Source organism: Mustela nivalis, assembly GCF_964662115.1.
Source record: "Mustela nivalis genome assembly, chromosome: 3".
In the NCBI taxonomy this organism is placed as follows: Eukaryota; Metazoa; Chordata; class Mammalia; order Carnivora; family Mustelidae; genus Mustela; species Mustela nivalis.
Window position 1 is genome coordinate 83,503,322 of NC_139022.1, and position 144,179 is coordinate 83,647,500.

The 144,179-nt window shown below is 42.3% G+C and overlaps 1 protein-coding gene across 4 annotated transcripts; it reads left to right on the top strand.

Moving 5' to 3' along the window:
• Positions 1-26,294: 26,294 nt before the first annotated feature.
• Positions 26,295-95,607, top strand: ZNF366 (zinc finger protein 366). Of its 4 annotated transcripts, XM_082722924.1 has the most exons (6): positions 26,321-26,752; positions 26,928-27,187; positions 74,434-75,779; positions 79,162-79,353; positions 88,300-88,474; positions 91,498-95,607. In XM_082722924.1, exons 3-6 carry the CDS (start codon positions 74,448-74,450, stop codon positions 92,052-92,054), a joined length of 2,256 nt encoding a protein of 751 aa, XP_082579050.1. In that variant the 5' UTR covers positions 26,321-26,752; positions 26,928-27,187; positions 74,434-74,447; the 3' UTR covers positions 92,055-95,607. The 4 variants fall into 4 exon arrangements, with proteins under 4 accessions (XP_082579052.1, XP_082579050.1, XP_082579051.1 ...); XM_082722926.1 differs by lacking the exon at positions 26,928-27,187 and having other exon boundaries at positions 26,295-26,752; XM_082722925.1 differs by lacking the exon at positions 26,321-26,752 and having other exon boundaries at positions 26,909-27,187.
• The last annotated feature ends 48,572 nt before the right edge of the window (positions 95,608-144,179 follow it).

Genomic DNA, 144,179 nt, shown 5'->3' on the forward strand with positions numbered 1-144,179 from the left:
TTTATGGATGGACACTTGAGCTTCCATTTCTTGACTTACGATTAGTAATGAAAGTGAATCAGTAATCAATAAACTACCAACAAACAAAATCTAGGATGGCTTCACAGACGAATTCCACCAAACATTTAAAGAAGGGTTAATACCTATTTTTCTCAAACTATTCCAAAAAATTCAAGATCAAGGAAAACTTTCAAATTCATTCTATGCAGCCAGCATGATCCTGATAGCAAAACCAGACAAAGACACTACAAAGAAAAAAAAGAAGAAAAAGAAAGAAAAAAAAAACAACAACTATAGGCCAATATCCATGATGAACATAGATGCCGAAATCCTCAACAAAATATTAGCAAACTACATACAACAATACATTAAAAAAAAATGATTCACCACAGTCAAGTGGGATTTATTTTAGGGAAGCAGGGGTAGTTCAATATTTGCAAATCAATCAGTGTGATACAATACATTAACAAGAGGAAAGATAAAAAAACAAATGATCATCAATAGATACAGAAAAAGCACTTAACAAAATGCAACATCTGTTGGTGATAAAAACCATCAACAGAGTGGGTTTGGAGGGAATGGAAATTAAGAAAACAATTCCATTTACACTGTCACCAAAAAAGAGAAAACACAGGAATAAATTGAACCAAGGAGATAAAAGACCCATACTCTGAAAACTATAAGAAAATGATGAAAGCAACCAAAGATCATACAAACAAATGTAAAGATATACCATGCTCATGGACTGGAAGATGTAAAATGTTCATACTACTCAAAGCAATCTAGGCAATCTCTATCAAAATACCAACTGCTCATTTTTAAATAGGACATTATAGCTCTGACTTCCCTATCTTCCATGCCTAACCTCTAAAGAGCTGGGGAAAGAGTTGTGATCTCTGAAAAGAGGTAGGAAGATAGGGGAGGGGAAAGACAATAAAATGTAAGGAGTTCTGTGCTGTGATAGACACAGTGGTTCTGAGGTTGGTTTATGAGAAAGCTAGTGTGAGATGGTAGGTCCATCTTTAGGGCAGGAAAAACATATAATTAGTGTGATGTCAAGAAGCACTTTTTAATAATCCTAAATTAGGTTTTTTAGGTGGGCAGATAATAATTAAATTGCTAGTGTTTACTGAGTGCTTGCTTTGTAACAGACATTATGCATTGGTTTCAAAGGTAATCTCTTAGTAATCTCTGATTTTTCTTCAACTAGAATGCCACATAAGCTCCATGAGAGAACTTGATTCTATTCATTGTTGTGCCCAAACTAATTCCTGGCACTCACTGAATGGATGTATGATTGCATGGAGAAGAGTTTCAAGGTGCTCCTACTGTGGGCCTTATATCAAGATGCTAAGGTTTTAGGCCCTTCATAATTTTCAGCATTCAGCATACATAATAATACTTCTCATTCTTCTTATTGTTAACCACTCTGCATACGACTCTAGGCCTTATTAGGAGTGGTGTTTCATTTTTTCCTATGTTTATCACCTTCCCCTGATCCATTGTGGATGAGTGGGTAGAAGAAGAAAAAGCGAGAGGAGTGGAAAAGAAAACCTTATCTTGCCATTCATGCATTAGCTCATTTAGTTTTTATGACAACCTATTTTACAAAAGAGTTAACAGATTTAGTATTAGGTAGTTGCCGAGCTGTGCTTTTACCCACTGCCCTGGCTGGTGGGATTAAAAAAAAAAAAAAAGCATGATCTCTATTTTGCATTGCTCACCCCATTTTCATGCTCACCCCACCTCCAGGGATAGTGGAGTGTTTAGGGCAGGTTCCTTGTTCTTTGGGGGGATGTTTTTTAAAAGTATGCCAAATCCTTTAACAGTGAATTTAAAACAAGATACCACATTATTTTATTTCCTGGAATGGGGTTGAGTTCATTATTGCTTACAGTTGGCTCACTGCTTGAGGAATATTGGGCCAGAGAGATAATTTGGGGGCAGGATTTAGGCTATTACTGCTTGGCCTGTTTACCTTCTTTGAGGTTTTTTCAGGAACAAGGGTTCATTAGTGCCTATTAGGTACTTCATGCTAAAGCAAGTCACTGAATGGTGAGGGCCAGAATCGATGAAAATTGCAGCAGAAATCCTCCTACTCAATCTGACTGTTCTGATGGTGGGTAGCAACTGAGGAAAAAATTTTTAAAAATGATTCCACTAAAGATTTATTTTAATTTTATAGATATATGTAGATTAATATATAAAGCACGAGTACATTCATTTGCCATCTTTTCATGTAAGACTAAGACCTTGGATTTGATTGTAACTGGCTCACTGAAGTCCTTTATTGTCTTTCTGGAATCAATCACACTCATAGAGAGCCCTATACCACTTCCAGTTTTGATTTCTTAAAGGGAATCAAAACTTCAAGACAATTTTTAAGCAAGCTGAGTGCAGAATACTTCTAGATTTTTTTAGGTAATTTTTCCCTGGTCTTTTAGACCTGTCTTTATCACACCTATTTTGATTGTGAGGTTTTTGTATATATGAAATTCAAATTTATGACTCTTTTCAAGGCATTCAAATTAGTTTTTGTAGAAACACTAATTTTTTTCTATTCATATGCATTGAGTTTACCTATGAATTAATTAAATTATAGAATTATAATTAAGGCACTCCTGGTATAAACTGATATGGGAACAAACATGCTGATCCTTGGTAAGCTAAAAGACATAAAAGTTGGAACTGAAATCTCCCTAATGGCTTATACATAAGCAAGTCTAGGAGGAAGCAGTAATTATGATGAAGCAGATAAAGGGCTCACTGAGGGAAGGCTAAGCAGTCAGTATGCAGAGAGAAGCAGGGTCTGTGGGGATCCTGTGATCCAGAAAGAGGAGGGAAGAGCTAATTGCTTAAGCCATCTTACTTCCTGATGGTTTTCCAGTTCTAAATTGTGTTCTGATAACATGGATTTTTCCAGAAACTTCTTTTTCCCCTAGGGCCCTGAGTTGGGTCTTCGTACCTTAAAGCTCCCAAAATGGAAGTACAACAGGGATTCTACTGAATACTGTGCAGAGGCCCTCAGAAGACTGAGGTGTTTGGGGCAGCAAGAACCAATGCTGAAGGCTTCAAGTCTGCTCTGCTCTTTAGGCTGCAGCTACTTTTCCTTGGTTGTCTTTTGTGTTTCTGTAAGTCCCTTCTCCTCTCTGGTGGGGGCTCTGTTTCTTCCTGAATCATCTTCATGTCTAGGCTTCACTCTGGCTTCTCTCTCTCTCTTTTTTTTTTTTTGCCACTTCTCATTTTTCATCACTTCTCTCTACTTCTTCTGTTTTTCTTGCAGCTAATTCTCCATGGTGGACATTTATGACTTTAGAGGTCCTGCTCTGCTCTCCTGGGCATGTTCCATTGTCTGTGGGAAGAACTGGTTGTTTTGTGTCTTCTGTAACCTTCAAGGTTTGAATCTTTCCAGAGTGGTCACTCCCAGAGGCTTTGGGGGATGTTTTCAGGTTTGCAGATGTTGTGGAAAATAGGGGGAACCAGATGTCAGAGTAATACCAGTTGGTTCTTAATGCATTATTATTATTATTATTATTAATTGGCAGCAAAATCTTGCCTTTGGAGTCCCCTGCTTATTTTTAAATTAGCTTGCATTCCATGAGCTCAAAGACTAGTGGAGCTGTGGGGGGCAAATGAGCCAAGATGTTTGTTGTGCTAAATTTCAGGAGTAAGTCAACCCAAATTAAAAATTGACCTCAAGTAATGAACAGAATACTGTTAGATAATTAAGAACTGATGATAGTGTTGATTCTAATACTATCTCGAAAACACTTGGACACAGTATAAACAAGCAAAGTAGAGTAATTCAGAGGGAGAATTATAAACATTCCAAATACCAGGTAAGCAAAGATCCTAGCAAGAAACCTCTTATAGTCCGTTTTCTTGATAGACTGGAAAACCTATCCTTTGTCTAATTTCTGCATTCCCATGGGCCTTTTGTGCCTGAATAAATGTGAAACTAAGTGTCATAGGTTGGTCTATTTAATAGCATGAGAAAATAAAGTGACCTAACATCTTTAAAATACCACTTTCTCCTCCATATGGTTTTAGAAAGAAAGTGTGGAGCAGCAAATGGTTGGGAGCATAGCTTTCCCTATCTCCTTTCCCTGCTCTCACCTTAACAAGATAGAAAAACAGACCTCTCACCTGTGCTAGATCTTACTGTGGAGTACTACTACTCTGGATTGTAAAAGACTTCTGGACACCAAACAAACAATCCAAAAATGCATCCCTTCTGAGAGTCACATGAAAGCAAAGCAAAGAAAGTGCTGGGAGGAAATATCAAAGAGCTTCACTTACGGGAATAGGTCATAGAGTCCATTCATTCGTCCATCCACCCATCCATGTAGCTTAGAATTTAAATTTAGATGCAATGTTTGCCAAGGAATAAGTATTAACAGGCTTATTTGAAATGTTAAAAAGAAAAAAACGAAAAGCCACATCTGAATGAAAGTAAGTCTCATTTTGCTAATCGATTTTCAAGAGGACAGCTTTGTGAAACATGGAACATGGGGGACATTTTCTATAAACTGTATGAGCTAACCTTGTAGTTTCAAAGTTAAAAAAATTTTCAAAGTATTACACAATTTAAAATATGGCAGAGATTCCATTTTTTTAAAATTTATTTAAATTGATAAAACTTTTAGATGCCAGCTTAGAAATGTGTGATTATGGATGTGTTTTCCCAAAAAACTTTCCCCCGGGGCAGCAGAACAAAAGAAAGAATACAACTGCTATTAAGAGAGTGATGGTATTTTGCTTCGAGAAGATGAAGAGAGATGGAAATTGTGGAGGGCGTGCATGGCGGAGGTTGGTCCAAACAATTTGCTGCAATTGAATAAATGTTGTAATTATTTACTTTGTGCAGGACAAGTTGCTAAGGGCACACAGAAGTGAGAACATGCTGATGACACTGTCATATCCTTAAACCAGGTTGATTCTATTTAAGAAACATCTATGCCATATATCATTTTGGGAGGAAGTGGGTGCCTAATGAAATAAAAGTAGGGTAGCATAACTCAAAAAAATGTTGTGAATCTTAGGAGTGAACCATCTTCCTGGTAATAAGGATCATAGCAACGATGGGCAGTCCTGCATCAAAATTTTAAAGTATGATATGGTCGGGGTACCTGGGTGGCTCAGTCAGTTAGGTGTCACGTTCAGCTCAGGTCATGATCCTGGGATCCTGGGACTGAGCCCTGTATTGGGCTCCACATCAGTGAGGAGTCTGCTTCTCACCCTTTCCCTCTCCCTCTCTCTCAAATATATAGAAATCTTTAAAAATATATATATATGATATGGTATGTGCTAGAATGTTCACAGCAATGCTATGCACATGGTCACAAACCAAACCGCCTGAATACCCTCTTCAGTAGAAGAAATATATGAATTCTGCATGTTTAAACAACAGAAGACATTCCAAGAACAAGTGCAAAAGTCAACAACTCAACTATATGCTACATGGGTGGTTCTCACAAACCTAAGTTTAAGTAACAAAAATGACATAAAAGAGTATGTACCATATAATTCTATTTTTTAAGTAGGTTCAGAAATAGGAAAACAGACAGTCCTAGTTAGAATCAGTCAGGGTCATGGTTATACCTGAGTAGGGAGGCAGAGACTATGGGGACATGAAGGGGTTCTGGGGGTTGATCATGCTGTCTCAGGACCTGGGTGTGTATAAAGCTGATTGTAGTAATGTGTGCAGTTGTGTGGACATACGTTACACTTAAATACAATTTTGAAACAAAAAAAGCAAAAAACAACAGGAGTCTAACTTTAAATTAGTCCTGGGCTGAATGACGGCGTTGCTGGTTTGGATAATTAGACCTAAAGCACGCAATAGGAATAGGGATGCTTGGATGGTGGGGGGCTTTTTTGCATAGTTTAGGACACTGGGGTGTGCATTCAGAGTTCCACTGTTGTGGCTTCTACTCCTTCAGTAGCAAACCAGGGCCCTTTTCCTTCTCATACCAACACAAGAGCTTTCAAGCCTCTGGCTCTGATTTAAGCTATGAATCCCATACAATTTGGAATAAATATGCTGGTTCAGAGGCATGGTTGCATTCCATTTCTACACATTCGTTCCCTCAGTTGTCTGGGGTTCGCGCATCCATTCCCTTCACTTTCAGTCAAAACCCAAAGAAGCTGTGAGACAGCGGGGCAGGAAGCTTCATCAGCTTGAGCTGCCTGGTTAGAAATTTCTCCTGTGAGACCTGATACGGGGGAGACTCGGGAGTTTCAGCTTCTAGACACATGGTGGGAGATGTTCCAAGTACCACAGGAGGACTCTTGATGTGCCTGGCAGGGCAGGGAAGGAGGGAGAAGCCTTTCCTGTGAGCCTCCCAGGCTGGGTTACAACGAGGCCTGTGCGTGGATGGGCTTGGCACGGGCAAGACTGAGAATTCTTTTTCGGAAACTGCGGCAGGCATATTCAGACATTTTGAAAACACAAGACACGGGCTTCCAGGTTTTCCAGAGGTGATGTGGCGGGTCTGGACCAGACACCGCTCCGTTACAGCAAGGCCGCGCGCCTGGGATGGCACATGGCCCCGGCCAGGCCAGCCTGTCTCTGGGCGGGTCAGCTGGCCTGCAGAAAACAACAGGCCTCAACGTGACAGTTCCCACATTCTGCAGACTTGAAAGGGAAATCCTCTGGCCTCTGACTGGGCTCCTGGGGCTCAGCCCTGGCCTTGCCTGAGACCACAGGAGGAAGAACAATAAGGAAAAGGGGCCTGTTGCTGTCCCTGGCTCTTCAGGTGATCAGACACATCTTCACTCCTGCCAGGGCTCTGCAGCCTGAGCTTCCTTGTTCCTCCAAGTGCCCTCACTGCCTCTGCTGAGCGATGCCACAGAAACCCAGCCCAGCCTCTGCCTACTTCTCCCCACTCACCCTCACCTCACCCCCACCTACTTCCGTGCACATCCCAGCACGGGGCTTCCTGACGCTCACAAGCGCTCCAGCGTCTGCCCCCAAGGCTGCCAGTCCTGTAAAAAATCCCCGCACCTATCCCTTCTCCGCTCCATGCTCTCACGCTCCTCTTCTGCCTTCTCAGACTCTCTCTGTGATTTTCTTTCCCCTTTCTGCAAAGGCAGGGTGCAGAGGAAGGCCAGCAGGGGGCCCAGGGCCCTGGAGCTGACTCAGGAGACAGAGGAGCGTTTTGGGTTTTGCCCCTGATGTGCGTGACCTCGGACAAGTGAGACAGACTCTTCTCTGGGTATGAGTTTTCTCCTGTGCGGATGGGGCTGGGGGACCCAGGCCAGAAATCCGTATGTTGTGCCAGGAGGGGTGCCATGGGCAATACAAGGTAGAAGATAGTTCTGGCTCGAATAAACCTACTGAGTAACAGTCTCTTTGCCTTCTCATTCTCTCACTCTATCTCTCTGTCTCTTTCTCTCTCTGTCACACACACACTCACTCTCACACACACACACACACACACACACACACACACACACACACACCCTTAGGGGCTGGATCAGAATGTTTCCTACTCCTGACTCATTTTAGCGGTTTCCTGCTATCAGGTGTAATTCCACACCCCATTTTGTTTTTTAAAATCTGGAGAAATTGAGACATGAACTAAAGGCTGGTTTTCTTTTGCCTTCGTATATGTTCACCTAATTGCTGGATCCTCTTAGACGGGAAATGGCCTTTGTCCTTATCTCAAGGCATACAAAGGACATGACAGCCAGATCTAGAGGGATGGGACAGACAGAGCAAATCAGAGATTTACAGAGCTGCACCTGGCAGAACCAGAACTAGAAGTGCATTAGGGGAAGAGCACTGGGTTCAGTTTAAATTTTTGCAGAATCCACTTAACCTGCTTTCTACTTGGTTCCTTGTAACTTCTACTCACCTCTGTGCTCAAAGGGCGAGTCTTCTGATTAACCAAACCCAGATTCTTCCTATATTTGTACCTAGACCCTGAAATGATGTGAGCAAGTTTTGATTACTCTCAAACATCAAGGTTTAATCAGAATCTACAGTTCTCACGTTTGGAACAGTTTATATGGAGATGGGGTTTTGTTTGGGAGTGGGGTATGAATGTAAATGAGGACATCTATAGAATACTCAAAATCAAGACCGAAGGGGAATCTCAAGTTTGTTCTTGACTCAAGACTGTAATATAACCTGGGGGTTAACTTTCTATCAGAATATGAAATACATTGCTTTCCATTAGGAAGAAGGAAAAAAATGAATATATCTTCGTGTATGCTGTGTGCCAGGTACTTTACATATGTTAATTTATTTGGTCTTGACCATAAATCTTTTAGGAGATATTTTATTCCCTTTTGTAAGTGAAAATATGTGAAGAGGATACACAGCAGCTGTAGAGCCCAAACCAGAATTGTCGCCCATACTTGGAAGCCACTGCTGCCACTCCTCAAACCTCAGCTTTGCTGTCGTCTTTTATCACCTTTCATCTCGTTTTAATTTTAATTTTAGTTACTTTTAACTAAATGCTTAAGAGTTTAGATACTGCCATTAGCCCTGCACTGACCACTAACTCTCTGCAAGCTTCAGTTTGCTCAGCTTGAAAATGGACATATAATTATGCGTATAATTACCTACCTCATAGGCTCTTTTCCAAGACTGAATGAATAAATAAATATAGCGAAGGTTTAGATAGTGCCTTTTGAAATATTAGCAGTAACCACTCCTTTGAAATTTTTTTTTCTTTTTCTTTTGCTTTAAATCATTTGCCATTTCTCTGAAAAATCATTGGCTTACCTCTTTTTTAAAAGCTTCACTGGGATACAATTTCCATATAATAAAATGTGCTCACCAACAATGGGTCAGAAGTTTGGTTGCCTCATAATCTTACCAATACATAGTATCTTCAGTCTTCTTCCCTTTAGCTATTCTAAAGGCTTTATTCTTATCTGCCTACTTTTAATTGATTACTTGTCTTCTTATTGAGTTGTAGGAGTTTTTTTATATATTCTGGTCCTTCATCAAATATATGTATCATGAAAACTTTCTCCCAGACAGTGACTTGTCTTTTCATTTTCTTAATGGTATTTTCCAGAAAACGTAAAGTTTTAATTTTGAGGAAGTCCAATTTAAAAAATTTTTCTTACAGTTTTGTGTTATATTTTGTGTTAAGATATTATAAAATATCTTAATTTTTATGTTACCTACATGTCAAAATGATAATACCTTGCATAAAGTAGGTTAAAAATACATTATTAAAATTAATTTCATTTTAATGTAGCAACTAAAAATTGTTAAATGGCATACGTGGCCCACATTTGTGGCTTACATTGTATTTTTATTGGACAACGCTACTCTAGATGATCCCATTCTCACTGCTGGAGCCATTTGGAAAACAGGTTTTATCAGTTGGAATGCTTCAGTGTTCAGGAAACAAAAACCTCAGCTCAAAGTGAAATAAATAATAAAGAAATGTATTATCTTGTAGAGATAACAAAGAGGCAGAGAAATGCTAGGTTGTTAATGATGGTTATTGACATCATCAGGATTCATTCCTTCTCATGTCTCCATTCTACTCTCATCTGGCTCAGCTCAAGTTCTCTCTCTCTATATATATTTATAGGTAGAAGTCCCGAAAGTCACATCCAGACATTTTCAATGTCCGAAAGAAACAAAGAGGAGGATTCCTGATCTATTTTTCTTATTAAGAGTGAAAATGCTTTCCCAGAAGTCTCTCCTCTCCCACCTCTCCCCTTGCTCTCAGGATTAACTGGCCAGAACTGGGTCACAAAGTCCATGCTGAGTCACTCACTGGTGACATAATTGGATACTGAACAGCCTGAAGTAATCTGGAGAGATAGAAGAACCAGCACCACAACTGCAGGAATGGCTCTTGCGGACCAAATAACCCCCGAAGTTCTTGGACAATTCAGGGAGAGGGCACAGGGCCACTACACGTTCCACACTCCCAACTGAGCTGCTTTAGTCCTAAATACAAATGAGATGTTGTTATGTTTCTATCCCCAGGCTACTGAAGCCTAATCAATCATTTTACATAAAAAGACAAAGCAAATAAAATCCCATAGCTCAACGTGGTGCAGTGGAGAGAGGACTGCTAACTGAGGCACTTGGCTTTCATAATACCTTGCTCTGGGATCTGCAAAGTTCTTCTAACCTGTCTGGGCTTCAGCTGGCCCATCTTTCAAATGAATGTCCAAAGATTGTGAGATGAGACAGTAAAGTAATCACAAGAGTCTTTCTCTACTCTAATACAAACACAGAGAAATGGTGATACAAATGGAATGTAAAACATTAAAAAATAGATATCATACTGAAGAGTTTCAGACCCAGTTCCAATGTGTGTGTGTGTGTGTGTATTGGGGGGTATTTCCATATACCACCAAGCAACTCTTGGGACAACAGCTAGCTGGGTGCCCTATAGTTCAACTCAGCTCTGACACAATTTACCTGAAAATAGATAACATCAGTTTCCACAGGGTAAGGACTGAGTCCCACAAGACCGCCCCTCCCCCAATCCCATTCCATTTCAGACACCAGTCGCAAGTAAATCCACCTTGTCCCCCTATACTTCTGACCAAGCTACTATAGATCAGACATTCCCGCGACTCCCACCACCTCAGGTTTTGTTAATTTCTTAGAGTAGTTCGCAGAACTCAGGAAACTAGTGTACTCACTAGATTACCAGTTGAGATCAAAGGATACAACTCAGGAACAGCCAGATGGAAAAGCAGCGCAGGGTAAGGTGTGGAGAAAGAGGGCAGAGCTACCATGCCCTCTCCGGGTGCATCCTTCTCCCTGTATCTCGAGTTCACCAACCTGCAAGCCTTCTGGGTTTTCATGGAGGCTTTATTCCAGATGCATTGATTAAATCATTGTTCTTTGGCTACTGATTCAGCCTCCAGCCCCTCTCTCCTTTCTGGGGGTAGGAGTGGGACTGAAAGTTCTAAGGCTCTGATCATATGGTTAGCTCCTTTGGCGACCAGCTCCCATCCTCAGGTACTGTCCCAAAGTCACCTCATCAACAAAGGACACCTTTTCACCTCTCATCACAGAGGAAATTCCAAGGGTTTTAGAAATTGTGTCAGAAACAATGTAAAACCAAATATACATATTTCTTATCATAAACCAGAAAATCATACTTATTCAGAAACCAGAGGGAAAAAAAAAATCTCTTCTTAAAATCAGAAACAGCAAATGTTTGGAAAGTTGGAGTCGTGGGGCCTGTGGAAACTAGGTCCTGTCAGAGGTCCTTTGGAAATGGGGACCAAATGAACTGTGTGTATCATGGTGGACCAGGTTCTCTGAGTGAGACAGGGTGCTGGGGCTGAAATCCCAGCGATGGCTACAAATGTCCCACCTAAGAGATCCCCAGACTGGAACTGGAGCCTCTATCTGCCTTCAGAGCTACCACACCACAGGGCTCAGTCTTTGTAGTCCAGGAACCCAAGGCCGCTCAGCTCCCAGAGAGCCCAAGGATTCATGTCTCTCTTAAGATCAATCCCAGGGTACAGCCACTCTGGAAAACAGCATGGAGGTTCCTCAAAAAGTTGAAAATGGAGCTACCCTATGACCCAGCAATCACACTACTGGGTATTTACCCTAAAGGTACAAATGTAGTGATCCGAAGGGGCACACACACCCCAATGTTAATAGCAGCAATGTCCACAATAGCTAAACAATGGAAAGAGCCAAGTTGTCCATCAGATGAATGGATAAAGAAGATGTGGTATATGTATACAATGGAATACTGTGCAGCCGTCAAAATATCCCCTGAAATCTTGCTATTTGCAATGACGTGGATGGAACTAGAGGGTATTACGCTAAGTGAAATAAGTGAAATAAGTGAAATAAGTCAATCAGGGGAAGACAATTATCATGTGATCTCTCCGATATGAGGAATTTGAGAGTCAGGGCAGGGAGTTGTGGGGGTTAGAGAGGAAAAAATGAAACAAGATGGGACAAACCATAAGAGACTCTTAGTCTGAGGAAACAAACTGAGGGTTGCTGTGGGGGGGTGATAGGGATAGGGTGGCTGGGTGATGGACATTGGGGAGGGTATGTGCTATGGTGAGTGCTGTGAAGTGTGTAAGCCTGACGATTCACAGACCTGTACCCCTGGGACAAATAATACATTGTATGTTAATTTAAAAAGCCTATTTCTATTTGTTAATTTAATACACATATATTTAAATTCATATATCATATAAAATAAATATTGATTCATAAAAAAAGGATCAATCCCAGGGATCTGGTTTTTATCTAAGCCTGAGGCCTCCATTCCTTTGTCTATATAATCCCCCCTCCTGTCGCCTCTCCCTCCACTCCTGCCCCACTATTTGAACATACAACTCTAAATGTCTGTTTGTCTAATTATTTGTTTACTAATTACACACACAAGAAATATTCATTCATTATAAAACATATACAAAAGAAATTTTTAAAGATGGAAAAAATGGAGTAAAACATACTTCAAGGTTTTCTGCTAATTATGATGGTCCATTCTACCATGAGCTGATGTCAGTTGCTATTACTTGAGATTTTCACTAATGACATAGGGTATAAATCTGTATTTCCAAAAGCTTTCTTGATAGTGTTTAGTATTTCTATCAGGCTTCTTTGAAGATCTGATTACATTATCATTATTTTAACTTTGTAATATGGTTGAAGAAATAGGAAAAATTTCAGCTGTGCTGTTTTCTTGTTCTTTGCTTCAGTTCACACTATTAATATTCTATTCAACTTGTAATTCTTTTTGGCAGGAATCCTCTTAAGCCAAATGTCCAGATTATTAGCTGGCAACATACAGGCTACATTAGGTTGCATTACACTGCAAGCCAATGAAAGAATGATGTTGGAAGAGTCACCCACTTCACTGAATGGAATTCCCAGCTTTCTCTCAGGGTAACTCCAGCCCTGTTGAACTGTAACCATCTTGCATATGGACTAAGGGAGGGCATGTGTCATTAGATTTATTAAGTGTTGATAAATCTAAATTTCTTATGGTAAGGATAAATATGAATAGCTTTGAAGTTCAGCCCCCTCTCCTTTAGAGACCCGTGAGTTGCATTTTTCATTTGCTCACTCAAGTAAATGATCATTGTAGATTTTGGCAAGGGAGTGAACAGTCATTTAAAGGGGCACTCATTTCACCTTTAACTAAGACCTCTCTACCCCTAACATATGCCATTCCCACCCATATGCCACCTCAAATATCTTGCCCAGTAGCTGACAGAGGCTTAAGAGAATTCAATTTTATCTCAGCAGAGGGCGTCGCTTCCTTCCAGGAAAGTGACAAGCCCTTAGCAAAAAGAGGCTGTCTTAAGACCTGGGACCTAAGAAAAGAGGTCATGAGAGCAGTGTCTATGTCTATAAGAGCTGAATGAAGCTCATTCTTTATCCAAACTAATATTCTCACTTCCTGAGGGGACTCAATCCAGAGAATTGCTCAGAATTCTATAATTAGCTGATGACTAAACTAGCACCTGAATTCAGGCCTTCTACCCTGAGCCCAGTGCACTCTCCCATTCCTCACAGTCCTCCCATGTGTATTTGTTAAGAAACAGTAACCTTGGTCCATTTCATTTGATGTAATTACTGACATATTAGCATTTTAATTTCACAATTTCAACATATCCTACCTCTTCAATAATTCTTCTTCTTTTGTTTTCTGACTACTTTTGGATGGACTAAGATTGTTTATTACTGTTTTTTCCCCTTTACCGTTTTGGAAGATTTACATTAATTATTTCTTCTTTCAGAGGTTAGTTTAAAAACTTTATTTTTTTTTCCATTTATTATATCTTTAACCTTGCATTGTTAAACTTACTCAAATCTAATATTAACACTGATCTTTATTATTGGCTTATACAATTTGGAAACATAAGAACACTTAAACCCACATCCAAACTCTTGCTAATATTGACAGTGTTTTAAATTTTATCTAATTTTTAAATTCCACAAGACACTTCTATTGTTGTTGTTGTTGATGTTTTTTTCTTGCATCTCAGACTTGCCATCTGGATCATTTTACTTTATCCTGAAATACATCTTTTAGAATTTCCCAAACTCTCTCATTTGAAATAAGTCTTCATTCATCTTTGAATGAAGATATACATATACATATACATAGATACATATACATACATATACAAATACATATATACATATACACACACATACACACACATATACATTTACTGGGAACAGAATTCTAAGTAGACACTTATTTTCTTTCAGCATGTTGACAATATCATTTTACTGTCTTCCAACTTCCATTATTGATCTTAGAAGTCAGCTGTCAATTTAACTTTGTCTTTGAAGACAATATATCCTTTCCCCCATGGCCGCTTTAAATGTATGGTATATAGATAGTTTAGGGGTTTTTTTGGCTTCCTATGGTTTTACTATAATGTGCATGGGAATGCTGCATTAATATACTGGGCAGACTCTTTTAGACATCTTGAATCTATGGAAAGATGTCTTTCATTAGCTCTAAATATTCTCAGCTATTATATCTTAAGATAGTACTTTTCGCTCTCCCTCTTCTTCAAACATGGGGTCTTCAAACAAGACTTTAGCTCTCTCTTCTTTAAACAAAGGAAGGTTGTTTTATATTTTATGGTTAATAATTCCAACAGACATTATTGCCAATGCTTATGGGCCTATTTGAGTTGTCGTTTCTTCTGTTTCCTGCTCATTGTGTTTTATTTCCCCATAATGACATGATTTTTGAAAGTGTGCTGGGCCCTGTATTTTAAAAATTATCTGCAAGAATAATCTGAGACTTAGCATGATAACATCTTCAAAAAGGATTTTCATTTGTCTTTGCCAGACACCTGGGGTGCTATCAGTCTAGCTCTAGCTCAAACCAAGTTCAATGTTCAAGGTTCCCTGGACCATCCACCTGACAGAAAGGGAGAATGAAACTGTGTGCAGGAATTGGTTTATTCATGATTCACCTTACCGGAAGCTGCAACTCTTTGGGATCTCAGTTTAAAAAGAGAAGGTGATTGACTAGAATCCCCACCTCTGGTGGATTGCAGGTCTTTCCTATTATCCCCCACACCAGGAATTTATCAGAAGTACAGTTCAGTTTTACAGCTAGTTCTTTAGGATTGGCAAAAGCCCAGAAGGCAAAATCAAAGATTTGAAAATCAGTCCTATTCCATGAGTTCTCCTCTTCTGGATTTTGGCTTTTAAACTCCTCACTACCTTGTTGACATTTTGAGGCCTTTAAGATGTTTTTCATATTTCATCTCAAAATTCTTTAGGTTTTTTTTTAGTGGAGGCTTGGTCCAAATTTCCTAGTCATCAGTTACTGGGACTAGATGTTAGAATTTAGTCATCAGAGGAAAGGAAATTTTTCATAGTCCTTTATTTCTACTTTATGTTTATCAATTTGTTAGTTCCTAGAAAGTACTTTGCATATGCCAAGAATGTAATTTATCTAACAGAACCAATATTGTTATTGAGCACTCATCAAATCCATCCTTTCAAAGAACCTTATCTGGTATGATAAAAAATAGATCACAAGACATTTTTAAGTCATGACTACTTCTAGCCTTTGGATGTTAGTATGACAAACTGATGGCCCACAAACTTGTAAAAACATAATGGAAGATCCAGGGATCATATATAACATACATACATAATATATCCTACTAAGAACACTTGCTCTTCCCACTGAATAAAAGCCTCTGCCCCTTCCCTTGCCTCTTTCAGATGTTTTCTCTGTTCTCACCTTCTCACTGAGGCCTTCCCCAGACATCCTGCTTGGAACTATAACCTCTACCTCCTTCCCACACTTCTCAATTTCCATTGTTCTTTTATCCATCTTCCTCCACCATTTTATATACTATATATTATATACCTTGGCTCTATTTATGGCTGCCTCTCCAATCTTGATATATCTGTTTAACTTCTACGTTCCTGGGTTATAAAATAGGACTAAGAAAACTATCCCACTATTCTTCATATAGCTTTTTCACATATAAGCATAGTAATAGATCAGGAAGAAAGTCTAAAAAGTGATATTTTTTAAAAAAAGAACCAAATGAAAATTCTAGAACTGAAAATTACAACATCAAAAAGAATCTACTGGTTGGGCTTAACAGTAAAATAGAACAGAACAAAAATCAGTGTACTTTAAAATAGTTCAAACAACGGTAGAAGCGAAGAACAGAGAGAAGAGAGATTAAAAAAAAAAAAAAAGAGCAAATCCCCAGAGACCTGTGGACAATATCAAAAGGTCTAATATATGTGCAATTGGAGTCACTGAAGGAGAAAAGAGGGGGCAGCAAAGACTATTTGAAAAAAGAATAAATGAAAAACATCACTATTAGGAGAAATATTTAAATTTACAGATTTGGAAAGGAGAGAAAACCCACACAAAATAGATTTAAACACACATACAAGCATAGGCATGAGTGTCAAACTGCTAAAAATAAAATTTGATGAGAAAAACTTGAAGAAAAAAGACCAAAGGACTTCTACAAACTCATTCCGCATCAAGTAAAACATGGCAACCAAAGTTTAGTGAGCTTGGAGTACTGGGAAAATTTTACACTGGAAACATTGCTGCTTTTCACTATGTAGCACAACAGTTATGCCAGGAGTTCACTGACAAGGAGCGTCAGATAAAACAGAGATGGCCGGCTGGAGAGGATATTAACAGCTCTTTATTTCCTTTTTGGTTGGGCAAGTCTCCCCTGGGAAATAGGATGATACAGGCTCATTGAAGGCAGAGAGATTTTGACACAAATAATTCTAAAATCAGGGAAAGAGAGAAGTGAGATCCTCATGGTAAGCTTGCGAATGGCCTGACCAGAAAGTCTAGTGCTTTGTGGAGCCAGGGGAATTTCTGAAGTAGAATTAGAGGAAAGAAATTTGGGGGACATGGGGAAGTCCCAGAAGATTTTGATTATTTGCCTGCATTTGTTTCCTTGGTGTGATTTTCTTCCCTCACACTGTAATCTAACCCTTCTCAGGGTGGGTAGGTCTCATGAACAAGTGTTTTAAAAAATAAGAAGGCAGATCATTCTTTCCCTTCCCTTTCATGAATACATCACAGAGTTCTAGAGGTAGCTGTAGACAGATCAGTTTTCCAGGGAAGGGTTCTTAACTCTTTTTGGCAGATGTGGTGTCTTTAGTTCATGGAGGATGATTTTAATGACTGAAAACAAATACATAAAACTCCCAAATGTAAACCCAAAGTTTGTTGCTTGTAATTATATTTTCCACGCTAGACTAGAAATGAGGTTATAGCTTATTTGTGATATAAACCTCTTTTCCTCTTTTTGTTCCCCCTTCCTTCTCCACCCACCCATGATTCCCTCACCATCTTTATGCTTTAGGATCAATATTCCTCAGGGAAGGGAGGAGTAGAGCAGTCCAAGCAATCGGTACAGTTTGGTTGCCTGATGTGGAGGTAAGTGCCCAGTGTCGGGTCCCACGGCTGCACACCGATGGAAAAGGTGCAAACTCCCAGCATCGCAGCAAGTCTTCCAGGCCTGTCTGCAGCCCTTCCTGTGAGCAGAGGCATTTTCCTGTGTTTGAACTCACCACCAATGGCTGTCCTACCAAAGGTAAACAGCAGCAGTCTAAGCAAACTACCCTTTTCCAAAAGAAAGCTTTTAACTTTTCTTTTGGAGGAGGCAGAAGGGGGTTGTTTGAGGACTGGGTGGAGGAGGACAGGGAGGAGGTGAGACCAGAGGAAACACAAGTGACCCCAAGCCTTGCCTTGCATGTTCATTCTCTCCTCTCTTCTCTTCTCTTTCCTTTTCTTTTCACCTCCCTCATTATTTTTGGCTGGCTCCTTTGTACAGGCTGCCTTCTATTAACTGACAGCTGCTTTGAATGTCAGTCGTATCAAGTCATCTGCTAGCTGTGCACCTCTGCTCACATCACTCTGAGGCCTCCGGTTTGTCAGCTTCAAAGCGCCTCACAAGTGGTGACTTGCCTCCTTTGGGGTGAGTGTTAAAAGAAGGGGAAGCCTGGAAAAACTCATGACACTTCTGGAATTAAGCCTGGAAGCTTCTATCTCATTTTGCAGAAGAACAAATCAGGACCAGGGCTCCTGGGTGGCTCAGTTGGTTGAGCATTGGACTCTTGTTTTCCACTTGGGTCAGGATTTTGGGTCCTGTTACAGAGCCTGTGTCGGGCTTCTCACTCAGTAGGGCTTCTCACTCAGCACCAGGTCGATGTAGCTTGAGAAATTCTCTCTCCCTCTCCCTCCCCCCGCTTGTGTACTCTCTTTGAAATAAGTAAAATCTTTAAAAAAGAGAATGAGTGAAGAAATCAGAACCAAAGAAGAGCAGCGAAGCCTAGTGCCAGGCCTTGTGGCCAGTAAGTGGAAGGATGGGGAACCAGATCTCCTCATATCTAATCCCAAAGGGGTTCTTCCTGGTCCTTGCATTTATTTATTTATTTACCTTATTTATTTATTTATAAATACTACATTTTTTAGAAGATTTTACTTATTTAAGAGAGAGACCAAGAGAGAACAAAGGTACTAAGTGTTGGGGGGCGGGGTAGGGAGGAGTAGAAGGTGAGGAAGAAGCAGATTCCCTGTTGAGCAGAGATCCTGATGCAGAACTCAATCCTAGCACCCTGGGATCATAACCTGAGCCTCAGGCAGACACTTAACCAACTGAGCCACCGAAATGCTCCTGGACCTTGCATTTAAAACCATGTTTCTCAAGAAATCTTAGCTTCCTCCTGTGTTGGGGATGATGACATTTGAGAGGGGATGGGAGAAGGAAGGGTGGAGGAGAGTGCCTAATGGCCCCTTCAATGGAGCCTTTCTCTTTGATCTCATTCATTCATTCAACAAATGTATATGGAGCGATTTCTATGTTCCAGGTAACTTCTAGACCTAGAGATACAACAAAGAACTCAGAAAGTTTGGGTTCCCCCCAAATTTATAATCTGTTGTTTGTACTCGTCTCTAATGAGATTCTGGTTTTGGTAAACTGGTTCTGTTAATTCTTTTTTTTTTTAAATAAAATATTCCCCCCCAATAAAATATTTTCCATATCTAGCTTTCAAAGCCTTAACTGATATTCATCAAACACTCAGAGCCTTAAGCGCAGATTTTGCCATTACCTAACAAATTAGCTGCTGATCTTCCAACTCCTGGCAATTTGAAATCTATTTTAAAAAATAAGAAACACACCTAAAAAAAGATTTGCCCCAGACAGCATCATCTCTGCTCACTGACAAATGTAGGAGAGAAATAAAGAAACAAATCAATGGTACAGATAGCCAGCTGAACACTTACAGTCCGTTATATCCACCTCAGGGGTCACTCTCCAGTATTCCAGGCAGAATGCAGAAAAGTATGAATACTTTAAAGCCAACCCCCTTTGTTTGGTGATGGGGTGGACATGGATGTGGCAGCTAATAGCCTTGTTGAGTGTCGTGATTGCCATCAGCAAATATTCCCACCTGGGATTTGGGGTTTGAAAATTTAAGGCCAGAAGTAAACTAATGGCCTTTCCGGTGTTAATGTATTTATTACCTTTCAGGGTGTAACAAATTTCCCCCAAACCTAGTGGCTTCAAAAGTACAAATATTAATTATTTCACAGATTCTATGGGCTGGGCATCAGGAAGAACTTAGCCAGGTGATTTGGCTCAGGAGCTCTCACGAGTCTGCCATCAGAATGGGACATCAGAAGGCTTGACTGGGCTGGATGAGTCACTGTCAGAATGGGGCATGCATGGGGTTGTTAGAGGAGGCCTCAGTTTCTCTTTGTCTGCCCCTTTTCACAGGTTACTTAAGTGTCCTTACAACACAGCAGCTAGACTGCTTTTCCCAGAGAGAGCACTCTAAGAGAGTGAATGGAGAGGAAACCTTAATGCCTTTTATGATGGGTCTTCTAAGTCCTTCCCCAGTACATCTGCCTTATTCTGTTTTTAGAAACAAATCACTAAGTCCAAGTGATTAGATCTCCAAGGGTGGAAAATTGGGCTCCATCTTCTCTTAAAAAGAGGCATATCATAGACGTATTTTAAGACCATCAAGGGGTGCCTGGGTGGCTCAGTGGGTTAAGCCGCTGCCTTCAGCTCAGGTCATGATCTCAGGGTCCTGGGATCAAGTCCCGCATCGGGCTCTCTGCTCAGCAGGGAGCCTGCTTCCTCCTCTCTCTCTCTGCCTGCCTCTCTGCCTACTTGTAACCTCTCTCTGTCAAATAAATAAATAAAAATCTTTAAAAAAAAAAAGACCATCAAATTTAGGTTCCTTTCTCATATAAAATTTTTTTTTCTAGAATCTTAAAACAAATCAGCAGTTTCATCTGCTAATACTTCCCTATAAACTTTAAAAACAAAACCACCATTACATTATCACCCCCTCAAATTAATAATCCCTTACTATCTTCTAAAAACAATGTTTTCAGTTCTAAAATCTTAAAACTAAGAGATTCCACATCAAAATTTAGATTTTTTTATTTTTTAAAATAAGATGATCCAGTCCCATTAGGCCTATGTTCTCACATGGTCACAAAACACTTTAGATGGGACATGGACCCTTCAATTTGCCATGCTCCTTACCACACCCTCTTGTATTATGCAGGAGGCACTGATCTGTGGTTCATTTAATATTTGGGTTTATCACTGGTCTAGGTCCAAGGAGGCTGAAAAGTATGGCAATGGCATTGAGGGAGAGAAAAGCCTGACCACCAGTATGAGCTGGGTCCCAGAAGATCAGGAAATGAGTCAGGGTGTAGGTTTTCATAGAATAGCAGCAACCCTTGGATCTTACCTATGCAGGGCTGTAGAGATGACAAGGGTAACCAGAGATCTGGGCATTAGTCAATACGGTCTTGGAGTATTTGGTTGCTGTTCCTGCACAGAATTTGGTCCTGAGGACCTAGAGCCCCAAGCACAATCAGCCACCACTGAGGGGACCATGAATCAGCCAACATATATCAAGTTTCAGTGCTTTTCCTAGGACTGTGGAAGTTACAACCTAAAGAAGGGCCTGAGAGCCATGAAAATTGATATAGAATTGTTAAGCCAGCTTTATCATATTTAACTCAATTTATAAATATAAAGAGAGCTATTTCTTGTCCCTTGAGTGCCACAGCCACGTACAATTTTAGGATGCCTGGAGAGAACCTGTATGTGGAGAAAAAGGCCTCTGTGTTCCCTCTGGAGGAAAGCTGAAAGGATGAGCTTTACGGAATTGTGGAAATGAATACCGGAGGAGAAGGCGTGCCCATCTCTAGCAAAATAATGAACCCACAGTTTCTTTTAACACAACTACTGCCATTCCTTAAATTAACAATGCCCATTTGCTTGCATCAGACTTCTGGAGCTCAGAATGCACTTTCCCATAGACAGCACATGTTCCTTGGTGTTTAGTCCACAGGCCAGACCATAAGACCCATTATACGCTGGAAATAAATCCTAATGCTACCAATCTGTCACCTATAACAGACTTCCTTAGAAAATGTCAGCCCGGATTCTAACATGGAATACCTAGAACACATTTTCCCCAACCCTAGCAGTTCGGACACTGAGTTCTTCTACTCTATCCCTCAAACTCATTCCCTCTGGGCCCCGTCTGAAGCCACAAGTTTTCAGTGACAGCACTGGGTATATGCTAGAGGAGAAGGACCTTTTTTGGGTGAATGTTAAGAAATTGAGGCATGGGGATTCCTCTTAGGCCAGTGACAGCAAGACAAGCAGACCAGGAGGCTGGGCTGGAGCAAGGCAGGTAGGTACTCAGCTTTGGAGGTTCCCAGAAATCGAGGATAAGGGTGGGGACATGGTAGAATGTGTTGCCATTCAGGAGTATGAATCTTTCATAAGTCAGCTGTCTGTGTGCCAGGTACTGTCAATATTCATTTTCCAACATCCTCTTGTCATACAATATATCAGCATAGCTCTCACATCTTATCATCCCATGACCTCTCCCGGCATTGCCAAGCCCAACGACATCTCTGGATAGGCTCTTAATGGCACGGTCACATTTAGACGAGACTTCACAACTGATCATTTTCTCCCACTCTTGCCCTTCTAAAATCCATCCCTTGCACAGGGACCACAATAGGCTTTCTGAAATACAAGTCTGATGATGTCATTCCTCTCTGTAAAATCGCCAATGATTTCTCATCCATCTTAGCATCAGGTCCCAAATCCAAACTCAGATCTATCGGGCTGCCCCCTGTGTAAGCTGCCGCCCCATCTCTGTCTGGCACACACCTGCTCAATCTTCAGGTCTCAGTTTACATGTCATTTTCTTTTCTTTTCTTTTTAAGATTTTATTTATATTACAGATACCACAAGTAGGCGAAGGCAAGCAGAAAGAGAGGGGGAAGCAGACTCCCTGCTGAGCAGAGAGCCTGATGTGGGGCTCGATCCCAGGACACTGGGATCATGACCTGAGCCAAAAACAGAGGCTTAACCCACTGAGCCCCCCAGGCACCCCTACATGTCATTTTCTTATGAGGGCCTTCCCTGACCATTTGTCCAGATTTAGTACCAGACTTCAAGCTCTCTTAACTCCTCTACTTCTTCTTCAGAGGACGGACCACAACTGTAATTATTTACACATTAGGGTACAACCTGTTCAGTTTTTTTCTGGGTCTCTCCTCTGCCAGGCTGTGAAATCCAGAAGCACATGAACCACATCTAGCACAGGGTTTTCTGGTCTATAAGACACACTCACCAAATGATTGCATAAAGAGCCTCCGTGCCACGCATTTTTACCTTTTATGTCATAAAGCATGTTACTCTCTAGTCTGAAGGGCCATTCACGATGTGATAAGAAGTGTTTGGTTAGAGGGCAGGGCAAGTTAGAATTGGGGTTCAAGGTCCGAATTCCCTGGGTTTGAAATCTTACTCATCATGTGATGTTGGGGGAGAACTTCTCCATGCCTGTTTCCTCATCTATCAAAAAAGACAAGGGAAAAGACAGTAAGGGCACCTACTTCATAGGGCAGTGTGATAGCTGCATCATATATGGCATGTAGTGTGTTTATTAGAACGGGGCCTGGTGCTTGGTGAGTATGTGAAAGATATTAACTATTCCTCTTCTTTGCTCCTAATACTATGAAAACTAGGTATTGTGTTATTATCTCCGCTTTGTCAAATGAGGAAACTAGAAGCATAAAAAAGACTTTAACGTCAGTAACTTGTTTAAATAAATCCTTCGTATCATTTTTATATGCAGAAAAAAAAAACTAAAAAGAACGAAAGGAATGAATGGTCTCATGTTTTGAGACTTGAGATTTGGAGGATGTTGGGGCTTGGCAAGATGAAGAGAATGAATCAAAGATAAAAGGAAGCGTGCAGGCAGTTTCAGGCCCAGGACTAAGCCCTCTCTTCTATGCACTGATATGATGAAACTTAGCATGTCCGTAAAAAGCCGAGATGGGGAATGTGGAAGGGAGAGGGTGAGTCAATGGAGCCTGACTCAGAGCAGCATCTCCAGGCTGCAGGAGGAAGTCAGAGCTCCAGCTCCGCAAGCCCTTCCAGAGCTGCTCAGGAACTCTGCCAGTTATCTCCAAGGGCATCCCTCCTTAAACTGAATCCATTTGAATTTAAAAACAAAAACAAAAACAAAAAAAACCATAAAAAAACTATGCCATGCATCTCATGTGAGAGGGAGCAAATGCCAAAAACCAAAACCAAACAAACAAACAAAAGAAAACAAAACAAAACCAAGCAAAAACGTTGTGAATCGCGTATGGACAATTGTCCTAGAGGGAGGTGATTCATGTATCGGACATTTTAAAAGACACCTGGCAAGGACAGGAATTCCTGGCAGCCCACTTGTAATGGTACCAAACTAGAAACAACCCAATGTCCATCTGCAGTAGAGTGGATGTATTAACTGCAGTACTGTCACAAAATAAAATACTCTCTAAAAATATGAACGAATGAGCCACACCTGCACTCTAAAATAGGGGTGAAAGTCACAAATATTGGGGGAGGGGAACCCAAAACAGAACTACAATCTGATATCATGTTATGCAAATTCAAAACTAGGCAATTCCCATCTATACCAGTGTGAGATGTCAGGACCATGTGACCCCTGAAGGGAGGTAGTGGCTGGAACGCCAAAGGGCAGGGGTCGGGGGGGGGGGGAGATTTCCTTCCGTTTCTGTTACTCAGATATGTTCATTCTGTGAAAGTTTAGTAACATGTACTTATTTTTTGTGCACTGTTCTGACCATATGCTATATTTCAGTCCACGCTTCATTTCCTTACCTTCCATGATTGGGGTCAAGTTAGTCCTGGGGTCAATAGATAGCCTCAGAGTTCCAGATAACCAGAAGCTTGGAGACGTATGAAAGAGGATGCTTGCCAATTGTGAAGCCATTTTGCGTAGAGCTCGTGTTTCTGTTGTGCTGGTTCTGAGCCTTGGCCTCACTGAATTTTACATCTTGGTTTTTCTTCTTGTCCTCTGATCCCGTCACAGGGTCTTGCAGTCCTCTTTCTACTCAAACAATCTCCACAGTAACCAGTGCCATGTGGGGCTTACCTGAGAGTGTGTGGCCGAGCCATATTCCATTTCTACACATGTGTTCCCTCAGTTGTCTGGGGTTCGCGCATCCATTCCCTTCACTTTCAGTCAAAACCCAAAGAAGCTGTGAGACAGCGGGGCAGGAAGCTTCACCAGCTTGAGCTGCCTGGTTAGAAATTTCTCCTGTGAGACCTGATACGGGGGAGACTCGGGAGTTTCAGCTTCTAGACACATGGTGGGAGATGTTCCAAGTACCACAGGAGGACTCTTGATGTGCCTGGCAGGGCAGGGAAGGAGGGAGAAGCCTTTCCTGTGAGCCTCCCAGGCTGGGTTACAACGAGGCCTGTGCGTGGATGGGCTTGGCACGGGCAAGACTGAGAATTCTTTTTCGGAAACTGCGGCAGGCATATTCAGACATTTTGAAAACACAAGACACGGGCTTCCAGGTTTTCCAGAGGTGATGTGGCGGGTCTGGACCAGACACCGCTCCGTTACAGCAAGGCCGCGCGCCTGGGATGGCACATGGCCCCGGCCAGGCCAGCCTGTCTCTGGGCGGGTCAGCTGGCCTGCAGAAAACAACAGGCCTCAACGTGACAGTTCCCACATTCTGCAGACTTGAAAGGGAAATCCTCTGGCCTCTGACTGGGCTCCTGGGGCTCAGCCCTGGCCTTGCCTGAGACCACAGGAGGAAGAACAATAAGGAAAAGGGGCCTGTTGCTATCCCTGGCTCTTCAGGTGATCAGCCACATCTTCACTCCTGCCAGGGCTCTGCAGCCTTGTTCCTCCTTGTTCCTCCAAGTGCCCTCACTGCCTCTGCTGAGCGATGCCACAGAAACCCAGCCCAGCCTCTGCCTACTTCTCCCCACTCACCCTCACCTCACCCCCACCTACTTCCGTGCACATCCCAGCACGGGGCTTCCTGACGCTCACAAGCGCTCCAGCGTCTGCCCCCAAGGCTGCCAGTCCTGTAAAAAATCCCCGCACCTATCCCTTCTCCGCTCCATGCTCTCACGCTCCTCTTGTGCCTTCTCAGACTCTCTCTGTGATTTTCTTTCCCCTTTCTGCAAAGGCAGGGTGCAGAGGAAGGCCAGCAGGGGGCCCAGGGCCCTGGAGCTGACTCAGGAGACAGAGGAGCGTTTTGGGTTTTGCCCCTGATGTGCGTGACCTCGGGCAAGTGGGACAGACTCTTCTCTGGGTATGAGTTTTCTCCTGTGCGGATGGGGCTGGGGGACCCAGGCCAGAAATCCCTGTGTTGTGCCAGGAGGGGTGCCATGGGCAATACAAGGTAGAAGATAGTTCTGGCTCGAATAAACCTACTGAGTAACACACATATGCAGATAGATGGAAGGATGGATGGACAGATACACAGATAAATTAATGGGGGAAGAAAACTGTAAAAGAGTAACCTTATTCACCACTGAACCCAATAAAAGTCGGAGACACTGAATCACAATCCCCCTTTCCCTGAATTCACCTTAATTGGTCCTTGTGATCAGGTGTGACTCTCCACCCTATTTTTTCACAACTGAGTGAAATGAGGAAGTTCTTTGAAGCTGGTTTTTCTTCTGCTGCCACGAAGGTCCACATAACTGCCGGTTCCCGTTTGCGGTGAAAATGGCCTTAACCAGATGAATGAAAGGTACAAGATACACAACACAATCAGAGCGCCCCTCCTCTAACCGGAGCTCACGCCGACCCACTGAACTACCACGCACCTCTCGCTTGTTAAAGGATATTCCCTCCATGTCCTCACTCCTTCTAGTCAGCCTCCCCTTCCCTTTTCAACAACTGGCCGGCTTATCCAAGACCTAGGCTGCTTCACTGTGTTTTGAAAACAAATGAGAAATTGCCTTTCAGTTTTTCCAGAGGTGACAAAGTCCAACATGAGCTAACTATGTCCAGTGGCAGTATGGGTGGGTGGCTTTTTGGTTTTGTTTTGTTTTCTTTTTGAACATATCAACAAACATGGAAGCTTGCCTTGGTGTTGGCTGCAGAGAGCTCTCAGGAACTAGTGCATGAATCTGCTCTGTTCCTGGAAGATGTCTAAGGATCTGCAGTTGGGCTACAAAATGGTAGCAATGCTGGTGTTTTAAAGAGCCCAAGAAGAGCCAGATGTCCTGACTGACCAGCACCCTGCCCAGCCTCACCGGCTGCAGATGCGCCTCGGGTAACACAACCGACCAACAGTGCCTTTGCTCAGAGGCAACGTGAAATGATTTGTTCCCTTTTGGCTGTGTCAGTTCTGCAAACCAGATAGCAGAGGCTACAAGCTCAGGAGAGCCTGCCTTTCTGGAACACCATTTGTTTGGACAGGACAGGCCAGTAAGGCTTTTCATCTCTTTAAACCTCTCGGGGTTGAGGGGGCGGGGTGAGGTGGGGGGGGGGTATATTTGAGGAATTCCTTTTTTTCAAAGATTTTTTTTTTTTTTTGCCCCTTCCAACATTTTGTTTAAGAGAAAATGAGATGTCTATCTTCTGTTTCCTTATTTTTTTTCAGGAAAGCAAAGGGTTGTTGACTTCCTCCCTCTCCCCTCCCTTCCTTCCTTCTTCCCGAAGGTACTCATCTGAGAAAAAGAGAACGAAGTATTGTTCCTGTTCTCTTTCTTAAGTCATTTGAAACATTGTCCCTGCGAGTTCTTTAAGTTCCCTGCAATCTGTACACAAGAGAAAGAGGGAGAGAGAGAGGGAGAGAGACAGAGAGAGCAAGGGATCAGGTAAAGCACGGGGGCTGCTGCAGCCATTCAGACTCAGGAGCTGGTAAGTTACCCATGCAATCATTTCTACTTCCATTTCAATGTCCTTGGGATGGATACTGCTGTGGGCACCTCCAACAGAAAATGCCTTGCTGGGTATAATCCTTAATCAAAAGGTATGACTGATGGATGGCCCAGAATTTAAGCTTATACTTTTTTTTTTTTTTTTAAGAGGATACTGATGCTTTGCAGAGCTGAGGCCGGCAGAACTGGAAATAAAATTGCACTGGGGCTAAGGAGGACAGTGTTTTAGACCTGATTTTGGGTACAGATAGCGTGGCTGGGCTAGCTTGGAGCCACTGGAGTGTGTGATGTGTCTTACTGGAGGGTTCAGTGTTCCTCAGTGCTATGTCCTGGGAAACTTTTGAGGGTGTCTGCTAAGCTGTGGTTTGCGCTAGGGCTTTTGTTACTTGTTGTCTGGATTGAGGGTGGCCTTCTCTTGTTCTTTTCTTTCCATTCAGGAACACTCTTCCCCCCAAAAGAATGTTAAGTTATAACTGTTAATCTGCATCACTGAGGCTGGAGGAAAAAGAAATGAATGTCACTTTGAATTGTACCGCATGCTTATGTGTTCAGTTCCCACATGTGGACTGAGTGTAAATGTATTACCCCTGTCAATGGAAGATGTCACCTGCCACAGGAAAGAAGGCAAAGATTTGGGGGGCATATAGCTTTAGTTTTGGAAAACAACATGTGGCTAGAATAGGATTAAGATTGATCTTTTCTGACAGGAGGAGCAAAAAACTAAGCTACAGACGCGATCGAAAAATACTCACCCAGCTCCTGGTTTTCCAAGCACCAGATAGAACAGAGCAAACTGGTCAAGCTTATGCAGACAGCTAGTTTTGAAAAGTCTAACTTGCTTCACTTAAACTTGTCAGAAAGGATAATGTTACCAAGAACTCATCATGGCAAGCCATGAGGGAGTCAAGAGCACACTGTCAAAAATAGGCCAGCAAGGTCACTCGGAAAGACTTTGTATAATTACTAATATTAGCCATTTAATTCAGAGAGGTGTTGAGTGGATGAAAGACAAAGATCATGCAGTTTTTGGAATATTCATTTCTATAAAACTTAGGGAAAGAACCTAGAAAGTGAAGAGTACACTAAAAACAACCAGTCTCTCATTTACAGATTAATTTGGCCAGACTGCACATGAACCACAGCCCAGTAATTAATCTTTACTCAGAACTGAGCCATCATCTTAATGAGACTCAGAAAATGTGCTGCCACCAGGCTGTAATGGACGTTTTGTTCCATTAGTGAGATTTCTTTTTTCTTCTCCTTTTTTCAAGAGGCTTTCCTTATGAGCACTGTAAAATGAGCAATGTAAGACAAGCTTGATTAGCGTTTGCCTGCTTCAGGATGCAAAATTATTCTAATAACACTTGAAAGGGGCTTCCAGCCACCCCATTTCATAGATCTTTGGGGTCAAAGGCTAGCCAGGACATACTGACTTGGGCATTTTGCACCTTTTGTCAGCAACTGTGACCCCAGAAGAAGACTCTGTGTTGTGATCTCGACTCGCTTCTTTCGGTTTCATTTTTTCTTGATAACATACTTAATTTTGTGCTTAATTAGAACATAGAATGTTCTGCAGTTTGGTTATTGAATAAAAGCATCAGATGCAATACAGTATGACAAAAAATGACGGCAGGGTCACCCTGTCTGAAGACAAGCAAGGTAAAATGTGGGTATGATGCCAAAGGCGCAGAAAACAGCCACACTCTAGCATGCATCTTCACTGTGGCCTGAGGTTAAGGAGCTCGGGATATGTTCTCTTCTTTAGAAGAAAAAATATGGATTATTTCCATTTAAGTTGTTAATCCAGTGCAATGAGAATATTAGTTTGATGTTGGGGGAAAATTTCATCTACATAAAGAGAAAAGCCATTTAGTCTAGTTGCTACCAATCTGTCTCCACTCAACTCCAGGGAGTTGGTGCTTATGGAAACTTCCACTGTGTGATTCTTCTTTGGGGTCATCGGAGGCTCTTTTGTGATATCATCAGGGGAACTCCTGCTCAGAATGATTCAGAATTTGATGCAAAGAAGATTTTGTTAATTTATTTGGGTCAAAACTGTACATCTAATTACAAATTTGTCAAATAAGTGTTAAATTATGTTAGGATGTGTCCTGTAGGTTTTCATGCTGCAATGTGAATCAAATTAGAGCCTCAAAAGCACGGACTTTGTTGTCCTACAAATTTGGGTTTGAATTCCAGCTTTGTCACTTGCTGACTATGAACCGGACTTAGGACAGGTTGTTCACCCCCCTAAGCCTCAGTTTCCTTAAGTATAAACTTGCATCCATGTAATAGACTTGTGAGGATTAAATAAGATTATGTATGTAATGCAATCAACCGTGGCAATTATGGACAACGCATGGCAAGGAGCGGGCAAGTAGCGGGTCAATCAATACCACCTGTAATTTTTTAAATTTTCATATATTACTTAAGGGTACTGTATTTTTGAAGGTGTGGTGAATAGAACACTTCTTCCATAATTTGTCGTCATTATCTTTGGTCAATACTGTGACAAGGATCTATCAGAACAAAATTCCTCTTTGCAGCTTTAGAGTTGGGCCCACATTTAGTGAAGGTATCTTGAACCCCAAATTCTTGTAAGATAAAGGAAGACAGAGCTGAATGTTTTGATGTTCATTTCCTCTCATGGCAGAAACACCAGATTTAACCCCATTAAAATGCCGGCTGTGTTCAGCAGAGCTTGATGCAGGGGAAAGGTTGCCCTGGAATAAAAGTTTTCAGCTTAGATGAGTGTTAGAAGAGACTGCAATTATACTGTAGATGTTCCATTCTCCTTTTCACCTACTTCCCTAAACCGTTGATCTCTGTGTGGTTGGTGACCTTTTCCCTGGCCATGGAGGGCTGGAGACACGTTTTTTTGGAGACCATCGTGGCAGTACCATGACTCAGCCACAGAGAAAGGACTTGAAAGGACATGTGGTCTCCCTACTGAGGGCGGCACCCTTGGTGATCTCTCTCCCTAAACATTTTCGTAAAGAGCTACTTAACTTCACGTGGATAATAAGAACACCATTATCACCCTAGTGTGCGTCGGTGGCTGGAGGTGGGTGGGGGGGTGTGGTTCATCCAACTGCTGTTTTTCTCTCACTTTAAACTTTAATACATACATGCTGATTAATTTGCCAAGTAATAAAGATACTTGAGCTTAGGTCTTGGTTAAACCTCCCTCTCTACTTTCCCAAAGAAAACGTACAACCACAGCAACGACCAGAAATCTGTCACTTATAACGTGAAACTTTAAGATTCTTTTGTTGGATTTCTGATACAGTAAAGACTTGTTTGAACAACTTAATCTTTGGAGAGCCACCTGAGGTTGGGGTGTTCTACATACTGTGCAAAAGGTACCTTCAAATGTGACTTCAGTGTAATGGAACAAGGAGCAAACTAGGAGTCACAGCACTTGGGTTCTGTTCTCGTCTGACCTCCACCATTCCCTGTATGTGGGACCTGGAAGGTTTCTTTACTTGCTTGGACCTCAGTTTTCTTGTTTCCAAAATGATGGAATCAAACAAAATCGGTGATTCTCAGGGTGGTCTGTGTGGGTTCAGTGTGCATCAGAATTTACCGGGGTGCTTGTTTACACTCTTCTTCCCTGCCCACTGCAGTGGGTGATCTGTGAGATATGATACCGACATCCTATGATTTTCTAAACAAATGGTAAGTGTCTTGTTCTGTTTTCTTCAGGATTGCACTGACATTAAATAAAAATGTATCTTTTAAGTGGAATTCCTTTTAAGTGGGATTCCTATTTGGCATCACATATTTTTTCCAGAAATTAGTTTTCAATTGATCAATTGTAATTCTAGAAGCTGTTAGTCTTATAAAGTAAGAAATATGCTAGCCAAACAATCTGTTGAGACTAATCAGAGTTCTATAACCATATATAAATCACAAAGAGAGCAATTGCTTAGGTGTATAAATATTATAATATTGCATGCATAGCATTTTTTGATTTATGCATTTCTATAATATTTTCCTCTTACAGTGAGCATGCATTGTATATTTAGTCAAGAAAAACAGACACTAAATTTTTCTATTCAAGTTTTAAAAATTATTCTTAGTTTCAATCTCATAGACTTTTTGATTTGTTTTTGCGTTTTGAAAGTGTGTGCTTGCCGAGCTTATTTCAGACATCAGATCCTCGTCCCTAAGTTAGTGGTGACATGGAAAGGCAAAAGAATGATACTGGTGTTTGAAAAACCAGCACACACAAGCCATGTTAAATCTGCTTTAATTATAAGGAAAACCTGCAACTTAAAGAAGAAATTGTTCTTATTTTCTTGATTTTGTTTCTACCTACATCACTCAATTTTTTTCTAAGTTTATACCTAATTAAGTGGAGTAGCAAGGGATGCAGGTCTCCATCTGATAGGAACAGAGAGACAAGAGAGACACAACAACACTCTTAGAAGCAGCTAGCCTAATAATGGCTGCTCACTTTTGACCATTCAAATAACAAATACTTTGGGGGAAAAACAAAGACATTCAGATAAAGGAATAAGAACATGTCTTTATCAGGAGATACGTGTAAGATAGGAGTTCACCAGAAAATAGACATCATGAGTATAGGGACCTCACCTGTTCACTGCGATGTGCTCAGGGCCTAGAAAAACACACGGCATCTAACAGCTGCACAATAAATATTTGTTGAATAGATAACTTAATACTTAAATGGACTATAGAGTGAAATATGCTATGTTTACGTAAAGCCAAATGCAGTAGCTAGTAAGTAAAAAAAGTTCACCAAACTTTTTTAGGGTCTAGGCAATGGCAAACTGCCAGCCTGACATATTTCTTCCCGGCCTCAACTGACTGCAATTATGGCTTGTTCCACCATTATGTATGTGGCGCTGCTATACTTATGTGTATTAAGGTGTCATCTCAGCAAGGACCCCACCTACTCGCTCGTGGGAGATCAACATTTCTCAGATCCACAAAGAAGACTGTCGGTCGCATTTTATTTTCCATTTGTTTTCGGGCAGATGATGGGTTAGCAAATTGTTTTTGGAGAAAGAAAGAGAGAGAGAGAGAGAGAGATGGTTTGTTTTTCCTTGGCTGGAAGAGCTGGGGGCCAGAATTCAGCCTTGTAGGAAACGCTCAGGGCTCTCTGTTTTTTTTTATAGGCAGGGTTGTAAATTCAAGTAAAGGGATGTCACTCGGGCTGAGTTTACACAAACATGAAGGGGTGAATTCAGGGAGGGAAATGTGATCTCCTTGGGGTGCACAATACCCTTTCCTTTATATAAGCAGGCAGTAGAGATGATCAAATGGACCAACACAGGATAGAGACAGATCTGTACTTTTTTGGCCAATTTAAAGTGTAAATATAAGTATAACAACAACAAGGGGTTCATGGGGTCTAAGGTTTCTGTCATTTGCAGTAGAAACTGAAAAATCTCTTTCTGTTCACACTGATAAAGCCAAGGACCAGAGCACACAAAGGCAATTTTGACCCATGCTATTTTTCTGTAATGTTACGGCCTCACTTAGACCTCATTCTATGATGGCCACAGGTCTAAATGGCAGAATGAGCACCACCGTCACCCCCCACCACCAACGGCAACATTTAGAGAGGAGTCATTTCCAAGTTTGGAGCCTGCTAAGAACTGTATATACATCATTTCACCTCACCTTCCCATTCTAAGAAGTTAGTGCTTTGTTGCTCTCAATTCAGAAATGATGAAAGACAACCACCTTGTTTAACTAGAGAAAGTAAGTGATTTACTCAAGGTCACTAAATTGACGTTGCTTGTGTCGGGTTACTCATCAAGGGGAAAAAGTTATCTGCAGCTAATAATATTTTTAAAAAATTAAGTTTCCCTGAAGGTCGTGCTCCTCATCAATAGCATGGCATCGCCTGGGAGTCTGTTAAAGCACAACCCCCAGCTCCATCCCAGACCTCTTGAATCTGAATCGTATCTTAACATGACCTCCATGGGATTAAGATACACATTCAAGTTTGAGCAGCACTATATTAGGGGTTTGGCCTGTTGTATATGGAGTGATTTCAGAATGTAGGTCCCTGTTCAAAAGAGTTACAAAAGCCATTTGTTAACCTTGACTTTATCTAAGACAACAGAACTCTTTCCTGGAGAGTGATTACAGTGGTTATTGGACAAGTCTTGAGTCTATGCGGCTCTCAGCTACATTAGGCATGATTTTTATGGTCACACCAAGCAGGTCAGCTCCACACCAAGGGACCCCGATAATCTCAGAGAGAAAGGTCTGGGGTATTGTTTTTCAAGTGGGTTCTAAGCACGAAACATCAGAATCACCTGGCACAGATTTCTAGGCCTTCCCCAAATCTAATGAAGCTGGGAAGGGGGCCAACGGTCTGCCTATTCCATAAGCTATTAGCTCAGGATAAGGAAGTCCCATGAGGAGTAGTTGGGGTGACATCAGCCCCCGAAGAAAGGCAGCTTTTCAGCAGCTTGAAAAAAAATTTTTTTAAAGAAACCATACCAGAGAGAGTAAGCTCAGAGTGCTTCCAGGAAGAAGAGGTGTTCTACCAGCTTCTTCCATTGACTGCTGGAGAATGGGGACAAGAAACCCTGCTACCTGCCTTGAGTCTGCCTCAGGGAAAAGGATGGGGGCCTCTGGGGTCTCCAGCATCCCTGCCAAGGAGCAGATGCCAACACACACACCTCACTCTGCCCAGTTAGAAAACTTCATGGAAAGAATCCTTCAAGTTTCCTTTTCATGGGGACTCACCGTTCTGTCTTGGAACAGAAATCAAGAGGGGGTATTGTTGGAGGGGTGGGGAAAGGAAGCAGGGCCGGAAGAGAGTGAGGGAGAGGACCGGAATAGCCTCTGGTTTGCTTCGTCCAGGCCTCTGCCTGGATGGAGATGGTGGCTTCTCCCCCTTAATCAAGGCCCTCTGGCCTTCTTCCACAGGAAGTGCAGGGAGACGGAGAACTTCACGTTTTCAGCTCTGTTTTATGGAACACCCACCGCAGTACACCACCACTTTGTTTCTGGCTGTTTTTCTAGTTCAGGCAGCTTTCTTCCCCACAGCACAGTGGATCCTCCCACCCCCAGCAAACGCCCCCTCCACTGGAGGATTTTTTCAGTCAAGAAAAAAAGAAAGAGATCTTCCAGCATTATCATATATGTGTGTGTGTGTGTGTGTATACATAAATATATATATATTACTAAATATATACATATAATAAAAATATAGAAATACATATGATATACTAAATATATATATCCAGGTGCTAATGAGAACAATTTTAAGGTGTTAATGAGAACAATACTTAATCTATCAAGACGGGCTTCCTGAAATACTAGACCTTGAACTTTTAGGGTGAGGAACATTCAAAAAGTTCCACACAGTTACTCTTAGGTATGTGCAGAATCTCTCCTTCTACCAGGTTTTTTTCAGAGAGGTGGGTAAGGAGGGACTATTTGGAGCACCATCTTTTCTGACGCTCAGGAGACATCTAGTAATGCAGTAAGCAAGTCAGTGTTTCCTCCGACTTCGTCCACAGTGTTCCTGCCACCCAGTCCAAACTCAGCACAATGACCCATCTCTGGCTCTGTCTAGGTCCCCAGGGGGGAGAGTTTTTATCTCCTGACTACAGCCCAGGCCCCAGGTTTGAGTAGCCATGCTGGAGAGGAGTGGAAAGCCCAGTTTGGGGACAAGATGGTACAGCCTAATACTGTGTCATTTTGAAGAAGGAAATCCTATCTAGTGCGTCTTTACAACCTCTAAGGGCGCAGACCTCGCACTCTTTACAATGGCTTACATTGGCTCCTTTGTGTTCCTTCTGACCCTTCTAGGAGAGGAATTTTGGCATCACATATTAATCCATGAAGCTGGGAAGGACCTTGAACCATGAGCACATCCCACCGCAGAATGATTAGAACATAAAGTGACAGACTTGTTTTCTCAACCACTATGGATTTTGGGGTGGGGAGATGGGGGGGTTTCATTTACTTAACAAAGTGCTACTTCTTCTGCTTATGGCACAGAGGATTACACACATGTGTATAAACATACACACAGAGAGACACATAGCCTATCCCAAATCATTGTTCTAGAAGGAAACCATAGATTAGTACCAATTTATTTATTTGACTCAAAAATGTAGTTATCTCATTATTAATCCCCTAGACTTCCAAACAGACTTACTATCCCAATTATATTTTCCTAATAGGAGTATTAGAAAGAGTTTGAATTTTGTTAGCTAGTAACAGCAGGAGAGAAGTTGAGAAAGGACCAAGTGTTAATACAAACAATTCTTAAAAGTTTTCATTCACTAATTGTCATTTTGAAGATACAAGGAACACAGGACAGAAGTAGTCAGAGAATAGAGGACTGAGTGTGCTTATTAACGCATGAATAGATGGCAGATCAGTATGCCCGAATGCATATGGAAATTTAGTATATGACAAAAACAGCATTATGTTATCAGAAGGGAATGCTGAATCAAAAATTGGAACATTAAAAATAAGAAAAAATGAGAGATTCATTTTTTGAATCTCAAAGTAGGGAATATCTGGTTTTACCAAGAAGCCTTAACATTTATTATACATTTTATCACTTAAAATAAAGGGCTTCTATAGGGCTAAAACTCAGTTAATAAGATCGAAAGACAAACACAAAACTGGGGGAAACTTACAATGTGTATCACAAGGAACTTAATATCACAAGAAAGGGGCAAATGACATGAACTACATTTCACAGAAAATGAAATATAGTTGGCTCTAAAATTTACGAAAAAAGATACTTATCCTACTTCCTAATAAGAATATATAAATTAAAACTAAGAGATACTATTTTTTACCTGCTTGATGAAACAAAAGATGAAACATTTATCAGCATATTTGTTTCTGGGGATTTGGAGAGTATTATCATGCATCTGATGCAATAGTGAGCTAGCAAAACTTACTGTAGGGAGCAATTTGGTAATGTCTATCAAAATGTAAAACTGACTTCTCTTGGAATTAACTCTACAATATACATATAAGATGCAAAAAGACATTCCTACAATGCAACATATTTGCCACAGCATTATTTGAAATAGGGAGAAAGGAGTGTAAGAAGCATAACTGTGCATTAATAAGGGACTGATTAAATTAAGCCCAGTATGGCTCTAGAATGGAGTATTATGCGGCCCTAAAAAAGAATGAATAGAATAAAGTCCAGGAATGGATTCTAGGTATACACTCAACTGTGACAAAGGTGTAAAGGTAATGCAATGAAGGAAAGACAATCTTTGAAACAAATGGCACTGGAAAAACTGCATATCTATATGCAAAAGAAAGCCTGACCTTAGGCTCTTACTTCAAACCATACACATACATTAACTAAGAGTAGATCATAGACTTAAATGTAAGAGTTAAGATTATAAAAAAATTTTAAAGGAAATGTAGGAGAAAATCTTTGTAACCATGGTTAGTCAGTGATTTCTTAGTTATGACATAAAATGCACAAACAATACATGAAAAAATTGATAAATTGGACTTTTTCAAAATCAAAAACTTTTGCTATTTTTTAAAAAAAGACACCATTAGAAAAATAAAACAAGTGAGAAGAAAATAGAGCTGATAAAGCCCTTGTTTCCAGAATATATAAAGAACACTTAACAACTCAGGAATAGGACAAAAAAACCAATTAAAAGCTGGGTGAATATTTTGAATAGATACTTAACCCCAGAAGATATATAAAGAGCAAATAAACACATGAAAAGATATGTAATAGCAATAAAGAAAATGCAAATTAGAACCATAATGAGCTATAATTACATATCCAGTAAAATGTCTCAAACCAAAAAGACTAAAAATACCAAATGTTCTTGAGGATGTGCAGGAAGTAGACTCTTATCCACTGTGGGTTAAGACAGGTGGGAATGTGACAGGGTACTGCTAGTTGGGGAAACAGTTTGGCAGTTTCTCAAATAGTTAAATCTATACTTACCATGCAACCCAACAATTCTACTTCTGGGCAACTACCCACTAATAAAGAAATCACATGTCCATATAAAAGACTCACACACAAGTGTTCACAGCATCCTTATTCATTTGACCCAAACTGGAAACAATTCAAAGGTCAATCAGTTGGTGAGTAGAGAAACAAAAGGTGGTAGATGTAGTGGGGTACCTCCCAGCCATGAAAAGGGACTACTGCTTTGTGCAATGACGTGGTGAATGTCAAAAACTGCTTGCTAAGGAAAAGAAACCAGACGCAATAGAATTTAAGGAGCCAGATGTAGAACAAACATTGAATGATTTCATTTATTTGAAATTTTGAAAAACCAAAAAATCTAGAAAGAGGAGAAAGTAGCTGAGTGGCTGACAGGGGCTAGAAGTGGAAGCTGGAAGTGACTGCAAATGAACATCATGGAACTTTCTGGAAGTAATGAAATTATTCCAAAAGTGGGGTTTGGTAATGATTGTACAACTATATAAATTTTCTGAAACTCATCACACTGACACTTAGAAATGTATGCATTTTATATTATGTAAATTATACCTCAATAAAACTGTCAAATTTGCGAAAGAAAAATGTGAGGAAGTTCTATACATTGTAATAATGGAGCAACCTCTAACCTGTACACCTGCCAGTGTACATAATGCTACCACTTTTATGTAAAAAAAAAAACAAAAGTATATTTTTGGTATGCAGAGAATATCTCTAAAAAGATACAATCCTCCTGCTAATACAATTTGCCCTTGGGAACAAAACAGATGAATATAGGGGAAGGGAAGGAAAAATAAAATAAGAGGAAAACAGAGAGGGAGAGGCTCTGAACTCTAGGAAAGAGACTGAGGGTTGCTGGAGGGGAGGGAGGCAGGGTAGAAGAATGGGGTAACTGGGGATGGGCATGAAGGAGGGCACTTGAAGTAATGAGCACTAGGTGTTATAGGCAATTGATGAATCACTGACCTTTACCGCTGAAACTAATGATACAGTATATCTTAATTAAACTTAAATAAATCAGTTAACTAATTAATTAATTATAATTTTTAAAAAAGAATTTGCCTTTGGGCAGGCGAGTGTGATGGCTGGGGTGGGGGAAGGAGTGTAAAGGAAACATTTTAACTGAATATCCTTTTGTAATCAATCAAAACAAATGAGAAGAGAGAGGCAGAGGGAGAGAGAGGGGGGAGCTGTGAGTCCCACACCAGCTCCGTGACTGTAGGCAACTGTTTGAGCCTCTAGTTCCTTATCTGTAAGATGAAGGGATTGGACCAGCTGCTCTCTGAGGATGCTTCTGACTTTTCAAGTTCTGTACTTGGAGAATTTCTTTAAGGATGATCATCTCACATCTGTCTACATTCCCACTGTCTTCCCGCTGCCAGCATGTCACGGACTATCACACAGAAAGCCACGACCCAAGGCTTTGTTCTTTCTTGCTCAGGTGCGTCTCAGTGTATCAGGTCCCCATAGTCTTGGCAACATGGAAAATATGGTTATTAACCAGGGTGACAAGGCATCCCAGCAAGCACATACGTGGGGAAGAAGGGACAAGTCAATACAGAGGAATGCTCACAACTCATATTGGAGGGCGACTGCTTGAAATCAAGTCCCAGCCCTCTTGCTTGCCAGCAGTGTGGTAATAAACACATGGATAGTTCCAATTTCTTCATCTGTATGGCAGATACAAAACAGCTCCCCCCTCTTTAGATTTACTGTGGAGAGTAAGAGTGATAATTCATGTAATTGCTTAGTACAGTGCCTGCCTAATGGTAATATTCAATAAATATTGGCCCTTCTAATTATTAATCTGAATTCCCCTGCTCATGGGACCCACTTTCCTGGCAGTGGAGGGAAGGTAATCAAGCTGCATGTACTCACTAATGTCATGAGCTGGGAGTCCGGGGGTGATGGAATGGCTTGTTTTTTTTTAAATCCAAGAACCCAAATGGAGATACTGGAGCCATTTCTGCTGCCCCCAAGCCAGTATCACTGAGGGAAACGTCTAAGGTTACATCCCTGGAGTCGATTATATCCATGTGATAAAGGCAAGCTGCAAAGAGACTGACATCAGGCTGCGAGGTCGAGCCTCATAAGTTAGAGAGCAAGTTTCCATATGCATGATAAAAGTGCCTTAATTACACTTGGACCAGAAGATCATCAAATATTAATATCAGGGCCATCACATAACCTCCTTGCCATGGTAGCCATTCAGTAAATGTGAGTTGCGGCTTCCAAGCAAATCAAACCAAACGTCTTCCATCACCGTGATGTACAGAGGCTCATGGTCCCCAACTTCAGTCTCAGTGCCGCACAGCAAGGGCGGTATCTAAACCCAGACAACGTGGGGTCCCTGTAACTTTGTCTCAGCCACAGATAGTGGCCAGAACCTGACAACAAACTGATAGCTTTCAAGTGAACTAAAGGTCTCCTGTTTATAAGGTGATCGTGAACCCCTTTTGTGTACACTCCCTGCCTCATACATTACCATGTCACATTCTAGAACTAGGCTCCAGAAGGCATAATTTACTTAAGGGGGTTGCCCAGCTCATGTGCATCTGTTCTGCTTAACTACATCGGAACCATATTGGTTAGGGACTGTTTTTAAGCATTTTGGTCTCTTCCAGACCAAGAGCCCTCCAAATTCCTGCTGGCCTCACATTAGTTCTCTCAGATCCTCTGGGAATGCTCTTATTATTCCCACTTAGAGATGGGAAAACTGAGGCTCAGGGAAGAGGAACACCTGGCTGGAGTGCTACCGCTCTGTGGCTCTCCAGGGTGTCTGGGGACTGAAGGAGGCAAGGAATCTGTATTAGATGTCAAGGCTTAATATTTGCATGCAGACTAAACAATGTTGTGAGTGTGTATATAACTCTGCTTTTCCAATCTAATTATATCAGGATAATTAATAAAATATAAATTAATTTGAAGAGGTTACTGAACTCAAAGAGCTTTGGGTTATTTCATTTTTTCCCTAACTTATTAGGGATTTGGAAAATGAGTTTATTTTTATGATTTGCAATGAGAATACTCATGCTGAGATGCCTGGGAATCACTGCAGGAGACCAAAACCGGGATTTGCTAATAAAATGCAGGGAGGTACTTGGAATAATTTAGGTCTCTGGTGGCAATGAGTTTTCCATTCTTAAACTACTACCTAGAACCAATTCGTGTATTTGAAATAAGTCTAGAAAGTGTTTGGAAGTATGTGTCATTACTGTTTAAGTTCTTCATCTAACAGCTGTCTTAAAAATAAAACAAAATCAAACCCTGGGATGCCTGGTGGTTCAGTCGGTTAAGCAGTTGCCTTCAGCTCAGGTCATGATCCCAGGGTCCTGGGATCGAGTCCTGCATTGGGCTCCCTGCTCTGTGGGGAGCCTGCTTCTCCCTCTGCCTGCCACTACCCCTGCTTGTGCTCGCTCACACTCTCTCTCTGACAAATAAATAAATAATATTAAAAAAAAAAAAAGTCCTGGTTCCTTTCCTTTCTATCTGTGTGACCTTGGGCAATTTGCTTAACCTGTTTGTGTCCTAGTTTCCTCATTGGTAAAATGGAGAAAAGAACAGTACCTGCCTCACACCATGCTGGGAGAGTCACATGAGCTAACGCATGTGACGTCTTTCATGCATTCTTGACACACAGCAAACACTCAGCAAATATTATGGTTGTGTTAGGCACCACTTGCCACTGTTTTTGACACACAGTTGGGACTTAGACATTTTTGGAATGAACAATGAGTAACTGAAAATGTGAAACCGGAAGAGAGGGCAATTCTAGATATGTGATTCCTCATCTACATTTCCTTCATCCCAGGACAGCGGCTTTTGCGCAGATGACCTGTTGAGGGATTTTTGCTTCAGGGAGCTCCAGCCAGCCAGCCTGGTTCCTCAGACTTCACAAGTCTCTCGAATTTAGATGCCCCAAGACATGTGTGGAAGGGATCGGGCAGAAAGAGCCAACCTTGGAACCCAAGTGCAGGCTATATTCCTCTTGAAAGACTGTAAGAGGAAACAAGACTAGTAGACCTTCTAGATAGGAGAGAAGCAATGCCTTCTTACCACAAACCAAAATGCTGAGGACCACAGTTACAAGAGGGTCAAAGGAAGTTAGAATGAACTTTCATAGCAGGCTCAATGTTTATCTAGCTTAAAATTTCACTTCCAGATTGTCCCATGGACAGCTATGCTTCTTTACATAAATAATCTTGGAGCCTAACAGAAAGAGGGTTTTTGTTTTTGTTTTGGTGTTGGCAAAGGGAAGTGGTGACTGAAGGTAGAGGTAAAACACCTGTTGCTAGACTTTAAAAGATGGGCTGCTCTGAGTTTCAGTGCTGGCTGACATAGCTTTCTCTCTCTTTCTCTCTCTCTCTCTCTCTTTTTCCTTTTCTTTTTTTAGAGGGGGTGGGGAGGGGCAGAGGAAGAGAGAGAATCTTAGCTAGTAATCCCAGTAAGCCCAGTGCGGAGCCCACAGTGTGGCTCAATTTCACAACCCTGAAATCATGTCCTGAGCTGAAATCAAGAGTTGGACGCTTAACTGACTGATCCACCCAGGCGCCCCCGCCATAGTGCTTTTTACCATAAGTCTCAGGCAGATGGGCCAATGAAGAGACTACCAGCTTTTCAAAATTGGCTGCCTTTTTTTTTTTTTTAAGACCAGCCAGTAATAATCCTAGCAGTTACCGTTCCATGGTAGTCCCATGTGGGCGAGGATCTGCGCTGGTGCTGTGGACACTAAGGTGAATGAAAGCCAGCTGGAGTCTTTCAGAAGTTGCCAGTAAACTAACGGCTCTATGAAATGGAGATGAAGACTTCCCTGTCACCTCCATCCACTGGCTCTGTTTCTGCTCACTGGGACCACACAGAGCAAATCCAGTCTTCCAAGTATCATCTGTTTGAAGTATGAAAACCTACGTTACCCGGCCGCAGGCCTCCAGCGCACCTCCTTCATAACCCACAGGACTCTTCAGCCACCTCAATAAGGTGTGGCTCCAGGACCCCCCAGCGGCAGGCTGCACACTTCAGCAATCTCTAGTTTGTCCCTCATCCCTCGTGTTTGACCCAGAATGTTCCCTTCCCCCATCCCAGGGGTCTGGCCAATCGCCAATAGACTGGGCTCCAGGTGGTCCATTTTTAGGCCAAAGTAACTGCTGGGATTCTCTCTCAAAGGGTCCAGATGAAGGAGCCTGGAGTAAAAACCAAGGAACGTGAACTGAGAATTACTTATTTGTCTTATTATTTTTCTAGCTCCCAGCCCTTATCTTGTCTTGTGTTTTCTTCCTTCCTCTTTACAATGATGATGAGAATATCTTCTTACCAGTGTTGTTAAGAAGCCCAAATACTGGTAAAGGGTAGTTACTAATTATTGAATGCCTTTTTCTATGTCAAGTGGTTTGTATTTCTTATTTTATGAAATCTCTTAATAGCCCTGTGAGGTGGGTTATATATATTTTTTTAATTGCCATTTTCCCACTGAGGAAAACTGGGACTCAACGATTAAGTACCTTGTCACAGACAGTTAAGTGGAAGACCTAGAATCCAAGCCCTGGGCTTCCTGACTTCCAAGTATATGCTGCTTGTCCCATATCACTTGGCCTCTCTGTGACATAACACACTCGAACATTCATAGTCCTTTACCTGGCCACATTGGGTGCTCGGTAAGTCAGTTTCCCTTTCACCTACCATCCTTTGTCTTCCTTGGGGAAATATGTAGACAGCAAGTGCCATCTCAGGGAGAAGAAGGGGGTCTCAGGGTGGACTTCTCTCTCATTCCTACCCTCACTGGGATCCCTTATGCATCTTTGAGTGCTTGGTTCTGTCCCCTGGAGCAACAACCATTACTCAAGTTCAGGAGTTCTCAGCTGGAGGCAGTCCAGTCCCCCCATTGGGACATTTGAAAGTAGATAGGACACCTTTTGGTTATCAGAACTAGTAGGGACCACCCATGGCCTCTCGTGTTTGGGATGGGCCGGGATGGTAAAGTTTGGCAATGAACCCACCCAAAATAGCAATAACGTCTATTCCCTTTGAGAAGGTCAGGGCTTTGGCTGTCTTCTTGCCACTGTCCCTCCATACCCAGCTCAGTACCTGTCCCTCCATAGATGCTTAATACAAATCTTTGTTTTCCTTTGTCACCTGTCCTATTTTCTGCATCTCTCTTCTCCCACTGGAGGCTCTGAAAGATAGTTGTCCAGCTTGACTCTAATTCTAATTTCTGGAGGCCTTTTATAGCTCTGTCTCATCTATATTCCAATCCTCTCTCCTTCCCTTACTTTCAACTATTTGGAGGCACACAGCCCTTATAAATGGCTTCTAACTTGATCAGTTACTATTCACCATTTTAGTAAAGGTCAAGGACATGGTTTTCTAGAGTAATTTTAGGTAGAAACCTTTTTTCTTTTCCAGTGGATTTAAACACCCTAAAAAGGTATTAGGTCGATGGCCTCAATGAACGCATTGTGACGTGATTAACTCAAAGTGATCTGGCTTTGGCCCAGCCAGCAGCAGTGGCCCTGGCTGGCTTGCCTTCTCAGACCCATGAAGCTACAGTCTGGATGGGTTACAGGGAGGGAGAGGCCCCTTAAGAGGCCAATGAGGAAAACGCTAAAGCTTGAGGTCTGACCAGTTTCATCATTCTCGCTGACGTGCCCAGAAAGCTGGTACCAGGTAGCTCAAGGACTCTACCTCACTCCGGAACAGATAACCTGGTAAAGGGGAGTCAGAACTGGAATCCCAGGACACGTGTGTGCCCTGATTCTGGCTCCAGAATCACAGCACAGTACTGCAGGGGCAGAGCATATCTGTGGTTGGATATTTCCAGAGTTCACAGCTTCTACTTTCTGGCTGATTTCTTTGGTAAGACCCTTAGCTCCCTTCTCCTTTATACATTTCAGACAGGAGGTTCTCTTCCCATGCTGGGAATTCCCCACTCTAATCCACTTGGTCTCTCTCACTTTAGGGAATGGTTTAGTCTTAAGTTCATTTTCGTTCTTTCTTAATGGAAAATCACTCTACAGAGTAGCATAGCTCAGGACTGATAAGGAAGGGCTGAGAAGGATCACAAAGCAGAGAAATGTGGTGAAGGCGGAAAGAACTAGCGTTTACTTAGCACCAGCTCTGTGCCAAGCGTACTACCTATCACGTATCACGTTCGAATCTTTTTCCAGATCCACGAAGGAGTATATTAGTCAGGGTATACTCACTTAGACTTTAAAGACAAACAACTTTCAAATTTCCATGGCTATAAAAAAAGAAAGAAAGAAAAGGGAAAGAAGAAAAAGAAAGATTTTTATCTTGCTTCCGCTACATGGCTCCAACTGTAGCTTCATTCCAGGTCATCTTAACTTTAGGCTTAAGGCTAACAGAATAGCTATTATTGGAAATATTTCAGGTTGCTATGGCAGGGGGATAGAAGATTATGCAAAATCATGAACTACTTTGCAAAGATTCCACAAGGAAATGACACATGTCACATATGCTCACATTTTATTGGCGAAAGCAAGTCTCAAGGCCATGCCTACCTATAAAGGGAACAGAGGAATGCAATCCAACTATATGTGCAGAAGGAAAGCTAGAAACATTTGGTGGATAACGTGTTATTATAGCTGAGAAAATGGATGCTTACGAGAGTGAGTGGGTAGTGGAGTTGGAACTCCAAGCCAGGTCTTGCGACTTGGTCTCCTGGGCTCTCTACTCTCCTATGGCAGGTACGTTCTGTGAGCACATTGTCACATACGTGGCATCGTATCTTCTCTTCAAATAAAGTGTCCTTGGGGCTTAAGAAGGAGGTGTGCACAGGCACCTGGGTATGAATAGGTTAGAGTCAAAGTTAATGTGACTCAGCACATTTATTTCCTTTATTGTACCAATTTCTACTCTCTGTAACGTCTTTAACACGCTTGGCATGAAATCATTATGTAATAGAAGTTTCATCTCTGAACACATGCCAGATTTTTGTTTTTAATCAGAGTTTCAAGTACAACAGCTTTCCTTGCTTATTGCTTTTATTTGCTGTATATGAGAAAACGGTCACTGTGCCCTTAGTCTGGTAAGGCTGTTGGCCTGGTGGATGTTCAAGGTCCAAGGGAAAGGATGTCCCAGATTCCCTCTATTATTTTCAAGATAATCTCTAGAAAAAAAAAATTTTATTCAAAGAAACAAAATAATAAGACTAATTCTACCAGCCCTTGGAAAATCATTCCCAATATTTCAACTCCCTGGAGCCCAGTGGAAAGGCTATGCTATGTTAGTTCTTCTCAGAATTTTCTAATCTAAGTACCCCTAATGGAAGGGAAAAGAAATCCTAAGTGGTGTGTCACAGGTGCAGTTTCAGATTTTAACCAGTCCTGGGTACGTGCGTGTATGTTTGCATTCTGCTCCCTAACATACCCACATTTGTCTGCATGTAAAATGTTTTAAATCACTCACCACTGCATAAAATTGATATGCCAGAAAAATACCCTTATTCTTGACTTTCACCACTCCTTAGGAATCTGACCTCAAGCCTTCCCTATCCACAAATAACAATATGCCTATCACCTGAAAATGCCCCCCCCCATAGGGATAAGGATTACTCTTAGGTTGAGGATATGCGGGGTTTCCCTTGGCAACTAGAGTACCCCCCAAAACCAGGAGAGGATAAAGGTGAAAACAAAGAGGAAGTGGAGGGGGTTGCCTGGGTGGCTCAGTCGGTTAAGTGTCTGCCTTCAGTTCAGGTCAGGATCCCAGAGTCCTGAGATTGAGTCCCACATCGGCTCCCTGCTCAGTGGAAAATCTGCTTCTCCTTCTCCCTCCCCTCTGGGTTCTCTCTCTCTCTCTTTCAAATAAATAAATGAATTTTAAAAAAGAAGAAGAAGAGCAAAAGCCAGGGGTTTCCAAGGTTATCCATGAGGCAGTTATCCCCCTCCCCACATACCCTATCACACCCTCCATTGCTTACTCTACTCCAACCCCCCTGGCGTCTGGTTGTTTCCCACACACAGAAAGCAGTCTCCCACCTCCGGACCTCGCACTTGCTTCTCTTTCTGCCTGGAGAGCTCTTCCCCAGATATCTACATGGATCTCTCTTTTGCTTCCTTCGAGTTTTTGTGCGGTACCACCTTTTCACTGAGGCTATCCTAACCCTGTGTCCCCACCCCCCAGCCCTCGTACTCCCTGTTCACTCTCTTTTCCTGCTTTGAAATTCTCCATACCTTTTAACACAACTTATAGATTTTATTCAGTGTCCATTTCCATCCACTAGAACACAAGCTCCATAAGCACAGAGATGTTCGTCTTTTGTTTCCTGAAATACCCCCAGTGCCTAAAACTGTCTGCTGGAATCGGTTGATGCATGTTTGCTGAATGAAAAACCAAGAACCCGCCCATGCTGAGAAATAGGCAGCCTTGAAATCAGCCAGCTAGTGAGAACGTGCAGCAGGGGCCTTTGTTGTCAGCAGGCTGACTTGGCCCTACCTTGGGAGCTGGTTCAGGAATCTTGGAGGTTCCCTCAGGCAGGATCATCTGCCTACTTTCCCAGCATCGCTCTGGTAACTGTCTGTGAGGCCCAAGGTAAAGGTCTGGTTCCAGAGAGCATCTAAATGTCTCCTCCCAACATCCTCTGCTCCTCCCCCTCCTTCATCACATACAAATACACCATACAACCCTCTCATTTTCCAAGGACACAACTCAGGCTATTTCCAAAACTGAGATTCGGATCCAAAACAGTAGCACGGTGTGTCTCCATGTGCACAGGAAGAGACAGAAGACCTCTGAGCAATTTCCTGGCCCTATATTTTTCCATTCCAGTAAATGAGGCCTTCTTTAGCTCAGGAATCTCTCTCTGAACCAAGCCAATGCCTTACTGCTGCCTGCCATTTGTCACCGCCTGGGCTTGCTTCTTTGTTCTTTTATTTTCTATTTTAAGTGACCAGTGCCAGGGTCCCTTATGTCAAAAAACTTTTGACTTCCAACTCTACCAGGTGTTGACTACTCGTTTAGGCACACACAACGCTAATGGAGAGTTCCCTTCCCAAATAGGCATTTTATTTAATAATACGGAATACTTCAACTGCACTCAGTCTTCAAAGAGTTCTGCAAACTGCATATGCTGTTAGGCTGAGCAGAACTTGAGTTCATGTTTTATGGCTCAGAAACCAGCAAGGTTAAATAATTGCTAAGACTCTCGCTAGCTGTGCTTCAGACAAGGCACTTTGCTTTTTTTTTTAATGGATAAGGAAATATAATCCATACAAATGTTATTCTTTAGCAACTGACTTAATAAATTAGTTTTCAGTTCTCCCCATGTGCTTTTTTAAAAGCCATATTTGTAACTTGCTGTCTTGGCTGTGCTGGCTTCTCTTTGTTCCCAGAGACCGTTTGTTTCAAGGTCCTCTTCTCCCTTATCCCCATCCCTCCTCTTCCTCTTTCTTTCTTTCTTTTTTTTTTTTTTTTTAAGATTTTATTTACTTATTTGAGAGAGAGAGAGGGAGAGCAGTAGCAAGGGGGAGAGGCTGAGGGGAAGGAGAGAAGCAGATTCCCTGCTGAGCAGGGAGCTGGATGTGGGACTCAATCCCAGGTCCCTGGGATTTCTCTCTCTTTCTGCCCCTTCCCCTGCCCTTTCTCTCTAAAAATAAATAAATAAATCTTAACCAAGATTTATTTTTAAATCTTTAAATTATATTTCAGCCAAAGTTCCTGGAAGAAGGCTGTTTGGCAAGGGCGATGGTAGGGGCAGTCCAGGTGGTGAGAAACGGCTGGAATCTGCATGGACATTGAAAACAGAACCCACAGTATTTGGTAATCCATATACTTGGGCACTCAGGAGGTCTGTCCAGGACTATGTCAGTGAGCTGTGAAGGAATGGTTATGAATGGTGTGCCTTCTTCCCTTCCAGTAAAGGAAGAAGAGGCAGGATTCTTGTTGGTTCAACCCCCTTGCCTTTTGTTTTTTTTTCCTTCACGTTAATTGAGGGCCTATTTATGTGCTATAAGCATTGTGTTGGGATATAGCAGTAAATGTGAATGGGGTGACTGCCCTTACAGAGCAAACAGTTTACAAAGAGGGTCAGATGTTAAGTGAATAATCACACACACGTAAATGTAAAATGACCACTCTAATGTACACTAGGTGTCAAAATTAGTTTATCTGGGGTCATCTGGGTGGCTCAGTTATTAGGCATCTGCCTTCCGCTCAGAACATGATCCTGGGGTCCTCTGATCAAGCCCTGCATTGGGCTGCCTGCTCCACAGGCAACCTGCTTCTCCCTCTCACACTCCCCCTGCTTGTGTTCCCTCTCCTGCTGTCTCTCTCTGTCAAAGGAATAAATAACATCTTTAAAAAAAAAAAAGGTTTATCTGCCCTGGTCAGGAAGCGCTAAAGAAAGAATGCTTTACTGGGATCTGAATAGCACGTGCCAACCAGACAAAGATGGCAGAGGGAGGGGAAGAGTGTCCCAGGCCATGGGAATGGAATGCACAGTGGTTCTGGAGGGAGGGGGAGCACAGTATGGATGAGGAACTGAGAGAAGGTCAAAGTGAGTAAAATGCAGAGAGCTTGGGGAACGTGAGCAAAATGAAGCTGGAGAAATGGACAGGGTCAGACTGTTGGGCTTGTGGGCCATGTTCAGATTTTGATCCTCAGCCTGAAATCAATGGGAAATAGCTGGAAACCTTCAAGTAGGGGAATGATGGTGCTACGTGCTTGCTGAGTGGAGTGAGAGTGATGCGGAAGGCCAAGTACGAGACAAATGCAGCAGCTCAGGTGAGTCGGTGCTTGGTGCTCCTGTGGACCTGGGAGAGAGCTGGGAGGTCCTGATGAGAAGAAAGATCAAGATCTGAGAGCTATTTAGAAAGTAGACCAGGGTTTGGTTGGGCCAAGAGGCATGTTCCCAGTTCTTTGTTTCAAATACCTGTACCAGTGGGGGTAAGACTCTCCTATTTGTAGAAGTCACCTACTTATATTAGACCAAGCCCTAAGGCAAGCTGGAAAATCTATTTTTTTTTTATTTTTTTAATTTTTTTTTATTTATTTTTTTTATTTTTTTTTATTTTTTTTTTATTTTTTTTTATTTTTTAAAAGATTTTATTTATTTATTTGACAGACAGAGATCGTAAGTAGGCAGAGAGGCAGGCAGAGAGAGAGAGGAGGAAGCAGGCTCCCTGCTGAGCAGAGAGCCCGATGCGGGGCTCGATCCTAGGACCCTGGGATCATGACCTGAGCCGAAGGCAGCGGCTTAACCACTGAGCCACCCAGGCGCCCCGGAAAATCTATTTTTCTTTAAATATTTTTTTAAAAAGTGTTTACCATAGGATGATTTAGTGTCTAGGCTTACCAGAAAGAGAGGATGAGACAGATGATTGTCCCTAGCCCTGTCCTGGCCTGCTTGTATAATGAATTAATATAGTCCTGCACCAACAACAAGGTCTCTAAGCCAGCATTGTCCAAAAGAAACATAATATGATACAAGCCCCAAATGTGATCTTGTATTTATGAGTAGCTATATTTAAAGAGAAAAAACCCAGATGAAATTAATTTGAATAACCTATTTTATTTAACCCAGTAAATTAAAAAAAAAAAAATACTGAGACAGGTAACCAACAGAATAATCACTAGTGAGGTACTTTTTTTTTTTTAACTAAATTTTTAAAATCCAGTGTGCTTCTACACATATAGCATGTCTATATTTGGATTAGCCATATTTCATGTGCTCAAAAGCCACATCACACATGGCTGGTGAGTACTGAACTGGACCACATAGCTCTAAACCACCGAAGAGGCCACACAGATCTTAAAAACCACACACAAAACACTGAAAATATAAGTCCTTCTACAGTAATTTAAAAAGGCAAGTAGGGGAACCTGGGTGGCTCAGTCGGTTAAGTGTCTGCCTTCGGCTCTGGTCAGAATCCCAGGGTCCTGGGATCGAGCCCCACGATGGGCTCCTTGCTCAGCGAGGAGCCTGACTCTCCCTCTGCCGTCTGCTTGCCTCTCTCCCTACTTGGGTGTTGTGTGTGTGTGTGTGTGCATGTGTGTGTGTCATATAAATAAATAAAATCTTTTTTTTAAAAGGCAAGTAATATTTTATGTAGAGCTTCTTCAATTTCAAAATCAAATAATTTGCAATTAACTAACTATATGAATTCAAGGAAGCTGGTTTTCTTTTCCATGCCTCAGTGTACAGAAAGGAACCACAGTGGGACTGGATAGTATGTATCAGCCTTTCTGGTCTTAACAATCACTGACTCCCTGTGAAGGAAGTCCAAATAGTTTTTCCTCCTCTTTATTCTAATTCTCATTTCCCACAGAAATCTTTCCTTCCAAACTTCTAAATTCTTCTATGATAGCTGAAGGTGGGAAATAAGCTAGTTCAATAGTAAGCAGACAAAACTCCAATAATAGTTTTCATTCTAAGGCAAAAAAAGTTAGATTTTCTTAGGAAATATGAATACTAACTGGATATTTAATGATTAAGGAAACTTATGATGTTTTAGATATTATATATAGCACTGTGGCTATATTTTAAGAAAAAATCCTTATGTTTAAGAGATACCTCCTAAAATATATTTATAGAGGAAATAATATGTTGTCATGGATCTACTTCAAAATCATCTTAATTAGGAGGCAGGGGAGAAGGTGGGGTTTAGATGAAATAAGATTTGTTGTAACTGAAATTTGGTGTGAGATTCACATGGGATTCATTGTACTATACTCTCTACTTTTATAGTGCACTTTTTCTTTTCCTAAAGATTTCCAGACTTTCTGAGGTCTTACTTGAGGTAAGATTTTCAAACATTCCCCTTAAATACTGTGTATGCCTCATAGTACAGATGCAAAAGCTTACCTAAGCACTGAGAATACATGATTCTTATTTAATACTGCAATGGAATAAAGCCATATGTTTAAGGGCCCCGAATCCTCATCGTAGTTTAAATCTCTGATATTTTTGCTGTTAACAAGACTTCACCGGTTCATCCTACACTTTGGTACAGATTTAGGATCAACATTGATAAGCAAAGCCTGTGTCTTCTGTGTCAAGGAGAGCTCCAGACTCTGCCTCAGCCACATAGGGGCTCAGGGAGCATAGTGATAAATCATATAGACAAAGGACATTGCAAACCCGGAATGGTACAGACGCTTGGCCCATGGGCATAAAGACTATCACCTCTTCCTGGCTTCATGGAGGCTGCATGTGACAGGGATAGGTAGGAGCAGAGGAAGGAACTCAGAGGACATGGAGCCTCAGAGGCCAGAAGACATAACACCTAAGACCCACAAAGGGGGATGTATGAGTATGGGTCACTTGTTACAAAAATGCCTGGGCATTTTGTAAAGTTCTGGTGTAACACTCTCTCTAAATTCCACGCAAGATTTCTGGCTACCTCCTGTCCACTCAGCCCTCTTGAACATCGTGATGGGAGATGAGGAAGCTAGAGTCTACTTCCAAGTTCTTGCCCAAGACAGTGTGAGGAGCTGAATAATAAACTGAGAACATAGGACTACCTTGCAGATATGCTGCCTTCAGGCACCCTTGACTGCTAAGCTTGGATCTTCCTGCCTCCAAGCCTTTGGGTGCTTGACCTCTCACCAAGAACCACAGAGCAGGTGCTCATTTTCACGCCCAAAGGAATATCACTGCTAATGTCTACATAAAATGATATACAAAGGAAGAGAACAGGACTCAGTCTGAGAATGTTTTCCTTTTGCATTTTCATCAGCCAAAGGAGTATTGAGTTTAGGGTACCAACATATGGCACAAATGTTAATTTTAAGGAAAATTTGGCACCCGTAAGACGCTCAGCCATGCTACTCTCCACACATGGGATACTTGGCTTCAGTGGAGCAGTACTGTGCCAGATTTTCTTAAATGTCAAGCATTTTAAGAAATGGTTTCTTTGAATTAAAATTTCACACCCCCCAAAATGGAAATACTACTGAGATGTTTCTAAATAAAATAAGGCAACTGTTGACCAGAGGCCATGGTAGACTGCTGGAGAGCCAAACATCAGCAGAATGGTGTTTTAACTTCTAAGCAATTTATTACAGTCCTGTAGTGCATTAACCAGATGATAATCTGCAAAGAGTATCCAAGTCTTTGGGGTAAAAGAAGACTTGACAGTTTTCACTGAAGATTTGTCCTATCTGTTGACAGAATTCACTGCTGCCTAAGTCACATGAGCAGGTAGGACTTATTCATGGACATGATTCCCCCTGGGTAAGCACACTCTGGCATTCCACAGTCCTCACGGTCAGAACAATCTGGTGGTGAAATATGTCAAGCCTGGAGCCCTAGACTTGTTTTTATGAAGCTTCCCTTGACCACTTTGGTTCATCAAGTTTACTCCAAGTTCAGACCTGACTACCTCAACTCCACTGGCTCATTTTCATCCATACACTTCTTTTTTAAGTCATCATACACATCACAGATAAATGCTCATTTCCAGATTGCTCTCTCTCTCTGCTTAGGAGTCTGAGTCTAGATTTCCAGTTACTCCCAAATCCCTAATACAGGGAGAGACTGAGTGGTATACTTCCCAACAGATTGACAAAAAAGTACAGGAAGGGAGGAAGTTGGGAATGACAAAGGCTTACAGGAGCCAGTAGAGAGTCAAGGTCATCCAGTAGGAAGTCATATATGAACTGAGATTATAGACACTTGGGCTCTAGAACTTTAAGACTCATATTCTCCCTTTGCCTCTATCACATGGAAACATTAATATAATCTGAACAAGATGATGCCTGAAATCCTCTCCCATGATTGAAACATTCTACAATGAATTCTCTTCATCTCATGGGGTTTTTGTGGGAACTAAATGTAATAACGGGTATGAAAGGTTGTTTTTGTTTGTTGTTTTTGTTTTTTTGCAACTTGAGAACCATCTTGGTATAAGTTACCACAATATCACAAAATAATTCTCTCAATAAACCTGGAATTATTTTTCATTTCTATTATAAAAATGTTGGGTCAAGTTTAGCATTTTATTTAATTTCAGGTGGAAAATGAAAGGATCTACAGCAGGTGAAAAGATGCTTTGAAGGAAATGAGTAGTTTTTGTATAAATTTAAGTGAACTTTCTGGAAATCAATTTAGCAATATGTACTGAAGTCTGAAAATTCATATCCTTTGACTCAGTAATTCTATTTCTAGAGACGCTAATCTAAGGAAATGGTAGTCAAACAAGATTTATGTATAAAGTTATCTACTGCAGGGTTATTTGTATACTGCATAGAGATGTACAGTAAATAGTGTTGGAAAAGAAAACATTCATTCATATAAAAGACTTTCAAGAAACAAATCAAAATAGTAACAGTTTCCTGTTCTTCTTTAAGCATGTCAGTATTAAATTTTATGATGGTAATGAATTCATATTATATAAAGATCATTAAAAATATATCGTGTAGAGTTACTCACCTTCATCTAATTGTGGTGTTAACACATTTTGTCTCTTAATTCATCTTGGTCAATAGTGAGCTTAACTCAACTGCTCCCATGACTTTCTTCTTATTCTTCTGCTATCAACAACGTTCTGTGGGCCTTAAATTATGCCTGTCATTTGCCCGCAGGCGAGACAGCACCCAGAGAGCTGACTCACCCGTCAAACTGAGACTGTCCACATATGTGAATATCCCATATATTCTTTCTTCTCATGAAGTTCACAAGATGTGAATTGGCCCAGGGCTCATTTCTTTTAGAATAGGACCTACCGGGGCACCTGGGTGGCTCAGTGGGTTGAGCCTCTGCCTTTGACTCGGGTCATGATCTCAGGGTACTGGGATCAAGTCCCACATCAGACTCTCTGCTCTGCAGGGAGCCTGCTTCCTCCTCTCTCTCTCTCTGCCTCTCTGCCCACTTGTGATCTCTCTCTGTCAAATAAAATCTTAAAAAAAAAAAAAAAGAGAGATGTAGGAAATAAAAAATTTCCTATACTTCTTCTTTAGAATAGGACCTACCAACTAACACTCCTGAAGTGTGGCTTGCTTGATTCTCCCTCAAAATCCCCCAGGCAGAGGGGTACCTGGGTGGCTCAGTTGTTTGAGCATCTGGCTCTTGACTTTAGCTCATCATGATCTCAGGGTAGTGACATGGACCACCCCTGTCAGGCTCTGTGCTGGGCATAGACCCTAGCTTCAGATATTCTCTCTCCCCCTCCCTCTCTTAAAAAAAAAAAAAAAGAAAGAAAGAAAGAAAAAGAAAAAAAAAGTTCTCAGGCAGAGGCATTCTCCAGTCACACTGAATTTTCCATCAATCCCTACAAAATAGTCTTTTATTCTAAACAAAACAAAGGTTTCAGAAATTATAGGCAATTCCCTAAACTCTAGATCGAATTTACTCCTATTGTGTTATTAAATGGAATTCACATGAGTTATCTCTTACCAGATGGTAAGCAGAAAGTTGTTTTGTTATTTACTCACTACATATTCACTCAACCAAAGAGTTCCATGTTAAGTTAGCTCCAGCATTTCTTGCATTTCTTCAATCAGCATGAATGGAGATGAAAACTTGAAGGAATTATTTCCCAAATACTCCATTAAATGGTGCTATCTATCAAATGTACCCTTTTCATTAGAAAGCCAGAGAAGGTTAATAATCTAACAGAATCAGCCTGCCTGTTGCTGGTAATGGAGATGGAGGGAGAAGGGGAGAGAGACAGAGACAGACTGATTAACTAAAACCAAAGTAACTCCTAACCACTCAAAGTCAGAAAGCTCCAAAAAACCAGACAACAACCTATGGCAAAGCCCATCAAAGGATTCTTTCTTTGGCTAACCCTTCCAAGGAAATAGTCTTTAGCCAGAATCTTCCAGATTCAGTCTTGTAGCATTCAGACTCTCAGAGTAAGCCTGTCAGTATCTTAACTGGCTTTTTCTTCACCACCTCATCAATTTGTTGCACAGTTCTTGCTCAGTTTAGATTCAGCTATTTCTTCACAATTTTACAGTGATTTGGAAAATGTCCTTCATACTTTGGTTGTTGTCACTCCTCATGAAATGCCATTTACATTAGGATGATTCAGTTTAATGAATGGATTTTCTTCCTGTGTGACTGCAGCCTTAGATGAGACTAGGGCCTTGTACACTTCATTCCAGATATCGTTGCAAAACAGGAGTTGTGAGGCTGCTTCCATCTTCCTCCCTAATTATACACCTTTTTCTTTCTCCCTTTGTCCAAATTCTCAGTCTTGAAATCTTAGTTGTATTTATATATGGTGTTTTCATAAATTTTAAATCTGAAACTCAGTCCAATCCTTCTCTCTGGTACTATTCTCTATTCTGTCATCTCAACTGCCTCAGGCAGGTGTGGCTTACACAGAGATTACACACCTGTGCACACACACACACAACTTATGAATGGCAGATATGTATGTTTTGTCAAAACAATTCCATTACTGGCAATTCCATGAGAATTGGAGGTCTAGTGTTACTTGAAAGTAGCCAAAAAAAAATTTTTTTTTAGATCTGTCTTTTGAACTGTTCATGTGCATTCCCTTTTGATGGCTTTTGCCCAATTTTCTACTTTAAGTAGTCACATTTCTGACTGATCTGTGGAGGCTCTTAGATATCAAATGATACTGTTTCTCTGTCATATGCTGCAATTATTTTTCCAGTCTGCTATTGCATTTTTAATTTTTTAAATAAGATTTTATTTATTTGAGAGAGAGTACGGGTGGTAGGGTGGGGAGAGGAGCTGAGCAGGGAGCCTGATGCAGGGCTTGATCCCAGGATTCTAGGATCATGACCTGAGTCATCCAGGTGCGTCAATTTTATGTGATTTTTGACATACTGGATTTTTTTTTCCTTATATAATCAAACTATTCAAACTTTTCTAGGTTGGTCTGTTTTTTTTTTGTTGTTTTTTGTTTTTTTGTTTTTGTTTTTGTTTTTTGTTTTTTTACCAAGGGCTTTAAAAGGTTACAGTTATAAGGCACATGAAAGCCCTCTTCCCTGTGAGCTGGAGCTTCAGGCTTTGAATGAAGCTGGTACAATCCTTCCCTACCATGTTCTTGAAACAACTGGGCAGGGGATCAGTCTGGAAGATATGGTTGGATTTACCCTCATCCTGAGGAGAAAAAAGTCATTGTGAAAATAAAGGAGTAGAAGTAGGGTGAATGCAGGGTGAGGAGGGACAGCAATGACACTCATGTGTCATGTGTGCTCCAAAGAATCACTTATGTGACCAGAAACTGGATGACTACTTCTGTAACCTTTTCCTGGTTCCTGAGCTTTGGGTTGATTTCAGGGGATTTTTTTAGGGGCTAATTCCTTCCCAGACTTGAGCAATCTGAATGATTCCGTGGCCAGGGTCCCCTGGGTGCAGGGGAATACTTTCAGTGGCCAGCAATGTGGTGAGGAGGTGAAGGGACCTGCCTCACCACGGCTATGACCAGGTCCCTGACAGATGCCACTGCTGCACATCCAATGAGCGTTCCGCCCTTTGCAAGTATCCTTTAGATGCTCGACCTTATTGGCTTATGGCAACAAGTATGTGAAGCAGGTAGGGCACGTCGAGGTTTCCTCTTCCTCTTCTACAGACTAGAAGTAAATAGAATACCAAATATAACTGACTTTCCAAACTTACGTGAGTGTGTGATTGAGTTCTGAAGCAAGGTGAGGTATGTGGTCTGCTATAAATGAGCAGCGTGGCCAGTGGGTGTACAGGCAAAGAGAGGGGGTACATCTAGGAGGAAATGCCAACTCAGCCAGTTATTTGCTCTTTGGCCTCAGGCAAGTGGCTTCCCTCTGAGCTTCTAGTTCTCATCTCTGGAACAGAATAATGGTCTGGCAGGATTGATGTGAGGATGAAGTTACATAATGCTCCATCTCCTTCAGTCTTCTGTCTTGTTGGGGCTGTGTGGTTTTGAGGGCCACCTTGAAACTTGCATGGAAGGAGTAATATATAAAGACCCTCTCAGGAAAGGCAGAGCATGAAGAGCCCCTGCACTGTGCCTGGCAGAGAGTGGGTGCCACAAGAACCTAACGTCTCCTCTACTGTGCCAGCTTCCAGTCTCCTGAGAGCTAAGATGCACTTGGGGGCTTTCCTCTGAAGAGTCCGTGTGTGGTTTATAACCCTGCTCAGCTAAAAGTCCTCCCCTATCTTAACACTTTCAGTGCTGCTGGCATTGAGGATTATGGTTCATCAAAAAGCTCAATTATTTGCCCAGTAGGCCATTGTATAAGTTGGCTTGATTAGCGTTTGCAATAGCGCATATGTAAATGTAAAGGATCTTGAAAGAGGGTTGTTAGAACAAGAGTTCAGCAACAGCCCTCAAGAGAGAGCTCAGTGTCATGGTTAAGAGTAGGAGTTGGCAAACTGCAGCCCCCAGGCCAAGTCTAGCCCATCACCTGTTTTTGTATACAAAGTCTTATTGGAACACAGCCCCACTCCCGTTTGTTGATGTGGCTATGATGGCTGCTTTCATTACAAGGACAGAGCTGAATAGTTGCAACAGAGACTGTAGGCTTCACAAAGCCAAGATTATTTGCTCTTTGACCCTCGAAGTAAAAGTTTATCAATTCCTGGCTAAGAGCTGCTACTTTCAGGCTATGTGACCTTAACAAATAATTTACACTTATTGTGCCTTAAATTCCTCTTCTGTAAAATAGGGATAGTAATAATAGTGATTGAATGAGATAATCCATGTCAAAGCCTTGCATGTGCTGAGTCCTTGGTTAATGATAGTTACTATTTTACTAATAATACCACTGATTGATAGCAAAGTCCCTTGAGTAAAGCATCCTGACCCAGGGACAAAAACCTGTTTGTTCAACTTCAGTTGCAAAGCCCCTAGGCCCACTGCATATATCAACAGCACCTAAAATAGTCACCTCTTCTTGCCGCAGTAGCTTTCTTAAAAGCAGCCATTTCAGTGCCAATAGCTCAGCTTCTGGGATATTAAATGCACACTCTACCTTTCCTTCACACTTAATATAGACATTTGGATTAGTGTCATTGAATATTTTCCGATAGTCTGCATATCCTATCTGGGGGAGGGGGGGACCTGGATGAGGCCTTTTTATGGAATTTAATGTCAGTAGTATCAGCTATTTCTTTCTACAAACACGAGCAAGATATTCTAAAAGATGTGAATAATCAACCAATGTACAGGGAAGACCTTGCCTTTAGTCACTCACTGAAAATGAAAAGATTTTCTTTTATCAAAGACAATCAAGCTTGACAAATGGCATTAAAAGCCACTAAGGAAGCTGAAAAAACAGCAACTCACTTTGCTTCCTAAATATAATGGGAAATGCTTTCTCAATGTAAAGAAGAAGTCTTATCCTACAGTCCAATGAGCATATGGAGGTGATTTCCAAGAGAGAAGTGAGAAAGAAAAAATCCCACAGCTCAACCTTTCACAAGTATCAGTCATGCAGGGAGAAAACCTTCTTGTACTCTCTTCCGCATTGTCAAGTTTTGCAGGTTAGAAGAGCCAAGACGAGCCATCCCTATGAGGGACCAGATCTGCAGCCCAGCTTCCCAGCAGGTGACTAAGCAGGTTGGGGTAGGTTGGGGCTTGGGAGGAGAAAAAAAGGTGGGGAATGTTCTCTAGTTTGAGACTCACATGCCCTCAAATGATCCATGGGTGGTAACCCACGAGCACCAGGTACAGCATGACCCGCCCAGGATGCTTCCCTTTGTGGATTACTTGGACCCCACAATGGCTATTGCCTGAGCTGTGCCTCATCAATTCAGCCTTGTCACAGAGAAGAATCTCATCACCCCTGTATCCCACCCCTAGTAGCCTGATTGTGTGGAAGATAGGGAAGGATGACTGCATGTCACAGAGCTTCTTCCATCAGAATCCTTCTTCTGCCACCCTAGGCCCCATCACCTTTCCCTTATCATAGAGTTTCTGCTTTATGATAGATAGATAGATAGATAGATAGATAACACAGCTTTATGGCATGCCTCCCTGCAGTAGTTCTTAATCTTGGATAGCTGTGAGAATCCCCTATAAAGCTCTTAAAATAGACTAATGCCTGGTTCCCACCCCCAGATCCTGATATAAGTTAGATCTGGAGAGGGGTCTAGGCATGACATTGTGTTCAGGCATCGGGGTGGGTGGGTTCTGTGCATTTAAAAGTTCTCAAGTGATTCCCATGTACTAACCAACTATGTGCAGGGTACTCTTCTCGGTGGGTACAACTGTGAATAGAACAGGCAAAGACCTGGTCTCACGGAGCCTATGGTCTAGTGGAGTAAGACAAAGAACAAATAAATGAATGGCAAAGACTTCTTCTGACTGCCACTGGGAAAATAAAGCATGGCACCGTGCAAGAGTTGGAGGATGGGAGATGATGCAACTTTAAAATGGTCAGGGCATCATCCCTGTGGGGTCCTACTCTGCTGCTTTGCTTGTGGTAAGCTCTGTTAGCTCTCGGGGTAGTGACAGGGTTGTGGTTAGACGTCTACTTCTTGTTCAGGAAGTGACAGTTAGTGTCCCTGTATCTCCTGAGCCCAGTTTCCATAGACTGATGCACCATGCGAGACCCTCACTGGACAGCCCAGATCAATCACTGTAACCAGAAGCAGCCCCACAGGGCGTGCCTTCTCCTCAGTATGCCAGCATGCCCCCTCCCTCTTTCCCTTTCACCCACTATTAATTGGGTGGTATCTTATCACCAGCATCCTTACCGAACATAATTTGCTGACTTGTAAAAATGAGGAATTCTCTTCAAAGATACGTCCTCCAAATACCTTAAAACATCAGCGGAAGTGTGTCTTATTGAATAGCAATCTCTAGTCAAGAAATTGCAATGACTAGAAACAGAAAAGAAAGAGACTGAATGACATTTACTATGTGCTGGCACTCTACAAGATATATTATCTCATTCAGTTCACTACTAAGCTAGACAGTATCAGCTCTATCTAAACACCTTTATGAACGGTTAAGAGACTTATAACGTGGCTGACATTTTAGACCTTTTAGGTACCCCCCAACTCAGACAGTCTGTGATCCTACAATCTCCAGCTCGTTTCCTCAGCTAGGTGGCAAGCTCCTGGAGGAAAGGCACTGTGTCATATACTTCTTTGCAGGAGAATCCCTTCTCTCCTCACCCCCATGTTGCCTTGCCTGAGGTGGGCAACATATTTATCAGAGGTCAATTTGTGGAGGTAACCTGGCAATCACTCCTGAGCCCCTGAGGTCCCCAAGGTATCCTTTGAGACCTGCAAGCCTGGGCATCACTGCTCATAAGCTTGGACTCTGTCCTTTTCTATCAAGACTGCCTGGTGGAGTTTCTACCAAGCAACACTGAGACTCCTCAGAGTGCCCCAAAGCAACTCACAGACACTTATAAATGGGTCCTGTGGGCATTTTCTCCAAGGTCTTTCCCAAAAGAGATGATTATTTCATGTTCCCCATCATTTTTGTTTCGCTAATTAAATTTTTTTAAAAAGATTAATATATGAAATAAAAAAGTCATTGCAATTTCTTGACTTGTATCTTTGAAGAGAATTCCTCATTTTCCCCCCAGCTTTTCTGAGGTATAACTGGCAAATAAAATTGTAAGATCTTTAAACAACGTGATGACTCGATACGCCTATACATTGTGAAAGGATCCCCTCCAACTAGTTAAGTAACACATGCATCACCCCACATATTTACCACTTTTTTGTTGGAGGGGAGAGGACTTTTAAGTTCTACCCTTTTAACAAATTTCAAGTATATAGTATGGTGTTATCAACTAGAGTCACCATGTTTTACATTTGATCCTCAGATTTTTCATCATATAACTGAAATTATATACCCCTTTTACCAGCCTCCATTTCCCCCACACCCATGCCTCTGGCACCTACTTCTCAACATTCTGTTTCTCGGGGATTCGACTTTTTTTTTTTTTTAGATTCCACATATAAGGGATGCCATGCAATATTTATCTTTCTCTGTCTAGTTTATTTCACTTAGTAGAATGCCCTCCAGCTCCATTCATACTGTCACAAATGCCAGGATTCCTTCCTTTTTAAGGCTGAATAATATTCCAGTACATATACTTTTCTTGATTTATTCATCCATTGACAGACATTTGGATTGTTTCCATCTCTTGGCTATTGTGAATAATGCTGCTGTAAACATGGGAATGCAGGTATCTCTTCCTAGATGGAAATACAACCTAAATTCACATGTCCTCATAAAGCCACAAACAAATGTATTTCAAAAAGCAGCTATAGCAGTGCATAGTAAGAATCTTAACCAGGCAACAGTTCTCTACCAAGTAACTTCATGGCAATTAGTACCATGCAAGGCACAATGGGAGACAGACGGGTATGAATCTCAGGCTGAAAGGAGCTTATGGGAAAACAAAACCTATGTGTGAAGCAACCAGAGTGAAGTAAAGAAAAAAAAGAAACAAACAAACAAACAACAAACAAAAAACAAAAAAACACCCCCCAAAAATCCCAAACAAACACTGTATTTAACCCAGGGTTCAGTGGGGTGATACAATAAGATTTGAAAGAAGGAAGGGCTACCTGGGTGGCTCAGAGGGTTAAGCATCTGATTCTTGTTTTTGGCTCAGGTTATGATCTCAGGGTCCTGAGATAGAGTCTGAGTGGGTTCCACGCTCACTGGAGTCTGCCTGAGATTCTCTCTCTCCTCCCCTTGCCCCACACCCCTCCACTCACAGGCACTCTCTCTCAAATTAATTTTAAAAACTTAAAAAAAAAAAAGAAAAAGAAAGAAAGAGAAAGAAAGGACGAAAAGATAACTGGGCATAAGGGTTAGGGTGGAAAAGTTTCTGGGAGGAAGCCTGGAACTATGGGATTGATCAATGGAAAGAATATTCCTGGGAGGCTGACCAGTCTAAACAAAAGCCGGGAGATAGAAATCAGTTTGCTCCTTGGTGCTGAGAGGGTTTTCATGAGAAGAAGAAATCAGTTGGATCTGTTTTAAAGGACCTGAAAGTCAGGGAGAGGAGTTCACATTTGCTTTGAATGTCAGGGAGCAAAGTTTACATTGCCCTGTGTAACAGGTAGGGATTTTGTTTAGTTGTAGACACAGAACACTGCATACATTTTCCTAATGAAGTAAAGGATTTGTTTTGCCAAATAACCAGAAGACCAGCACCAAGAGGATCACTGCAGTTTCATACTGGCAACTGCTCTCTTCCCCTCTACTATACGTTGTCATTAACTTTGTTTCATGGTTGTGATATGACTGCTGCACTTCCAACCTCATATCCACATTCCAGAAAGAAAGAATTAAAAAAGGAAAAGATAAAGCAGGTGGTTTCTGTGTTAGGAATGCAAGAGCTTTCTCAGAAATCCCTAGCCCCCCACTGCTTACATCTCATTGGCCAGAACTGTGGCACCAGACAACCCCTACCTCAAGGGATGCTGAAAAGGCTAGCACTTCGGCTGGGCACATAGTCACCACAAGCAAAATCTAGGTTCAAATCCTAAAGGTAGAAGGAGGAATGGATATAGGAGCAGCAATTAGCAAGCTCTACAAACTATGTATAGCAATATCTATACACTATTGTTGTTGGTTCCTTAACAGAGAGCTGTCTTAGAAAAAGAGACGAGTTTTCCTGATGTCCTCAAGCTATTCCTTATGTTCCACAAATAAGTGAAACCATATGATAACTGACTTTCTCTGCTTGACTTATTTCACTTAGCATAATCTCTTCCAGTTCCATCCATGTTGATGCAAAAGTTGGGTATCCAGCAGCATGGAGGACATTAGGAGAAGGAAAGGAAAAACGAAGGGAAGGAAGTCAGACCGGGAGATGAACCAGGAGAGATTACAGACTCCAGAAAACAAACTGAGGGTTTTAGAGAGGAAGGGGATAGAGGATGGGTTGGCCCAGTGATGGGTATTAAGGGGGGCACGTACTGAATGGAGCACTGTTATACGCAAATAATGAATCATGGGACACTGCATCAGAAACTAAGGATGTACTGTATGGTGACTAACATAATAAAAAAAAAATACAAATTGTATTTAAGAGTTTAAAAAAAAAGAAAAAGGGCCAAATTTTTAGGAGATTAATTTGACTCTGGTATTCAAGAAATCTTTAAAAAAAATCTTTAAAAAAGGAGAAAAATGGTCTGGAAGAGTGGATGGAAACTGTTGAAGGAAACCTAGGAGTGAAGTGGGCAACCAGACTACAGTCCTTGCTCTGGGAATGGAAACAAAGAGAGAGGCTAACAGCCATTTCTAAGAAACAGTGAACAAGATTTTCTAGCAACCACCCAACAATGCATGGCCAATGTGAAAGGTGTTGGCAAGCTGACTTCTTGGTGCCCTCCCTCCTTCCCTTTCTTCCTTATCTTTTACATAAAGTTAGTATTGGGGATTTATGGGAGAGAACATATTAAAGGGAGAAACTGTCACAGAAGAATGCTAGAATGAGACACGTGGAGGTGATTACAAATCTTGGAGTATTATCACATTTTAATGTCATAAGCACTTGAGGTATGGAAAAGAGACCAGTTAGATTCGAAGTTATGGATTCCGATATGAATGTGCTCCTTCTTGGGAATGTGAGCATTGCTTTTCAGGGCAATTCTCTAAGCACAACACTTAATTAACATGATGAACCACATCTGAAAATAAATTATGTTCCTTTTTTTTTTTTTAAAGATTTTATTTATTTATTCGACAGAGAGAAATCACAAGTAGATGGAGAGGCAGGCAGAGAGAGAGAGAGAGGGAAGCAGGCTCCCCGCTGAGCAGAGAGCCCGATGCGGGGCTCGATCCCAAGACCCTGAGATCATGACCTGAGCCAAAGGCAGCGGCTTAACCCACTGAGCCACCCAGGTGCCCCAATTATGTTCCTTTCGATGACTAATCCTAAACAACAACAGAAAAGCATTGTCTATTTGTTAGATGGGAAGTAGAAAGAAAAGAGCACAAGGAAAGAACTCCACAGACTTTTTTTGTAGTTTTATCTACTAGTTAGTGCTAATGAACAGAATAAGATCATTTTATGACGAGAAAGTTACTGCGATTTGAAAATGTCTCACTTAAAACTGTTGGTAAATACCAGTCATTTTACAAGGCCGTGAAGACTCAGAGAAGTTTAGGCATCAGTCCAGCCCTCAAGGGGATCCCAGTGACGTGGGCAAGCAGGTTGTTGCAGTGCTCAGGGAGGAATCGGCGTGACAGGTGTGGGCACCGACTGTGGGAGCTGAGAGGAAGGAGGGACTAATTCTGTCTGAGGGCTGGAGCAGGCTTGCGCTTTGCCATTTTATGATTGTGCAGTGTCATAAATAGGCTTGGACTTTTGCCCTGGAAGAAGATTTTAAGCACCCTAATTACCTTAGTGCCCTGGGAGAGGACCTGATAATCCAAGGGTCTCATCCTTAGCATCCCAAAGTTCCTTCTCAGCCCTGGGGAAGGAGCCAGGATAAACTCAGGGATGGGTAGCTTGAAGAAACTGGATTAGTCATATTTGCCTTGTGTGATTCTGTAATTACTGTGAATCTTCATATCAAACTCATTTAATCTGAACTTCCAAGGTTGAATGTATTTTTGTCTTATATACTCCCAGTTTTCTTAATGAAGTTCATCAAAGGTCAGCCCAATTTTCAAGTCACCAAAGTCTTCCTCTGTTCTACAGGATACTTTGCTAGTGGAGACTAGAGCACTAGTTGGGGAAAAGGGCGATTTCATTTCTCTCACATTCATAGATACTCTTTTTTTTTTAAGATTTATTTTTAATTTATTTGTCAGAGAGAGGGAGAGAGAGCGAGCACAGGCAGACAGAATGGCAGGCAGAGGCAGAGGGAGAAGCAGGCTCCCTGCCGAGCAAGGAGCCCGATGTGGGACTCCATCCCAGGACGCTGGGATCATGACCTGAGCTGAAGGCAGCTGCTTAACCAACTGAGCCACCCAGGCGTCCCTCACAGATACTCTTCCATCTGGTTTTTCTGTTATTCTAATGGAAGTTTTAATGATAAAAAAAAAAAAGGAATATCTTGAAAGAAATTATTTTATGTCAAAGAAATGCCATTCTGCTTCTTGTTCCCTCATATGCAGCAAATCAACCTGCCAGTTCAAGAATTCTCTACTGTAGCTCCTAGAATTTTTTTCTCCACATCTGTTTGTCAGTTTCTTCTCCCAGACCATGAATTCCTCGAAGTTAGCTTTTGGCAAATCAGACATTATCCTCTGGCTCCCATACAGTGCAGGCACAGCAAAAGCACTTGAAGAAATTTCCCGAGTGAATGCCTTTGGGGAGGTTTCTCCATGTCTGACTCTTTGCGGTTGCTTACACTTAACTTCCCTGGGTCCCAAAGCTGCAAGCCCAAAGTCTAAACCAGGATTAACTTTGCCAGGGGCATCAAAAGACCTTGGGCAGAAAACTTGAGAAGTCCAAAGAAATGCTTCCAGAGAGTTCTTAACCACTCAAAAGGAAGGGGATCCCAAGTCTAATTTTGTCTGAATGTTTGCTGTTTGAAAGCCAATGTGAATTTTTCTTTTTTAGTGCAAGTATTTGAGCAGCTAAGTCAGTCACAGTTTGCTAAAGTATAAGTTGAAAGGGTACATAATTAAAAGTTTCCTTTCCACCCAGAGAACTTTCGACACCCACAGGGCACTTTTCCATGTCTATAGACTATGACGGCAACAGTCCATCCTGAATGGGTAACTTGAGTGCTGGACTCCCAAGCCTTCCTCCACTAGCCATATAGTCTACCTCCTCAGAGGCAACCAGTCTTACTAGATTCTTGTATTTCCTTCCAGAGACAGGCTGGGGGTACAAGTACATGAGGAAATAAATACATTTATGTATTTTCCAAGAATGCTTTTAGTGAGCAGAATCAGTAGAAAAATCAACAGGAAACAGAAGACCTTAAACTAAAAAGTATGAGGTGAAAACTGGTATCCAGGATAAAAAGTGATCATGTGTCAGAAGATAGAAATAGAGCAGGAATTTTTCTCTACATAAAAATAAAAAGAAAGGGTGAGGTCACAGATCCTTTTGCCCATTAGGGTGGGCAGGCAGCCGAGATAGTGCAGCGGGGAGAGTGTTAGACTGAAGATCCATTAGGGTGGGCATTTCCACAAAACTAATGGACATTTGCCCAGCAGATCATGGGGGAACTCGCAATTATGGAGTGACTGAGAGAAATTGTGGTGGCCTGCCTTGTTGGGATATTGTTTGCTAGAACGTGGGCATGTTCTGCTCTAGGGTGACACATTCCCTTAGAGGCTCGGTGGCATTTGATCACTGGGCGTTTCCAGAGCCTTCCCACATTCACTCAAATTATTTCAGTATAACAGGACTGGAATTCCACCTTTTGGGTCAAAGGAATACGGCCTACGCTGGCTAAGGATCCTGTACCCACAGCAAGCAAAGAGGGCCATGCTTTCTGAAAAGCAAAACCCTAGCCATTGCTATACCTTAGCTAAACCACCTTCCTCACCAGAGTTGTTCTTGGCAGTGTATTGATGTGAAGTTGGCCTAGGATGAACTGGGACAGGGCAGGTCAACCAGTTATTCTTTCTTTCAGGTAAGAATAGGGACCAGGGAACAAGAACAAGCTAAAATGTGGGACTTATTAAATCAATTTCTACACATTTACTGGATCCTAACAACAGTTAACACACCAGGCAAGTTTCTGACTTTCTAACTAGATTGTTAGAAATATAAGATACCTACCCACAGGGAAGGTGACTAGCAACACAGGAACTAGTATTCAATGAGTCAGACAGACAAATGTGATAAACGTCAGAGAAGTGATGCATTTTCTTCCAGCTTTGATAGAAAGGAGAGTTTCACCTGTCCATCTCCATAAAGCCTCCACTAGGTGAGGTTCTCTCTGCCTCCTGTCCTGTACAATCTTGGGACAGTCTGGCTCATATCCAGTGTAAGGTATAAAAGACAGATGGCAGATGACTGCTCAGGTAGACTTTATGGGATAGCGGCATCTGATGGGGCTGCCATGACTCAGGATTGGGTCTGTGGGTTTGGACATTCATGTGTTCCATTTCATAAAATCACTCCATTAATCACTCTTAGAGGAAATGATTCATTCACAAGAGTTATCTTTGGACCTGCATGTCAATACCAATCTATTGATTTACAAGGGGGAGAAATATCTTCCCTAATGACCAGAATGATCCTGTCCACTGATGGTAAACAAACATTTCAAAAATGTTGGAGAAGTAATGGAAGATTATTTACTGAATATGCAATTGGGGCCAAAAATTAGACCTTGAAGTGTAATTTAAAGCACCATGCCGACCTCCATAACATATACATTTCTGTATGTTCAGAAAACATACAGAACAAAACAAACAAACAAACAAACAAGCTGATATATCTGCCACATTCAAAGTCTCCTCTTTGGAAAGATCAATATTTAAGATCACCAAATACTTGTAACTGAGTTCCCCTCTTCATAAATCATATGCATATTATTGGATACATTCCAAAGATAAGACTTGATTAGAGGGTGGAGTCTGCTAGCCCTGACTAGTATTTTCCAAATATCCTCCGTTACTTTTTTTATACTAATGTGCAGAGTAGCATTTTGGGGTATGTTTCTTTTATATTTTTAAACTTATTTTAAATTTACATACTGTAAAATTCATTTGAGTTCTAGGAGCTCTAGAGTTGTGTAACCACCACCAGAATTAAGATACAAAACAGTTCTTCACACCCCTCTCCTTGAGTTATGCTGTTACAGCCTTGAGTTATGCTGTTAAGATAGGTTCCTTCCACAGATGGCTAGCCTCATTTATTATGGGTTAATTCTTACCACCCTTGCTTGCCAGAGGGTCATATTTTCTGGCATTAGCTACCTATTCTAAGGCCTACCTAACAATATGTTGTCATTCCCAGAGATAGACAAAACTAAGCTTTATAATATGCATGTTTATATTTGCTTAGCTAGAAGAGGCTATATCAAATGTACTTCATCTACAAACATAAAACCAAAAAACAAACAAACAAAAAAACGTTGACATATATTCTAAGGATAATTCCCCCAAAAGAAAGGAGGAAAAAATTTTAACATTCCAGTTACATCTCCATCCACAAGAAATATGTTAGCTCTGAGGGTTGGGAAAGAAAACTGCTAAGTCACATCTCCAATTCATTTCCTTCCTTTAAATGGGTCACGAGGGCAGAGATAACCCCAACACCCTAGCAGCTGTTCCAGGGCCCAAGTCATTATATTCACTCCTGCTTTCCAGAAACTTGACCTAGGCATTAGCACTTTCCTAAATGAGACCCACATCTCTTTATTTATTTTTTTCCACATCTACTTAATTTATGCACGTTAATAGCCAAATTTGTCACTGTTTTAATAAGACCTTTTTGGTGTACATGTCAATATATATGGTATATATGCATACTCAGCATGGACAATCTAAACAATGAAAAACTAAACGACTTTAACCATGTAATGTCCTGGTGATTTCTAGAAACCTAAGAAAATAAATTATGTGAGTTCAATTAACTGTTTTACATGTAAATAGGTCTCATGGCCAATTAATATCTTCTGACCACCAGGCTGTAGGCTGACAGATTACTTTACAACAAAATGGGAGGAATTTGGGTTTATAAATTAAATAAGGGGCACAAGGCCATCCAGATGGGCCCTACCTGGGATCTTGCTAGCAGGTAGCTAGCAAGTAGGTAGCTGGTTACCTCCTTTTGCGTTTATAAGTTAATTAGGTTTTATTAATTGGGTTTAATTAATTTATTAATTGGGTTTATAAATTAATTTTGGGTTTATAAATTTGGGTTTATAAATTAAATAAGGGCCACAAGGCCATCCAGAAGGACCCTACCTGGGATCTTGCTAGCAGATAGTTAGCAGAGGTAGCTGGTTACCTCTTTTTAGGTATACCACTAATCCAGGGTGTGACAAGGCAGACAATTCCTTTCTTTGGAACATATTGCCTTATTTGCCAGCTGCATAGAGACCCTTCTATTCCTGCCAATCACAGGAATACAAGACTGAATCCTTATTTGCCAAATATACACAGATGAAGAACTCAGCAATACAACTACATATATCTTAAGACAATAGTGTTCCATCATTACAATGTTGAATTCTAAGATTCGAAGTTCTTTTGTTATCAAAATCACAAAGAACCAGGTGATCCAATAACATCTCACTTTGGAGGAATGTTACAAAACTTTCTTGCATGAACAGAATCCATATATCTCTCATCCTGCCTTCCTGATTCCTTCCCCCTCAACACCCTACCCTTTGCTTCTCTTAGCACTGGTGCTTTATCTTAAATGTCTCCTCAATGCCCACCTCCTCCCTGCATCCATCTTTGTTGAGAGCAGCGCTCCAAGTAGACCACATAAGAAAGTGCCACTCTCTCAAATCAAAAAGGAAGCCAGTGCCTCCAAAAGCAAGATGTAACATTTTCCAATGAAATGTGGAAAGCTTCAAGGAGTAAAGAATGTGAGAGAATATTTTTCCATAAATTTCAAGATGAACAAAAATCAGTGTTATGAAGTTAAGGTAAGCAGATCTGCCTCTGGCATGCTGACTCACCATGACTCTTCTGATACCATTTACTGGAATGACCTTAGATTCGAGTGAGAACCACAAAATACCAGTAATTTTATCTGGGGAATATTTATATTTTAGTGCAGTAGGTGAATTCCTGATTAAAGGGCATTATTAGAAGAATTTTTTTTTCCCAAACTAAATGTGGTTTCATCGTAGGCCTTGCGTTTCTAATTGGTCCTTATGGTTCAGAAGGAGATTTTATTTTTGTTTTTAAAATCTTTTCATTCCCATTTCCTCATCCCTAACTCTTGTGGATAATACCCATGAACAAAGACATCTTAAGTCCCAGATTCTTCTAACACAGATCAACCCAGTATTTTCCTCCTGAAATTATTCGCTTCCTGATTTATAGTCCATTTGCCTTGGTGATTTGAGTATATAAGGAAGAAAGTCAGAGACATTCTCGGACAGTAGCAATGAAAATCTGTGATTATTCTAAACCTCCACACTCACTTCACAGCACAAAATGTGGACTGCTACTACCCTTCCAAATATCTTCTTTAGATGGAAGAGCACAGGGTGACTACTTAGTCTTGGTCTAGGTTTCACATTCTTGATCCACGCCTCCCCCAACCTTTTTAAAGTAGGCTCCTTACAGGGCTTGACTCACACCCCTGAGATCAAGGCCTGAGCTGAGATTAAGAGGCAGATGCATAACTGACTGAGCCACCCAGGCACCCCCAAAGGTCTGTCTTTCTAGTCACTCTTGCCTGTTGGCCTTTTTGGGCATCTGTTTTCCAACTGGGTTGCAGACCCTTATAAAGCACTTTGAGGATGGCTCCCCAGCATTAGCTTCCATATACTTTGCATCCTGGAAATAGCCAGGATGTAGGGCTTACCCTGATTTGAGGATCAGGTCAGGGAAGGGAGCCCTTGGAAACTGAGGAGGGTAAGAAATAGCACACACAAGGTGTATATTTCAAGTTCCTCCCACAATAATTATCTGAGAGTTTATGAGTGTGTTCATGCTCTGATTAGGGATGGCTCAAAAAGTCATCTGCAGGCTAAATAAAGATAAAATTATACATTGAAAAGTTCCATATGGAGACTAAAAACAAGAGCTTTCCTCCCTTCTCTCAACCCACAGCAATTTCTTGAGCATTTCCTTGGCGTCCGGCACTTGCCGGGTGAACAAAACAGACCCAGTTCCTAGCAGGAATTGTGAGAGTCAGTTGGCCACTGTTGGCTCAGCACTGTCCTAAGTATCTGAGACTTGGGGTTTGACAAACAGATCCTCCTGTCTCTGGGAAGGTGACCTCTGATATTAGACTAGGGGCAATCCTTCAGCTTCCCACAGATTGGCTGAAGACCTTACAAGCCACCACATCCCTTTGGTCCCCACTCACCAAACCCATCTGTTCTTTTTTTTTTTTTTTCCTCTTAAGAGATGTACAATGCATAATTTCACTTTTTATTTTGAAAAAAAGTTCAATTTACAGAAAACTGCAAGATTACATCTGCAAATGAAAGAGACTTTCATTTCTCTTAAGAGATGTACCATGCATACATGTATAAGTATTTATTGAACAAATCATTTGACAGTAAGTTACCATTACCATAATAGGAAAGACAGTCAGAGAGAAGGGATGGGGGAGTAGTCTCAAACCAGAAGTTTGATCCCCACACTGAATGAATACCCGTGTCCTGACCTCACCCACTGGCCTGTTGTAGTGTGGTTCACATCTACGGCTGTGACAAGATCAACTCAGGGTTAATGAGTCCAGTCTATGTTCTGACCTGCAAAGCAGAGACCCAGAGGCTGACCAAGAGCTTCAGCATGGAAAAGAGAGATGCTGTCAGTCATCATCAGTCTACCGATCACAACAGCAAACCTCCCCTCCTGTCCACTCTTTCTTACCCCTCGAGAGTACCATGCTATCTAGTGTTTAACACACTTTCACATACATGCTCTATTTTAAGTTTCCAACAACCTAGTGGGGATATCCCAACTCCCAAGGAAACCAAGCCCCAAAGTTAACTTGCTCAGTTCCTCATAGCTGCTAACACAAAGAATTCAAATCTAGATCCTCAGCCTCCAAAGCAAAGCTCCAAACTATCCCACAGGTGGCTATTTTACAATTTCAGTTCTTCTTTTTTACATATGGTCTTGCTCATCCTAATGGGGAATGGTCTTACGACAGGCCAGTTTTCTGGGGGAAGCCATGGGTTACTGGCCAGGGGAGGGCCTGCGGTTCCCCAGTCGTCTGCCTTTGACCAAGATGACTGTGTCACTCAGATCTCTCTTGCCACCTGAATGGGAATCCATTCTTGCCACCTGAATGGGAATCCCTATCTGCCATGGATGCCTGTGGACTTATTTTTTAGAAATAGAGGGGAGTCTGTGGGTGGTCCACACTGAGGATTTCTAGGAGTTTGTTAATATTTTTGTAGAGGCCAGAGCTGTAAGTCAACTGATTTCAAGATAAATTACCTCCTGGAGAAAAGATCCTTTCCCTGTTCTTCCCTTCAACATTCCCCACCCCCAATGAGTTTGCTTTTTGTGGTTTTCTTTTTACACCTTAGGGCTTCTCCTTAGCACCCTGTGCCCAGAAGACAGGGATATTAATAACTAGCAGCAGCTATGGCTGATTTCTCTCTCAAGAGGGCTGAGAGGAAGCAGATCCAGTTTTCCTTGACCTCTGTAGGGACTGCTAGTATCCCTTAAGATCTTTATGCAGAGGGGACTACTGTTTTAAAGTTCTGGGAAAATGCCTGTGGATGGATCTCAATGCCTTTTTAAAGCTCCTGAATTAATGATTTTGTTCCAGAATAGGCACACTACTGTTTTAGGGATAGGTTATGTATACACACAAGTCAGAAACAGGAGAAAATTGTAATCATATTAAAATAGGGAGGAAACTAAAATGCATATACAGAAAATCTCTGCCTTTGGGGGCCACAACTCTGTTGATGTTTAAAAACACAATATCTCTGTTCAACAATGTTTTTTTGCCTTACTAGGGTGATGGTGATAAAATGCAAACACTGAAAACAAGTATGCTTTTGAAATTAGTATTGTATTAAAAATCTCACTTCTAATACAGTAAAGTGACTCAATTACTAGACTATATCACAACCAAAAACAAAGATACTAAACAAAGGCAAAAATAATATGTATATACCAAAACACCTTCTATTTCAAAATTAGGGGTAACATCCACTTCCATGTAAGTAGCTTTCTAGTAGAAGATATAACACTGGTATAGAGATACCAGACCTCATTAGCCATGCATTATCTAATACCTGCTTAACAAGAAAATACACACACAAAAAGCTAATAAATTCTGGTCAGTGCTAAATAAGCAAACTCTTGCTCTTAATTACTAACTTCCAAACCCATGGAAAGAAGACAAACCACCACATAAATACAAAGCAAAGATTAATGCCATTATTTTTTCATTTTCTGATGATTTTATGTAACAGTTTTAAGTAATGCCCAAATATTCATATAATACAAATACCTATTTTTTCTCTCAGTTGGTTCATCTGTATATGGAATTGGTAATCCAATGTAAAAAGACCCATTTTGTTTTAATTGTGCTTCAGTTTTCAATCCTCCCATGAAGACACATGTGCAATTTGGGGACTATCTAGGTCCTTGTTAATCTACATTTGGTCCATCAAGGACCAAAATCAGTAGAAGCTGTTGGTTCCCTCACCCCTGGGACCCTCACCCTACATTGCTCAGCATGTAGCCATTCTCACAGGGCCAGGGCCCTAGGTATCCTATTCAAACTCAGAGGACTTCAGTACAAAGGGCCTCCCTGGAAACGTGGAGTCAGGACCACTTGGTTCTTTCTACCACTATCCACATGCGGAGTGTAGAAAAATGGCAAGGAGACACGTGAAAGAAAGCAGAGTCCTTGGTTTACACTCCAGCTCACAGGCTCTCCCCCACATACCTGATGCAGTCACCAGGATGCAGTCAGTAACCAGCTCAGCAACGAAATGTCACGCACCTCAGGAATCACTGAAAGTCAGCCTTTACCCGGACACCTGTGTGAAAGGAGGAGAGGCAAGTACAGTTTTAGAGATTCCCCAATCTTGGAAATTTGCACCTGAGGTTGCTCCAGGTGGAAGATGAAAATGCAAAAGTTGCCAAGGGGACTCTGTGACATGGGCTTATAGGCTTCTCTGGATCCCATTGACCTCATCCACTTGATATACCCCGGCAGCACACCTTGCTTGGAGTGGGTAACTCAGAAAATCTGAGAGCCCAGTTAAGCAGGCAAATCTCTTCACCTGTGTGGACCTGAGTACTCCCCACCCTCCAGAAGCCAAGGCCCCCAAGACAGAGAGGGGTAGGGGAAATTGGTTCCTTCAGAACACAAACAACCCCAAAGACAAATATAAGTCACCACTAACAGATGACAGTTCCATCTCAGGCTATCAGAATGGGTCCCAGTTCCGACTCCTGCCCTGACCAGCTGTGGGCTTCAGCATGCCACTTCATCTGTCTGGGTCTTGCTACCCTTTTTTTTTCTTTTTTTTGTAACTTCATCTTAAGTGGGCACCATGGCTGGTTGAACTCTCAGGTTTCTTCCCAGTTCAGTGTACTCTCACACCCTCCCCGCCAAACCCCAGCTAGGATTCTGTGGCTGTGGATTTAGACTGAACCTCTAGGGTCCCAATCCAGGGGGCCCGGGCTATCCAGGAAATGGGTCTGTAAGGGGGGAAAAAAAATCATACTTCAAACAGCCCTAGGATAAGTGAGGGTCAGTAGTAAACAAGCATCACTCTTCATAAATTAGTACTGGTACATAGCCAGAACCCTTCAGGGGAAAAAAGGGACTCTTTTTTTAAACAGTAAGTTTCTTTCTCTTTAAAGGAAAATTGCCAAGGATGCAGAAGGAAATGAAGATGATCAAAGATGAGGATGTGCACTTCAGTTTGGGTGTGAAGAGAGCCCCCTCCTTTCCCCACTGCCTGCAGCCAGTGGTTTCCCGAGGGAAAGCTCCCCAAAGGCACCCCTTCCCAGAAGCTCTCCGGGGGCCTTTTTCCCAATTTCGGTATGAGCCTCCTCCGGGACACCTAGACGGATTCCCGGGGGTCTTTGAAGGAGGAGGGTCCCGGAAACGGAAGAGCATGCCCACTAAGATGCCGTACAACCACCCCGCGGAAGAAGCCCCTCTCTCCCTCCACTCTGAGGAGAGCAAAAACCAAGGCCCTCCGAGCCTCCCTCTGCTCTTTCCGCAACCCCCGCGCCCCAAGTATGACTCGCAAATGATCGACCTGTGCAACGTGGGCTTCCAATTCTACCGCACCCTGGAACACTTGGGGGGCAAGCCCGTCAAGCAGGAGCCCGTGAAGCCCAGCGCCGTGTGGCCCCAGCCGGCCCCTGCCCCGTTCCTGCCCACGCCCTACCCCTACTACCCCAAGGTGCCCCCGGGGCTCATGTTCCCCTTCTTCATGCCCTCGGCCTCCCCCTTCCCCTTCGGCCGGCACACCTTCCTGCCCAAGCAGCCCCCGGAAGCGCTGCTGCCGCGCAAAGCCGAACCTCCGGAGAGCGAGGAGACCAAGCAGAAAGTGGAGCGGGTGGACGTGAACGTGCGCATCGACGACAGCTACTACGTGGATGTGGGCGGGGCGCAGAAGCGCTGGCAGTGCCCCACCTGCGAGAAGTCCTACACCTCCAAGTACAACCTGGTCACCCACATCCTGGGCCACAGCGGGATCAAGCCGCACGCGTGCACGCGCTGCGGGAAGCTCTTCAAGCAGCTCAGCCACCTGCACACCCACATGCTCACCCACCAGGGCACGCGGCCCCACAAGTGCCAGGTGTGCCACAAGGCCTTCACGCAGACCAGCCACCTGAAGCGCCACATGATGCAGCACAGCGAGGTGAAGCCGCACAACTGCCGCGTGTGTGGCCGCGGCTTCGCCTACCCCAGCGAGCTCAAGGCCCACGAGGCCAAGCACGCCAGCGGGCGCGACAACATCTGCGTCGAGTGCGGCCTCGACTTCCCTACGTTGGCCCAGCTCAAGAGGCACCTCACCACGCACCGCGGCCCCATCCAGTACAGCTGCTCTGAGTGTGACAAGACCTTCCAGTACCCAAGCCAGCTGCAGAACCACATGATGAAGCACAAGGACATCCGGCCCTATATCTGCTCCGAGTGCGGCATGGAGTTCGTGCAGCCCCACCACCTCAAGCAGCACTCGCTCACCCACAAGGTACTGTGGGCTCCGCGGGCCCCGGGGGCGGGCACTTGGGGAGCCAGCTCAGAGCCCCGGGTAGGGGAGGGGTGGAGGGGGCCAGGGGCCTTTCGCTGCCCTCCGCTTAGTACTGGAGGGGCAAGGGGCTGCTTCCCTGAGTCCTCACCTTTTCCTCCCCTTGGTTGAGACACCAGCAAGCAAGTCCTTTCCCATCCAGCCTTCTAGAGTCTAAGATGGGCCTCGAAATAAATAATGTGGCCAGTTTGGAAAGGAGGGTGAGGAAGGCCGAAGGAAAGAACAGGTCCTTGTGCTGTTGCTTCTTAGCCTCCTCCAAACCCTAAAATTCGGTGTCTGGAAACCTTATCCAGGGCACTAGCACGAGTGTGTTCTTAGGCTTATTTACCCCAAACCAGCTCTGTGCCTGGGATATACTCATCAGAGCCTTCTTCTAAATACTTCTCTTGGTCCTTTGCTGCTGGAGCAGTGGCTACATTTTGGGTTGTTTCTCCCTTCGCTGTGAGAACTGCTTCATATGCATATGGCTCTGGGTCCAGCAAGGCCTGTGCTTCCCGTAGCAGAGTCCCCAGCTGGTTGCCTGCAGTGCCCTGTGGTGTCTTTTGTGGGAGGCATGAGATAGCATCCTTCTGTTTGCTTTGGTTTCATCGTCCCTGGGCTCAGGTCTTTAAGGGGGAAATACAGGCCCAGGGATCTAAGCTCAGCCTAGACTGCAAGCAGAGCTCTGGAGTCAGGCAGGATGAACTAAGGCCAGGCCCCAGTTGTATCCCAGAAATCTTACCCTGCTAAGCTGACTTGGGTTGGCTTCGAGCTTCCCAGAGAGCAACTTTGCCCCACTGACCTCTACCCTCACACTTTTTGACCTCAAGTGGTTTATTGGCAGAAGAGACTTCTAGTAAGCCAGCGTTTCTAAAGCACTCTTTAATTCAGAAAGGTCAGTGGAAGACTTTGCCCAGCCAAGATAGTATCTCTACTTTGCCATAATGAGTTTCATTTGCTAGGCTAGGACACAACATGGGCATGTTTTGGCTCTGCAGCAGAAGTGAAATGGGTGGCTGCCTTGTGGGTAGTATACCAACAGCTTCTGCCCTATCAAAGGCACCTTCCGGACAGGAGGCACCTGCCTAATGCAGGAGCCATCAGCAAAGAAACTGTGCTGAGATTCAGCCACAAAGGGGACCATATGCTGATTTCAGGGGCTCCTACATATATGAAAAGGAGCCAAAGATGCATTTTGGAACACAAAAAAAATCTGTAAGATAGTAGAAAATGAAGTAAAAATGGACAAAACGGCCTGGTATCTGAAATGTCTCATTTGAATTAGGAAGCTAAACACATTTTAATCCACAGTGTCAGCAAACAATGAGAGGTAGTATTTACTGAACACTTGCTGTGGCACAGGTGCTTTACTTCTCATTTGATCCTGGTCAACAACTCTAAGAGCTACCAGTGGGTATCTTTTTTTTTTTTTTTTTTAAGATTTTATTTTATTTATTTGACAGAGATCACAAGTAGGCAGAGAGGTAGGCAGAGGGTGGGGGGAAGCAGGTTCCCTGCTGAGCAGAGAGCCTGATGTGGGGCTCGATTCCAGGACCCTGAGATCATGACCTGAGCCGAAGGCAGAGGCTTTAACCCACTGAGCCACCCAGGCACCCCTACCTGTGGGTATCTTTGCTCCAGACTTGCAGATGAAGGCACTGAAGCATGGAACAGTCACCCAGAATCCGGGAGTCCAGCTCTTGAACGCTCTGTCAAGTGTCCCCCTTCTCCTCATTTCCCTCCCTCACTTCTGACAACTCCCACGGGCTCTCTCTCTGTGCTATCACTGATCCTCTTAGTGACACAGTCACTTCCTTTGTTCCCCAAGTTGTGTCCAGCCTTCCATTCACTGGAGTTGTAGGCCAGCCTACCTGTGAATTTTACTTGGGACACTGAATTCTCTTTAGAGAATTCCAAAACCAGTGATAAGTAGATTCTTCTCCTTGGTTGCAGGATAATAGGATCTTGAGAAGAAAGATGCTGAAGAAATGTTTAAAACCCATCAAGAACATAATTTTTATTAATTTTAAGATTTTAAACTCATGGCTTGAATATGCAACACATTGTTAAAATTCATCTTCTTAGGAGGCCATTAAAATTTAGGTCTCTTCCTTACCATAGATTCATACTCACCTACAGTCATCTAGACTCAAGAGTATTCCAGCTGGTAAGAGTCCCTGATTCTCATGACCCACCACCACATCTTGAGATGAGGGAAAGCCATCATCAGGAAAGGCCACAAAACTTGTCTGAAGTTACACAGCCAATACATGACTGGGCAGAGACCTGGACTCACCCTTGCATGCCATGGGCTCACCAGAACTGAGGGCTATTTTCTTATCATGGCCCACATTAAAGAAATGGACATATAAGCAAAGAGCCTCAGAGCTAAACTTGGAACTCCTCTCTCCCCAGGTCACTAAGGATACCAGATAATATGTGTTTTATAAGGTACAGTTATTAGCTAAATAACTTGTTATAATCCTGTAACAACCTTGGTTTTAACGCCATCATTCTCTAAGTTTTCCTTTTGTGTTAAGATGGCTTGCAAATGTCTTATCAGGAAAGCACTGTGAGTCAGGAATAGATAATATAAGCTATGAGTCCCTGGGAGTGCTTTCAACTGAGGGCATTGATGCTTAAGTATTCAAACACTTCTCCATAAACAGCAAGGAAAGTAGAAAGTCTCCTTCTGTCCTGTTTTCTAATTCAGAAAGCTGTCCTCTGCCAAATTTCTCTATAGGACAGAAGCTAGCTGAGCTGAGGCTCCATAGCCAAATCACGTAGAGGTCACTATGACCTGTAGGAGCCCAGGAGACTATTTCAAGAGGTGATTATCCAATTGTAATTTATTCAAGTGTGCATATGAATTGTTCTTCTGGGGTTTTCAAGTCCATTAATGAGAAGGCAAGGAAACATTGGTTTTCATATGAGAAATGACGTTATCACTTGAGGAGATTTTATTTTTCCATTATCAGGAAAGATGGATTATAGACTCATTTCACATATCATTCCATAGTGCTCTTACCAAAATCCTATGAATGCCCAGAACTGTTACTGTAGAATTAACCCCTGTCCCAGCAGGAACAAGAGTTGTAGCTTTCTTTTCCTCTAAAGTTCTGGCTTAGTTCCTGGTTTTCAGAAAACAAAAAAAGAGTACGTAAGCAACACTTTTCAAGAAAACAGCAATTCACAAGGCTAATGCCACACCATTTGGGACTCTGCATCTGTCACCAAGCTTTTCATGGACTTGTGTGGCAAAGAGAAAAATGAAGGCAAAGATTCTGACGAAAGAAAGTGAGTTACCTGCTAACCACAGCATGTTTGGAATCTTGCTTCCCTCCAGGGCGTGAAGGAGCACAAATGCGGAATTTGCGGGCGGGAGTTCACTCTGTTGGCCAACATGAAGAGACACGTGCTGATCCACACCAACATTCGCGCCTACCAGTGTCACCTCTGCTACAAGAGTTTTGTGCAGAAACAGACCCTCAAGGCACACATGATCGTCCACTCTGATGTAAAGCCTTTCAAATGCAAGGTGGGCAGTGGGCCCCAGGAGGGATACGGGAGGGGGAGGACTCAGAAGGTTATGCTAATGCCCTGGGGGGAGAATCTCTGGGAAACTTTCTACTTGCTTCATCAGTGGGGTCACCCAGGCTCAGAGTAGGTCTGTGGCCAGCCCCAGGCCCATCTGCTGCTCTGCTCCTCCTTGCACCACCTATGCTCACACCAGGCCTTAGCTGGTCCCTGAGAAGCCTGCCCTGTTTGTCTCACTGTGGAATCAGACTGTGCAGGGGAGGAGGGAGCTAGTAAGGGAGATCTGAGGATGGAAGGCCCATTTGGGGAATGAGGTTGTTAGAGGGCGAAGGTGATGCAGAGAGTTCCCATTCTAGAAAGGAACAGTTGGGTATAGTCCTCTTCTTACAAGCCAATGAGTAGAATAGAGAAAGGTGTCAGAGAGGCTTCTAGCACTGCCCCTTCCTTCTCATAGCTCCTCTCTTGCCCTCCTGACACTTGGACTGAGCCATGTAATTTGAGGGCAGGTCTCCCAGGCAAGATGAATGAGATTCTGAGGTTAGCCCCTCTAATGACCTTAGAAATACTTGTTTGGGTCAAGGTGAGAGTAGTCATCTAAAGTGTTTCCCATTTGTTCCTAAGACCATGGAGGGCAAGGACTGAGCACCTTCATTAAAATGTCTGTATCACGTTAACTTGTTGGATTTTTATTTTATCACATGGGAGCTGGAGATTTATAAGACTCAAGACAATGACTGGTATTACTTAGAAATGCTTGGGTTTTCCAGACTCTTCCCCACTCTTCCCATCCCCTCCTCACATTGTTCCCCTTCTCCACCTCCAGAGTGAGAAGGAATTTTGCTGAGGATTGGGTAGTTTAATTCAAGGAATGTACAGACACGTGTCATCCCCATGGTGAAGAGAGAGCTGAGGGGGAAGGAAAGGGGAATCACAACTTCAGTTAGAGCCTCTCTGTTTGAAATGAAGTTTTTCTTCTTAGTCACTGTATGTCTGATGGGGTCCCCAGGATATGCTCCATCCATCCAAAGGGCTGTTCCTGCTTTAATCCCTCTGTAGCATGTCCCCTGCCCCCCCTCCTTGAAGGAACCCCCTGCGAAGCAAACTGCTTTCCTGTGTTGGCCGCTCCTGGACAGGGTGAGAGGGGTCAGGAACCAGAGCTTCCCTAGACCTGTATGAGCATTCTCTGGAGGTGGGGGAGGGAGGTTTCTCCCTCCAGCCCTTTCCTGCCACCCACTTGTGTTTCCCCTCTTTCCCTTCAAGTTCCCAGTGGTTTGAAAGTCAATTTATGTCCATCTTGAGTGATCTGAGCTCAAGGGGGAGGAAGCTGCCTGCAGACGGGGCTACATAATTCATAGTGCCTGGGGCAAAATGAAAATGTGAGGGCCCTTGTTCAAACATTATGAAGAATTTCAAGGTGGTAAACTCAGGACTCTTCTGAGTTGGGGCCTGTGTGACTGCATTGGTCACATGTCCATGGAGCCAGCCCTGACAGCATGAGCCTGGGGATTCCACCCACCTCTTTGCGCTCTCATTAGACATCTTGATTTCCCTCCCACTTCCCACTTGAGCCCTTGCTTTTAACGGAGCTGTTCCTGCCTGCTAGGGGTTTGCTGTCTCCTACAGTGGGGGTGCAAACAGGCTGTCGGTCACTCCTCATGCGTTGCACTGAGTTTACTCTTGGGTTTTAAGCACGAACTGGGTTTTCTATCTTATCAACCGGTGGCCAAACATGTACCTTGTTAAAACATGAAGGGAGTCATGCTTGCTGTCCCTTCCATACGTGTTCAGTCCAACCAACTCCCACTTCTACCTCATCAGTTCAGGTCCAGCAGTAGCGGTTAAACCAGGTGGAAAATCTCTCTGAGACCAGGGATATGTCAGGGAGCACAGCAGCAACAGGAAAAGGGCTTACAGGCTGGGTTTGACCTGCGGATGCAGAGGCAGTTCTGTGTGCCTACCTCAAGGGCCTCAGAGGGGCCTGGAGGATTTCTTGAACCAGGTGGTATCTGAGGGTTTAGAAGGTTCTCTCTGGTACCAGTGTATAGAAGATTGTACATGGTAGTGCAAACTGGGCCCAATGATCAGTGAGCTAGTCCTGCTCAATGCTTTATGCCTCCCCTCGTCCTCCATCCACCCCAGTGATGGTGCACTATACAGGGCTCAATGGGCACCTGAAGTTCCACTCCATGGTTTAGAAACTCAGTGTGACCTCTCCTTGAGCATGCATTAGGCTCTGGATGTATGCTTATACCACCAGCTTCCACAAAAGAGTCCTGCAGGATGAAATATCAGCTCTGAGATGATGTACAGTTTATATTCTTCAGTGGCAGATGGGCCTGTTGTGGGAATGAGATGAGTCATCTGCAGAAACCATCCTGGTTTTCCCAGGAGACCAAACTATGGGTCAGGAGGCTGCCTAGGAGAGTGTATCTATCTGTAAAAAAATAAGTTGTTGATGAAGGGTATTTTGTCAAACAGTTGGCTCTTCTCCATTCTTAGACATCTCTGAAACAAGAACAGGTGTCAGTCACCTCACTGAAGAGCCTTCTACCTCCAGGAAGGTGTCAGAAGCATCTCCCTTTCCCCATCTCCCTGTCCCATGTTCCTGCCAAGTGCTCCCCTGGTTGGTATCCTCTTTGTGTCATCACCTTTCTTCATTTCAAAGGAATTTCAGCACATGTCTGAGTTTCTAGAGTATGTGACAGGGCTCTGTGTGTTTGTAAACTAGCTCCAGATCCCACTGGACTGGGTCATCTCAAGATGGTGTGCTGCCACGTGCTGGAGGGCCATGTGCTCATCGCTACAAAATTCACAGCCAGTCAGAGATGGGTGGCTGGCTGATTGCATAGTGATGTTGGAGAAGAGGCCCAGAAAACGAAACCCAACGTTTCTCACGGGTAACAAGGAGGAGATAGTCCCTTTTCACGATTGGCATGGCTGGAAAAAGAGGCAGACCTTGCTCCAATCATGCTCCAAGAGTTAGCTTTGTCTCTTTGACCCAAAACCTTGTAAAAAGGGGAGATTGTTTAAGTAACAGATTCTACTCTCTTGGGTTTCTCACCACTAAAAATCCTGGCTAACCTAGAAGTCCAGCCCCTGTTGTAACCTGGCCTGGCTCTCTCTGGCCCCATGCTCAGTGGACACAGCTGTCCACAGCAAGCAGAACATTCGCTCACTGTGAGATTAAGCATTAACAATGGGATGGAAAATCAGAGGAGAGGAAAGATTTTCCATTCATTTCTTTCTTTTTTTTTTTTCCTTAAAAAAAAAATTACTGCCTTTCTGGGCTCTTTTGCTATTGGCTTCACTTTTGGACTCCCTGCTTCTTGGAGCCAGCTGGAGTAGCTCCAAAGACCTGTGCCTGTAGACTTGAGCCATGTTTCACAAATATGCTTCCCAGATTCTGCGTAAGCACGCAGGGGTTGATCGGGATGCTATCCTTGTAGCAGCCACACTCCATAATAGCAAAGAACCAGCTGCCGTCTTTGGGAAACCTGTCCAGGAAAAGCAGCCATCCAGAGTTTCCGGGACAAATTCTCCTCTGAGATGGGTGAAGCCGGGAGCTGCCTAAGTTATGAGTCACCAGGTCATCTGCAGCCTCATCTGAGGCAGAGGCCTGAAGGCGGAGGGCAGAGTTGATAGAAGAGGAGGTCTCCTTGGAAAGGGTCCCCACTGCCTTTGCCACCATGGCTCTGCTTCCCGTTCCAGCTCTTGGAGGCCCCGTGGGGGACAAACCAGTGGGGGACATTTAGGGGCCCAGAACTTTGGGTCAGGGCTCTCAGACTGGCATGGAGAGGGTTAAGGCAGTGACCAGATAGCAGCCTTTTGGCAGCACAGCCCTCCTCAGCAGAAGGAAGGATATAGCTGTATGAACTGCCTGCTTCACAATGCCTCACATGTCCCCAGGGGCCCTCCTGCAAATAGATTTCATCTTGCTTTCTCTTGTACTTTTCAAAGCTTCCTGTTTTCTCACGGTCCTTTTGGACAGTTTACAGTCTCTCTCTCCCTCCCTCCCTCTCTCTCCCTTTGAGGAAAGGAACACCCTTCTTATTAAAAGAGAGAGAGAGAGAAGAATGTAAGGGAAGGGCAGCTGAGCAGAGGCCATTCTCCTCGGCTGCAGGCTTCGGCTCTTTGACCTTTTCTCTTAGAATAGGAAAACACAGGCTTCCTGGTGCATCTCAGTCCTCAGGCTCAGAGTAGCTGGTTGGCACGAAGTGGCGTGCCTCTTCTTGGCTCTGTGGGCCTCTGGCCCAGGGCAGCCTGCTGCCATCACCTCGTCTCTGCACGCAGCCGGCTTCTTGGTGTCGCTGGCTGTCCACATTGTCACTGCAGCTCACGGGAAGTGGCCTGAGGTGCCTCCAGGCCCTGGACAGGGAGGGAAGGGGTATGAGGAGGCCAGAATCTGAATAAGTGAACTGGGCATCGGCCAGTTATTAAAAGGGCTGAGGATTGGGGAGCCACAGAAAGGACTCTCCCAAAGGCTGCAATTCAGGATGAATCTTCTCTTTCTAACCACATTTCTCAGTGCGGGGTCAGACACAGCTCCTTCCATTTCTGTATGCCTCAAGTGACCTGGCGACTATTTACTCAAAGGACTCCTTACTTCGTCCTCCTGTTAATATTTCCTCCAAATAATTAGTTTAAAAAACACTCTTCTCGGGGCACCTGGGTGGCTAAAGCCTCTGCCTTCGGCTCAGGTCATGATCCCAGGGTCCTGGGATCGAGCCCCACATCGGGCTCTCTGCTCAGTGGGGAGCCTGCTTCCTCCTCTCTCTGCCTGTGTCTCTGCCCACTTGTAATCTCTGTCTGTCAAATAAATAAAATCTTAAAAAAAAAAAACCAACAAAAAACACTCTTCTCTCTAAAGATCTCTCAATTTCCAGAATGTGAGAGACTACTATGTACATGTTAATGATGCTAATATTTACTGTTTAGCAAGCCCTTTACATGAATTATCTCATTTGATCCTTACAGCAACCTTCATAAGAAACTATTATGGTCATTGACATTTTACAGAAGAGAAAATGGAGCAAGTTCTCTCTCCTTCTGTGGTCTCACCATTACCTCTCTGCTCTGCTATCTCCAAACCTAATGATTCATGCAACCCACTTTTAAAGGACAGTTCAAAACATTTGTTCCAATTTTCTATTAAATGTTGAGGTCCCCCTCCATTTAAAAAGTAAGCATAAAAGTGGGTCTTTGATGAAAAAGCTGAGATTTGAGATCAGAGGCACATGAATACCCTTCATTAGAGCAACTGAGAGTTCAGGAGGGGCAGACCCATTGAGATGACCACCTGCACCATGAAATCTGAAACTTCACCATTCCAGGAGCTTCCTGTATTGACAGCCGCCCTAATTTAATCCCCCACAGACCTTGGCAGGAGATGATTCAGCAAGTCTTGACGTGGGTAAGCTCTTAGCCACATATCTCATGATTATAAGGGGCCTAGACATAGACTGACTGCATTTCCCAGGAGAAGAAACTAGCATTTTGGTGATCCTCCCCGACTCTTCTTCTTTCTTCCCGTCTACTTCCCCTTCTCTACTGTAATGACTCTTCTTGGAGCTCACATCTCAAACCCCACCCAAGGGTGCCATCTTCAATTCACCCAGTTCATTTTCTCTGGCCTCTTTTCACTAACAGGGAATGAGGGGACTCTGAATTTCACAGACATAAAGTACCTTCTACAATCATCTATTGTCATGTGAGGATGGTCTTCTGAGAAAGAAAAAGAGGCCAGATATTCTGGACAAGGACCAAAGGGTTTTGTGGAAGGGTCAGAAATTGAAAGGAAGAAGCTAAGGGTTTCTACCACAGAGGTGTGAATAGTGTCTAGTATCTCAGGTCCTGAGTACTCATCCCTATCTATCCTTCTCCCACTAGGGATTCTGGTTTGTGAACTAGTGTGTATAGGGCTTATACGCATTTTAGTGGGAGAAAGGAAGAGATTTGGTGATGGCTGCTTTTTGGAATTTTTGCATGGGGTAGTGATACTTTCCTGACTTGTTTGCTTCTTCCTGCAACTAAATACTTAGGTATTTATTAAGTATTATTGTGTGGATAACTCTGTGCTTGATCCTGAGGCTGACCACAAAGAAAAGGAAAGTACCCCTTGCATTTCAGAAAATAACCTAGAGCTCCTTTAGTGTCCCAGACATCTTTATGAGTTGACACACCCTCCTTCAACCCTGCAAAAGCTTTCCATTGGTGGGCCTGAAAGACTACCATAAACCATGAAGGGTAACTCTGTATGTAAATGGTTAACTTTACCAACAGCACAGAAATAAGTCTCCTCTACCAGTCACTCTCAGATAATAAAGCTGACCAGTCATCCCATCCCCCACTGTGGACCTTCCCCAAAGCCATATGCTTTGAGTTCAGGGGACAATATCACTTTAATGTCCTGATATACTGTTGTACCACTAAAAATGTCCCACGATGTTTAGGAGTGAATGAATTGAGTCAGAAAAGCATTATGGTAGAAACACATTGGGCTATGTTAAAGGATCATAAAACATGGCTTGTTTAAAGCTAAGAAAGAATGTGGAAATTACTTATCAGTAGCCATTCTGGTGTGTGCATACCTCTGTGTGTTGGGGTGGGAGTGGGTTGGGTTGGGGAATGGGAAAGGGAAGTGGGACCTCAGAGTAGATGAACTGCATTATTCCTCTGACCTTCAAGTCACAGTAGCTGTGGCAACAACAAATAGTTGGTCATTATCACAGCGGTGATCACTGTGTTGCCTGTAGTTTAAGGATGAATAAAGTCCCTGAAAATAATGAAGAGATTTTATTCTGTATGAACACAAAAACAAACAGCACCCTATACATTCCTCAAGGTTAGGCTAAAATTCCATCTCCTTTATAAAAGCCCTTTCAGACAAGTCCAGCTTCTAATACCATAGCAACTAGAGATAGTAACTAAACGCAGAATCTCCCCTTTATAGGAGCCAAGTCCAGAAGGCACCCATCTCTTCAATTTTGTCTGGATTAAACTAGCATGAGACCCATTCAAGCTTGGACTAGTAGAGTAGTCTAATCTTGCAGCCTCCTGCTCATTTCCTCCTATGTGTCTTATGCTTAACCCCCCAGGGCTTGTGCTGTTTTCAGATCTTTTGCTGCAACCTCACCCCAAATAATCAGGAACCACCCCACAAACCAAAGGAGATAAACTTTTTTCTAAAAAGACTCATGAGTGGAAATTCCTAATACAGAATCTCTAGACTTAAAGCTTGCTTTCCTCCCTAGCCAGGAGGGAGAACTAGATAAACTAAGCTAAGCTAATAAACAGTACTGTACCAGAACTTCCACACACGTGCCAAGCTGAGTCACAGATTGATTCATCTTACCAGATCGTCTCTACTAAGAATAAAAGAAAGCAAGTGTCCATCCCACATGTAGGGCTTCTCCCCGAGACATTAAAATGAGACCAACACTCCCAGCCGTTTCCCTCTTGGGTCACCTTTTCCCCATGAATGTGGTGTGCAGATGCACTGAATACCGAGCGTGGGACACCAGTATGTCAAATTCATTCTTGCCAGTAAGGATGTTAAAAGGGAAAAAAGTACTTAAAACCCCCAAATATGAATCATTTACAAATACAGAACCAATTAGTTATTATCCATGCGAGGATTGTCTGCGACAGAGTTGTCATCCCAGCTGGCTGTCTCTTACCACCCAGCATTCTTTTCGGCTGGCCTCCCAAGGTCACTGTTAGGTCTACCCATTTTGCAGGGCCAGCTTAACTCTCACTTCCAAGGCCGCCTGAACGAAACAGTGCCTTCATTAATAAACATTCCATTCAGAATCCACAACACTGTACCTGAAAATATCTCTCTGTGAGAAAGGAAAACTGGGGTCAGCTCAGGGGACACTGTACCCCAAGACCTGTCTCCCAGCCATCTCTCCCCTCATCTCAGTGCCCTCACAACATGGGCCTCCAAGGTTGGAGAGGGAAGGGAAACATTGCTCCCTTAACTCTGGCCTTAGCACAGACAAAAAACCTTCTTTCTCTTTTTCTCAGCACAGCCAAGGAAGGGCCGGATTCTCCAAACCCTTCTTACAAAAGAAGTTGGAGAACCACTGTTCTAACCTAACACATATCTGCACTTTGCTGGAAAAAGAAATGACAAAAGGACAAAAAGAAAGGAACAAATAAAACACATTTACTTTTGTATAGCTGAGATAATATTTTCAGTACTTCAAATCTCTGCGCACAGACAAGACGCATTCCTTCCTTTAGGTCTCTATTTGTTTCTTCTAATTTTGACACCCGTCCCCACAAGAAGACATTGCACGATACAGTCTAACAAAAAAGTTATGTTGAGGGGACACAGGATGGTGTGGTGTTTGACCATATGGCCTCTGGTGGCTAGTGGCCTTAGTTCATGTTCCCAGCTCCAACACCCATTAGCTGTGTGCCTTGGCCAAAGTGCCTTCATCCCTCAGTTTGTCTGTCTGCAAAATGGGAGTGATAACAGTACCCAACTCAGAGGACTGATGTGGGAATTAGATGTGATACTCTACAGTGGACTTGGGACATTATCTTCCATGCTATAATGCTCCATAAGCATTAAACAAGCAATCATATACTTACTCTTAAAGTGAAGCATACTTGGAGATTTGCTTTTCAGATCAGCCCTTCTACTTTTCTACAGCTTACATCAAAATGAAGCTATAATAGGTTTGCAAGTTTTGCCTTATGTTTAATGTAATAGGGACACAATCTCAGGAGTCCATCCCTACCGGCTTCCCCTCTGAGCCTAGGCACCATCCACGCCCTCCCTGATGTTACTGGGGACCTTTTACTTGGAGGTCACTTCAAATGCCAGGATCCCCCACAAAGTCAAAGCACGTTCATCCTTACTCAGGCCCGGGTATGGGATTATCTGGCAGGGCCCACTGCCACAACTGACCTGTCTTCCCCTCATCATTGTTTCTGACAGCTGTGTGGAAAGGAATTCAACCGGATGCACAACCTCATGGGTCACATGCACCTGCACTCCGACAGCAAACCCTTCAAGTGTCTTTACTGTCCGAGCAAATTCACCCTAAAGGGGAACCTGACACGCCACATGAAAGTCAAGCATGGGGTCATGGAGCGGGGCCTCCATTCTCAAGGTAATCTCCTCCAGGAAGCACCCAAGGCTGCTGAGACCAGTGGATAACAAAAGGGAGCTGAATTTGGTTTTAGGGGGCTTTACTTTGGGGGGCTATTCCTATTGTTGAAAAGGGATCATAATTTTCAAGACACAGCAGAGAAGGAAGAGGCTTACAATATGACTATAACAAATACAGTGCCACTATCTGAAGGTAGTATGTAGAAGTGAATTATAGAGGAGAAATTGGAATATCAGAATGATGCCAGTCAGTACTGTTATTAGTTTTGGCTCTTGACACCACATCAGGTGTCTTGGCTCCTTCAATCTTTCAACAACTCAGGGTGAGAAGAACTTCTATTACCCCCATTTTACAGTTGGGAGGCTTCATGATTTTCGCAAAGCTGCTCAACTCAAAAGGAGCAGAGTCAACATTTGAACACAGACCTTTCCAACCCTAAAGCCTTTAGTGGGTCCTTTTCATCACTCTGCAGTTAAAGAACACGTGATTTTTCTTTCCTTTCTAAGAAACAGGTCTGTAAGCTCCTCGTTGGCAGAAGTGTGTGTGTAGCGGGCTAGGTCTCCTGCATTCACAACCAGAGGCACCCAGGGACAGTTTTCCTGCTTGGTGGGGCTAACTGGCCCGTATGCAGAGCAAGCACCACCGCCTCCCACACTGAGGCCTCACTGAACTGATAAAACAGTCTTACCTCTTTTCATTTTCTCACTCCCAGGCCTTTAGCCTCGAAGAGTCTATGTTCCCGATCTGCTAAATTCAGCAGATTGCTCTCTAGTTCCTTAATCAACTGGTCCTTCAACAGACAGACAAGAAATACACTTCTATTCCAAACAGCACACTACGTGCTGACGAAGAGACTGGGGAAGTGAGACCATCTTTGCTCCCTGGAAGGTCCATGTATGGGAGAGCAGACACACAGTGATGTAACCTACAAAATCCTATGACCTGCTGTTTTCTGATACAGCTGTGATGACAGCACAGACTGTTTGTGCACACAATTTCACAGACTAGCCTGTGTTAGTCCCGTTTTATATGAGGAGACCAAGACCAAGAGGCACTATAAAGCGTTCGATGTCCAACACCAAAGTCTGAAGGCAGAACTGGGATTCCAACTGCCAAATTTCTGAATGAAGCCGGTGCTCCCTACACTAGGTGAACACGTGGGGTGATCCATTCATGTTAGCTGTTTCTCCTTCCCCTTCTTGGAGGTGGTCAAATAGGCACACGTATTCATAAATATGATATTCATATATACCCACAGCATGAAACAGAACGATTATAGTTTTTCTGGTTTTCATGGCACCCACTGAGCTCACACTGCTCCTGGCTGACAGGGAGCTGTGGCCATCGCAAAACAAAGCCTAGAGTTTATGCAAAAAACCCTGAAAAAATTCTGGTTAAAAAACAAAAGCCGTTTTCTTTCTCCAAACTGGTTTTCTCCTAAATTATTCTTTGCATCTCTAGCTGTCTGAGCCAATTTCCAACATAGGCCTGGATTTTTCCAGAAGGTGAAGTTTGTTTAATCACTGGGGCTGGGGACAGAAAGCAATAAGGAGACAGTCCTCCATTTGAGAGCCTAACCTGGTCACTGTATCTTACCCCAATTGGGGTCTTAAATCCTAAAAGGCACCTAACAACTCTGTCATTCTTTTGGAAAAATAAAGAGCATCACTATATATCAGAGAGATGCTTTGAAAGTTAACAGACTTTCAACAATTTTAATGTTTTCATCTACAAAAGGTGTTAGCACTTTTTCACTCTAGTGTTTGAAATGGCTCAAAAATCATGAGTCAGATTAAAAAGATCCTCCCTGTGCCCCTTATATGATCAAAGCTATAGACATCTCCATTGCCTGACAATATCATAAGGCAGGCTGAGTTGGACTTCTGTCTCCTTTCTGTGCCCCCACCCTGGACGCCTGATTGTCCCCACCTCCTCCTCAGGGCCTGGCTGCTGGCTTATCAGGAGCAGAGACCTTCAAGATCAAACCAGGCGGAGCCTTACCATGTGTTTGTTGGCTCCTGAAAAATCCCTCCCTGCAGGGCCCTCAAAATGAAACTCAGAGTGAGAGCCTTTCACAGGGCTGTGTCCAACAGCAGGGATACTCGTGGTTGGACACCGGGGCTTTGGATCTCTCTGTGCCCTCTCTATCCTATTTCTGCTCAGGGGCCTGGCTATGGAGTGGCCTCCTTGGCCCCAAATGGTATATATATTTTTTTCAAGATGAAAATATCTTTCTTACAGTTTTATCTTTTTCTCATGGCAAAATATATGCTCATGGAAAATAATGAGAAATGTATTAGAAGTGAAAAGAAAAAAATGTCAGAATCACCTAATGTTTGAGATTTTTACATAAATCCTTCCAGCTATTTTTTGATGAAGATAGATAAAATTGGGACTACACTATAAATATATATGTATATGATAAATATGTTTTTTATTTAAAATACATAGAATACCTTTTCATCACTACTAGTAGGTCTCTGTATCTTCTATACATGGTTCATGTTATTATTTCTCTAAATAAACCTCTATCATTTCAGTTTCACTGTAAAAAAAAAATGTGGTGATGAACATCCTTATGCATTTTGTGCACCTGTCTGACTATTTTCATAGTTTCAATCCTCAATGGTATAATTGCTAAGTCAAGCTATGCTTATTTTAAGCTTTTGGCACGTGTCGCCCAATTTACCTTAAAGGAGTAATACTGATGTAAACTACATCTGTAACAAGGCCCATCTGTCCACAGTCTTACTGGGAATTTACTTTTATTTATTTTTATTTTATTTTACTAGTTTAATTTTTTTAAGTAGGCTCCACACCCAGTATGGAGCCCAGTGTGCGGCTTGAACTCATGACCTGAGCTGAAATCAAGAATGGGACGCTTAACCGACAGAGCCTCCCAGGCGCCCCTGGGAATTTGTTTTTAAAATGTAAAATCAAACTATACTAAATGGCCCTGAGTACCATCCAATGACCCATTTTCACAGCTTTTCCTGGGGCCTGAATATTACTTTTTATTACAGGTTTTGGAAGGGGGAGAATTGCCCTGGCCCAGACAGCAGGAGTACTCAGGAGTCTGGAGCAGGAGGAGCCCTTTGACCTTTCCCAGAAGCGTGGGCTGAAGGGGCCAGTGTTCCAGTCAGATGGGGAGAGCGCCCGGGGCAGCTCCTGCCATGAGGAAGAGGAGGAGGACACCGGCTGTGAGGTGGGAGGAGACAGCCCAGGTCTGGCCCCCCAGAGCAGGCAGCCCTGCACACCCCACAATCTACCCACGCAGCCCGAGCAGGCTCCCAGGGCACTCCAGGACACCTGCGAGGAGGAGGAGGAGGAGGAGGCCGAGGCTGAGGAGGACAAGCCAAAAGGAGAGCACCAGGAGAGGAGCAAGGACAGCCTCGGGGCAGAGGGCAGCCAGGAGAGAGAATTGGCCAGGAGAGAAGAGTGTCTCCGCCTCAGGGCTCTGCAGAGTGCCCGGCAGGGGCCCTCCTTTTCTGATTACTTGTACTTCAAGCACCGAGATGAGAGTTTAAAAGAATTACTGGAGAGGAAAATGGAAAAACAAGCAGTGCTTTTAGGTATCTAAGTGGACAGTTTTAAAATTGCATTTGGAAAATGAGAACTAGGCAGCTCAAATATAACTTTCTGCATGAGCTGTCATTTGCTGGAGACTGGCGAATGGTGCAAATCTTTAAAAATGGCTCAAGACTACATGACTGGGGGTTTATCCTCAGTCCTGTAAATGCTTCTCAGGTCTTTCCCTGGGCCCTTGGTTTCTAACAGCCATGCAGGGTCCTCTTCAGTGCTATTTTACACAACTCCACTAAAATAGACTGTCCATATTCTAGATACCTAATTGCAAGCTGATGCTGAGGTGCTTTTCAGAAATTGTTTTCCTTTGACTAATATGCAATACATGGTAAATTTCCTTTTAGTTGCAAAAATATGGTGCTTGATATGTTACCTTATTAATGATGATTTAGTTGAATGTGTGGAAGTAATAATCTTTTTCTAGATAGATAAAAATGTTAGTAGTTGTATATATGAAAATCACCTTTATTAAATAAGCCAACTTACCAGAGACGACAAGGAGAATGAGGTATTGAAGAGGATATTCTCAAGTAATTGGTGCAGATATAAGAGAGAAAGTTCAAGAAAATACAAACTTTAGCTAATGGAAAACCAGCAGTACTTAGATTCCTGCCTGGGTCTGCCTCATTTGGCATCAGCTCATTAGATGTGGCATTTGGAGCATATTTTCAGGGGCCCCCAAAGTGGTCAGCACCTGCAGGCTAACCTCTTGTGTCCTGAGTAGAGCTCCCTCCTGGAGATCTTGCTCTGAGGCCCTAGGCCCCATAAAGTAACTGCAGAAGTTGTCGCCTTAGGAGCAGTGGATTTCTCCTCAGCACTGAACTAGGGGCGTGGGGAGGAAGCCTGGCCATCTAAGTGCTGCTTATTTAGACTGTCAGAATAGTCATCAGCTCATTACTGCTAAGGGAGATGCTGGATTGTGTTCTCAATGCTGCCAGCACGTTAGAATCATCTAGGGGAACTTCAAATATATATATCAATGCTGAGGCCTCAACCTCTGAGATTCTGATTTAGTTTGGCCTAGACTGGATCCCCAGCTATGGTCTTTTCTAAAAGTCTTCCCCAAATGATTTTTCTGTGCAGGAAGATGGAGAAAGACTGACTGGGCTAATAGGGTGGTTCCCAAGACCCCTCCTTTGGACTCCATAAATATGTGTTTCTGGCTTCAGACTCATTAAAATACAGAGCAGGAGACCTTGAAATCATACTGCTAGCTTAGGGCTTCTTACCTGATCTGGAAGAGCCTCACAAGGACACAGACATACGTATGTGTGCATGCGCATACGTGCGTGTGCGTGCGCGTGCACACACACACACATACACACTCTGTAGAAACACACACTCTTTTTATTAGAAGATGATGCCTGTGATGTTTATGGTCACCTAATATGTTTAAAAATACATAGCCAGCCTACAGTGACTCGTTATCTCTCCCTAGATTCTTGAATCATGATTCTAGTAGGTGGCGATGACTGTCCTGGGTGGGTCGAACCCAGCTGTAGGCTTTCCTTAGGCACGGCTGCCAAGTAAAGCAGGGGTCAAGGGACATCGCAGACTGACCATAAGCAGTAGCCCTCTGGTACTGTGTCTAAGTAAAAACTGCCTCTTGGTTAGTAGTTTCAACTCTTACTGATAGAGCTAGGTACTGTTTCTTGTGTTGCTTTCTCTCCTCCTAAAGTTCCAGTACATTCCTTGAGAAGACCTGGCCCATCTCTGATGGCTGGATACCAGCTTTTTCTCTTGGCCAAGGGTTCCCCCTGAGCCTCATCCACTTCTAATCATCCCCACCCCCCACCCCTGCCCTCACTGAGCGCTTTGTCAATCCCTGACACATTTCCCTTGCCCCCTTGCCTAAAGCTCTTTCTTTTCAACCTCACCACCACCGCAAAGTGCCAAAGCTGTTTGGGTTTCCTACCCACTCATCTCCTGAGATCAGGCTCCCACAAAGGGATGCTGAAGGGAATAGTGTGGGTTTCTGTGGGTACAAACCTAATTCTGTGCCGGGAAAATGTACCAAGTCCTCAGAGGCATGGCTTGCCTTCTGTTCATTATTAATATAGCTCATTAGTGCCTCTGGTAAAATCATGCAGGAGGCTGGCAACATCTGTGAGGCCTCCAACTCTCAGGGTCCTGTCACAAGTTCATTCCCTCAGTAGCCTATAGTAATTGAAGACAGACTTCTATGGTGCTCTGGGTATGCCTTGCCAGAACCAGGAAATCTAGATTACCAAACTTTAGTCTTTTCCAACCAAATGAATCATGTGAGAATGTTCGAGGATCAAGTTTATGTTGAGATGGAGAGAGTATGGTCTATTATGGTGGTTTCCAAACTGTGGATCGAGGAGCCAGAGGTCTCTCTTAGGCCCCTCCAAAGCTGCTAGGGGAGAAGGAGAAACTCTCAGCGCCCACACCCACTGCACTCAAAGTGGCTCACATTTCATCTGTTTCTCATGTTAGCCTTCCAAGTAAAATTTCATTTTGAGGGAGAAAAAAGATGTCTAAGAAAAGTAATTTAAAAAGTGTGAGGAAGTATATTATAAAGCCTGTTTTTAGTTCTTGACTCTGGGTATGAGAGACTTAATTAGATCTAGCCCGATGGTAAATATACACTGACTTTGTAAGAATTAAGGCTAAATCTTGGTTTTGTATGATATTGAGTGACCAAAATCCTGATTTGCCTGGACCGACCCTGGTTTATAACTCTGCCCCAGGATAATTACTAAGAGCATCACCTCAGCTCTCAAAAGTATCCCAGTTGGGGTGCTGAATTCTATGAACACCCATGCACAAGTGCAGAGCAAAGGGAAGGGTTGGCCAACCTTGCCTACTGGGCTAATGAATAAGAATGCAAACCTGAAGGACAGCACATGGGATTCACCCCAAGAGAATTCAGGGTAAAACCATCCAAGGCTATCAGCTCTCTAAGGGCTAGGGCAGCATAACATTCGCCTTCTTGTGACACTCTGAAAATAGGGCACTACCGAATGCTCTCCAGGATTTTGACTGCTGTCACTCTGAAACAGCCAACTGACTAGCCAAGTGGCATATTTTTCTTTCATCCTTTTTCTTCAGGCCTATGATTACCTCCCTGTTTTTGCCTTCTAATTCCTTCCATTCTTTCTTTAAAAAAAAAATTTGACTCCCCATTGGCCATTAGACTGAGGCTGATCGTTCATAACCCCACAACGGTAACTGGAATATTTGTATATGAGTAGCTGCGTGAGAAAGTCCAATGTGCATACTGTATTTATTAAGCCCGAAAGGCATTTAATAAAATATTAACATTGCATTTTGAATCTTGATCTTTGCTTTGCTAGAACAAAATGTAACAGAGCTAACATTTAAAAATCCTTCACATATTTGGACAACATTACACCAAATGTTGATTTTGTACAGAACTCTGGCTTGCTATTTAAATACTAAAACTCCAAGTATGTAGTACCCCAAGTTGTGAATATCGCTTTCTGCTTCAGTGAAAAAGCAGTTTACCTGAAAATAGCATGTAACCTATATTTTGTTAATTTAAGCAAATAAAGACATGTTGAAAAGGCTGAGTCAATTATTTGCACATACCTGAAATTTTGCAAGGAAGTTACGATTATCAGTGTCTCACTCCTGCCCTTATCCCTTTTGCCAGGGTGGTTCCTTTTGGAGCTTCAACCCAAGGATATACAGATTTTGGAGTCTCCCTGTCTCAAGGCTTCAGAAAGGATTCATGAACCTCAGACAATCCACAGGAGGGATGACACCTTCCTCATCCTCTTTTTCTTTCCCATTCAGAAAAACTAGTTCTGGAAGGGTGTTATGAGGAAGTAGGAAGTGAGCAACAAGATGGCCTTCCTCTGTGTCAAGTTCTTTGTAGGATAAAGTTGAACCAAGAGGCCATGTTCCATACTGGACATGAGCACCAATTCTGGTGTCAGCTTCCTGGTTTCAAAGCCCAGCTCTCCTACTTGCAATCTTTGACCAGTTTGTGAACCTCTCTGTGCCTCTGTTTCTTCACCTGTAAAATGGGATTAGGAACCTTCCTCACCAAGTTGTTAGTCGTAGGTTAACTGAGTCAATTGTGCAAGACACCTGAAAAGTGCCTGGCTCATGGTGCATGCTGTGTAAGAATTAACCATTAACTGTCTCCAGCAAAGTGGCCAGAAGACAGAACACTCAGCTCTTCTTCTCAGCCCACAAAGCTGTGTTGGCAAGGAAAGTCCCCAATTCTGAGAGTGCTTCACTTTTAAACATCATACACTGTTCTATGCCATGCATGGTGCCAGGTGATCACACACTCGATTTTATTCAAACCTCACACAACCCTAAGAGACAAATGTTGTTATTTCCATTTTACTGATGAAGAAATGGAGGTTCAGCAGAGTAAAATAAGTTGCTCCAAACAACTTGCCTCCAAAGCATGTACCGGGTTGGTTTCTTTGGAGGTAGATGATGAGACAAATCTGGGTGCAAGATGTTTACCAGGGATTAGCCCTGGTGAAAACAAAGGGGAGGAGAGAAGGCTGAGTAAAGAGAGAGGACGAGCTGTGATACAGGCCTGACAAAGGCTCACTCAATATAGCAGATGGCTCACAGCCATGATTGGCCATCAGAGTTGTGCCATGTTGGGTAGAGATGCTCAGGGCTTTTCACAGCCTTCTTGCTCAGTTATGAGGTATGGGCTGCCCTGGAAAGGGCACAGCCTCAGACAGTGTGACTCTGTAGCAGGGACAGACCCTGAAGGAGCCAGCGGCTAGAGGCTATCTACTGAACGACAGCTCCATACAAGCCCTTCCTTGGAGACACACTGCTTGCCCCATTCCTGTGTCTACTATAGTCTACCCCTGGCATTACTCCAGTAGACTCGTCCATGTGCATTCATGGAATATCTCCTCAGGGATACGAGTGGGCCTCTCTTTCTGAAGGAAAACTTAGAAGAGGAAGATGAGTAGGATAAACTTTAGCCCTCACTGTTGTCATTAGTCTAGGAGACACAGCTGATACTCCTTCTTCCTCCATTACCTGTCTGGATCATTGTCACCATCAGATACCACCTCCACTAGTTTCAGTGGCTTTTTAATTAGTGTGACCCAGAGTCTCATTCCCAAGGGGTCTGAGCCTTGACCACCAAGTTGCTATAGATTACAAGTTTGTGTCCTCCCACCCCAAATTTATATGTTGAAGCCCTGATCGCTGGTATGATGGTATTTGGAGGTAAGCCTTTGGGAAATAATTAGATTTAGAAGAAGTCATAAACTTGGAAGCTGCTCCTGATGGGATTAGTGCCCTTACAAGAAGAGGAGGAAACCAAGAGTTCTCTCTTTCTCTACCACTTGAAGACACGGCAAGAAGACAAACCACAAAGCTGATCCTTAACCAGATACAGAACCTGCCAACACCTTGATCTTACAATTCCCAACCTCCAGAACGCTGAGAAATAAGTGTTTATTGCTTAAACTACCTAGTCTGTGATATTGTGTTATAGCAGTCCAATTGGATGAAGACATACGGCCTTTTCAGAATGAGGTTGCTGTTCTTGTTCATTTGTAGTCACAAGTAGGAAAGGAAGTACCAAAAGAAACCCAATTGGGTGACCTGGGTTCCATATGTATTCCTCTATGACGCATTTTGTGATCACAGCCTTCTCCCTCCTGATGATTGGGTTGATTACCTCTGCCAGAATGGTGACTCCATTCCTTGTTTGCTGGTCCCTGGAAACAAGGAACAAAAAATGCCTAGACGGCAGCTGTAGCTTCTAATGCAAAGGTACCCTTGCTAAATCCACAGGTGAAAGGGTATTCCTTTTTGAGGATGAGAATTTCTAACCCTGCAGAACCCAGAGTTACAGGAATGAGAAATCTAATAGTGTGTTACTATCAATATTGACCGGGGTGGTGCGGGGGGGGGCAGATTCCTGTCTCTACCTTTGGAAGTATGGGTCTGTTCCTATGATGAAAAAAACCACTGACTCTTCAAGATGGAAAGGCCTCAATACAGTCAATGTCTCACTAATTGATTAATTGATCTTCCTGAACAATGGTGCCATATTGGAAGATCAGCATCAGTTTTTGTGGCTGGCATGTTGGATATTCAGTAGCGATAAGGGTTAGATCAGACTTGGTAAATGTACTTTATGTTGTTAGGTGCATGTGTAGCCTCCATATCTATCACTGTGGCTACTTCATTCATATGTGGGGTTTTTTTTGTTTGTTTGTTTATTTTAGCACTGGGGTGGTTGTTGTTGATAAGGGTTGAATTCAACTAGCAACATCATTGTCTGTCTGGTTTTTTAATGTCTCCTCCATAGTGCATGCTACCTGGTGAATGTTAACATGTGATACAGATTTTCATTCTTCTGTTCATTTGCTTATGTCCATCCATCCTAAATAATAGTGAATACCTACTTTAATTAGAGTGGTCTGAAAAAGTGACATTTAATTTGGGAACTTTAGAATATAAGGAGGCTGGGGTGCCTGGGTGGCTCAGTGGGTTAAGCCCCTGCCTTTGGCTCATGATCTCAGGGTCCTGGGATCGAGCCCCACATGGGGCTCTCTGCTCAGCGGGGAGCCTACTTCTCCCTCTCTCTCTGCCTGCCTCTCTGCCTACTTGTGATCTCTGTGTCTCTGTCAAATAAATAAAATCTTTGAAAAAAAAATAATAAAAAGAATATAAGGAGCCAGCCATGGGGAAAGCCAGGGGAAGGGCATTCCAGACAGAGCAGACAGCATGTGCAAATGGTATAGGGAACATGGCCAAGGAGAGAAGACACTGTGGTCGCACACAGCAGGAACAAGAGAGTGATGTAAGGAGAGGCTGGCATGAAAAGGCACTGAGCAAGGGGGCTGAAATGATGAGATTCACATGTTCTAAAGCTCATTCTGTCTGTAGTGTGGAGGACAGATTAGAAGGAAGCCAGGATGATGTTGGGAGACGACTAAGAAGCAGTTTTAATAGCCTGTGAGAGGTAACATCGGCCTTGATTAAGGAGGTAGCAAGGAAGAGTTATAAGTGAATGGTTCAAAAGCTCTTTTGGGGGTCGAATTGATTTGTTCTATTGAAGACTAATTGTCATAATAACAAAAATGTATATTTTTCTAAATACAAAATAAAATGCCACTTAATACAAAGTCCATCTCCTCACATAATGATAGAAAGGATGAATCAGAGTCTCAGAGCTATCCTAAAACCCATTCTCTTCACTCAGTTGGCAAGACAGCATACTTACCAAGTAATGTAGGTAGAATTAAGCCCATCTGGTTTCTTGGGGTTTGCTCTGGGTTACAGTTCTGATGAAATAAATAGTCAGGACCAAAGAAATCAGTGAAGCTTTTCAGACGCAGAGCCTGGGAAGGAATGGTGGAAGTGAGGACAAATGAGCACACGGTCAGAAATCCGAGAACTAAGGAAAGACGCTAGAACTCCAAGACGGTAAGTGAGGCTGCAAAAAGTCCTTTTGGTCTCTGAGGACATCTCTGATGCAGCCAGTAAAATAAGGCATGTTAATAACAATGAACTTGCCTGTTTATTAACTAGATGCCCTCCAAATAACATTTTCCTTTGAAGCTCTTCAAAGGGCAAGAGTACCGTCATCAGGAAATTTTTATCCAGTGCACATAGTCTTCAGCAACAATGCAGGACAAATGAGATGTTGTCATATTTTAAGTCCCCAACTGAATTGGCCCACAGCACCACAGTCAACACCTGAAGAAAAAGTAAAACACAAAAACATGTGGAAGGAATTGGTTCCTATCCTTAAGGAATGCACAGTTCCTAGCAAGGACTATGGAGGCTGGTAGGAGCATGGCTAATGGTTTTTTCAAATCTCCACAAAGCCTTCAAACTGAAAACTGTCTTCCTTGTGAAAACCCAGGTGTGAACACAGCCTGAATCATGAAACGCTGCGGCATTTCATAGTTTTGCACAGCAGAGCTGAGCCAAAAGTAACTTCCAAGCCCATTACAAACTTGCTGTGCAAGTGGAGGAAGACACGTTCATTTGAGAGCTGGGGAGTGACCCTTATAGGGTCCCAGGGGACCCAGTATCAGTGGCGCTCACTGCTTCCTCTTCCCTGGATGCAACAATATATTAAGAGAGAAAAAAAAAGAGGAGGCTGGTTCTTTTCATGATTTTCCTTTTTAATTTTTGTTGAAAATGGAACTGTGTTCTCTTGATCCTTCAAACAAATGGAAGGGAAGTGGAAGCCCAAAAGTTTCTCTTAGGCTCCCCAGAGAGGGGGGCTGCGTTTGTAGTGCGATGTGGGAAAAGTCCTTGTGTATCTGCCGCATTGTCACGTCGTACCAGAGTGATTTGCAGTAGGAAGTGTGGGATGAATACAATTTTTATGTAAGAGAAAGTGAAGGAGCCCCAGTCTTTGAATCCAAAGATCTCAGTTTGCCCTTCCTCCCTATGACGTGCTTCTCCTGACCACAGCACACCCTGCCCCCCATCCTCATTAGATGATGAAAGAAACACAAGAACACTCTCTGAACTTGACCCAAACATTGTCCAGCCAGAAATCTTTGTTATTCAGAATGCCCTTGGGTAGAGAAGGGGGGACAGGAGGGAGCTTGGAAGGACAAGCCTGAGAATACAGAAGCATTGCGAAGGGGGTCATTAAAGTTTCTGGCATCCCACCTGAAGAATCATTTTAAACCGATGTTTGCAATAGGCATTGCAAACTGGGTACATCTTAATAAACAAATGATCTTTGGAAGGAAACTGAAGAGATGCATTAAGAGACATCTAAAAGGATTATAAAGATACTTCTCTAAATTCAGCAATTCATCATTTCAAGCAAACTGGCAAATAATTTTGTTTCTTCTTCCAGAAAGTAGTAATAACGAAACTGTTCTCCAACTTCTGTCAGAAGAGGGGATGGCTGAGGTAAAATCTATTAATCATTCTGGACTTGCAATGATAGCTGTGTCATTTGCCTTTGTTGAAGGACAGCTTCCCCTCGAACCTGTCGCAAGCCAAGTGAAGAAAATAGCTTTGCTTCTCAAATCAGGCTAATGTTTAAAATCCTCAGCCATGGTTTTGCAAGACTATAGACCCAGAGCATTGAGTCAACTGCCTCTTCTGAAAAACCAGCTGAAAGTAAAAGGAATATGAAATCCCCAGTGATAGTAGAGTCTTTAAAGGAAGAAAAAGCAAAAATCAAAGCAAGGTTAGGCAGAGACTTAGAAAGAGATCATTACAATGCCAGCCTCTCAGGGGACTTTTCATAAACATCATTGAGAATAATGATGCATCTTTAGGAGTAGGCACCACCGAAAGGGTCTAATCCCCTCAGAAGTCACTCTAAGCCCCTATCGGAGACACAGATGATTTTGTGGATCTCAAAGGGCTCATCTTACTTCTTTCTTTCCGAAAGCTCTGCAGGCCTCCAGGATGCTAATCCCCTTACCTTCCCAAGGCGACACTTCACTTTTGATCTCAGGTTTATCTAATCAAATCATTTGCCTTATTTGGACTGTTAACTCCCTGAGCAAAGGGCTTGCCCACCACCACATCCTCTCCAAGTTTTTAGGCCAACCAGAGATTGGATGTGACTGCTATCTCTGCTTCTCTTTGGGATACTATAAGAAGGGTATGAGATCGATACATGAGGTGACAAGAAAGATCCTGCAAAGGGACCTGCACAAAATGATGCTGTTCAGAAATATACATCTTTCCATGAAGGTTAAACTCTACAGAGAAGGAGGAGCTTCCAGAATGGTCCTGTGAGGATCTCACTGAAACCTCAACCCCAGAGAGACATCTATTAAACTATTAAAAGTAGCAGAGACAATCATACAAAAATCTCCGGAGAGGGACCAGAAAGGGCTTACAATAATTTAAGTAATATTTATTCAACCACACCTAAGGAAACTCAATAGGGAGAGTAAAAGACATGGCTGCACCCATCCCATCTACCCAGCTCCAGTGTGGTGGGAGATCAGCTCAGTGAGGTTGAAAGCCAAATGGCAAGTCCCATGTCCTTAGCTCTGTGCAGACCTCTGGGTGAGGGGCCAGGCTGGGGTGCCGGTTTCCCCACCCCAGACCCCTGCTCCATAAGGAGGAGCTGAGTGGGGCAGCTGGTGAATGCAGAAACTCCTTCCCCCACCTCCCTGTGTTGTGGAAGAGCTACTGAGGAGACTTGGAAGCGCAGTGGCAGCTCCCATCTCCTCCCATTCCTGTGGAGGAAGGCTATTCAAGACAACCCTGCCCCTGGGCTATGTAACCCCTCTTCTTAGGGAGGTGGTGGCAGCTGGTGGTATGTTTTTACAACACCATAATTAATGTAATTAATGTATCTAATGTAATAATTATATATTACAATGTAATTAGTATATTCACAGGTTTTATAATATATTCTTTTTTATTGTGATAAAATATATATAACATAAACATGACCATTTAAACCATTTTTAGGTGTACCCTGCAGTGGCCTTAGATACATTTATAATGTTATATAACTGTCACCCCTCTCCATTTCCAGAGCTGTTGCATTGTCCCAAACAGAAACTCTGGACCTACTAAACACTAACTCCCTGCTCTCCCTCCCCCATCCCCTGGTAACCTGTATTTTCCTTTCTGGCCCTATGAATGTGGCTACTCTATATTCCTTCATCTGCTCAGCTGTTAATGCTGAGATCCATATTTTGTTTTAAAATCTTGTGTTTTTTCATGAATATAAAAAGAAAATAAAGGATGAAACTGGAGTTCTTTCCTTGTAAATAATCTAAGTGGAATTATATAATAGTTCTCCTTTGTGTCTGGCTTAGTTTACTCGATGTCAAAATTGCTTTCCTTTTTAAGCCTGCATAATATTCCATGGAATGCATAGAGCACATTTCCATTTATCCATTCACCTGTTCTATCATGAACAGTCAGTCATATTGCTTCTACCTTTTGGCTATTGTGAACAAGGCTGCCGGGAATAGTAGTGGAGAAAGATCTGTTTGAGTCCCTATTTTTAGTTCTTTGGAGTATATACCTAAAAGTGGAATTGCTGGGTCGTGTGGTAACTCTATGTGCAACTTTTTGAGGAACCACCGGGCTGTTTTCCCTGGTAGCGGTACCATTTTACATTCCCACCAGCAATGCACAAAGGTTCCAATTTCTCTACATCCTCTTCAAGATGTGAAATTTTCCATTTTTCGCGTAACCGCCATGCTAATGGGTCTGAAGTGGTATCTCATTGTGATCTTAATTTTTAGATTAACACATTTAAAATCCTTCATCTGTTCAGCTGTTAGTGCTGAGATCCATAGTTAGGGTTTTTTTTTTTTTACATAGTTTTATCATCTCCTTGTGTTTTTCTCATGAATATAAACAGAAAATAAAGGATGAACTGGAGTTTTTCCCTTGTAAATAGAAACGGAACAGCCCAGTAATTTATGTGATTTTTATTCCTGTTGTCTTGCCATTGTCTTGTACCTCCTATTCTTCAAAGGGCAAGGACTCTGCCTGAATTTTGAAAAGAAGTCTTTAGTAGTTTTACTGTGTTTTACCAGTCTATTTACTTTTTGGGCCTCTGATGCTATTTTCCCTTGACCCTGAATAGTCAGGTTCCCCTCACAGCTAAAGCAAGCTGACTGTACCCTTGGGTGGCCCTTATAACACTTGCACCAAAAAGATTGAGGGCCATCTTCCCTGGGACTTGTCTCTAAACAGTCCGGAGAAGCGCATCATCCACGTGAGGGGGTGGGGGGCGGGAGGACAGAGACACGTGATCAGGGAGCAGAGGGTGCAGGAGGAGAACAGGCCTTCACCAGGACTCAAGTCGCCGGTAACAGTCTATTTTGCTGACAGAGGTCACCAATTTTAAACTGTGCAAGCTTCCCAAAACAACCCCAAAACGAAAAAAAACCTCTATGTGATATTTGTGTGTCTGGAAAGAAGGAACCAATGTGGCAAATTTTGTACTAATATGAGTTGTTTAGGGATGAAAGCCTCTATTTAGCCTCAGAATTCATTCACCAAAACCTTGACATTTACTCTTAAGCTAAAAACATGTCTGCAATATTTGCCAACCATTATTTTCCCATTTCAACTAAAAAAGGAGGGAGGATATCAAAAGCTCCATTCATCCAATGAAATGTTTATTGAGCACCTGCTATGTGACAGGCAGTGGGCTGAGAGGCTCTAGAGAGACCAGAATGAACATTACAGACACAGTCACTATCCTAAATAAACTTGTGAGGGGGGCCCCTTGGTGACTCAGTCGGTTAAGTGTCTGCCTTCGGCTCAGGTCATGATCCTAGGGTCCTGGGATGGAGCCCAGGATTGGGCTTCCTGCTCAATGGGGAGTCTGCTTCTCCCGCTCCCTCTGCCTCTACCCCGGCTTGTACTCTCTCTCAAATAAATAAATAAAATCTTTTAAAAAAGAAACAAACTTGTGAGGCCTTTATATATAATGGCTATTGATATGAGTACCTTAATAAACAAAAATATATCAGTTGTAGAAAAAAATGTCCAAATTATAAGCAGAATAATTACATTCATGTTGAGAGAATGATTCTAGAATTCTACTTATGTTAATTAACTAACATTAACACCTATTACAACTATTTCTTAAATGCCTACAGTGGTATTAGCAGGGTTTGCCCTTTCCCCTCCCTCCAACTTGTAAATATCTTCCCTGGCACTGGAAATTCCTTTTCTGGAACTTAGTAGGTAAAAAGGGAGAAGAACTTGAGGGCTAAGTATTCTAAGTACCATGCAGCATGGTTCCTGCCCTCCAGAAATTTGTTTCTATTTATCTAAGCAATAAAGTATATAACATTTCTCTTGGCCTCTCATAAGATGCATGTTTAAGAAGGAATTTTAAGAGTCTAGTCTTTCTACTGGGTTAACAATTTTCAACGCCCTCAGACATTTAGGTCTGATCCTTAGGGAGCTCAGAAATGTCCATGATCTTGCAGTGTTACTGTTTTTGTTTGAAGATACAGGATGATTGATCTGAGACATCCCTCTCCTTACCCTCCACTCCTAGCAAGCTTGTGGGGAATCACACCAGAGTCCCTGTTTCTCAGTAGCAGCCCTGGGATTGTTTCGTCCTAGCCTATTCAAGCTGACATTCCTGGAAGAACCACATTTCCCCTTAAATTATTGCAGGACACCGTGGTCTTGGGATATAGCAGTGTTGAGAGGTTCCAGGGAAAGGACATTATGTCTGTACGGACTCTCCATGAATCCCAGCTCTGCTACCTGTTAGCTGTGTGACTTTGGACACAGCCTTTCTGAGCCAGTTTCCTATCTGCCAAAGAGAGATGATGGAGGGCAGTGGTGACACACACAAGCTCTGGGCTCAGGCAGATCTGGGCTCAGGTCCTGGCTCCCTCTTATCCTGGCTATGTAAACTAGAGGAAATTATTCTCCCCCGCTAAGCTTCAGTTTTCTCTGCAAAATTGAGAGCCACATAACACCCACCTCAGCGAACTGTGAGATTTAAATGGGATAATGCATATAAATGCCTCAAGTAAAACAAGCCCAAAGTACATGTTAACTCCTTTATACAGTGACCGCATGAAAATGTGCCTAGAGAAGGGCTTGATGCACAGGTGGCTTACCGACCCTTTTGGTCTCTCTCCCATCCTCCTGGACGGACTTGAACACAAATGTGGTATCATTAATACCACTTTGGGCAGAATGGCATAAGGTTAGGGAGAATTCTCCCATACCTGGACTCCTTTCCTTGCCTCCTCATTGCACTCGATCCCCTTGGTTTCCCCGTACAACACATCACTCTTCCCAGTGACAGACACACAGGCTTCTCTGCCATGTAATCCAATCAGCAACAGGGAGATGGATTCTTGGCCAGAGCAGACTAGCATTTGCATTCTCTTCCTGCTAGCTGCATCAAAGGGCATCTGGAGGGAAAGTACCTCCCCAACTGTGACAGACAATCAAGCAGAATGACAGAGCCAGGTGCATTTACTGATATTCCCAGCGCTGGCACCAAATTACAGCACATTAATGCCAACTTCTGAGAAAGTCTCAGATTTATGCGGCTTCCAGTACATTTAGTGAGGATAACTTTTAACTTTTAAAGGAAGAACAATTTAGCAAGTGGACAGCACTGGCTTTTAAGGTTTTTATTATACAAGGCAAACACCTGAAGTTTACCCCAGGCCTGTGGTGTGGCACAGACAGCTGTGGTTTTCAAACTACAGGTCACGACCCATTAATGGTTCATGAAATCGAGTGGGTTAAGACCAGCATTTTTACAAAAAAAAAGACTAGAATAGGAAATACTTATTCTAGAGTACTATGCATATAAGGCTACTATATATGCTTTGGGTGGTACTATCTTAAAAAGACATATACAGGGGCGCCTGGGTGGCTCAGTGGGTTAAACCCTCTGCCTTTGACTGAGGTCTATGATCCCAGGGACCTGGTATTGAGCCCCATACCAGGCTCTCTACTCAGCGGGGCGGGGAGCCTGCTTCCTCCTCTCTCTTTGCCTGCCTCTCTGTCTGCTTGTGATCTCTGTCTGTCAAATAAATAAATAAAACCTTTTTTTTTAATATATTTTTTTATTTATTTCACAGACAGAGATAGGCAGAGAGGCAGGCAGAGAGAGAGGGAAACAGGCTCCCTGCTGAGCAGAGAGCCTGATGCAGGGCTCTATACCAGGACCCTGGGATCACGACCTAAGCCGAAGGCAGAGGCTTTAACCCACTAAGCCACCCAGGGGCCCCAATAAATAAAATCTTAAAAAAAAAAAAAAAAGACATATACAGAGAGGTGGATTATTGGATAAATTGTAAGGTAAATGGTTTTGTTACTGTTGGCCATGGTCAAAATAGTTTGAAAGCCATTGAAATACTAGACATGCAGAAATACACATGCGCATTTTCATAAAATAAATGAAAACACCCACTCTGGATTAAAGAATTACATGAAGATAATGGGAAATCCAAGTCATTCAGCCAGTACCTTCTGTTTTTAATAGCATAATTTTATCACAAAAAGTAGGGTGGGAGGGAGGGGGAGAAAAGGAAGGGAGGCAGGGCAGTGGTGGGAGGGAGGGAAGGACTAGTACCCAGTGTCTTCACACCTTCAGTGACCTCAGGGCAGTTCCTCCCCCTGGTAACTGGACCTGTATCAATGAGGAAGAAAGACTGGCTGATTGGATTCAGCTCCTCTGGGAATATTTCAGCTGAATATTTACTTCTGAAGCGTAAAGACCAAGTCTTTAACTTCTTTTGACTCTCTTCCAGGGTCTTATCACAATAAGGGCTTAAGAACGTAGCATTAACCTAAAATTCTGTGCAAGATATAGTGGTGGACTTGTTGAAATAGTTCTCTGTTAATGTCTTGATAGAACTCACCCATAAGGTTTTCAGGAATTTTCTCTGTGTTCACATAAAGTGCCCTTTGTGTGATGAGTGCAGCAGGATCTCCAGGCAATTCACAGAAAAGAAAGGTTCCAGCACTTAGGCAAGAACCAGGTGTAGGTAGATGAAGCATGAAGTGCCTGGCAACTCCTATACATCAGTGCTGAACAATGAGTGAAAAGCCCGTGTATCAGCGGTCCCAACTCCAGGGGTTAGCTCTGTGCTTTCCTTTGTGAGTGTGTACAAAGAGGATGTATGCGTAGGTATCTTTAATCATGTTTTGAAATAGCAAGGCTATCTAAATGTCCACCAAAAAGAGATTGCCTCAATAAATTATGTTATCTCTCTCCACACAGTGGAATACTATGTACTTGTGGAAAAGAATAAGGAAGTTATATATGAAATGATAGGAAATGATCCCCAATAGGCAGAAAACATAAAATTGCTATAGTTTTTTTCTTTTTTTTTAAAGTATCACTGTAAAGGATCATGAGAACTTCAGAAACTCTCATAGGTCAGCTGAGATGATCACACCTCAAACTGTTCTCTCTGCCCAAAACCTAGCTCTGCCCCTTCTGTTCCACAGGGGGTTAAATTGGTTATTTACTCTAATGAATCACCGAAAAACTTAGCAGCTTAAAACAACAGTAAGCGTGATTATCCTGTAGGTCAAGAATTCAGAAGGAGCTGATCTGCTGGTCCTGGCTGATGGTCTGTCATGGGTTTGTGGTCCTTATGTCAGTTGCAGTCAACACGTCAGGCAGAGTCTGGGGCAGGGTGCTTCTGGTTGGGCAGACTGGCTGCACTTACCATGCCTGAGGTAGGGAGAACAGTGCTGAGGGTTGGGGGCAACCACTAAACCCTACCAGAACAAGGTCATTTCTTCTGTTCCAGACAACTCCTGGGGAGGAAATTCTATTAGCTAGATCAATGTCCCCTCTTGCTGCAGTCTATTTTCTTTTATTATGTCTACCCTGGGCATGGAATATATGATCATTATTACCCAAGTATCCTTTTTAAACTTAGTGATGAATTCTTTTGCTCCCTTTTTCTTGATGGGATTAAACAATCTTATTCTTATTTTATCTTTTTCTTTCACCTTTCTTTTCATTATTTCCCTGTTTGCATGAATGAAAATGTGAATACTGCCTGGAAATATGAACTGTATTCCTTTGCATTACTGGTTATAACTTGTTGGCATCAGGCAGTATCTTTGTGTGTCTTGTCCTCCACACCATCACAGCCTCCTCAAAACATCTTGTTCATAGTTCTCTGCATCTTTCACAATATCAGTGAACTAAACTAATTTGATTGTGAAAGGAAATGGTTCCAAGAAGTGGTTTGAGGACTCTGGGCTTTCTGTAGCCACCAGCTCCCATCTCCATCAACCTTAGAGGTGCCCCAAAATAAATGCACAATCTAACTGAATCTAGCTTCCTCCTAGCCCCTTCTACCAACAACGTTTTCATCCCCAAGATCATCCTCATCCTACAAAGACATTCAGGAGTGGCTCCTTGCTTAGGTACACTGTAAGATAAACCATCCCTTTCACGTTTCAGCTTCTACTCACTGAGGGGAACATTCTAGAAGGAGGTCTCTAGATTTTTCCTTTGCTGTTAGGTTAAGAGAATGAACGATGTGTCTTTAAAACCAGTGGCTCTTATTCAGTATGTCCAGTGCCTTCAGTCCAGGCTGCCCTACCCACACCCTGGAGAGTCGGTCATATGAAAGAGAGTGCTCCAGTCTCCGAGCCCTACTCAGGGAAAAATTGGTCTTTCCTTCTTCTGGCCTCTTCTCTTCTTTTCTTATGTTGTTCTTGAATCTGTGGGCCATAAACTTGGCTTCCCTGTTTGACTCTTAGCATTCTCTCATATGTTATTTTACCCTCAGCTTCCCTCACATGTAAATATCCCAGGAAACTACTTTGTCTGGTAAGCGCCAGAGCCAGAGCACTCTCCATGGCTGCTTGCTTGGCCATTGTCAGATCTCATGAATTCATTAAAGACAGTTGAAAGGCAAGAAAACAGAGTCATGGGCAAGTTTCAAATTTCCAGATTAGTATGTCACTGAAACTAAGAGGGCACCCCAATGACAGGTTCCAATGTAAACTACTACTACTACTACTACTTTTTTTTTTTTTTTTAGAGAGAAAGAGCACACACATGAGTTGGAGGGGAGGGGCTGAGGAAGAAGGAGAGAGAGAATCTTAAGCAGGCTTCACACTCAGCATGGAGCCTGATGTGGGGCTCAGTCTCAAGACTCTGAGATCATGACCTGAGCCAAAATCAATGGGGGAGCAAATGGTAAAATTGGAAGAAATCTTCAATTCTCTGATTCTAGATAGGAAGTTAAAGAAGTAGACATCACAATAATTTTTTATCCCTTCTTGTTGCAGATTCTATCTTTAAAGGAAGATGGTCATGAGAAATGATCAGCTAGCTACATGGCTGGCATAAGTTCCTGGCAAAAGTTGAGGACCACTTATGGAGGCTTGAAGGAATGCATTTAATAGGATAACAATAAATGACATTCCTGAAATGATGAGAAGGGAGAGAAAGTTCAAGAAAAACTATAATATCAAAGATTATAAATGGTACTTACTAAGCATGAATAAGAAAGATGAAATAGAGTATCAGGAAGTCCAGATTCAACTGTCACCAAGTTGTTATTAAAGTTATTGAGGGGATGGCTCATAATTTTCAGGAAGAAATAATGGGAAAGATTCAGGAACAATATTTATGATTATGAAGAAATAATGGGAAAGATTCAGGAACAATATTTATGATTCCCAATGTCTGATAAGGTCAAAACAGATTGTTAGAGTCATTCAATATCTTAATAGAAGATAAATGGATTTGTTTGTGAATATTTCTCTCTAAAATATTTGGGTGCACAAGGGAAATAGAATCTTAGAGGTTTTGTCAAAATTGGCATGGACATTACTGATATTCCTGGGACTTCCACTATTCAGATAGCTATGGGAAGTCTCCTGATAAAAGCAGAACATCTCATAAATTCCTACTACCCCTTGCTAACAACACATTTTTTCAGAGGTAGATGGATCAATAAAGCAATACTGACCAATGCTGAGTTCCAAGAAAAAAATGTAGAACTTACTGGTAAAGTAGAAGTGAGATCAACCTTTGGCGACAGTAGCTAGTGGACATTTGTTGTTCTTCAGAGTTCCATTCATCCCACTACAGGAGATTGTACCCCAGTTCCTTGTGGAGTGATTATATCCCCACATTGAGGGCAGTCTTACCGGGCCTGTTAAAAAGTGTTCCCTGCCTCCCCTACCCAAGGGATAGGTGTCCCACATGTCAGTCAGATGCACTGTCTCTCTTAGGAATTTTGGTCTTAAGTAGCTTGACAAAAGGAGAGAATAATTCCTGCTAAATGAACCTTTGGAGCTGCCTTGGTTGTAACTATTTCAAAGGCTGGTCCCAAAACTACTCATCAGTCTTGAGCTTCAACTCTCTCAACAAATTCCATTTCTGTATAATTTAGCCATTGTCTGTTTCTACTGCCACTAACCTAATAACTGTGCTGAATATGACATCCATATACTCCTTATTGAATATGACATTCCATATCGTCTTTGTGAAAATCCAGAGTAGAACAGGGGGGATAGTGAGGTATCTATCTGATATCTCAAAAACTCAAAGAAAAGGTGGGTATGTCGATACAGCTCAGAGCCTATCTAAGGGTAAGTGGCTTACAACTCTTCACAAAAATAAATCTGAAAATAGGATTTTCAAAAATGATCTTTGTGTAAAAGAGAAGAGAAAGGAATGTAAGGAAGCAAATGAGTGCATAATGGGCCACTTCAATGAAATCAGATTGTGAAAGATCATACACACACAGGGTCAGTGAACAGTATATTGCTAAGAGGCAAAAGAAAGGTTGGTATAAAAGAACTAAAATTAATAGCTTGAAGGCTTGAGCTGAGAAAAAAAAATGAATCAAAGCACATGGAAAAAAATCAAGAGCCATCAAAATGGTCTTTTGTTGGATATGACCAGAGCAAAGCAGCCAGAACAATGTACTGAGTCTGATGTTCTAAGGCTAAAAGATGACAGTGACTGGGGGTTGTGGGGGAGTGGAGAAGTTCCTCACAACTCTTGCTCTATGAAAGTGAAAGACTTCAAAGCTGAAAGTGTGGAACAAACATGGTTAAGAGATAATTGAAGTCCAAGATAGGAGCCAAGATAGTAAGGGAACAGGAAGCCTCTGTTAAAGACTTCATTCTTCAGACCTGGCTGAATTCTATCCCAAGGTGTTGAGAGACCCAACCAAAGAAATTATAGAATTGCTGCCAGTAATTTTTGGAAAATTGAAAAGAATGGAAAAGATGCCTGAAAATTGGAAGTGGACAAATGACTGTATTTCTGAAAGGAAGTAGAGTAGTATAATCTGGGTTTTGGAAACTACAAATGGTCAACCTAATGTGAAGCCTGGTTACTTCAGAATTACAAGACTGGGATCACACTTGCAGGTGGCACAATGATCATCACAACTTAAACAGGTTAAGCCTCTCATGCAATCTATCAGAATAAGATGGAAAACTGGACGAAGGTACTAACATGTGGATTTCTAACTGGTTGAAAGCTACTAGCCAATGACTGTTGAATGATGAATCAATCAGTAGCCTTCTGGAGGGCAGGATCTTGGGCTATGCTTCAGGATGCGGTCCTTGCCCATCCCATACAGTATTTTATTAACAAAACACAGAAGCCACTTTGTGGCTGGCAGAGCTAGAAGGAATATAAAATATATTGGATTTATATTGAGCCTTAGAATAATCCCTGGATCATTTATGTACAGAAATATGTGGACATTTTAGAAGGATGTTCATCAAGGTTGTAGGAAGATACGCACTAAGGTATTCATAATGATTAGCTTTGGGTGGGTGGCATAATAAAATTTTTAATATTTTTTGTTTATCTATATTTTATGACTTTTTTTGTAATGAAGAAGCATTCCCATCAAAATAAGAAAGAAATAATAAAGAGACTAATTTCAAAAAGAAAAAATCGATTGGCTGGAAAAATATAAAAACACACTAGGTACAAGTTAACATAAGTAACTGTAGAGTCCTCTGTCAAGATGAAAATGATTTTACAGAAGCATAAAAGGGAGGAAAGATAGGTGTGAGAATGGTTTATTTGAAAAATATTTAGAAGCCTTGGGTCAAAATTCAATATGTGCTAAAAGGGTAAACTGATGCAACCATGGGCAGTGTTAACAGGATATAAAAGTCTGGAAGAAAGGAAGTGATGGTTGCAGTGAATTGGGGTCAGATCCCATACGGAGTGCTGTGTCTAGTTCTGAGCTCCATACACCAAGCGAGTGTAGACGGCCTAGAGAGAGGTCGGAAGAGGTTCATCTGAACAGTGACAGGTTTGAAGACACAGTACCTGTGAACATGTGACCTCCATTAATTGTTTTAGGTCAGAGACGATTTAAGGGATGATAGCTCTCACAGCTACAGCCTGGCCAGTACTCAGACAGGATAGAGCAGAATAAACAGATGAGATAAACCCGTTGTGAAATGGGGAGATTTCTAGCATCTGAAAGTGTAAGAAGAAAGAGCACAGGAACACCTTGCAGATGACAATAGGCAGAGATTCAGGAAAACAAGTAGCATCAGGGTTATCTCAGAGCAGAGTGGGAGCCTAGTCATACTCTGGGACTGAGAAAGAGTTGTCCAGTTCCTGAGGAGTTGGGATGCCAGGCAGGCAACAAAAGACTGAACTCAAAAATGGGGATCAAGAGAAGGATTTAATTAGCACCAACTAGTGGTTCTCAAAATGTGGTTCATACTACCAGCCCCAACATAACCTAGGAACCAGTTACAAATGCAAATTCTTGGGATGAGTCCAGGCTTATTGAAACAATTAGAAACATCTAGCAATCTGTGTTTGAACAGACCCTCTGTGATTCTAATGCATGCTCGAGTTTGGGAACCACTTGGCTTAGTGATGAAGTATGTGAACTCTAGAGCCAGAATGCTTCGATTTAAATCCCAACTCTGCCAGTAGCTAGCCATGTGATCTCGATTCCTTCATCTATAAAATGGGGATAAAAATAGTACCTACCCCATAGGGTAGTTCCCAGTATTAAATGGAATACATGCTTGTGTAGTATGTGACTGACCTGCATTGAGGGACAAGAAGTTCCAGCTGTGGACACTGGGGGAACTCAGAGAACCAGATGGGAGAGTATGATAACTGACTTTAAATTATATTTAAATATTTAAATATTTAATATTACCCCCTCAAAAAACAAAAACAAACAAAAAACAACAAAGAAGCAAAAAGACCTATGGTTAAAGGAAGAAATATAGAGTGGTTTTTTTTTAAAGATTTTATTTATTTATTTGACAGAGAGAGAGAGAGAGCACAAGCAGAGGGAGCAGCAGAGGGAAAAGGAGAAGCAGGCTCCCTACTGAGCAGGGAGCCTGATGCGGGACTGGAACACTGGACTCTGGGATGATGACCTGAGCCGAAGGCAGACACTTAACCAATTGAGCCACCAAGATATCCTAGAACATTTTTTATTTAAGATAACGAAGAAGTTTAAAAACTGTTAGAATTGTCCAGGGATAGAAGGAGCCATCTCCAAAAGAACCAGACTCTTTCCCACCACACATATGTAGTCTGAGACAAGGTCATTATTTGCAAGAGAAACCCTGAAACAGATGTCTTAATTCAAAGGGAAGTTAGAGTCTCAATGATTCCTTCTACTCTTTAGTATCTAGGAGTCTAGACTATTGAGCATTTAGACATGCAATAGGCCTCTGCTTCCGCCTTCCCATGAATGTAGTTGCTATTAGCATACATGCTCCCACCCCCACCCCCCACTGTTTTCTCTTGGTTCATATTTATCTCAGCTTTGGAATCCAGATGTGACCTAATTTTGAATCTGGAATGAATTAATATGTAACAAGAGAAGTTATTGTTATATTAATTGCTGCCTTTTTTTTGTTTTTTCCTCCTTACTTTAGACTTTTGGAAAGAAACAAAAGGGGATTTTTATCCCCTTCTCCACATAAATAAAGGCTAGGCATTTAGGTCTTTATTTGTACTTTCAAAGAGGAGTTAACACTCGTCTTACATGTCTCAGTGATGCTACACACACACACACACACACACACACACACAGAAGGAAATCTTTAGATACTAGGAAGACAGCCCCAAAGAGGCCTTATTGTCAAAGGCCTGAGTATCATCCAGCATGGAGAAAGCCTTTTATGTTACACAGATAAAAGAGGAGATTATTTCTTATTGAGTTCCTTAGTTTCCAGAATACTAGGAGAGAAGTAGGGCTGTGGGTTATCATGGGGCAGAGTTCGACCTGTAGGACCTATGTGATGCCTGCAGAGGCCAGATGCCAAATGACTCTGTTGGTTTTCAGAACAGAGCTGGGACCTTTGTCCAGATCTCTAGTGAGGGCTGAGATCTGCTGAAACCTCTAACGTGGCCTCCCCAGCAAACAGGGGGCCAGTCCACGAGACAGGTATGCAAGAAAAGCCACAGTGACGTTGAAGGTAACCAGTGGAAAATGACAACCAGATGATTTTCTTGTCTCCCCCACCCCACCATGCACACACACATTTGGAGACACATCTATAAGAAGCCACGGTCCAGGTCCAAGCCAAAAGAAATGACAGACATTAGAATCTTCTAAGTGATACAAAAGGGGGAAGGATTTCTTATTTCTAGGAGAATCAGAACAAGTTTTATTCTGACTCGGTTTATTAAAACAAGGTCCATCATCTGAAGTCATACTCAGTGGCTTAAAAGTTACAAGGTGAGAGCTTTGTGGAGCATAACAAATATCATGGAGGGCAAGGGGTGTTAGAGAGGAGAAGGGAGTTGGGGTAGATTGGAAGGGGAGGTGAATCATGAGAGATTATGGACTCTGAAAAACAACCTGAGGGGTTTGAAGTGGCAGGGGTATGGTAGGTTGGGGTACCAGGTGGTGGGTATTATAGAGGGCACGTATTGCATGGAGCACTGGGGGTGATGAAAAAATAATGAATACTGTTTTTCTGAAAATAAATAAATTGAAAAAAAAAATTAAAAAAAGTTACAAGGTGAAAGTTACAGGAAAAGTTACAAGCTGAAAAAACTAAAAACCAATTTCTTTTAATAAAAGCACAAGTCAATAAAATTTCCTGCAAAAATAAACAAATAAGCAATAAGGTTATATAACCAGAAGCATAGCCGTTAGCAGCTCAAAGAAGTTTCCTATAAATCCAGGACTGAATTTTATGATGACAAGACACTGAATAAGAGTTTATTTGATAATTTTTTTTAAATCTTTTTTTTTTAAGATTATTTATTTATTTATTTGACAGAGAGAGATTACAAGTAATCCCTACTGAGCAGAGAGCCCGATGCGGGACTCGATCCCAGGACCCTGAGATCATGACCTGAGCTGAAGGCAGCGGCTTAACCCACTGAGCCACCCAGGCGCCCTTATTTGATAATTTTTAACAAAACTTTGCTCAAAGTTTTATTTTCTCAGAATCTTCAAATATCTGATCTGAACACATTTTTTTTTAATCTTCATTTGTATAAAAGTTTTATTCTCAAAGCCTTATGCCAATACATCAAAGTTTCTCCTTTCCTCAAGGTTCCTACTATTAAAACTTTGTGACTTTTAGTTTCACTTTAGTTTCTGAATTTAAAAATTTGGGGAGTTTTGAATTTTCAATTCTACAGTGGCCTTGGAGAACATGTTATCGCACTACTGTTTATACTGTTGGAAAATATAGGACATTACAGTTGGGACATTAGAATTATCTACCATATATTAAATATCTTTTAAAGATGCTTGTAGACCTAGCAGTTCTCAGGAAATTATTGGACAGGAACATAAAGATGTAGGTACAAATTATTTTCAGTAGTTAAAGGAAGAAAACAATTTAGATACTTAGTAAGAGATTGGCTAAGAAAATCTAGGTATATTAAATTAAACATAATGTTATGCAGACAATAAAGTTGATGTTAATGTACACTGACATAAAAAGGTATTCGGATTATATTATGAAGTTTAAAAAATACGTTACTAAATAGTTTGCAGAGCATGGAAAAAAGTCCAGAAGGTTACACACCAAAATGTTTACAGAGGTTGCAAGTCTTCATGGTAGGATACACTCATTCTTCCTGTTTTCCTTTCTATATTTTCTAATGGGGCTACAGTAAACATGTCTTCCTTGTGTAATTAAGAATTAAAGGAACACTACATGAAAGAAAAAGGAATACTTCTACTTCTCATCATGAACAAACACTCCTTTAGCCGTATATTGCTTCAAGCTTCTGTTCCATCTCCTGTTTCCATTGATAACAAGTCTTTGCCTATTTTTTCTGCATCACTCTCTCTCTCTCTTTTCTCTTGAGTTGCCTCCCCACACTCCACCAAGGCCACCACTATCGGTGTCACCTGTCACATCCGAACTGCTCCTTCCTCTGGCCTCCTCCAACTCCTTCTCACTTGGCTCCAGCAGACCCCTCCCTCTCCTCTCTTGTCCCCTTCATTGACGGCTCTTCCTCCCTGTCCCCTGCTGAGGCCTCCTCATCTCCCTGACCTCAGATACCCACATTAGTATCTCCCCTAAATCCCTGACCTTTAGAGTCAGCTGCCTTTTCTACTTGAATATCTAAAAGGTATCTCAAACGAAAACATCTACAACAAACTCTGGATTTCCTTCCACTGCTTCCAAGCTATTCATCCTCTACCCTCATATCCATTAGCACATCTTGAAAGCTCTGCCTTCACAATATCTCACGGGTCTGACCATGTCTCAACTATGTCTACCCCTACAGCCTCAATCCAAGCCGCAACGTCAATCTCTGGGTAGATGTCTGGCAAAAGCCTTTCGTGTTCAGCGTGTCCCAGGCATCCTGACCTTCTTGTTGCTTCTTGAATAAGCCACCTTCACTCCCACCTTTGGATATTTGCTATTTCCTCTGCCTAGGATGTTCTTTCTCCATACAACCCCTGGCTCCTTTTCCCACTTTCTTTTGGTTTCTGCTCAAATGTCCTTTATCAAAGAGGTCTTTTCTGACTGCCCTATTTAAAATAGCACAGCTCCATCCCACCTCCATCTCCTTGTGTCTTGCCTCATTCTGCCCTCCTTGGTCCACACTTCTTAATGGTCTCTCCCCGCAGATCATAAGCCCCATGAGTGCAGGGATGTGTCTGGTTTGCTGCTGCACTACCAGCACCAAGATGAACAAAACCCGAGCCAGGATATGTACTCAATAAATATTTGTAGAAAGAATGACATGCCTGAGCTAAGACTTTTTTTTTCCTTTGTAAAAAGGACCATTTCTATGTTCTCAGAAATGTTCAATGTCTTTGGGGTGGAGGGATGAAATGGTGATCGAGCAAGGCAGAGCAAGGGGAAGGAGTTGTAGGCCCTTCTTCTGGGAGTCTCAGCCAACTGCGGAGAGGCTAGAGTGACAGGAGGAGGAGCACAAAGCAATGTAAACGCTAGAAATGTTCCAGAACTTCTAGTCTGTGTGGGGACTTTTTGGTCTTGGCCTTGATCCCTGATGTTTCCTGTTGAACATCTCAGCTTAAAAATGGAAGGAAGGAAAAACTACTTTTGAGCAGCAACTAGATCATAAAAGAAAATGAGCTCACTGCCATGAAAGCTCCAGACAAGGAGAGCCAAGGATGTCTCGTCCTCTTTCCTCTCCTCCTCTTCGGGGGCACTTACACTTCTGCAACCACTGTGTCCTGATTCTAGTTCCCTTTGTCCAGCCTTGTTCACCTGAATCCCCTACACAGTACCTGGTTTAACCCTAACAAAAGAAAGCATCCTTCTTCCTCCTTCTTTGGTAGCTCACAACCTTGTCTGACACGACACCCAGACTTTGGCAGACTTTGTCTGTCTCTTTTGGAAAACAAATGTCTGGAAATTATTTCAAGGGCTCAACAAAGTTGCAAAATGCCTCATATCCCTTACAGGGTCCGTGGGGGCTTTCTGTCATCACTTCAGTAATGTGGGGAAATAAAATACAAAGCAGAGTCCAGTGACGGGACTTAAAGGCAGGCTCTGCCTTTGATTTGCCTGAGTCTCTAATATTGTGAGTGGAGGGCCAGGGGCCAGGGACACGGTGCTGTCTCTGCCTCAGTTATCTGTAAATGAATGTGAATGAATGGCTTCCTCTCTTTCCACAGATCCTGCAGGCGTTTATTTACTCAAGGCCGCATTGTCTTTTGGTCTGAGTCTTGGATGTGTTCATATAATGCTTTCTTTGATAATCTGTTTGGGCACAGACCTAGGGAAGAAGCTGCCCTACTTGAGGAATAGTAAACTCTAGTGCTTCTGGCATATTCCAGAGCCTGAGAGGAGCCTCCTCCATTTCTGAGAATACTGCCAGGGGTGGTGACTGTATTATGCTATTCTGTGAGAAAATGACTCCTTGTCTTACTTTTGAGTTTATGTCACGCTGAGGGTGCTGATGTGGTTAATTTCCAAGAGAGTACTCACGTACTCGTTCTGTTATTGGTAAGTACACACACACACACACACACACACACACACACACACACTGAACACCTACTACAAGCCTCACACTGGGCTAGATTTGGGGATACAAAGCTGAGAAGAAAAGGCCTATGAAAAGGCCATCCAGTGAGAGATCAACTATTAAACTGGGGGATCAGAAGGCAGAATCGGTGGGATTTCTGGCTGGATTTTTTTAGTTGCATAATGCTGGGCTGCAAGTTCAAGAATTCAGGAGAACAAATGTTCAGAAAAATGCTTTCCACAGCGGCAAGCCAGGAACACCAAGGATTACTGGCCACCACTGGAAGCTACAGGAGACGAAGAAGGATTCTTTCCCAGAGCCTTCAGAGGGCTCCTGCCAACACAAGCATTTGGGACTTGGGGCTTCAGAACAGTGAGAGAATTCATTTCTGTCATTTTAAGCTACCCAGTTTGTGGTAATTTGTTTAGTATTCCAAGAATAAATGTTTAAGAAGAACTAAGTGCCATAAATATATAATATAAAACAATATACATACATATATGTATACACACACACAACACACACACACACACACACACAAATAATATAAGTAACAAAAAAAAATCACAAAAAAAATGATGAGGGAACTTATTTAAAATGCGCGTTTCTGGGTCCTAGATAGTCTGATGCAGTAAGTCTGGCTTACTAGCCAGTAATATGTTCTAGAAACCTTAGCCATCATCAGCTGATGGGCTGCTCAGCAACTCCTGACTGGAGTCAATTGTAGTTGGTCCTTAATCTTGTTCCCTGAGATATAATTCGAATTTCTGAGAGACAGAGAGAGTCCACTTTCCTTGGTTTCCACTCTTAAGTAGTCTCAAACTTCAGTGGAGCCTGAATTTCTAGCTAATTAACCTGTCAGTCTTACTTAGAAGAAGTTAGTTTCCTTCTATCAGAATTGAGAAGATGGCATTGAAGCCTAGAGAGGTGTTTGCCAGCTTTCTGGAAGTCTTAGATTAGGCCCTTCTGATCCCAAATTATAGAAATCAAGCCTAGCTAATCTAAACATTAGTAAGTAAGTAACAAACAAATAAGGAAATCCCAGGAAGAGCTGAACAACCAGCCTGCAGAACCCAAGGCAGATCCAGTCATTAGCATTAGTGGCAGTTCCCAACCATTCCTCTCACTCAACACCAGGAACTCCTGGTACCTGCACTTCTCAGTTCAAACTTCCAAATCCTTCAGAGAGAAATCTTTTTGGCTCCATTTTGCTTAGAGGTCCCCTGTACTGATCAGCTTTGCCTAACAAAGAATAGGGTCATGCAGTTCAAACACAGAGGCTGGGAGCCCAACCACATGACAGAGGCCAGTTCCCTGAGAAGAGAGACAAGAGAGTAAAAACTGCCCCCAAGAAGCTGATACTCTCCTGACTCCCTTTTCCAGCTCCTACCCTGAGTTCCTCTGTGAGAACAGATCTCAAACCTTCTCCTAGGATAGACCATTCTTATCTTCTTTGCTTAATCACACTCCATTCCAAACCAACCTATTTCTTTTTTTTTTTTTTAAGATTTTATTTATTTATTTGTCAGAGAGAGAGAGAGGGAGAGAGAGCGAGCACAGGCAGACAGAATAGCAGGCAGAGGCAGAGGGAGAAGCAGGCTCCCTGACAAGCAAGGAGCCCGATGTGGGACTCGATCCCAGGATGCTGGGATCATGACCTGAGCCAAAGGCAGCTGCTTAACCAACTGAGCCACCCAGGCGTCCCCCAAACCAACCTATTTCTGAAATGTCTCTCAGGTCCTCTTTCTCACAGTCCTCACCCATGTTAAATTTGGATTCTTGTTCATCTTGCACACTTAGGCCCCTCTCTGGAGATTTCTATAGGATCAATGAGATGATACTGCTTTTCAGATAAATGACACCAGGAAATCAGAGCCTGTAGATCTTGGTTTGGGATATTTTTCTAGTGGCAGTGATGGGTAATTTGAGCCATCTACATTGGTCCCCCATGTGACCACTCTCACACACTGGAGAGCAAACCAGCTGACTAAAGATAAAATGGGGCTTCTCCCAGTGGAAAGGCTGGGGGGCAGGGAGTGAAAAGTTAATCTAAGCACAACAGCACCTAAATGAGGTGAGTTATCAGTTTTGAAAATGACATGTCTAAACAAAGTTAACTCTCTTCTGCCCAGTATTGCTTTCAAGGATGAGCCAACCACACTGTTAAAGATCAAAGCAGCTTCCTCAGGTACTTCATACTTTGTTCTTTCCCCATAGACAATACCCTAGCTACCACATACTGAAACAGTAGCTGTAACAAACAGCTCCTCAGACTCATGTAAAGTTGGCGTGCCAGGGTGTCTCAATTGGTAAAGCATCTGCTTCTTGCTTTCAGCTCTGGTCATGAGGTTGGGGTCATGGGATCGAGCCCCGCATAGCATCAGACTCCATGCTTCATGGAGAATCTGCTTGGGATTCTCTCTCCTGCTTCCTCTGCTCCTTCCCCTGCTCATGTTCTCTTTCTCTCTAAAATAAATAAGTTAGGGGTGCCTAAGTGGTTCAGTCCATTAAGTGTCGGCCTTTTGCTTAGGTCCTGGGATCAAGCCCCACGTCAGGCTATCTGCTCAGTAAGGAGCCTTCCTCTCCCTCTCCCTCTGCCCATGCTTGCTTGTGTCTGCTCTTTCGCTCTTGCTCTCTCTGTCTCTCTCAAATAATTAAATAAATAAAATCATTTAAAAAATTTAATTAACTAATTTTTTTTAAAGCATGTCAAGGTCCCACAAAACTGAATTTTTAGAAAAAACATAATGGAAATGTTTAGCTTACACTGACTGTGGGCCTTGGGGGGCAGTTATATAACATCTCTGTGACTGTTTTCTCATCAGTGAGATGGTATAATAATAGTCCCTCCCTCAGGGGATTGTTGAGATGATTAAATAAGTATAAAAAAAAAATTAGAGCAGTTCCTGGCATGTGGTAAGTGCTCAATAAATGTTAGCCATTATAACCATTTCCTGACATCCTCAGGTAAAGTTTGATATACCTAGTCTCTCTGAAAGCATCCTGCACAGTAAATATTAGCTTTTCTTTCTTCACCCATCGATGAGAACATCAGGTGGGAGCCCCTTCATGCTTGCATGTCTAGCACCCAAGGAACCAATGATGTTGGGTGGATGTGTGAATGGCTGCTGGAGTGCTCACTTCGGCAGCACATATACTAAAATTGGAACGATACAGAGAAGATTAGCATGGCCCCTGCGCAAGGATGACACGCAAATTCGTGAATGGCTGCTGGAAAACCAGGGTGAGATCATCAGGACTGGGATGCAATAAGAATTGTGACCCCCAAGTTTCTTCAACCTACAAGAAGAGTGGATGTATTCATTGGAGGGTTTATCCAAAGGTCATAAAAAGAGAGTGGAGAGGACTAGTTGGAGTTTTGTGTAATCTTGGGCATGTTGTGTAACCATGCTCAGGCTCAGTTTCTGATCCAGAAGTGTGAAATAGGGCCCAAGCATTCACATTTCTAACAAGTTCACAGGATGATGCTAAACATATTGTTCTGGAAGTCACACTTTGAGGACTTGTTATTTGTATCTTTCCTCTTCTAAAATCCTAGAAGAAATGATCCATATCTATTAGTGATCTATCTAGATCTATCTATCTATCTATCTATCTATCTATCAGTGAATTAATTTTGCTATAGTGGGACGAGCCTTGACTTTGGAGGCAGGCCCACAAACCCTGCCCTTTGAGGCTGAACCAGAATCTTCCCTCTCTCAGCCTCCATTCCTCATCTGTAAAAGGGGAATCATAATCCCTATCTCATATAAGTAAATAATGTGGGTAATAGGCCTACACCATATTGGATATTCAATGGATATCAATTTCTTTAACTCTATTCCCTTTCCTGATGTGTAATAGGCTGATTACCATTCAAAGTGTTAACCATTCCAGGAATGCCCAGGATAACAAGAACAATTGCTAACTCTTATACAAGTCTTTACATTTATAAAAATAAGTAAATGAACATTATCTTCTGAAGGAAGACCAAAATCTACATTTTTAACCAAAACACAAGATAACTTCCTTATGCACCAAAATTTGACAACAGCTAATATCTCATTTAATCTTCACAGCCTAAAAGACAGCATTATTAATCCAATTGCTTAGATGAGAAATAGGATCCAAGAGGTTAAGTGACTGCCACAATAACCCAAAGACACAATCCCAAACTTCTGGCTTATAAACCCAGTTCTTTAATATAGCAATAAAAACTTTACTGGTGGTATTGTAGGCATCAGGGACTGGAAAGTGGGGCAGATGTTTTTGCCTAGAAAAAGTATTTTTGGCCTCACCTGATGCCTGACATGTGATTTTCAGGGAGATTTGGGAGGCTGCTTGGTCAGTTCATGTTTGATACTATCCAAGTATGTGGCAACTATACCCTTAAGATAAGGAAGGAAACACCTGATCCAGGTGTTCTGTGGCCTTTCAACTCTGAATGGCTGAGCAAGTGCCAGTTGGCTTTCTGGAATGAAATATTTAGTGACCTTGTTAACAGAGAAGCTTCCTCCTTTTCCATTCCTCCTTTGATTGCTCAAGCCTTCATGAGGGAAGAATGCAATTGCTCCTAAATGTGGAAAAAAAATCTTAAAAAATCTGGAAAAATCTCAACCCAGGAAAGAACAAATCTTGGCTTGGAGCTTCATGAACGGGTATGGCCATCAGCCAACACACCACCAGTTCGGTTATTTATACAGCAGAAGGAAATCATTTACTTGTAAGCTACCTCCTTTCAGCTTCTCCTAATCCAAAATGTCCCAGAAACCAAAAAGTGGAGTTGAAATTAATGAAACAAAATATTTAGTAGACATCTACATGGCTCCATAAAAGCAAAATTCCTTGCACTTACCCCTATTAGAGTCTTACTGTTTAAGTGGCTATTTTTAATTGAGACTGACCTGCTTCTCTCTTTGACCTTCCCATCCCAGAACATCACTTGCTTCTTGGAAACTCCTCTTATGCTTATCTGTAAGGAATGTCCCTCAGGTTACTATGGAGATTTTTTGGGGTACTTACTTATATTGAGTAAAAGATGCTTGAGAGTGAAACCTAACTATGGACACAAGGGCACTGAAACTAGCTGTGACAGAAATTAATACTCAAGCACAGAGTTCGAAACAGTTTCTTATACTTAAGGACATTCTGACCTCCGTGGTTGTGGCAGCAAAATCAAGTAAGCCAAAAATTTCCCCATGAGCTTTGGGAGGGAAATCCCACTTTCTCATTAAAAAAAAAAAAAAAAAAAAAAATGCAGTTTATCTCTTTTTGCTTCTAATTAGAAACAGAACATGATTCTTCTTGATGTTGAAATCCCAAGAAATCACGATAAGCCCTACTGGGACTATGACACCTATAAATCAGCAGTACAATCTGCTGCTTACGGAAAAGAGCTTGAATAGTGTTATTTATACTAGGCTGTGAAATACTTTAGGGTTCAAATCAACTTTATACCCTCTTTTTACAGGTGAGTATGAGCCTTGATTATGGGCAGTAACGACTCTCAGGGCAGCCAGAAACTGTAAAATTAAAACTGTAATTTTTGGATTAAAGACAAGGCTAATGTGTAGTGCAGACTATGCTGCAGTCAAGTCAGAAGTATTAAAACCGATTTCTACAATCTAGCAAAAGAAGCAAAACAAGAGTTTTTATAAGCCTGGTAAGAAAATGAACACAGAGGTGCCTCCAGGGAATAATCTTAAAATCACAAAAATACAAATCACAAACCATTATTTTCTTTACACACCATGAATTTCTCTGGTTGGGAATGGAAGTTTCGAGAGGAGTACCAACCAGTTCAGTCATTTGATATCCAAAGTAAACCTTGGCTTCTAGAAGTGGATAAAGCCGCTTGTCTTGAGCCATCTCCCTACACGTGTGCTCTTTTTTTCCAGCTGGAATTCTGAGTCAGGGAATCCAAGAGGTGAGTCAGTGTCTTTCTCTATTGGTGTCAGCACAATTGTACGTAGTTCTAGACCTGTCCTGAATTGCACTATAAAATTACTAGGCTTGAACCCCAAGCACAAGTAAATCTGATGCATGCCACGATGAGGAAGACAACAGTGGGAATACCAAGTGCTGGGAGAATACAAACAATTGATGTATAATCCTGAAGTGTGAGCAGCAGATACATTTATCCTCCCATTCATCTATTCAAGGAGTACTTACTGAGCTTCTGGTCAAAGGGGCACGGCATAACCCCAGGGCATGCCATTCACAGAGGTTTCCAGAGGGTAAAGCTCTACGGGAACAAAGGACAGTTTCTGCCTTCAAGGAGCTCTCAGTGCGGTGGAAGAAAGGCAAAGTGGTCAGGGAAATACAATACAGAGTGGAAAGCCATAAGACAGAACAGTTAGCATGGGTGGACCTGGAAGGTGGGCATCTACCCAGCCTCAGGGGATCAAAGGCAGCTGCTTGGAGAAGGCTGCACCTGAGAACACTCTGAAGAGGCAGACAGGATCCAACCAAGCTGCCAAGAGAAGGGACAACCGTCCAGGGTGAAGACGCAGCATATGCAAAAGTGAAGGTTTGAGGGAAAGAAGGCAGGCTATCCAGATGAAGTAATTTTGTGTCAGCTGAGTAGATAGAGGAAAGAATAAAGTTGCCAAGAAAAGAAGAGGGGAGAAGGGGAAGGGAAAGGGGGGAAAGAAGGAGGAGGAAAGGATGAGGAGAACAGGAAAGGAGAGGGGAGAACATAGCCAGTGTCCAAAGCTGACTTGGTTCTCACCTTTCCCATGGCCAGCTGATCAGCTTCCCTGGATCTCAGCATGTGGATTTTTTTTTTTTTTCCCATTAGCACATGACCACGTTGTGCCTTACAATCAAAGGAATTCTACCCATATCCAGGGTTCTTGATATTCAACTTACTTAAATGCAATTAGGACTTTCTTTCTTTTTTAAAATCGTGTGGCTAAGTATGTGATTTTGAAGGGGTAAATCAGTGACTGCCATTTTGAGGCTCTGGGTTTGGACAGCTATTGAGGACTGGAGGTAGAAACAGTTAGTGTTACTCCTTTATTTACTGCCACGCTATTAAACACTCCCTCTGCTACTCACTGGCTGGGATCTGCTCCCTTGAAGAAATGCTTGCTCTACAGTCCTCCATTCTGGTCTTGAGGCTCAACAGTTAGACATCCATCTACTCAATAATTAGGGGAAATTGGCTTGCAAAGCCAGATATGAACCTAATGATCAACATCCTCTAGTGGGAAAAGTGCTACAAAGGCGGTTTTAAAAAATAAGTAACGAGGCAAGCCTTATGTCTTCCTGGACAACAACTCTCTTATCTTAATAACACCTATACCTAAAAAACCTAGCTCAATGAATAATAAGTGTTTAATAATAATAATAATAACAAACATAGTTTAACCCTACATTGGAGAATTCATTCATTTCCCTCCACTTTATAACTTCCTGTTCAATCATTGTCTATTAATTTTTTTTTCATACCACACTCAGAAACCGATAATACAAAGTTACCAAGCATAAACATCTCTAGCCTACCTCTTTCTTGCAGTTTTGTTCCTCATTTTTCTTCCCACTTCCCCTTAGGGAGGATTTTTCTCTCTTTCCTAAATGGGCTCAAGCCCACAATTAGCCCTCTGAAAGCTTGTGCGGGATCTTATTTTCAAACGTTTTCTCACGCAAAATGCCCTTAGGGGTCTAATCTCAACACAGTGATCTCCCAAAAACATGGTGACTATTTTGGGGAGAAAAAAGAAATTCCAAGTCTGGTTGCGAATCAGCAGTGGGCTCTATAAGCAGTCATAGCCATAAACAAAAAACAGAAAGATTTTCACTTGTACCCTACTTGGTACTAAATCTCACTCTTTAGTTTCTTAGCCACACTTCCTAATTACAAATCTTCTGTTAAAAATGTCAATATACCAATGGGGCCATTAATATCAGACTGTTGTCTGCTTAATATTTTCTTATTACCAGCCCTTTTTTGTCCATTCTATCATCCCTTTGCCTCTGTGCCAAAAGGGTTGTGCCCAAGGCCTTAAAACTGAGTGTCTAGCAATCAGATGTTGTCTCCTCTGTTCATCTTACTGACAGCCCTGAGGGACCCTGTCACGCTTCGGCTGGAGCCCTCCACATTCCCTTGAGTGAGCTGTTTCCCATGCTCTGTGAACCACACTCTATCTCTACTTCTCCCTGGAAGTTTCAATTCTTAAAACTTGGTAAAACTGAATCTCTTCTTCATTTCCCTCCAACAAACTGAATTCCTCTCTAGGGGTACACTTTTCTCCCAGAATGTTGTGGGTTTTTGTTTTGTTTTGTTTTGTTTTAGCCTTGTCTCTTAGTCTTTTTGCTTCCCCCTTTGTAGGCTTTGTTCTCACCTTGAGCCCATTTTGTGTATGAACAAGATACAAACTAATTCTCTTTCTCTGACTTTTTTTTCATATCTTAAAAACATCTTAAGATAATGTGTTCTGCTTATTCAGACATTTTCAAAATATGTTTAAGCAATGGTCATCCCTGAGTATGGAATGGAGGTGGTTTGGGGGTAAGGATTGGGAGGGGAATGGAACACATTTACATTTTTACTTGTTTTTGCTTAAGGTGTTCATAATGATGTACTATTTTTTTTTAAGATTTTATTTATTTATTTGACACACAGAGAGTGAGAGACCACAAAGAGGGGGGAGGGGCAGAGGGAGAGGGAGAAGCACGTTCGCCGCTGAGCAGGAAGCCTGATGCACGTGGGACTTGATCCCAGAAGGCAGATGATTAACTGACTGAGCCACCCAGGCGTCCCAGTGATGTACTATTTTTAATTTAAAAAATATTTCTTTTACTCAAAAATACCTTTACATTGTTCAGAAAAAAAAAAAATACCGTAAGATTATAGTTAGCAAGGTTGTCATAATTAAATGGTTATTCCTTGAAAAGAGGAGAATAGAGATAATGAGAGAGGGCGTATCTTAAGGAGACAGTATTGTTCAAAGTCAGCATTCCCGTCACTTGTGTTTCAGCTGTGAGCATAAGACCAAGTTCTGTGAGTACCACAGTATAAAGGCTAAGAATAGAGTCAGTGTAGAAAATTATGAAATAGAACTACATAGGTTATTTGGATGTACTTTTAGGAACTTCTGATTTAAGAGGAAAAGATGCCTCTCAATTTTTCCTCTATGTAGTTTGATATATACAGAAACTTTTCAAAATCAGCATATGCTGCTATTGTAGTTAAACACATACACACATGCACACACGCATACTCACCCACACAAAACCCCCATTCTCCTGAGGTTTGTAAACTTAATCAGGTTTCTTCCCCAACACCTAGCACTGGGGTATGGTATTTGCCAGGGTCCCTGCAGGGACCTAGGAGGCAAAGGGCCCTGTGACGCAGTCCAAACAGAGAGCAGAGCGGTGAAGAGTGAAGAAAAGACACAGAGGGAAGAATGAGAACTCTTCAGCACAGGTGTGAGGACTAGGTTATTTTAGTAGTTATATTTTTATAGAACATCATATTTAAATGTTGAAGCATATATTTTAAAACTCTGTCACAGCCATTATATATGACACAAATAAATCTGCCTGGTGGGTCTAAGTGGCTGGGTGCTGGCAACCAGATTTGCCCACCTAGAGAATTAGGGGCAAATTTCCAGTCTCTGGAAATACTCTTTTCAATGTCGATCTATTTAATTGTGACATATGTGGGCCACGGTACTCCTTCAAGCCCAGGTGCAGGTCTAGACCCTTTAAATGAGCTGTCGTTCAATTGTCTTCCTGATTCACATAACCCATTTGCAAATCTCCAGGCCTTTCCAAATTTAATTGCTATGTCTAACATTGCAATCTGAAAGTTACCCATCCCCAGAGTCACATTCCAAAATACCAACTTTTCCTAAATTTTTATACAAAAAAGATTCTACATATGGAATTATATTTGGCCTCAGTGTTTTCTATATAGTAATTTTTAAACGTTGGCATGTGTCTTAAGGTAGAAATTCTTTATTTCTGCTTTCTTGTTTTACTCAAAATCCTTTCCCTCTTTAGGGAATTTTTTGGGCAACTCTATCTTATCAACCACCTTAAAATCTCTCTGGAAACTCTCCTTCTGGTAAGTACAGTCTTGCTTCTCTGCAAAGCTTTTCCTCATGATAGAATCATAAACAAGAAATGGTCTCAGAGGTTAGCTACACCAACCCGTTCATTTAACTGATGAGAAAATTTCTTCCTGCTTTTTTTCTTTTTCAATGACAGTGCTTAGATTTCAACTAATCTCTTCCCCTCCCATTTGTTCTCCAGTATCATTTATCTTTCAATTAGAGTCTAAGATCTGCTATACCTCTAATAACTTGAGATAAAAACAACAAAAACTACGGGGCTTCTTTCTCCCAGCGAGCCTTTTCTATATTCCACTCCTCGAATCAGATTGCTGAAAACACCGAATTCCTGCTCTTAGTGTCTCAATAGGTTGATAGCAGGAGTGTAGACTTTTGCCTCGAATGGCTGTTTTCTTCTCTGACCTTCCAGGACCTAATGCCAGCACACTTCCCACACCTGAGTATACCTTGCCCCAGAACTTCTCTGGGTCCTTGTGGTAGAGTCTACTGGGGTCCTACTGTGCTATAGGCACATTCAGAAGTATCCCCCCCACCCCCAACACACACCCTTGATCCTCACACCCCTCTGTGATGTGGAATTATTGTTCCCATTTTTCAGGGGAAGAAACTAACACTCTGAGATCAAGTATCTGGCCTGACGTGACTTAGCTAGCTGAGGGCAAAGCCAGGATATAAGACTGAGTTTTCCAACTCCAACATTTCCACGTCATTATTTTCTATGTATGTTATTGGCTGAGTGTGCTGTTCTCTCTCCTCTCTTTGACACTCTCCTAAGTCACTCAATCTATATCACCAGAAGAGAGATAAGAGAATGATGGAGAGGAAGCCATCACCAGCCCCTCCCATGGTCCACCTTGAGTCAAGGTCCCCCCAGAGGCCTCTGCTTTTCCTTTTATAATTGCCAGAAAGAATCAATAGTGTTAAATGGTAGCCACTTCTTCCCTCCTATTTTCCACCCTATTGTGAATATTAATTTAATGTTGGGTTTACTGCATCATTTGTCTAATTGTAGCTTCCATGCTGTGTTTTAGGTTCTGTTCCCACTTCATCTCATGCAGGCTCATTTTTCTCCATTCTTTATACAATCTTTTAGAGATTGTAACATTGAGAACTTTTCCCTATCGTTATTTTCCTACAGTAGACTACTCTTGCACAACTTTAGGGATATAGCAAAGGGAACAGAGGAGAATATATGTTCCCATGAAGCAGTTTATAGTAGAATGCCCTCCCCTAAGAAAGAAAGAAAAGGAAGAAAAAGCCAATCTCACCAAAAGATGATCCACAAAATAAAACTACTGGTACATTGGACTTTATCAAAATTAAAAAACTTTTGTTCCTCAAAAGACCCTACCAAGAAAACAAAAAACAAGTCACAGACTAGGAGAAAATAATTGCAAATCATATCTATAAAAAAAAGACTTATATCCAAAATATATAAAGAACTCTCAGAACTCAATAATAAGATAAATAACCCGGGACGCCTGGGTGGCTCAGTTGGTTAAGCAGCTGCCTTCGGCTCAGGTCATGATCCCAGCGTCCTGGGATTGAGTCCCACATCCGGCTCCTTGCTCGGCGGGGAGCCTGCTTCTCCCTCTGCCTCTGCCTGCCATTCTGTCTGCCTGTGCTCACTCTCTCTCCCTCTCTCTCTCTCTGATGAATAAATAAAATCTTAAAAAAAAATAAGATAAATAACCCAATAAAATATAAACAAAATATTTAAGTGAATATTTCACCAAAGAAAATATAGCAACATTTAAAAACATATGAAAAGGTGTTCATGTAATTACTCATTAGAGAAATGCAAATTAAAAGAACAATGACTTACCTCTTCATGCTCATCAGAATGGCTAAAATCAAGATAGACAATAAGAAGTGTTGGAGGGGACATGGAGAAATAACCTTCATGCTTTGCTCATGGGCATGTAAAGTGGCAAAGCCACTTTGGGAAATGGTTTGGTAGCTTCTTAAAAAGTTAAACATAACCTTACCACATAATTAGCAATCCTACTCTGAAGCATCTGTCCAAGAGATAGAAAAATCAAATATCTACAGAGATTTGTACAGAATGTTCATCACAGTGTTGTTCCTAACAGCCAAACATCAGGCGGACTGAAAGAAGCTAAATGTACAAAAGAGTACATATTGTATTCCATTTATAAGAAATCTATAAAGACAGAAATTAGGTTAGTGTCTTAGCCTTAGGGCTAGAGTGAAGATTTACTGCAAATGGGCAGAAGAGAACTTTCTGAGGCAATAGAAAAGTTCCAAAACTGGGTATGATAATGGTTGTACAACTGCCATTTGGTGAAAAATAATTGAACACTCCCAATGGGTAAATTTTATGGTATGTAAATTAGAGAATTGTTCTTTATTTCCACTTTGCTAATTTCTATCTTTAGCTTTATTGACTTTTAAACTTATAAACCCACCCTACTTTGCTATGCATTTGTTCATTTCTGGTAAAATTCTAGAAATCACATAGGAGAGGGGGTCCAAACACATTACATTGTCCCTTGCTTGGCAACTGAGCAGTCTAAACCACAATTAGACTTTAAAGAGTGTGTTGATTTCCTTTAGGGGGTATACCAAATTTTGAGAATGTAGTCAACATCTTCAAAAATCTAACATTAAACAAACAGACTTCTCTGAAATGCTGACTCTTATGCCTGAAAGAACGGTTTCATTTTGTTTAGTCAATTACACGATTTACAGACAAGTGGTGAAAGAGGCCATATTTTTTGCTTTTATCAGGGTCAACTTTTCTCATCAAAATCTGGATTCTCTGTGACCCATTAGATTTGGTTTCTTCCTGCAAAGAGGACATTAACCTACTCTGGTTTCACATTGGTAGAAGGTCAGAAATGTTTGCCACGGGTCCTCACCCCATCTAAACATCATGTGGCCTGCTTGCTTTAGAGCTGTTCTATTTTAGTAATGAGAATTATCCTGCTTGGGAAAAGGGCCAGAGTGGCTGAAGAAGCCAGACTAGGGGTGGCTAATGGATATACTCTCCTTGATCTGGCTTTCAGTACCTGGGAAGAAAGTACATTTCCTTGTCAGACTATTTACACAATTGTTATTTCCACCTCGATTATAGCTGGTCTCTGTGCTGAACACCTGAGGCAGTTTACCTATCATATGCCAAATGCTTGAATAAATTAAAGTAAGAAGTTGTAAGACTGCTTGGCAAACATTTTCAGCAACAAAACAGTCATGAACAGTAGAGGAAATTATATTGTGATTCATTAAACAACTCCAGCTTAAATGCCATGATCCACATGGATTCCTAGAGGGCTCACAAGCTTGAGTTCTCCCTCTGTTTATGTAAACCTTTGGTACATTTGAAAATGGAAAAGCAGTTGACAATGCATATTTCCAGAAGTACAGCAAGCTAGCTGCCAAGAGATTCACAATAAAGTATTTATCTTGATAATTTACTAGTACGTGGGTATCAGATTTAAAACTAGAAATTTTATCAATCTATTGCTTGACCAGTTGATTGATATTTGGCAGACACTGAGAAAAAACTCCTCCTGCAGGGACAGACTCACATTAACCAAACTCACTGGGACTGATATACACAAACCAGAGTGACAATCCATGAATTTACCATGAATTATCAAGTCATCCAGAAGATTCAAAAACTTGTGTTAGCAAGTCGGTACATCCTGCTCTTGAACCCAGCCATGGGAAGCCCAAGTATAATCAGCAGTACCAGTGTGTCTACTGTGTACATTTTTAATGAGAAATACAACTGTGAGACTGAAATAATCTTGGGCTTCCCCCACTGTACCATCTCTCTTCCTCCTTACCCCAACACTCCCTTCAACTCCTAGCATTTTCTCTCCTCTCAACTTGTTACATAGTGAGCTGATTTACCCAAAGGTGATAATGGAATCACAACAATGGTAATTAATCAACCCTAAGGAGCATCTCTCTACTTAGAAAGATGGATGCCCTCTCACCCACTAGAGGGACTGTTTGCTATGGAAATGGAAGCATTTCAGGCAGTTAGGCCAACAGGCCCATCCCTTGTGCTGGACTTGGATAGGTTTCAACACCTCAGCCTGCTCGCCCACTCTCTTTGTCTTTGTTTCCATGGTGAGCTGATCCAGCTCTGACTGGTACACTCAGCCAGGTACTGTCCTTTCTAAGAGGCCAGTAATCATTCCATCTCCTTAAGGATATGTAGGTTATCTTGACTATGAACCATTATGTATTGATTTTGAGGCTAATTTATAATCAATATGTTGAACAAGAATAATTCTTAAGATGGACTCACCAAACAGCTTTCTTTTCTGTCCTCACTGTCTCCTTAAATTCAGTCTTCAGGCTATTTCTTCTCTAGTCCCTAGGAAAAATCTGAAACAACCCCATGATTTTCTGTTCACTCTGGGAATATGTAACAAGTTGTGGTTTCAATTAAACAAGCAAAAAGCCCAGGTCTATATAATTACTGAAGCTCCAAACTCATTTTAAAGTTGAGAGTCTTCCTCTAGCTTGTAGGTTACAATTAGATGGAGAAAGGGCTTGGTGTTAGTGTGTTCAGGCTACCTCCAACAAAACACTGTTGACTAGATAGTTTCTAGAACAGAAATCTATTTCTCATAATTCTGGAGGCGGAGAAGTCCAAGATCAAAGAGCTGGCCATTTCAGTTCCTTGTGAGGACTGACTTCCTGGCTTGCAGACAATTGCCTTCTAGCTGTGTCCTAATGAGATGGATAGAGAGATTTCTCTGGTGTCTCTTCTGATAAGGGCATTAATCCTATCGGATCAGGGCTCTATCCTTATGCTTCATTTATCCTTAGTTACTTCCTTAATGGCCCTGTCTTAAATTCAGCTACGCTGGGGGTTAGGGCTTCGGCCTTCAACATTGGAATTGAAGATGAGGAGATGCAATTCAGTCCATTTCTCCACTTTCACCATCTTGCAATTCCTCCTCCTCCCCTTCCTGTACTTAGTTTCTGACCCATGAATATAGGGAGAGAGGAGATTCAAGGCAGCAGGACCATTTGTACTTGTCTGAAGCTGATTTGAGCCTTCAGCACACCCAGCAGGGCTGGCAGAGTATAAAACCCGATTCCTTCCCTTAGGGTGAAAGTCTGTCAATTCTTGGGAGTCCTTCTTAATAGGGTTGTTCCAATCTCCTCCTGCTCCATGCTTACAGCTCTTTGCTTAACTCCTAAGAATTCAAAGCCCATCTCCACTCTCCTCCTGCTACAGCCTCTCCTCCACTTCAGACAACGACTTGCACAGACTGGAGTCATTCCATACCACCTGTGGAGGCCATTGTATGTCTATTGGAAACCTTCGTGATTCCTTTTACTTTCTTCCTTTCGAATCCCCAGCTCTGAGAGAAGAGGCCAGTCACAATGTAGCTCTAATCACCTCAGCCCCTGCAGTCAGAGCATCTGTCAATCTTAGGTTCCCCAGACAGGGGTCAGAATTCCCTGCCCCTCCCCCCTCCTAAACTGCAAAGTGTCAAGGACACATTGCTAGATCTCCAAGTGGTGTCTCTGAAGCTCATCTCCCTGGACCTAAAGGAAATGGGAGTCACGCCCCTGATGCCACTGCCACCCTAGTCTTCCCTTCTATAGCAGATATGGTGAAATGGTCCCTAGCATCGACTCCAATTTCTTGTCTTCTCTACTTTCCTACACTGAAAAATTGAAAATCATCACGTTCAGATTCGCCTGCAGTTAGGGTTCTGGATACAAATCGGCGTCTGTCAACCAAAGGCACTTGAACAAGACTTAGAAGGCAGAATGGAACAGGCAGGTGGGGGAAGGGACCTTCTCCCTGCCAAGAAAACCACGGAGATAGACATAGTACTTTTCGGCATCCATGATCCAGGGTCCACTCATTAGCTTCACGGACACTAAGAAGCAGCTGCATCAGTCCATGGCAGATGTCTTCTTCTCTCTGGATCACAGCTCCAGTGGTATGAGCCTGACGTCATGGTTTCAAGTTCTAGGGTTAGCTTCCTGACTCCGCATCTCTGGAGAGTGGCCAGAGTGACAGCTTGCCTGGGGCACATTCAGTGGGTCTGCCCTAAATGTCAGCCTCTGTCGGCCAAGCCTGAAGTCTGCTCCTCCAGCCCTTCTAAAACTTTCAGACCACCAAATCCCTTGAAATGAACCTCATTTTGATTAAAATATCTAGAGTAGTTTCTGTTTCCTACAGTCTCTGGTTAATCTGCCTCCTCCCCTTAAGGAGGGCAGTGAGGAATAAAATTCCCTGGAACATCAACCACTAGGTTAAAACTTCCACTTTAACATCCTCTTATGAACTCCCTGAGGGCAACCCTTGTATTCAGCCCCTGCAGAACTCTTCACCAGAGCCATGTCCTTGTCAGGCTTGAGCCTAGGAAAAGGACTCAGTGTATTTAAAATAGCACATTTCACTCACAATGAAGATATCTTCATTCATATATCTTAACATACTTGAGAAGCTACCCAATATTTTATTTATTTGATCAATGACAGTGTAATTTCTCCTTATCCTAAAAGCATCAGCTGAATCCCTGGACTGTCATTTGGCCTTGTCTGGGGAGCAGACGGAGAGGTAGACAAACATCAGGAGGCTGTGAGGACCAGCTTCTCTTCCAGAATACTCCACCAACTAACATGCGCCCCAAATAGGGTTTGGGTTAAGTCTTGTTCCCTGACTCATGTGATAGACCCAGTCTTTGCAGCAGCTGAGCTTACAATCCAGAAGTGCCTTATCTGAGTTCGTCCTCACCGGTCCTCAGAGCAGATTTTGAAAAGGAAGAAGCAGAGAGAACATGAGGACCATGGCCATCAGTACAAAGGATTAAGTGTATGGCCTGGGCAGGATTTCACTTTCTCCAATCCCCCAAAACACCTCCTACAGAGTAAGAGAAATATTGTTTGAGATGGCCAATTAACTTGCTCTTCATATAATGTAGACTGTGGATAAACACATCTTTTGGGAATTTTGCTATTTGTCTTGCTTTATAGCATTCTTAAATAGCTGCCCCTAAGCTCGCCTCCACACTATAGAAATTGGGGAGCTGCCACAGTGACTCAGGGCACCAGAAGGGGGAGGATGCCATCCAAGGTAGGAGAAAGTTGAGGATGAGGGAGTGGGGACCCAGACAGGGTTGGCAGCTCCACTGCAATTTTGCCGAGAGGCAACATACATCGTTTTTATAACCTTCATCACTGGTATGCATGAGCCCCAAAATAACCTCATGAAAACCATTCCCCTCCTCAAGCTTGCATCATGCTTTTTTATTCCAATCTGAGTCACAGCAATGTTCTTTGAGTCATCTGCCAGGACTTAATCAAAATTTCACAATGTCCTTCCTATGTGAATGCTTTCTGGCTTCTCCCTTAAATTTTATTTTGGCAACAGAATATCCTTTGAAAAAAATGGCTCCAAGGATCTCCAAACAGTTCCTTAGTCCCTCCTGTGGTCTCTCTTTTCTCTTCGAGGGCTGCTGGCAAGGTCACCGACTCCCTTTGTCCTTCCTCCTTCCCTTGCCCGTTGTGTCACTTTCCTGCCTCCTTTCCTTGTATTATTTTCTCTGCTGAAAGCTTCTTCCCCCTCTCGGTGCCCTTCCAGTCCCCCACGGGACAGTGGCTTCGCTGGCTCAAAAAAAAAAGACCCCAGGCTGAGAAGGCAGACCACTCAGTGCTCTCCAACCTTGGATGAATTCTGTAAAGCCTCAGGGCCTGTTTTCCATAAATTCAAATGGTTCTCAGTTCATATCCATAGGTGGTTTATAAGCATTTAGATAAAAATCATCCCATAGCATAAATACATTCCATTCTCACACAGAAAGAATCCTACCATTACACAGAAAACTTCTTAACTGAATGTAACTTTCTAAATGTTTACCAATCGGAGACTGGCAAACTAATAAGCATCCATTAAAAAGCATGAGGCAGCTCTTTATGTACAGTATCTAGCGAGTAAAAAGGCAGTTCACAGAATAGTATGTTTAGTAGAATCCCTGCTTGAAAAAAAAAAAGATCTGTGCTTTCTGCTTTGTGTTAGTACTATGTTACCTATTACACATAAATCTGTGTGTGCTTGGAAACAATCCGAAAGGATGGGAACCCCATGTAACAGTGGTTGCTTTGAGAGGAGGGGCTGTAAGAAGGTAGAATTTTGATTTTTTCCATGCTCCTGAAATTGTGAAACTTTTACTAGCATTTCCTCAACAATTAACACCAATTTTGAATAATTTTGGTGGGGGGGAGCATCTTCTATATCCTGGACTAGCCTTACTGATATGTTTAAAATCTCGTGAAACAAATTACCTTACAGTTCAGTCATTAATATATAAGTATGTATAAACTATAGTTTATGTATTACTTATTTTCCTTTCATTCCCCTCTAACAAAACGTCATGTGTTTGTTAGTAAGTAAGTAAACAAACACATTGACTGCTTTGCCCTGTGGAAAAATGAGAGCTGAGCTGAGCTGACCCCAGATTTTTGTTCTGGTCTCAGGTAGCACTCCCCCTTCACCCCCTCTGCCAACATTTCAACCAGCCAAGCAAGCCCCAGCGTGTAGCCTCTGGAGAGGAAATGGGGTTAAAGCTTGAGGTGAAGCAGAGTACTGGGTTTCCCTTTCCCTTATGAGGTTCATATCAAAGAATGCTGTTTTATGTGATAAATTCTTCACCCAGAGTACAGGCCCAGATTCTGCCTTATAGACTATAGCTTCTGTAGAGTGAATTTACCAAGTTATTTACGTCAAACCTGTCTTATTGGCTGCCAGACAATGAAGATGCATATAAAGTTTGCTATGACAGAGGGAGGTACTTATGTCACCAAATGAAACCATGTCACTCAAAACTTTTTCACTGATGGAATTTCTGTGGGCTTGTTTTGTTTGTAGTTAGCTATGGTGATATATGGGTTATTAAAGTAGTGAGATACACACATGTACACACAGAATCCATTCACTACAGCCGCCCAAGAAAGCTGACACATCTTTGATAATAGATCCCTGTGCACCCAATGTACCCAAAAGGAAATTAGTAAGAACGACTTGGGAATATGAGTTCCACCTTTCCCCTCCTTCTACCATCCAGCCTATTTTAGGACAACTGTATATAAACAGGCTTGTTGCCTGTGTGACTCAGCCTCTGCTAATCACAGAGAACAGGAGTTTGCCTGGCAGAAGAATCAGTCACTGTTTCAAAGCTCCAATGGTTATGGCTGGTGTAGGTGTTCTCTTCTGCCTAGGCATGAGAATTCAATAAAAAATACATAAAAATTATGTGTCAGTTCTATGCATTTACGTGGAAGTTAGGCATTTTTTTTTTCCATAACATTAGTGCCTTTCTTAGGGGCAACATCAACATTAAAATACTCAATTCTTGGGGTGCCTGGGTGGCTCAGTGGGTTAAAGCCTCTGAATTCAGCTCCAGTCATGATCTCAGGTCCTGGGATAGAGCCCCGCATCGGGCTCTCTGCTCGGCAGGGAGCCTGCTTCTCCCCCGACCCCCCCGCCCCCTGCCTGCCTCTCTGCCTACTCTGATCTCTGTCTGTCAAATAAATAAATAAAATCTTAAAAAAAGAATAAATAAATAAATAAATAAATAAAATCTTTATTTAAAAAAAAAAAAATACTCAATTCTTGGTGCACCGGGGTGGCTCAATTTGTTAGGCAACTGCCTTCAGCTCAGGTCATGATCCCAGAGTCCCTGGATAGAGCCCTGCATCAGGCTCCCTGTTCAGTAAGGAATCTGCTTCTCCCGAGGCCCCTCAACCAGCTATTGCTTTTTCTCTCTTGTTCTCTTTCTCAAATAAATAAAAAAAATCTTTAAAAAAAAAGATAAAGAAAATCCTCAATTCTCATTATTTTTTTAAAAAGCATGTATTTAACTCTGAGATATATTAATTTGTCCATTTTCAGGGCCCAATCAACCTTACAGAAGCCCCATCATCTCTCACTCACTGTTACAATGGCTCCAACTGGTCTCATTCCTTCTGTTCTGGACCCATGACAACTGGTTCTCTTCACATGATGCAAAGCAATCACTTTAAAATGCAATGAAACGAGTCAGTCAGAGAAGAACAAATACCATATGATTTCACTCATATGTGGCATTTAAGAAACAAAACAAAGGAGCAAAGGGGGAAAAAAACTAGAGAAAGAGAGGCAAACCAAGAAACGGACACTTAACTCTAGAGAACACTCTGATGGTTACCAGAAGGGAGGTGAGCAGGGGAGTCGGGGAAAGAGGTGATGGAGGTGGTGTGCCTTTGTCATGATGAGCACTGGGTGATGTACGGACGGGATTGTTGAATCACTATATTGCACACTTGAAACTCATATTACATTGTATGTTAACTAACTGGAAATTGAATAAAAAATTTTTTAAAAGATTTTATTTATTTATTTGATAGACAGAGATACAAGTAGGCAGAGAGGCAGGCAGAGAGAGAGGGGGAAGCAGGCTCCCCGCTGAGCAGGGAGCCTGATGCGGGGCTCGATCCCAGGACCCCTCGAGCTTATGACCTGAGCTGAAGGCAGAGGCTTTAACCCACTGAGCCACCCAGGTGCCCCTGAATAAAAACTTAAAAAAAACTAAAAAATTAAAACCAAGAATGAAAAAAAAAAAAAAAGAACGATAGAATCTGCCTGTTAAACCATCTGATCCTAGTAGTTTGTTTTTTTAGGTTTTTTTGTTTTTGTTTTTGTTTTGTTTTGTTTTTTTTGATGATGGACAACTTATAACCTCTATTTATATGGGAAAATTAATAAATAAAATGCAAATCAGGTCCAGTCCCAACCTGGTCCAATTCCCACAAGCCCTTCACTGGTTTACCAGTGTATGTCGAACGAAACATGTTGGGCCTGGCTCCCTCTCCACCTTAGCATTCGGCATTGTCTCTCCTGCGCACCAGCACACAGGCTCTCAGTTGCTCCAGAAACGACACCAGGCCCATCCTGCCTCAATGCCAAAGCAGTGCCCACACCTCTCTCTTCTGCCTGGGCTCATCCAGCGGGCTCATCGCTCTGCTTGTTCCCAGGACCAGCATCTTCTCTTTCTTCTTCTCAAAGCCTCCTCAAGATGCCTCCCCTGATGGATTTACCAAAGGGGTCCTGTCTTATTTTCCTTCACAGTTTCCTATTTGTGCCCTTTTAAAACTTATTATATTCTTTAATTCCTTGTCTACTGTCTCCCTGTCCAGGTGACTGAAAACCCCATGTGGGGATGGGCCATTAGAGCTTGCAATGTGAATGCTTCATTCAGGGACCCATCAGAGCCCCTAGAGCCTGGGGAACTGACAAAGATTCTTTCTTCACCAAACTTGGATCAGGTTGCTATCCTTATTCTAGAACCATCTGATCAAAATCCAGCCTTAACAAGAACCCTGCCTAGTCAGTTTAATCAGAACCTCCCACCTTCAATATCTGATGGTCCTTGGCCATCCCCTAGGCAATGTCCCATCACCCTAGCCTATCTTCAATAAGAATGCTGTTAGGTTAATTTAACCAAACATCCCGATTCCAGATGTTTCCTCTTAGTAATCTTCCCTGCACTGATTCCCACCTTATTCTTTAGCTATAAATTCCCATGTGCCCATGCTGCATTCAAAGTTGAATCCAATCTCTCTCCCCACCGACATCAGAATTCCATCAAAGTGGTCCCCAAATCTATCATGGTGGTCCTAAATAAAATCTGACTTACCATATTTAACAACTGTCATTGGATTTTTTTTAATGGATCCAGTTTATGAATTCCTACCATATCTTCAGTGTGAGTCATCATTAGCAAAAATTGCATTAACGTTCTTGTTAACGTTGTCAACTTTATTTCATTGGACAATTTGTCAATAGTAGTCTAAATCTATTAACTCTTTTCCTGTCAAAATCTGTAAACAAAGATTTCAGGTCAACATCAAGGGAGTAGAATATAGGAAATGGCCAGCTTTGAGATAGAGGTGTTGTTTAGGTTCCCTTTCCAACAGTTTGAGGGGTGCAATTGCCAATTTTTCTAATGGGTAAAGACCAGGGAGCAGTTTGATAGGACAGGATACAGAAGTATGACTCAGCTCTCCCAAACCAAATCTTTTCACAATGACCTCACTTTATTTGAAACAATGGGAATTCCAGGATCACTAGCACATCTGTACTTAAAAATAATAAGGAAAATATTTTAACCTTCTCTTAAAAGTTTCTGTATCACTGTCTCCTTCCATTAATGTTTATAACCAGTATGATTTTTGTATGTATTCATACAAATTAAAGTATAAAACAATTTCTTTAGTTTTCAACAATAAAATTATTTGCATATTTGTAAAGATTTAATCATAGTCACACATAGGAATCACTGTTATTTTATGAGAACCTAGATTCAAAATATAGAAAATTAAGCATAAAGCTATTGCAAGTCATACTTTATATTAGCTACATAATTCCATAGTTTTGAAACAAAATAGCCATGATTTTGCTACTGGCAAAAGGCTAATTATGATAAGGATCTATTGTGAATATCATGTAACTAATCAGTTGAAATGACAGATATTTAGTGAGCTTCTACTATGCCCTTAGGAAGAAGAGTCATGGTCCCTCCCTTCAAGAAGGTTAAGTATAAGGCTGAAAAGGTAGCACATAGGTTATTATATTTTACATATCTTTCATTATTGAGTACCTATTTACGTGTATTAAGTTCTCACTACTTCTAAGCTCTCTATTCACTTACTTTGTTCATATTCATATTTATATTTACTTTATTTAACCCTCTCTACAACCCTTCAAGTACTTTAACTACATAACAATTAAACATTTAAGACCACTGAGGCTCAGAGCAGTTAATTAGTTTGTCTACCAATACACAAAGCTAGGGTTCCAGATCTTTCTGATTCAAACGCTCAGAGCTTTTCCATCATAAAAAAATGTGCTGTGGTCAGATACTATTCAGAGTCTTCCCAGGAATGCAAAATAAGACCTGATAATAAGATTAGAATGCAAATTTCATGAAGGATGGACTATGTCCATTCTGTTCCCCATTTTACCCTCAAAACTCAGGATAGTGATTGGCACATAGTCTTGATAATTTTTTAAGGTAATTAATTAACCTTTGAAAGCAACAGATTCTAGCTCAGAGCAGGACATACAGAGGGAGATTGAGAAGATGACTCTTGGGTGGCTACAGAAGCCTCCTGATAGCTTACAAAGATCTGATGTACATGGAGTTTTCTGGACAGGGAGAACACACCCTTCATCAGACTTTCAAGGGATGATGACCTAAAGATATTTATAAACCACTGATATAATCTCAATTTATAAACCACTGATATAATCCCAATTTTAAATATGGGAAGATTATCATATTGTTTCACTTACTTCTGGAACATAAGGAATAACATGGAAGACATTAGGGGAAGGAAAGGAACAGTGAGGTAAATTGGAGGGGGAGACGAACTATGAGAGCCTATGGACTCTGAGAAACAAACTGAGGGTTTTGGAGGCGAAGAGTGTGGGGTGTTGGGTGAGCCTGGTGATGGGTATTAAGGAGAGCACGTATTGCATGGAGCACTGGGTGTGGTGCATAAACAATGAATCTTGGAACACTGAAAAGAAATAAAATAAAATTAAAATATGATGTTATAAAAAGCCATAAACAAAAAAATAATAAAATATGGGAAGAAGAGGCTCAGGAAGCCAAGTGATTGGTCCAGGGTTATGCAGCTACACAAGGACTGGGTCTGAATGTAGAACACAGATACACGGATTATGCAATCTTTGAACTTCCAAAATGCTACCCATGAAAAGACAGTGTGTGGGCGCCTGGGTGGCTCAGGGGGTTAAAGCCTCTGCCTTCAGCTCAGGTCATATTCCCAGGGACCTGGGATAGAGCCCCACTCAGGTTCTCTGCTCAGCAGGAAGCCTGCTTCCTCCTCTCTCTCTGCCTGTCTCTCTGCCTAATTTGATCTCTGTCTGTCAAATAAATAAATAAAATTTTTAAAAACATAAAAATAAAAATAAAAAAGGAAAAAAGAAAAGAAAAGACAGGGTGGTAGTGTAGGAGTCAGCCACACGCAAATCAGGCTTTCCTCTGAAATCGACAGTCAGCTCTCTGAAGGATGATAGAGGACTATTTAATTAGTATAGACTCACTGCTGAAACAAACAATCCCCAAATCTCAGCCACTTAACACAACTAAAGATTTATTTATTGCTCCCATCACATCTGATATAGATTGTGAGGCTTTCCTTCAAGCGACAATTCAGGCATCCTGGTTTCTTTCATGGAATGGCCCCATCTTGGAGTCTTTTACTTTCAGGCACACAGGTAAGAAGAGAGCATGAAGGGTCATGGAAACTATGACGAGGCCTTGCTGACACCCATATTCCATGGATTCAACCAACTTTAGAAGAGACCAAGAAACCCAATCTTCCTGAGCACCCAGTAGGGTAAGCCATCATGCCGGTTTGCCTGGGACTGTCCCAGTTTTACCTCCTGAAGTTCCATATCCTAGGCCAACTAGGAGAGTTGATCAGGCTAGTGCTACAAGAAGTGGTAGTGGCTTTAGTGAACATCTAACAGCCACAGGATGTTTGATGTGGCCTAATAAACAGCATTATGTATGCCCTGCTCAACTTCTGAAACAACTGAGAAATAAAAAAAGAAAGCTAGATGGGGTCAACATAGTCACATTTTTCGAATGTGTGAGAAACATAGATCAGGGAATAATGCTTTTATCGATGGGAGAGGTTACCTAATTCTAAGCCTCAGAATGAGGTAGATTTCTCACCTCAAGTAGTGCTAGACCTCTCACATAGGAAGCATGACGGTGGAGAACAGGAGAAGTCTCATTCTCTGTGAGCAGGTCAACTGCCAAAATGAAAGGAGCAGACCTTGCACACTTATTTTACCCCCAAATTTACCAACTAGAGAAGCCACTCCATCTTCCTGAGGGTTGAGGAGGGGGAGGGTGTAAGTGAAGGGGTCGGGGGATTAAAAGGAAGTCTAGGCCATTACAATAAACTATCTTCCCTCAGAAAGAAGGAAACATGAACCAGGGGGAAAAAGGCATTCCCATGTAGTGAGGAGTAGACCCTGGAGTCTAACTGTGTGACTTGAGTACTGAGGGCACCCAGGACTTCCACCTGGGAGAACTCAAGGTGACAGGACTGGAATGTTACTGTACTTTAGTGGGAGAAAGATGCATGGAGAGCATAGACTAGA

Coding starts and splice junctions, on each gene's coding strand:
- ZNF366 (XM_082722926.1), top strand. CDS start 74,448: ATGCAGAAGGAAATGAAGATGATCAAAGATGAGGATGTGCACTTCAGT. Junction 79,354..88,299: donor TAAAGCCTTTCAAATGCAAG/GTGGGCAGTGGG, acceptor TGTTTCTGACAG/CTGTGTGGAAAGGAATTCAA. Junction 88,475..91,497: donor GCGGGGCCTCCATTCTCAAG/GTAATCTCCTCC, acceptor TTTTTATTACAG/GTTTTGGAAGGGGGAGAATT.